Genomic DNA, 106111 nt, shown 5'->3' with positions numbered 1-106111 from the left:
ATTACGATCGCACAGTGAACATGATAAAAGACCAAGAACAGAGACGAGATTCTGGTCTTGGGAGAGAATCTCTGCAGTTTTTGAAATGACCCACCCAGAGCAGACGAATCCAGGCTTTGATCCACTTTTCATTCTGATAAATAATTAGTTTATCATTTGCATAATTATTCCGTCGACTGCAGCATTTTTATAAAATCAAAGTGACTGCTGCTGTTGGTACAGTACATTTGTGTATGTTAGTCACCATCATATATGCCCTGTACGAACTAACTAACTGCATGGCGACGTGTGAAGGATGCGGCAGGAAATCGAATTTCCGGCGAAATGATTGTGGCTCAACTTAACTTATGTGATATCGCATGCATACAAAAGCATGCAAGGAAGAAGTGTATTCACACAGCACGTACTCCCACACAAGTTTTGGGCAAGCTTGGCCTCATCCTGTCAGAACAGTAGCTGACAGACAGGCTTTTGCTGTGTGTGTGTCAAAGGAAGTGGTCCGGTATAGGCTTGAGGGACTCACTAACTGAACACTGAACAGGGGAAGAAAGAAGGTGAGGGAGAGGAGGGGAGACAGCCGACGCGATGGAGAGAGTGACAGACACGGAAGAGGAGAGCGAGCGGGCGAGCGGGAGGGAGAGAGAGAGGGAGGGGGGGCGAATGTGCGCGTACGTGTGAAGCGGAGGGGGCTCAGAGTGCCCCGGGCTACAGCACGTGTGAAGATGGAGCCGGCCTGAGAACTACCTGCTGCTGGGGAGACGAGACAAAACAACACGCCCACATGTATAAACCTCAACACCCTGTCCGTCCTTGTGAACGCACCAGCCAAACCCAGAGCTCTCTGACATTTGGCCAGCTCGGTTCAGGCTCTGAATGCGGCTCAGACGGATGTGGCTGAAGCAGGAGGTCGGTGGATTCACGGTGAGCGGCCGCTGAGAAGAAGTCACAGTAGCAGAACATGCAGAGTGTGAGACAGGACGACTTTGAAAGTCAAAGGGCTGAGGCACAATGGTGGTGAGCTCAGGGTTCAATTATTGCTGATGAAAGGGACGTTTTGTGGGGCGGACATCAGAGAGCGGGATTAGTGGGAGCGATCTCCTCGTCCTGGGTTGTTTGACAAAGTCTGGGCCTAATCCTCTTGGAAACTTTGCCGTCTTGGCTTCTCTTGACCATTGGCTTTAGCTGTGAGCTCAGGCGGCGCCTGGAGGAAACGTGAGCCCGACTCTGGACCGGAGGCGGTTCCACCGCAGCCGCGGCCCGAGCGGCTCCAGCGCTGATTAAAAACGGGCCGGAGCCTTTAATTGTAGGTGCAATGCATCATCTGCATTGTCCTGAGGAACACGTTGTTTGGAGGAAGCCGTGATAAGAGGCTGCTGCATGTGCACTTATGTATTTTGTATAAAAGGCAATTAAAACAATGGCTGCTGGTGATTATTATGAAATTAATGTTTAATGCCTACACAAGCAGTCGGGGCTTTGCTGACGGCACGTGTGCTTTTCCTTCCAGGATCATTTATGCGTGGCTCTTTTTCTTTTAGCGGGATCGCTTTTGTAATTTTCCCCAAACATTTTAACGTGTTGATATTCTAATAATCAAAAAACGAGATTAGCAGAAACTAAAAGTCTAATTCAAGCCCCCCCCTTTTTTGTTGTTCCGTCGTCTCATCCAGCTTCGTGATCCAGCCAAATGGATCCCAACACACGGGGATTTAGCAGCGCACAGCAACATTTGGGGACATTGTCACCGTGTTGAATGAGGCAGGATTATGAAGATGGAGCACGTTGATAGCAGCGAGATCGGCTGCTGCAGGCGATCTCAGAAGAAAGACTACCCCATGATGTCCTACCTGGCAGGGGATGAGGAAAACAACGCCTACTTAGCGCTTCACATGCACATATGCATGAGGGACGCTAAGACAGACAGACAGACACACAGACAGACGGACGGACGGACGGACGGACGGACGGACGGACGGACGGGCAGGCAGGCAGACACACACACACACACACACACACACACACACACACACAGGCAGACGGATGGGTGTCACATCAACCTCAACACAGATCCTCATCGTCATCTTCGCATCCACGAGCCTCAGCCAACATCCCCAGTGAATGATCCTGGGAACTCCATGCGATCCTGGAAGCGGAGCCGCAGCGATGAGGACGTGTTGTACAGTGTGTCAAATCATTTGAAATGAAGGTGGATCACTGTTTTAATCTCCGCACTAGATTAAAATGCCACAGACACAGTTTGGCCAAATCCAGAGGCGGCCGCCGTGCATGCGTTAGTATTCTCACACAGACCCACTGCATCTCCTACAGACGCCTACAGATCGCTTCTTTGGCCGTCTATTGAGTTGTAATGGGATATTTAAATTTAAGGACGGACGCTACACATGTGAGGGTGGAGAAACGGCTCCCGGGGTCGACATTACTCCACGGCCTGATGGGACGCATCCTGCTGAGCTTTTCCAGCTCCGGTGGCAAATGTTTGTACCTTTTTAAGTGACTTAAATGGAGACAACATTAACTCAACCGCCTCACTATTGTTTGCTACCTGACTCAAACTTAGAGCTGCGTTCCAGCACCTCCCGCCCCTCGACCCGGCCCCCCGCTTGCATCTTCATGTCAGCTTCCAGGTCCAGGTCCTTGTGAGCGCCTGCGTGTGGACTCGCTCTCCTCTGCCAGCTGTGCGCCTCCCCAGCAGCGCAGAGGCTGCTTTTTACAACAGCTGTTTGGTCCCGTGTGGGCGAGCGGCTGAACGCGTGGCCGTGCAACCACGTTGGAGCTTTGGGTGCAGGCGGGTTCAAAACGGAGGCGACTCAGGTCCCACAGGGTGGCGGCAATAAAGAAGAGAAGCAATTAGAGCACGATGAGCATGTTATTATTAAAATGACTGTAAATGACAGCATATGAACTCAGTTTCGGTTCTAATTGGCTTTACAACGACCTGTGGACCAGTTATTCACTCCAACGTGTGAAGGGAAGTTCACCACTTTCCACATCTCATGCGTTCCAAATATGTCACGACCAGAAACATCAGGGAGCCTTCGTCACATCCATCTCCCACACAAGAGTCAAGCAAACTACAGGGAAGCTTTGTAAATTTGTCAGTGAGGGAGAGGCGGGAGCTGAATTTCTCACTGGAAGAATACGTGATTGTAAACGATTGTATGAAACAGGAGCCATCTCTCGCGAAGCGATCTAAAAGGTTTGTGCGGCGAGAAAAAAAAAGAAAAAAAAATGCCTTGAAAATCGTGGATCTGTGCTTCAGCACCAAACATCTGCGTGCGCCTGTTTACTCTGACACACAGAGTCAACTGTAGGGAAATGAGGCTTCATGTGTGCAGATTGGAGTCTGTAATACAAAAGAGCTGTAAAATAAACAAGAGTCCCAGCGTATGAGCAAGAAAAGCTCGGCATTGTTACGCAACGTGACACAACACTATAGGAGACAGAAGCCTGAGCAGATGCAGACACTATGCAATTTAAATTTTAAATGAATCCGCTTACGCCTGGGATTTATTCACAGCGAAGCAACTAAATACAGCTCCTGCAGCAAACAAATAATACTGTTACCTGCTTACCACAATCTTCAAATACTAATGAAGGCGACGGCTCACAATCGGTCGTGGATCGAGAGAGAATAGGTTTTCGGTAAACACCGCAAAGTGACGGCTGCATGTGGATTCTAAATGTGCTGTGTGAGCAGACAATTCTCCACAGTGACTGTAGGTTTGGGGCTTTTAACGCTCCCTTTTAAGAATTCTGTTGCCAATGAAGCATGGTTCTCTCTTTAATAGTCACGAAAGGAATAAAAACAGCAGCGAATGCAGAGCGTCGCAAACAGCATCGGGCAGAAATCAGCTGTGGTAAAAAGCAGATCAAGACCTCTTTAATGGCTCCGGCCCAGAAACGCCTTGGTTCTGCTAAGTGCGTGCTCCAGCTGAGCCTTCGTCACCAGGACCGTTCACCAGCTCCAGCCGCACACATTGCACACTTTCACACCGTAATATTCCACCGTTCCGTATCTGTGCGATATCCATCAACACAAGTTGACTAAACGGGAGATTTGGTGCACAATTTGCTTCACTCTCAAAGTCCTAATGGTGATTGACAGCCTTAAACACCTACATACATAAAGTGAGTTCAGAGGGGTTCATTTGCATCCACAACAAGATGGTTTTTGACAATTTCCCAGCTGCTCACTGTGGGAAACTTTCTGGAGATAATGATCCTCGCTGACAGATTTGGTGCAATCAAACTTGTGTCTGCAGGTACTTTTCATTGTGCATACTCAACCCTAACAAGGACGTTTTCAAAGCATAGAAGTGAGGCGCCGCGCAGCCAGGAGGAAACCTGTGCATCTGAAGGGAGTCTGAAGGGAGGATGCAGAGTTGGTGAAACGGCTGCGTCTCTGGACCCGCGCCTCATCGCTCAGCCGGGCCCTCAGACATCTGCGGCGGCCGCGCGTTCGGAATTTGTTATTTATTAAGTGTGAAAGCTCTGCAGCTAATGATTTAATTAACTATAAGTTTCAGAACCTACTTAGTATTTTAATGCTTCTCAAGAAAAAAGGTGCACGAGAATATAACAACTTTTTTCTTTATCGTTTCACTAAAACATTAATAAAGTTCAGACCTAAAATAAAGCCAGTCTTGTGTTGGTTCAGACCTTCAGACTCTGGCTTGTAGCACATACTGTATCACTCAGACCTCAGTATAATATGCATTCTGTGCTGTGGTCTGTCGCAGCGGCAGCGACGTGGTCTCGCTGGGACTGACTCACGTCGAGCTCCGGCTCCACGTTCATGGAAATGAAGGAACGCAGGGCTGATATGTTCTTAATGGTTTTCAGACCTCGCTGACGGTCTGTGGCACAGACCAATTAACAATGTTAGACTTCGGCACGCAGTGATTTCACTCCTAGATTAGGTCTTTGCACGGGATTTGTTGACAGCGGGGAGAAATAGATCGCTGTCTGCCTCAACCTTTAAAGTGAAACCTTGCACTACAGAAAGCCGATAAGTGCAGCCTCACAGATAATGACCAATAATCCCACAGTCGACTGCTGCTATTTAAGACCAGAGATAATACGAAAAAGTCTTTGGCCAGTGAGCTTTGCACTTAACACTCCAGATTCCCTACAAACCACAATATTGCTGTGTAATTGCAGAATGAGGAGCTTTTGCTGCAAACCAAGCGAGTCTTCACATTGCAGTCCTTTTCCAAACACAGCCGGGCCAATTGACAGCACAATTGATTTCCTGATTAATGTCCTGGCCCACCTACCAGCACTGAGGCCTAGAGACATAATTTCCTTGTGAGCATGATCAATAGCTGCATCAACATAAATAAATGCTGCGAGAAAAGAACTTTTGTTTAGTCTGGGCACTGAGGCCAGAAATCTCACTAATAGCTTTTTTAGCTGTTTTTAGCCATTCAGACATTTATTCAGGATCACAAATGCTTTTTTTCTGTCTGAACATTTTTTTATGCAAGAGCGAGACAAAACAAAGGAACAGATTAGATCGAATTAAAGGATAAGATTTGCCGGGGACTGCGCTGAGAAGTTGCCTCTCGGTGCTGGACTGCTGACCTCTCAGTAAGACGCCTTTACATGACGAGCAGGGATAAAATATGTAGTAGGCAGTCGTCTAATTTTAGCTTCCAGATCTTCCATCATCACTTTCCAACTTCTGGGCTTAAAAAAGGTCTCATCATCAACGTCTCCCGAGCACATTACAGGAGACGGGCTGCAGTGGAGACAGATGTCGGGTTTTATACTTCTGTCCGTGAAGGTTACAAATGACATAATAAAGCATAGAGTCATGAAATGCAGGGTGGAAGTGTAACGGTGGGAGACAAGACAACAGGCTTTTTCTTTTTACAGTAATGATTATCATGTTCCCAATCGTTCCCATTATTCTAAATGAAACAGGGACTTTTATTTCTTTCGGTTCCGGGTTCGGTCCAAACATTCACAGGGACAACGGAAAATGCAGTTCTTCTGCACAGATGCCAAATGTTAGACAACGGTAGGAGTCTAAATTACTAGTCATAAGAATGTTGAATGACAGCGGGGTGGGCGGGGCATGGCATGGGGGCGTGGCTTCAGGCTGCAGACTGTTTGGGTTCAGAACAGCTTCTTTGATGAATCAATGAAATGATTTGAAAGACGTTTTGTCAACTCAGACTTTGAAATAATTTTTAAAAAATCACAGCAGGACGTTCTTCCAACATAAAACCTTCCACCGCCATTATGACTTGTTGAAATACCCGATGGTGCTGTAAACTAACCCTTAACAAAAAGCAATTCATTTGCAGTATGCAGGGACGGGCATTGGTTGCAGCCACTGATGACTTTGAGAGAATAATTAAAGTGCGGGCTAAGTGTTGCCTGGGGATATTTTACATGCAGTGGAAGAGATGGGACAGGGAAACGGCCAGAGATATTGATTACTGCTGGGATTACAGCACCATGAGCATCGCTCTCAGTCCAACAATGTAATCATCAGCCTTCTACTTGTGATGCGCAGGTTGCCACGGCCGCACCGGGGGAGGAAGCAGAGAGGGAGAGGTACAAGTGGACCAAGAACAGATGGATAATGTTTCATCTGCCATTGTCCTTCAACTCATAATGAGTTTAAGGTTGAAATTTGCAGACTGGGGATTTGTTTTTAGAGGAGGTTGAAAGGAGTGGTGCCACACAGTAATTACGTGGATATCAGCGCCTAGAGTGTAAGAAGGCGGTGTCGAACACCTGCTGCTAAATAAATAACATCCATTACTATGGATAAGGCCGTATTCTTCTCCGGGTTCAGCCCACTGTTTCCCTCTTGCTTAGCAACTGTCACCGTAGCTGCCGGCGCTAGATTGGATTCAAGGAATTCATTGATGTAACTTGGCAGTTCTGCTTTTTTTAAGGCTCCTCTTTGAGAGTTTAATCATTAAAATGCACGGCAGCGCTGATGCAGCAGATTTCACTGCACAATTCCCAGATAAATACTTTTGGCCGTTGCCTACTTCTCACAGCCATCAACGTCCGCGCCGAGCGATGAATTACACTCATCTCGAACACTGCACGTCCGCGAGGCGATGTCTTTCAAACGCTGATTGCAAAATGCAGTAAACTACAAAGTGTGACCTTCCTCTGTGATGCATTTGTTGTGAAAACTATTGGGACTGTTCTCTTTTTGCTCAGTTTGGATCTCTACCAGATCTAAAACAAACACCTAATTCATCTGCTGGATATCCACAGTTGCTGCAGTAAAGGCTGATCAGTAAAATCCGTAGGAAGGTTCCCAACAGTACGTCTGCAGGCGACCGAGTGTCAGTATGTGGGTTCACTCTAAACCTTCACCTGCTCAGATGTAATTATTTTTATGTTCTTCAAACTGCAGCTATAATAGATTTTCCAGCATTTGCCTCTGGAGACTCCAAGCTAAACTTGTCATTGCCCTGTTCTGAGAGTCCTGTATAAATATTTGACAGTATTGTGGATGCTGCAGCGTCAGCTAAGTGGCCGCTCTTTGTTTGAATGTGTCGTCGCTTTGAGGAGGGAGCGCTCTGGAGACGGTCAAGGGTATTTCTTGGAGTTCTTTGAGGCGCCGTAGCCCTGGGGCGTCCCTTGAAACAAGTCCCCATCTGAGGCAGGGAAGTGAGCGGCCAGGTGACATCATGGTGTTCCTGTCGTCTCCTTGCAAAGTGTCTGGCAAACTTTGCTGCAACTTCTTGACATGGATTCTTATATAAATGTTGCTGCTGAGGCAAGCGTGCGCTGGAGCGGAAGGTGTAGTCGCAGCGCTGCATGTCAGGAATTCTTATCTTTTGCTATTGTTTTACTGGCTCATAGTTGTCAGTCACTTTGTGTCATTTTCGCAGGAACGACGGGTTCTATTTTGAAAACGCTGCCGCGTTGGGTCACCCCCTGCAGATGCCAGTGGGTGAGATTACACCACTTATTTAAATAGAGCCTGGTCAGAGGGATAAAGTCAAATCAAACGGAACCGACTCGTCACCTCAGTTTCCCACTTTGTGTGTTTGCGTTGGAAGCGGAGAACAAGGACAACTGGCGCAATATTGACCGTGGTCAAACACAGATGTTCAAACCCATGCAAAGGTATTGCTGCTTATTTGGTGGCAGGCCAATGTGCAGAATTAGATAAGAAAGCTCAAAATGAATGAAACCTCAATTATGTGGCGACATCATCGAGAAGAGAGAGGATTCATCTACCAGCTTATACAAATTCCTTCCCGCTAACATGAGTTGAGTTTCTGTTAACAAGATCGATTGTTACATCCCTTAATAAAAGAAAACAAACCTGTCGTCAGTGAACGTCACTCGGTTTTGTTCTTGATCTGCATCAGGAGGAGGAGAAAGAGTGAATGAGTGAATGCCCCCGCGTGAGGGAAGCAGAGTCTGCAGGGCTCCTCTGAGGTGGCACTTGTCATTGAAGGAGTAGAGAGCGAAGACCCGAGGGCCCGCGGATAAGTGAATCTAAAGACCTCAATAAAGGCCGAGCCAGGAGAGAGGAAGACGCAGGCAGGTATTAGTCTATCCATCATTTCCTTCACCCGATCAGAGAGTACAAAAATACACCGCGCTCATCTCGCCTGCCTCGTTCCCTCTGTCTTTGTCATCGGCGGCTCAGACACCCAGCGCCGGCTGATCCCAGGATCCACCGTGAACGGAGCACAGCCTGATTTCAGGTCAGTTTGACCAGAGTTCATGAAATGAGCCATGGAAGGTGGTCGCTGGCGAACTGTCTGATTCATAACGCACACATGATCACCATCAGATTCATAATACACACATGATCACCATCAGATTCATAATACACATGATCACCATCAGATTCATAATACACATGATCACCATCAGATTCATAACGCACACATGATCACCATCAGATTCATAACACACACATGATCACCATCAGATTCATAACGCACACATGATCACCATCAGATTCATAACCCACAACTAAACAATCTCTCTCGGACCGAAATGCTCTTTCGTAAAATTTTCGAGTAAATTTTCTATTGAGCACAACATGATAATTTATTCACAAAGACAAAAGGAAACGCGCGTTTTAAGGCTCTGCAGCTTCAGAGCATGACAGGAAGTGTTGCTGACACCGGCTGCGGACAAATCAATAGCAAACCGACCTTTGTCACAACCTACACGCCACTTTGCATCTCACTTAAGGTCGCTGTGAGGGATCCTGCCTGCTCCAGCCCCATTCGATCTTCCAGCGTGGGCTCTGATGAGGAGTATTAAAACAGGTCATTCGCTTCATGTCGCCCCCCGTCCCATCAGCAGGCGCGCAATGTTGGCTCCACTAAAACTCAAGCCAGAGGTCGACGCCAGTGAATTAATTGCGGGGCCCCGGAGAAGCGGTTCCCGGACGGCGTATCGATCCTGGGATGTTGAATATGCTAAGCGTTTGTCTGACAGAACCAGCGACATTACCTGCACAGGACGCGGGGCCGCAGTCTGCAGACGAGACGAGGCCCGAGAAGAGGCCGCAGTGTCGTCACCAAGCATTTAATCATCTGCTCTCGTGCTTCTGCCACCAGCAATTACCATGTTAAATAAGCCCTTGATTAAAATCCCTAATACCTCCATTATTGATGTTTGCTTTTGTACTGAGAAGCTTTTAGAACGGCTTTTTCGGCTCAGACCTGCAGCGTCGTCCCAGCGGTACCCTCCGCTCTCTTATTTTTAGCGTCTCCGGGCGCCGTTTGTTCCTGGTGACATCCGCCGGAGTGGAGTTTGAGTTTGGGGAAAGTTCTGCGTGAACGGGGGGTCTGCGTCGCTGGGGCCTCATTCCCAGGCGACGCGTGTGCGTCTGTCTGTTCAACATGAAGCAGCTCCTTTATGTTCAGACCAGCTTGTTTCCACCGGCCGGACGCCGCAGGAGCCGCGGCCGCGTTCTCTGCTGTTGACTCTGAGTGGCCACGACGCTGCTGCTCGTCACGCGTCTGAAGTCGGGGAATGTTCTTCGTGTTCCAACATTGTGAGATGGAGTGACTATAAACAGCAGTTTAATTAGCGCTAGTCCCATTCAAGGCCCGTCTCCGGACTTTTGTCTTGCTGCAGAGTCGGACGCCCCCGCTCTGTCTGGCCTTGTGTGATGGAGAAGACATGCTTTTGATAAGCGATCTCGCTCTGCTGCTGGAATCCCTGGGAGGGAGAAGCGTGCACGTTTCCCATTGATTTTTTGGAATCAGATTATCGCAAAATGTGGGTTTTTAGATCTTTTGGAATTTTAATTACGAGCTCCCCACTGTTTGCTCCAATGACAGAGAGGAGTTGCTGATTAGTGGTGCACATTATGACATCAAACACGCACCTTCCAGCGAATCCCATTTGATCGTTATCAAGTGTAAGCGTTCCAGTAGCTTGTAAAGCGCTTTTTATTTCATACATTGTTCATTTCATCCAGTTTGAGCAAGTGAAACGTATAATTTGGTGCTTTAAGGCGTCAGCTACTGTACATGCATTCATAGCACTTCCATTACTACAAAACACTTGGGGATGGGGAAATGAGAGGAGGCCAGAAAAACTGACAATCACATGTTCACACACATATGTGCCTGTAAGAGGTTTCATGGGACCGGGTCACATTTTGATCCGTCCTGGTATCAAACAACACTCACTGGAGCATCCCTCAGAAATATAAAGGTATTGTCTCTGGCTGGAGATTGGCCCTGCACCAACGACTATGAGGTGGATAAACTCCACACATTCTCCATGACCCCTGCTGCGAGGAGCAGCTTTAAAGGAGACTTTAATTCTATTTCAGAGGACGGCGGAATCCTGTTGGAGTTAATGAGAGCATAAACCTCGTTGCATTCAGCTCATTATGCTTTCTCCACAAACCGGGTCAGAATCCCAGGTCCGTTGGGGGAAGTGTGCCAACCACCCGGATCAGAGTGGCCACAGCGCTTTTGCTAATTGGCCTTTGAGAGGCCTCATTAGCGGCATAAATTTGAACTCGGATCTGCAAATCTAAGTAAGTGGTAAAAAGCCAAAACAGAAAGGGATGAATGCACGCGTGCAGAGAATGAGGATTGTGCGTTTAAAGAGGGAGGTACCGAGGCCCCGCCCCTCCTGCTGCTCCCGCCACATTAAAACTTCCTGTCCATAACCGGAATGAGAACATCAATAAACACGTGCACATTATCACACCATCTCAGGTCGCGACAGACGCAGAACGTGTGAGAACTCGGCTCCGACGCGGCGGTGAGCCGTGCGAGCGATGACATCACTCGCAAGCGGAGGCGCCGCCGCCTCATCGCCGTGGCGCTCGTCATTATGCGCCGCGCGTTCCAACAAACACACAACCCCGAGCAGCCATTCTTCTAACTAGCATCATTGTCATGCAGCGGCTCCCGGTTCAGTTCTATTCTCTCCTCACATCTCCAAAGCCAAAGCCCCTCACAAAGCCTTATAAAAATCTGTGCCCCGGGAGAGAACAAAGTGTGGAATACCAAAGCGTGCCAGGTGCTGTGTTAAAAAAGGCAGGACTCTGCCTAAACACAGATGCATTATTTAAAAGACAACTGAGAGGCATAAATAGAGTGAATGCATGACAAGGTCCTACAATCTGTAGCCCTTAATAGGCCCCAAGTGGTCTTTGTGTGGTCTTCTTGTGCTAGATCAGTCGACTCAGCCTCGCTTTCACTCAGGATAACATGCTGTTTTGACCTTGGGCGGCCATTTTCCAGTCAGCCTATGATAATTTAGCCCAGTGAGGCTGCAATATGAAATCATAGGGCTTTTGTTGGATGGAAATAAATGCTACTACAGCTACTGTATTGTGCGCTGATGGCTGTGTCACAGAGGGATTTCAATCCCTTTTCTGCAATATGTCAAGGTCAAAACAATTATAGATACAAAACTGTGCATTGGTGAGCGTGTGTGTGTGTGTGTGTGTGTGTGTGTGTGTGTGTGTGTGTGTGTGTGTGTGTGTGTGTGTGTGTGTGTGTGTGTGTGTGTGTCAGCTTGTCTCTGCTGATTGAACCAACGATTCCCTTTGATCTGACAAATGACAGATTGAGTTTCGATCTGGGCTGTTGTGCTGCACGCGTGCGTCCCTCCAGTGTCTGAAACTGGCCTTTTATCACCCCCGACTCGCCCCCGCAGTCGTATTGTACAGTCATGTGACGCAGGCGCTACAGCGGCAGCTACGGTGCAGCACATGGCACCGAAGAAGGGTTCGGCGCCGGCCATGTGGTCCAACGAGCTGCTACAGAGAGCGGCACCGTCAGCTGGTGAGTCAGCGAGTGCTCGGGGACGCGTGGACACCTACAACCAGCCAAATGACCAACGAGCATGTGTGGAACAGACCCACAGGTACAGTAGCAGCCGCTCTGTTGTCTCTGATGCTTATGGTTATAGTGCAGCAGTGCTGTAAATCAGGTGTCTTGTTGAAACGGCTCAGGTTAATGCATTTAATGCAGATGTTTATGAAGGCGTTCCCATTACACTTTATTGAAGGCTCATACCTTCCTAGGCTCTAGTGAGCAATCTCCACAGATCGCCGGATTGCAGGTGAGCCGCAGAGACTCAGACCTCATTAAAACACGCATCGCCCCCGTCTCCGTCCCGCCCAACCCGTCGTATCCATATGGACCCCATACCGGCTCTCATTATACCGCACCGAGTGGATTCATTCCCGGGAAGAGCAGAAAGGCCCAGAAGTGTAGCGTGTTTGTAATCACATCCGGATGGAAAAGGGCTTTTATGCTGACTCATTAAATAATGTGTGAGCAATTTTTGATTTGTCATTATAGAAAAGTGATGTGGTCTATTATTTGGCGTATGCACAGTAACTACTCAGGTTGCTTCACTGCAGGGTGATATATAATGTATGTTGACGACGTCTGTACTACTGTACATGTATCATGTACATGTGTCTGATCCAGGCAATTAATTTACTAGTAGATGCAGAGATGCAGCAGATGACAATAAGAAGCTCTGACGTTCTTCAAACTAGCTTTTACAATATTAACATCCAACTCCAACTAGTCCCAGAGCTGTTTGCACCACCGCTGTTAGTGTTAATTAAGGTATAATTAAATAAGTCTGTTGCTAGTGGCACAGCAAAGCAGCACAGCCGCTCATGTAACATTGTTCTTCGCGTGTCGGATGTTTAACCGAGCACGTATTCATCAGAGTCGCCTAAAAGACAACAACTTTCTGTGTCAGAGCCGTTTTGTAGCTGTTAGCGTTTGATCCAGTGGAACTCGAGAGCAGCAGCTGTAATTCCTTCTACTTTTACACGCCTCTCATTTCTCAGATGTCTTACTCCTGCACGCATGCTGATGGTCCCAGTCGTTAACCCCCGTTTTACAGGACGAGGGGCCGCGCAGCCGCGCGACAAGCGGCGGGGAGGAATTAAGCAGCGGGCGCTGAGACGGTGGTGGAGCCCACGTTTTAAGCCGTCCTTAAAAGACGGTGCGCTGCGCCGCTCATCAGGAAATTGGGGTGTCAGCCGGCTGTCAGGGTGCATTGACCCAACAGGGTTAGTTTGCCGTGCAGCCGTCGCCCAGACGTCAATCTTACTCTGCGCCGATGTGTCTCTGGCTGAAAGGGGAGCTGCTTCCGTAAAGAGGGATGGAGAAGCCCTGTCATTTATGTCACATGCGTATTTTAAAGAGTTATTTAAATAACTGCTTCAGAATGACAGATGACTTTATTTACCACAGCCTTCAGGGCTTAAAGGAGAATGAGGACCCGACACCGGCTCCACCCTAATCCCCCACATAAAGCACTGTCTCCTGTTTTTTGCCTCCTACTTGTCCACCAAGGCCTGCTGTTGTTGTTGTGAAGGTCAAGTGGGAGTCTGGGGAAGGTGCATGTTGGTGCAGCGGAGGAGAACGGCTGCATGTGTCGAGTGCCGCCTCTGTCCGGGCGCCCACATGCAGAATATCTCCCCCCGTTGCTCCCGTTCCCCTCAGCTCGGGAATGTCAGCTTTCTGGGGCACCGCGGCCCGGCTCCCCAGGGAGAGGATCCAGAGGAGGAGGAGGAGGAGGAGGAGGATGCTGAGGGCATAAATAAAATAAGTTGTGTTTCACCTTGGAGTGGCCGCTCGCCTGCTTCTCTTTTCCTCTATGCAGATTTAAATGCTAGAGGATTCATGCGACGTCGTCCCTCGGCTTCCGGTCGGTCAAGTTATCGAGCGCCTACAATGAAGCCCACGGGACTCGCGTGGACTCGCTAACTCCACCTCCGCGGCGGGCGCCGAACACACAGCGGACGCTGCTCACCGTGAACGGTCATAACAGAGAGGCGGCCGGCGCACACAGCGCTGCACTTTGCACACGGACAGGCGGAGGAAGCAAACATCCAACATCACCGGCCTCTCGTCCTGCAGAGACGCGGGACGTCTGAGCGAATGAAGCCAGGAGGCGGCGCTCGCTGGGACCAGGATATTTAATAAGGGAATAGCTTGACATTCTGGGAAATAAATGCGTTTTCAGAGAGACGAATAAGAGAAGACTGATATGGTTGATCTGAGGCTGCACCCAGGACACTTTACCTTACGTTTATCATAAAGCTTAGAAAATGGTCTGAAAAACAACAAAGTGTGTCTGAAGTTGAATAATTAAGGCATTACAGTAGGCTGATGATACACACACACACACACACAGTGGAAGGACACAGTCTATGGTGATAATTCACTACTAATGACATGATGTTTTCATAAAGCATAAAACATCCGATCTCATGATGAAGCTAGTTGATGATTTCATTCTCCAAACCTCCATTATCATTCTCCGAGCTGCTTTGGGCAGATGGCAAACTTTACTTCAAACCGTTAAACTTTTGCTTTTCCGTGAACATATGTAGTGAAAGCAGCCGTGATGGATGCGGGCTCCACAGACAGTTGTTGTAAAAATCGCTCTTAATTAGTCTGGCTGTTAAATATTGATGCCAAGACCGTAGGAATAAATTTGAGGAACGGGTTCGCCGTGTTCCCGCTTCACTGTCTGGGTGTTGTCAGATACGAGGCTGATGATGGCGCGGGGCGGCGTGAGCGAGGGGCCGACTGGGTCACGCTGCAGACTGTGACGTCCTCTGTCTAAACCCAGCCATACAAGTTTAATTTCATGCCTTGCCCCGGGCTGCTATATATAATTGAGGTGTTTCTGTGGGGTTTCCCACCCTCCACCCCCCACGTGCCTGGTAATTAGATGGGGAATTCAACGGGAGGCGTGCTTTTGAATCACTTGCAGAGATGTGCTTATGTTGAAGGCAAAGTGTCTCTTTAAGGTAGAAAGTATCAGCTGCAGCTGCAATTAATCCAGTATATGGCCTTTGTCAGGTGATGTTCTGCGTAACCTTTACCTCCCACGTCTCTGCTGCAGGCGTGTGCAGCGGCAGCGCAGAGAGCTGCGGCGGCAGCCTTGGTTCTGCCACTCAGCAAAGCCCGCTCATGATGGCACATCAATTATGGGAGGCGTTTGTTGAGGTAATGTTCCGCACGCAAAGGCAGTGGGCGGGGGCGGACAGGACCTGCTGCACTATTCATGTCACCATCTGCTCCCTTTCACAAGGTCTCGTAGGCTCTGGGACCAGGCCACGGGTTGCGTCGCCTGTCCAGCTCCTCCAGCCGCCGCGCACACATGCAATTTAGAGCAGCCGTCGCCGACACCCTCGCTGTGTCCGTCTCGCCTCCACCACCGCGTGCAATACAAACAGGCACGCAGCGAGTGGAAGCCTAAAGACGCCGAAACGGAGCCAGGTGGAGGCAGCAAACACAAGCAGCAGGGGACTTCCAGAGCAATAAGAGGGATCAATAAAAACAGCACAAGGGCCGCAGCTGAAAGGGGGTCATCACGTAAGATCCCAGAGCCCACGCATGAAAAATAAATGCTGCTGAAATCAAGAGGAACTTTAAAGATCACATGCACATTATGTTTCCGACCTTTCCCACTGAAGCTGGCAACGCAGCTCAGAAACCTGTTGACCCTCTGCCCAATTTGCCTTTGAGGTGATTAAGACCTGGCGACGCTCTAATTGAAAGGCTTAGTTTGCACTTCTCTGAGTGTGTTTGTAAAGTAAATCCATGCTCTGATTAAATGTAATATCCGCAGTGAATCTATGAGAGGAGGCTGTGTAATCCGGCGGAGGTATCTTATCAGTATGCAAATTGAACAGCTCACTTTGCTCATTATATTAAATGAGGCGCGACTGAATGAGTTTGTCTCAATTATTCCAGAGTTATGCTGGGCACCGCTCTCACACGCTTCATGTCAGAGTCCCGCTGAAGGATTCGGGCCGGGGCGGCGCCTCGTCACGCTCTGCCTTCAGGAGGCCCGGGGGTCCGGACCGCACAAACACGGCACAGACGAAACACTGGCAACCCTGTGGGGTGTCACCAATAAAAGATGACTGAGCCGGGCAGCGGTATCATTAAAGGCTGAAGCAGGCAAATGTATGAGGACACAAAAGGCCAACCTTCACGTCGCTCTGTGTGCTGCTGTATAATCTGTTGGTGGGGGGTGTGAATAAGTTCACTGGAAGGACAGGAAAAGAGCTGGAAAAGGGGGAACGCTGCTCTAATGTGTTTTATTCAGTTTGACATCATTAAATTGGACAATGGGCTTTGTAGGACGTGCGTTCCCACTCTATTTGACTGGTTTTTAGCTTTTCTTGCATGGATATAGTATATGATGCACGTGCACGGTGCAGGATCAGCTGCAGACATCGTACGGTGACTGACAGGCTGGAGCTCCATCACTCACTGCAGGAGGATGGAAATGATATGCGCTTTTCCAGGATAAACAGGCGCCACTTGGCTTTCAGAAGACACAAAATGTCAGGAACGCTTGTCTTAGTATAACTTAGCACTTTTATTTGTACGCCTGGTGTTTGCCAACAGAACCAGCAGTAATGCTGGGGCGCATCCCCACCGGGTGTCGCGAGGCTCCCGGCTCACAATAAAACAAATCCGCTGGAGTAAAAACGTTGCAGCACCGAGCAATTATCACACCACTTCCTCCACCGCGCACAACAATTAGCTGGTAGTAAGTAAAGTTTAAATGGATTCCGTTAACTTGGCGGTTGCCGTAGCATGTTGCCATGGTGAAGGTGTCACTACACTGAGGCATGAGGGGTGGGGGCGCCGGAGGCTCGGCAGGTCTCGCTGCTGAATGAAACGCCCATGAAGATGCAGCCTGTGGTCGATGGTGACGTTTCAGAAGAATGTGGACAACTTCACACTAACGTCAAACAAATTCAGTCGACGCACAGCTTATATTTATAGATGCACATCTGCACCAGCGGAGCCCATTGTGCATATTTCATTGTATTACTGTAAGTTTGGTCATGCATCATTCATCTTTTTCTATACTGTCATTGACAATATATATAATTCATGTCCAATTTTTTAGAATTAGGAGTCAGTCATGAGTTCTTGCAGGTCTTGAATTATTCTGCGTTGAATTTCTAGCAGTTAATAGACAAATTTCACAGAGAGGCAAATGTCTCACGGACCCTTTCAGTCTGGCTGCGGAGGAGCTCGTGTTTCATGGTTCTTGCTTCAATACTGCCCCCATGTGACCGGAAGCCAAACGTGACCCGTGCTACGGAGCTCAGAGGCTTCACGCTGTGCCGTGTTTGTGGTTGCTGCAATAGCTGAAAACATAAAAGCACTCGTCATGAGGAGCAATGACGCCGCGTGAAGCCGTTGTTTTTCCACTTCGACAAGCAGGGACGGAAAATGACTTTGCCACTTGGTAATTTATTATGTTCAAATTGGCAGTTTGAGCCCCTCCTGTTCCTGGTGCTAGTAAGAATACAGCATGAGCCTCACCTACAGAGACAGGGCTGCTTTAAGTTGATGACTGTCTTTCTCCCCGGCTGGTGTGACAGGCAGGTCTGGTGCACCATATGAAATATGAAATAGGATGGGGACACCGCTGACAGCCATGTCACAAAGCATCAGTGAGGATGACAGGACCAAAGACCCCGGCCTGCTACGCTGACATCTCTGTGGCTAATCGGAAGGTACAGGCTCCTCGCAGCTGCTGGACCAGAAGACGGCGAGAGGGTCAATTATTTAGCAGCTGCAATATGTTGAGGCCCGTCCGGCCCCTCCCTTTCTCCTTCACCTTGACTCCCTCGCTCGCACCTTTTCATCTGCCACGTCGGCCTTTGTAGCGCGTGTTTACTGACACTCGAGGGTTGCGTCTGAGCGTCGAGAGGCCACGCGTCCCGTCAGCGTCTACACCCTCTCCCCCTTTTCATTCGTTACCGTGTGCTACTCCGCCGGCGAGGCTTTAAAGTATTTCCCAGGTTTTCTCGGCTTGTCTGCCACGTTGCCATGACAACCGGGATGAGCTGAATGTTCTGGCAGGCATCAGCTACACTGTCACACCTCTCGTGGCAGGCACTCCAGTGTCACCAGTCCGGAGCTGCTGATGGGGAGTCGGAAGGTGAGCTGGAAAGGTGGAGACGGGGAGAAAGTGCGTGTGACGTGATAGGCAGACAGGCAGGAAATGAGGACGTAGAGGCAGCTCATTGGCCCCTGGGGGCCCTGTGTTGTCCTAATGAGGGCATTGCACTATACTGTAGGTGAAGCTAAAGTGAGCACAGTGCGAAGGCAAAGAGTGAATCCCACCGGAGAACATGAACACACAACGCAGGGGGGCAGTGTGTCAGCCTCACAGGACTGGTTTCACAGACCTCGTAGCTCTGATACAACAGCTTCATCCCCACATGTAGAAGGTTCATGCATCAAATCAAAGTATTGCTTCAGATTAACATCAAGACTTTTAATGCAGACTTTACTTTTTTTTTGCTACGCTTGTTGACGTCCATGTGATTGCTACAAGCCAATTAAATGTTTCAGAACTACCTTTAAGTAAAATAAAACATAAAAGACTTTGAAACAGTGTCAGTGAAATACAAGTCCACTTTTCGTGCTCAAAAATCTGATTTATTTCAGGACATGATGTGTTTACAGCTTGGAATCAGCATGAATAGCAACAAACGGATCCTCCTCAGAGTTGCTGATGCTGAAATGGGCACGACCGTCACCTCCGACGGTGATCTGCTTTCCAGTGCACCTGCTTCCTTCTTTCTGGCCAGAGATGATGTCGCAGTAGGTTCCCGAGGGCATGCCGGTGTTCAGGGTGACGTCCAGGTTCCTGCAGAGGGAAGCAAGTTTACACTGTAGGATCACCAGAAAAACAGCCCTGATCTTAATCAGGCTGAAACTAGTTTTGGTCAGTTGTTGTCCTGCCTACAGGCCTCACCAGTCGTCGTTGTTGAAGACGATGAAGCCACGGTTGCCGCGTCCGAAGGCGACCTGGTTGCTCTGGTTGTCCCACCAGTTGGAGTGAGGCTGTCCGTTGACCACGTTACGGAAACCGACCATGTTCCTGAGTTAAAGGTAAAAACACATTATCAGAAAGACATAAGAAATGTAGTTTGCCATAGAAGACGGGAACTATTTCATTACACTAATGCTCAGTAGCCTAATACATTATGATATTAAAGGCTCACGTGATCTGACGCCATCTGTGCTCACACACCCATCCGTCTCCACAAGTCTGGTCAGAGTTGATGGGGACCGGCTTCGTGGACCCGTCGCTGTTGCTGGGTGGACCCTGGTCCTGAGGTCATGAATGACACATACAGTAGGTCTAACAACAATGTAGACGTAACATGTTACATTATCTCTCTACAGGAGACTATACCGTTCCGGTCGAACTGCCGCGGTCCCAGCGGAAGCTGGACATCACCCGGGCCACACCGTAGGGATGGGCCAGCATGTAGCCGACGGCCATCTTGTAGAGCCTTGGGTCCCAGAAGGTGAGAATGGATGAACCGCCGGCACCGTGGCCTCGCTGGTTGTCGTGGTTGTCAACAAAGACGAGGGCGTTGCCGTCGGCCATGAAGCCCCATCCCTCTCCCCAGTTCCTGCACACAAAAGGACATTTGAGCAGCGTATTTTAAAAGTAACATCATGTTAAAAAAGGCACATACGTGGTGTAACACAGCTTCTCATTGTTCCATCTCCTGAAAACATTCCCCAGTTTGGCTCCATATTTAAACTCAGTCACTCGTCCCAGATGGACGTACTCCTTGTATGAGATGGCCTCACCTCCCAGATCAATCACCTGCAGGAGAAACACGGCACCGTTCAGGCCATGCAGACGTTAACATGGTTTAACATCGTCTCCGAGTGTGTGTGTGTGCGTGCGTGCGTGCGCGCGCGCGTGCGTGCGTGCGTGTGTGTGTGCGTGTGTGTGTGTGTGTGTGTGTGTGTGTGTCATGTTGATTTCTGTGCTCGTTTTCCCACGACTCTGCTGACTGCTGTGTCTGTTATCAACCACAAATACTGTCTTTGGCATGCGAGTAGTAAATACACCTCCAATCACACTTCTTGCATACACAGAGTTTGTCCGTCAGCACTTTTTATTCCCGAGCTGCTTGTTTTGCTGCTAATTAGGTTTAAGTTCATCCAGAGTTTTCCTTCACCTAGTTGTACGTTGTTACAGTATACAGCTGCATGTATACAGTATAGTGTGGGAAAGTAATCTCAATATGTTTTGAACCCAATGTGTAATAATAAAAATAGTGAAGCATTTAAACATCACCTCCTGGTAGATGAAGGGCTTGGAATCACCAGCGAACCACTTGGTGTTGAGGTTGTGCAGGCGACCATAGACCACAGACACGTCTCCAGGCCACATGTGTTTGCTGGCGTCCACTCTGAATCCAGCCACGCCCATGTCAATCAGCTTGTTCATGTAATCCACCACCTTACCTCTGACGTAGTCCTTCTCCAAGGCCAGATCCAGGAGCCCAACTAGACGACAGTCGCGCACCTGGTGAAGGTATGCTGACTAATTAGCAGATAACTGGCAAACATAGAGCTGTTCTGATTGTACCTGCATTCATTACCTGGTATTTATCACCATAGTTCTCGATTTCACCGCTGCCAGTCTTGCATTTGTTGTCGTTGAAGTCCAGTGAGGAATAGGGGACGCTGGGGAAATCCTTCCTTCCGGCGCTGAACCAGCTTCCACATGAGGAGTGGGTTCCCTCTCCACCACCAGATCCACACATGTGGTTGATGACAGCATCCACATAGATGTTGACCTGTGTGGGATGCAGAATGCAAACTTTTGGATAAGGATGGAATGTATGTTACAGTATGTGTCTGATGTGGATTTGTTGTCTTTGTGTCTATTACCCCAACATTGTTGCATCTGGTGATCATGTCGCGCAGCTCGGCCTCGCTGCCAGATCTTGAGCACAGCTTGTAGCTGATTGGTTGGTATCTCTGCCACCAGGGTCTCCAGGGGTTGTTCACAATGATGTGATCGTTTGGAGGAGAAATCTGAGCAACACCGAGGTAAAACATTACAATAAGAATGATCTTCTTATTCTGTGCAAATTTCAATTGAGTTAATAAATCTACAGTGTACCTGAACTCCACCGAAGCCCTTAGGACCCAAAAAGCGCTCACACTCTGCAGCGATGTCGGCCCAGCGCCACTCAAACAGGTGAACAATGGCCGTCCTGCCATTCTTCATGTGAGGGTTGTGCTGGGCAAAGCTGAAGCCAACGAAGGCCAACAGAATGAACAACCTCATGCTTGTCCCAGAAGAGCAGGAAGCACAAACGCAGCTCCCACTCGCTCGCCGTTTGTATTTATACTCATTTTTATCTCTGCTCATCCAATGAGCAACTGGCGAGTTCAGTATCAGCACAGGCCTGAAACAGGTGCTTTATCAAGGTTTTTGACCTTATTACAAAATGAGTAGGAGGAAAGAAAGCGTCCAGGAAGTGGAAACTTGGAAGCATTACCATAAACATGAACATATTTTAAGTTCATCTGCACCGTTAACTAATACTTTCTCAGGCTTAGAAATGTTAATGACACATCAGTTGCAGTAATTTTTTATCTACAAGACAAAACAAAGTGAAACGTATTTCCTTCACAGTGTGGTAGAATAATGTCATTGTATTATATTATTAAGAAGTATATATAAGTATTCAAGCTAAATCAGGTACAGTACAGTGTCTACTTGATAGTATTCATCTATAATATATACATTTAGATAGCAATTAAAATTAGGATTATTTAGGATTTCAGTGAAGCATGAATTAAAGGTGAGGATCTTTTAGTCTCCCTCACCTTAAGAAGTTTCCAAAGCCGCAGCCAATTCTGTGGTTACACAACAAAGCTGGGTATTAATATCACTCTATTTATATCTGCTTCACAAACTACAGCCTGACTAGAGCTGGATGCAAACACAGGGCGTTACGTAGAAGTAAAGGGTCAAACTGTCAGTGTGTCAGCTCTGGACTGAAACATCTGGTGGCTTGTTAATGGTTAACTTTTAATGCGGCTGCCGTCAGTGCTGAGTCTTAATGCCATTAAAGGCTCATTAGAGTCATAAACAGCACTTTGCATTTGTAATTAATTATGCTAATTTTGCTCTATTTTCTTTCTCAAGTTTCATTTCTTGAGTCCATAAGATCAGAATCACCATCCTCGCTCCTCTGTGATGGGGAGGGTCCCTGTTTCCCTGTGAGCACACTCTCACCTGTCACCCAAGGGTTGACTTGAATCTGATTTTGCTTTTAGGTGCATCACTGCCACCTTCTGGATGCGCCTGTGGCTCAAAATGAGTTGCCCAGCACCTTTTAACAATAATATTAAGTACTATTACATTCTTAGCATTTCTTCTTCTGCTGGTGAAATACTTTAGAGCTCTTGTTTAGGGCAGATCTGTGTTTGCTCTGTTTTTGTTTATTTGTTAAGGGCCTTGAAAGGCAGAAAATGCCACACACCTAGTGTCGCTGAAGGTTTTTTTAAGCCCTCATGTGCCTGATGAATTCTCATCCCATCTGCTTCCTGTCTGACCCGGCTCCCGCGTCTCTCCTCCCTCCTGCAGGGATCATGTCACACTGACATCTGACCTCCTTACTGGGTTTCGTTCCGGGTCACTCGTCCCAGCGACTCGGTGGGTCACAGGCGTGTAACAGAGAAAGGGCCCTGACACATTGGTGCTGGAAAGACTCTGTAATAACTCATCTTGGTGCCGAATGAGCGTTGACACGTAAGGAGGGCTGTTTGTTACGGAGCAATGCCCTGCACAGAACAGTCACTCATCTCAGCTTATGGACTTTTACAGGTTTCACATATTGCACATCATTGTTTAAGAGGTGCTATTCACCTGCCGGTCACTGACAGTGGTGCATTACACTACATCTGAATCACACAGAAATGCAGATCTAGTGACATTTGAATTGATTATATGTAATGAAATGCATTATTTTTATACACACTGTATAGCTGAAGTTTAATGGAATCAAATGGTTGTGTGCTGGTGTGTGCTGGTTGTGTGCTGGTTCACTTGCTTGTGTTTTTCTGATGTAATCCACTGCTTCGGGGTGAAAGTACTCGTCTATAATACATGAAAAAGCTGCATCCTGAAGATGAAAGGCCTGCAGTCACTGGGGGACCCGAGGTCATGGAGACGACCCAGGACCTCAGCCAGGTCTCAGAACCACATGTGATCGCAGGCATCCACTCTGGATCCAGCCCCGGCTCATGTCAGGCAGTTCACACCTGTGGGTGGTTTTTTACTGGTTGTCCATAGTAAGTGTTTATAAGGTTGTCAAAAGACTCAGAGAACAGCTCCATGCACTAGAAGGGCAAACACGCCACATAAAAACATAGAATTATATAGAATAAAAGTTTGGAGATGCAGACTTAAACATTTATGTTTTAATTTTTACCACTCACTAAATTCATTAAGTGCATGATGATGTCATAGACGTCCATTCGATGTGGACCCAGATCCTACCTGGATCTGGAAACGTGACCACAGATGCACATATCTGGTCAACCTTCGAGACCTGTCGCCACCGTGACCTGAGCACGGATGCATGAATGGAAACGATTCTATTTTGGATCAAGCAAATAAAAGCTGGATGTAAAATTAGCTTTATTGATATGACGTGTGTGCTTGTTGGTGGCTATGGTGGCTTTGGGAACGGGAAAATAAACACAGCCAGGAAAGTTTACTTTTCCGTGTTTTAAATTCAAAGCCAGTCAAACATAATCAAGTGACTGTCCTCCATGTGGATTTGGCAGTGGCCTCTGAGTGAACGCACTGATATTATTTGGTGGGAAAGTCACAGGTTGTGTTTCTCTCATACTCCTTATTGGATTTATTCAAAACCTACTGAAAATAAAGAATAATATTTAGCGTATTTTAATGTCATGTGAAAAAATAACTTTTTCTTTTTAGACTTATATTCATTTATTGATATTAGGCTATTTTATTCTGCCTTGCTTTGACAGACACATCACACGTATTCATGTATCAGGTGTGGACCGACTTAGTCTACATGACCAACTTTAGCCACGCCCACTCCAGCAAGGACGACCAATCAGGTGAATTAGCGCGTCAAACGCGGCAGTAATTATCTCACGGAGATTCGCCGGGCGGTTCTGATTGACTCGTTTCCAGGTATGTTCTGGCGTAAGTGCTTAGTTTGAGTTAATATATTATTAAAAAACTGTTTCATACTGACGCTGCCGTTTGATAATGATAAGGATACGCCTCCAATATTGTCCCAGGTCGGCCTTCGTAAGTACAGTATCTGCTAGTCAAGCTAGGTCCCCCTCCAGATTCAGTGATTAATTAATTTAAGCAGAAATTTAAAATGTTAAAGTGGGAAATTGTATTTTTTTTCTTCTTTTAGTTTATTCTGTGTGTTGTAACAAACACCGTCAATATGTATTCGACACTACTGCAGGTGCTTTGCGTCCATGAGGCCACTGAAGCCTGGGTCTGAGCGTGTCTCCTTCCATCTGCTTCCTGTCCGGTCCAGCTCCTGTCCGTCTGCCCCTCCTGCAGAGATCCTGTCTCATTACCTGTCCGTTCCAGGCCACTTCTCCCGATGAGGCTGTGGGTCACAGGTATGTAACAGTGAAGGGACCCATTTGTGCTTGGTGGCACATTGCATACAGAACCGTTGCATATTGTGTTTGAAGCTGTACTGAATGTGGACAAAGGCAGAAAGAAACAAACGGTAGGCATTAAAACAGTTCTTCTAGAAACTATAAAGTAAAAATGATACAACTGGGATAAATTCAATATGTCTGTGACATAATTTTGGAACCTTAGTGTACAAATGATGATCCATGAGTGCAGTTCCGTTTGAAGTGCTGGGAGTAGGTTTTCATCCCCACCATGTGTAATGCTCTGTGGGAGGAGATGACAGACGGAGAGCTGGGACCCAAACACGCTCATATTTTCCCATGGGCCCCCAAAATGTCTGCCAGACCAAAGTCCTTTCCTGTATGGACAACGCAAGACATACCACCGGAGGTGATGAAGGCTTCGGGGGACAAAGCCTGCCTTCACAGCTCCAGCTTGGAGTCCAGGTGAAGAGAGAGGAACTGGTTATTTGATTCTTGCCCCTGGTTCTGTCATGGGAAAGTGAAAAAGTCAGGGAAGAGAGGGGAGGTTGGCGAGTCGCCCCGCAGACATACGAGAGAGAGCGAAAAAGGGGAATCAATGGGGTGAAAAGGAGAAATGAGAGCTGAGTGTGTGACGTAGGCAAAGACCAATAAGGAAAAGGAAAGGGAGCGTGTGTGAAAGATATGGTTCAGGGAAATTTAGAAAGAAGTAGTAAAAGAGAGAGGGGGAGTAAAAGCAAAGAGGCCGCAGGCACCTCATCCTTTTACGGCTCAGTTTGTCTTGTCACAGTGAGTACACGGTCGACACATGACAAACTGGAGGAAAACGCAGTGTTCAAACGTTCTTACGAAGCAAGGTTATGGTTAACACAGAAGCCAATGGGCAACACTGCACCACTCATTAGAGTCGGCAATATAAAAATTTGCACTTTAGCCAATGATGAGGTGTCAAATGAAAGTTCTGACCACATTTACAGTGGACAATTTGTCACTACACTGTGTACTGCAACAATTTACTGCCCTTCACTTTGCATGGCTCTTAAATGATCCCAGTAACGGCATCGAGTGTACTGACAGTGTGTCACCACATTTTTTCCCTTCATGCTTCGAAACATTTGAATAAATGAATTGCTTTCTGGAAACTCTCCAGGTTTCCTAAACTAAACCTGAGCACACGAGGAGGAAAAAGACGTTGTTTAAAATGAAATTTACAGACTGTTCCAATGGAAAGTCTCAGTCCAGTGTCCTCCTTGTTTTTTTGTACCATGATGATATGTTGTGCAGATGTTGGGAAAAGGTTTCCATCTCACTGCAAAGAATAACAGCAGCAGCGGAAGTCCCCCAGGAGAGGTTCAGCCTCTGAGACGTGCTAATACACACACTTATGCAGACACGAGTGGAAGTATGTGCAGACACACGTGCAGTTTTATAGTCACCGAATCAGACACTCGCTTCTCTCCACACAGACACACACGTCCTCAGTCCGTTGGACGACAATCTTGTTTTTTTTCACTAACAGGGCGTGTGTAGAGACACATGCTTCTCACACTGGGACTCTTAGGAAACATCTAGACACACTAATTCTGATCATGTTTCCCAGTTACAGGTGCCAAAGATGATCCTTAGTCACTTCACTTAATATTTAATGTTCGACTAAAAAAATTTATTCTGAAAGTTGAAGCCGATGAGAGTTGACCGTGTGTGTGCGTGTGTGTGTGTGCGTGTGTGCGTGTGTGTGTGTGCGTGTGTGCGTGTGCGTGTGTGCGTGTGCGTGTGCGTGTGTGCGTGTGCGCGTGTGTGTGTGCGTGTGTGTGCGCGTGTGTGTGTGTGTGTGCGCGCGTGTGTGCGCGTGTGTGCGTGTGTGTGTGTGTGTGGCCCTGTGATGGAGTGGTGAACACCATATCACGCCTGAATGACCCTTACGAGGACAAAGCACTAGAAAGTGAGTAAGTAAAAGTGTTTATTGGCCTGAAGAGGCACAGCGAGAGCTATGCTAATGGAGGAAACTCTTGAGGAGGATGAGGTTGATGAAGAGTCAATGGTTTTAGTCTTAAAGGAACAAAGGTTTGTGTGGGTTCTGCTGAGATTAGTGCTTCATCCGTGACCAGTGTCGCGTCTCTCAACCCGAACCCAAACTACCCTGAAGACCTCATTAGTGTCTGCTTCACTTGGGCTTTATGTTTTCACAAGCTAACAGCAATTAACATCACCTGCCAGACAACTGAAATTCATGAGGAACCAAACGCTTTACACGCCTCTATAGACCTGGTTGGTCAAACAGTGGTAAACCATGCTGAAGTCCAGCCCATCCCGTGATTTTTGCACATCATGCGTTATTTCTGTCAAATGTAGCCGCACTACATGCCCTCGAGTGAATTTTAGCTGTGCTTAATTGAGGGAATGCCATCAAGCTGCTGGAACTGGAAAGCTCGCCATGAAATTACAGATGGAGTCAATTTTATGATCCTCTTTCACAGTAGTCAGCGGGAAATGAGAGCTTTGCTTTCATGGCCTTAAGCTGAGCAGCAGTTTTACTATAAGGAAAATTCCCCAGCACCCTCACCCCCCATTCCTCCAACCCCCCCGTGCCGACTGAAATGTTTGTAGTTGCTCCTCAGACATTTGTTACCTTTTCTACTGCAATAACAGGGAATTGAAGGGTGCACTGTTGCAGCTCTATGGCTTTTGGGAAACACCTTTGCCTCATTTGTTCAACTAGGAGGTTTCTAATATGCAGTAGTTCCCAAAAATGCATTTTTTTGATCTTATTACTGTATTCTAAACCCAATTGCAGATTTGATTACACGGGAGAGCACAGAATAAAGCTCATTTTTATTTTAAGCTCAACTTAAATCAGCTTTGCCCTAAATCTGAATTCTGAGAGTCTCCCACACCTGACTGTCAGCTTTTTCCATGATTTCACTGCTGACTTCGAGATACAGAAAGTTTCCTTTGTTTTCCAGCGCTCTGCTTCTCCAGAGTGCGAATGGAGGAAGATGAAGGGAGGCTTGGTGAGGGAGTAGAACAGTCTCTTAAATAACACAATATGTGCGTCACGTTCATCAAACGCGCTGGAGCGAGTCCTGCCTCAGCTCACCAAACTTCTCCAGTGTCAGTATTCGACTGACATTCAGCTGAAGACGGCGCGTATTTGGTTAAATGGAAATATAAGACACTTAATTGGAAACAAGGCAGCACCTTAAACCACTCACCAGATGGGCAACATCCTCGCTGAACTGCAATGTGTCGGACAGATGTTTGTCTGTGGCACAGGAGGCGGCATTAGGCCACTGCTTCGTGTCTTAAAACACTCATTTCCCCTCAGAAAAAGTTCTTAAAAGGCGAAGCCACTGCGCTCTGGGTCCAAGACGTATACTTAAAGAGGAGTAATCACAGGTTGTATGGTTGGCACAGAGCGGCGTCTGTAAAGCTCGACCTGATCTCTCGCTAATGAGCTTTTGTATAAACACGTTGAGCTCCTGTTGCTTGTTCTCTGCAGGCTTTATTTGCTCCCGGTCGTAAACTCTGCAGCACCAGCTTTGGCCAGAGCCGTCCAAGCGCTTGTCTTCAGCCTTCAGCTGGGTCCCCGCTCTCGCTGCCATAACGGTAGCGCAGAGCTCTGAGCAGCACACTGGCACGCACACACACACACACACACACACACACACACACACACACACACACTTGAAAGGCACATGATTAAAAAAATATTTCCCTTCTTCAGTGTGTCTTACCATTCAAACTTAAGCACTAATTGACTGTGTTGTGAACATCTTCAGTGATGAATCTTTCATAGGTTGCACCTCCTCTAATTCCGTGTGCTCCAAACACATCATGTATTAATTAGGAAACAATGCTCTCTTTCTCAGACGGGAGGAGAGAGCAGAACGGGGTGGAGTAATGAAGCACATCCCCTCTCCACTTGTAATACATTCAGTGTTTCCTGAAAGAACTGTTGCCTGGAGTTAAGCCACTAAGAGGCCAAATAAAACCGTGGGGAAACAAAGTAGATGCTCAGCGCTGTGTCAATTATTGTGCTCTGACTCCATTTTTACCAAAATTCTTCCTTTTAATTGGATTGTAAACAGTCTGTCCTGTCATGCAGTGTCTGCCAGTCACTGCAGGATTTCCTTTTTTGCACAGTTTGACCACAACCAATGCTAATATTGCTTATATAGTCACAGGATGATGTAAAAAGTGGAGCCGCTATTGTTTTCTTCCATCTGAGCCGTTTGCTTCGTCTTTAAACACCCTTTTCTTCTTTCCGTCTCCTCTCATATATATCTTTATTACCCCAGCAATCACAGGTACCTTTACATACGCAGTACCACCACTTGTGTATGAGAATGAGAGGCTCTGTAGAATATCCAGGAAGTTAATGTTGGAGAACTTCCACGAGGCACCTGGAAATAGGCGCCTGCAGGCGAATCAATTTAAAAATACCTCCAGAGTTGTGAGAGTTTGCAGCTGAATGGGATTCACCTCGTGCCGCCGCATGTCTGTTATCTGCTCATCCTGCAACTCCACCATGAGGAGGCTATCACACACCAAACAGGAAAATGTGTGCGCTTGTGCGCCGCTAGCACTAGGGGTCTCTCTATGGACCCGCTGAGTTGGAGCCAAATTGCCCGGCAGTGAAACCAACAATTAGAAAACCATCTTGCTTCCAAATGAAGCGTCATCAAGCAGGCAAAGAGCAAGTGTGCTCCTGTGCCCAGTGCTTCGTAGGCTTCAAGGCTACAGCACGGAGAAAGGGCTTCCCTCATTCTCTCACTGCTCTGTCCATTTGTTATGAAGCAGTTACGCTTAGATGGAGCTGGCGCCTCCAGGTTGATGTGTCAGCGATAACGACCCAGTCAAAGCGTTTCTGTAGAGACTATTAATCATAGATCACATTTGAATGTTAGATTCAAGGTGGTTTGTCATTCAACGTTCTTTATCGTGTGTGATCAGGCTTCAGCTAAAGGACCGGAGCCAAAGCTACGCCCCCTGAAATTTGGAGCTTGTCTGACAAAACCAGAACCACAGGAATATCTGGATGACTGTGGTTTGTGTAACGTAGCAGCAGCTATAAGGCACTGATGTGACATCATGTCTTCAATTATGCTGAGCTGATCGTGGGCCGATGAACCACTTGTCACGTTTGTTGTAGGAAAAGGCACTTTATAAAATCCTGGATTTTCTTTTTTCTTTCCAAGAAGCAGAAAATAGTTTCTCCACAATGTATGACGGCACATATTGAATATAAAAGTAGATTCTTTGATGCATCACCTCGTGTGCAGAGATCTTCCTCTTTTTCTCCTCTCTTTTGGAAAGCCTTCAATCTGGAATCTTATTTTAAGCTTCTCTCCCCACTGAGCTATTGCAACTTTTCTTAGAGAGTGAACAATGTGCCCACATTTCTCACCCACTTACACCTAAACAGGAACTTTCAAAGTATAGTCTTTAACTTTGTGTGTGTGTGTGTGTGTGTGTGTGTGTGTGTGTGTGTGTGTGTGTGTGTGTGTGTGTGTGTGTGTGTGTGTGTGTGTGTGTGTGTGTGTGTGTGTGTGTGTGTGTGTGTGTGTGTGTGTGTGTCCATTTGTGAGCGCTGTCGTGCATGGGTGTGCGTCTGCTTCACAGTTTACGCGTATATGTGATTTTCTATGTTATATTTGTTCCAAGGTATCAATTTGGTTAGCAGGGCTTGACTTGGTGGCCAGTAATAAACTTCTATTCCAGTGCTGCCTGTGCAGTGGCCTCCACCACAGGCAACTATGTGGCTTGCCGCCCGTATCACCACAAGGAGAGCCATACATTAGACTGGTATGACTCACGGAGCCTTTACTAGAGATTTCAGACCCATCACGGTGCATCGCGTTGGCACGATTCAAAGATGCCTCGAGATTCAGGAGAACATTTTTGGACTTGGCTGAAGTTTGGATCAAGATCACCAATGTAATGTCAACTGTATTGTCATTTACATTACATTTGTGTTAAAAAGATTTCTTCCTTCTTTGTTCTAATTATTTTTAGAAATAGGCACTGCTGGTTCATTTGGATCACGTACAATACATTTATTTAAATACTTATTGGACCACATACTCATTAGACAACATATGTTAATCAGCTGTTTTAAACAAATCATTCAGCCAATTATAAACACATAAATTAATTTGTTGCAAGTCTCTAATTATTTAATTTTATTTGCAATAAAATAGACAATCTGTTTAATTTTCTAAATTATGCTGAAAGACCTAAACACATTTTTCACTGCTTTGTTGACTAATTACGTGGCTGTTGTTCTGTTAGTGTGTGTGTGCGTGCTTCTGCAATCAGAATATCCATCCATTACGTGCACGGCCAGTAAATTATCTCCCTCGGCCTCCCTGCCATCAATCAGAATTCTCCAATGAGGACAGTCTTAATTTCCTCCTGGACTTCATCCCAGTGTTTTTTTGTGAAGACCTGTAGAGCTGACAGGAAAAATGAAATATGTAGGAAAAAATGCCACCTGAATCATGGTGAAAGCAAAGCTGTCTTTGGAAACAATGACACTCCTATTTGAAGGAATGAGTCCACATGCGGGAATGTGTTCTCACTTTGTTTAAATGATTCCAGACACCGCGCTCGCTCTCCCTATCGGCTCTACGCCGGTGCACGAGCAGCAAGCGTGCGCATGCAGAGAGAGAGAGAGAGCGAGAGAATACACGACGGCGAACACACTCCCACCCCACTTCACCCACAAACACACATCCGCTGTCAGCTGGGGCTCGGCAGCGCCCGGGGGGGGGGGGGGGGGGGGGGGGGTTGTTAGCGCATCACTTGTTAAGTCCAGCTGCTCTGCCACTTCTGCGCTTCAAAGAACATCCACTGGAAAATGCAACGGTCCAACGTCACTCAAAAATGTTCATAAAGCTCTTTTATATTATTGCAGGTCCACCCAGTAGAGTGCTCTCCTCACAGCCAAGCGTGGGATTCTTTGACAGCCAGATGTTGGAGCAAGCTAAAAGCCCCGTCAGTGCCAGCCTCTCTTTAAGAGCTGCCCCAGCTGAGGTGGATTAAAGGTGGAGTACACATTTATTTATGGCCCATTATTTAGTTTTTATTACACAACTAATTGTATGTGAAAAGGGCACATGAGTGTGTTTGGGCTCTTTCTACTGTGCTATACATGCTACATGCTAAGACTGTTGGCAAGCGGAGTAGGTGGCCGGCACTGCGGAGCAATTAGCGGATAAAGAGCCAGTTCCCTCAGGAGCTGGTGTGGAGTAGAGGTTCTGCTCAAACGAGACATGTACACCTCTCCAGGGAAACGTGTGGGAGATCAAGGCGTAGCATGAAGGAGACTTTATGCAAATTTAGGCAAAACAGATGTTATACAGACTACGGGGACACGGCTGTTTTATCAATGCAGCCAGCATTTGCAACCACAAACTCAGAGAGGAAATTAGGCTCCTCATTCAGATCTGAGCACAGATTAGCACATTACCCTAAGACTTTTGTCTCTAATTTGTAGTAAGTAATCGAACATTATTGCCTTCTGATCTGGAGTAAGATTGCAATCCAGGACATGTAAAAGCTTATTTACAGCTTAGTCAGGGAACTCTGTAGTGATTCATTAAGAACCATAAAAGTCACAGACGTAAAAGACATTTTTACGTAAATCCTGAGGACAAAAGCATAAAACACTAATATGTGCTTCCACATACAGTATGGTTTTCCACTGCTGATCTACCCCAGTTCTGTCCTTAAGAGTGATGGCTTTTGATTGGCCTGTTGTAGAAGCTTGTGGAAGGACCCATAGGCACCAAAGCTCTCGTGCACCATGGAAACAACACGGCACCCAGTCTGTGGTTACTGTAACCCAAACCCAAGATGCTGGAACTGGCCCAGTCCTTACACGGTGGGAGGTGGTGGACACGCTGCTACCTTTTCCACTGTAACTGTCAGCTGAAACACTGCACTGCAAATTCCTCAGCACGAGCGATAGCTTAACCCCCCCATCCCCCCCCTGAACACAAAGATGAAACCGTCCAGCTCAGGGATTCTAACAACATTACTCACCGACTAACCTTATGCTACTTTACTCAGACGACGCGCCGCTGCAGTGCCATCAATGGACGATGCCTCACTGGAAATGGAACAAAACGGCCCATTCATAGGCTTGTGGTTGATATGAGTGCAGTGCTCTGTAATTTGCATAATCTGTTTTCCATACTGTATCTCAAACCGCAGTTGTTTCTCTGGTCTTCATGGAAGCTCACGCAGACGTAATCGAGGCATGAGGCCACTGCAGTTTCCACTTGAACCACTTTTTGTCTTTCAGGTATGGCCACTATTTACTGTACCAGAGCAACAAACCAGAATCACATGGCACTGGCCTTTCAACTGTATATTTTCTGGTCTTTATTAGTCATGGTCCATTTAAGACATCCGGCTTTAACAATGATAAGAGTAATTGCTTTGAACCAGAGTCATAAAAAGCACACATATTATTTCAGACATTCTATCCTTGACCTTCCTACTTACAAAGATGTAATTAGAGTGAGCAGAAAAACAGGAGATTTTAATTTAAAGCTAACATGCTCACACCTAATGTAAGGCTGTTGGGAATGTCAGTAATCCTGCAAAATTCATCTTCATTCTTCATTCTTTCCTTCTATTGATTCAGATAATAAAACTCCAATCATGAAAAAACCTACGCAGCAAGTTAAGGCTAGTTTTTAGGCTGATTGAAGTAGACACCTGGAGCTTAAACTGTTACTGGTTTCATTCCCAGTAAAATTTGCCCCTTTTAAAAACTCATAAATTTGAGTGTGTGTTCAAACAGCTTCAATTGTTGCTCAGCATAAACTTAAATTATCCAAATACCAAAATGGCAAGTCACATCTGGATTCAGTGAATTTACTTATATGCATTTACAGTATGTGGACATGTTATCGCCCCAGTGACTGCTTTTATGGCTGGAAACTCATTCATTAAGATGACAGAGAATATACCTGTTGCAATAAAACGTTAGTCAGCAGATGTTTGCTCAGTCACTAACGGTTAACTACAGTATCTGGACCGTTCTCCACCAGACAGTGGAAAGAAAAACCTCTGCGTGTTGGAGGAAATATTTTCGCCGTCATTGGATCCTGGACTGTTCTTAAAGGCACAGTGTCGAGTCTTTGACAGTTAACAGTGCTCCAGTATGACGCAAAGTGTTGGTTTTCTTACTCCTTTGATTGATGGTTGATGGCAGAAATGGGTCAGGAAATGTGGTCACATGACATGAGGTGGGTGTTACAACATTTGTGTGGACACAGTGACCAGCAAAGCATTTTTCCCATTTCCCAGAATCATTGTAAACGGACTGAGAAAGTCCTAAAGAACCTGACAGAACATAATGTCACCTCTGATCAATATATAATCTTCTAGCCAGCTGGAGTTGACTATTGAATATTCACTTTTTCTAGTTTGGACTTTTTTTTGTTTCCAACATCTGTTTTTAACCTGCTAGGTGTTAATGTAGGTGCTGCTACAACTACAACAGGCAGAACCCCACAGCTGTTTTTATTCACATAACATAAAATCATTCAAATGCAGTATGAATTAATGCAACATGAAACAGCCATGAATCTTTTGAATTGCATTCACACTTGGGGATTTGACAGATCGCTCAGTTTTAGTGTTTATCTTCTCACACTTGGTCCAGTTCCAAGATCCGTGTTTGATCCTCGTCTTGACACACAAATATTTCCTCATTAAAAACAATTGCTATTGTACAAATGTCAGAGTGAAACTGAATTCTCTAAATAAGTGCTTTTTTTTCAAGCACAGCATCAAAGATGACACAGAGATTTATGACTGACCACAACAAACAAGACTAATGCAGAACATCCATGGCTTTTGAGAACGGCAACTCCCTTAGTGCTCCGAATCCATTACGGTTCATGAGTTCAAGCACAGTCAGGGCACAAGCCATGCGTCTTCATCTGCTCCGTCTTAGCGCTAATCTCTCTTGTCTTCTCTCAGTCATTGTCCTGTCTCCTGCGTCTGCCTTGTACGAGATTATCGATCTTATTGGAGCTGACGGCTCATTGTCACAGAGTAAACTGGGCTATTTAACAGTCTCAGCTTTTTGGACGGATGATGTTCAGACATAGCGCAGCGTTACCTCGACTGACCCCTCCAGTCTGTGTCAACCGGTCACTCTTCATGCTCAGTTTATTCTGCTGTAGGCCGGCGACTTTGACCCATGAAATATGAGCTGGTCGGGGAATGTTTAGAGGACCAGAGCTCTCCACTCCACTCAGTATAACACTCACTGCTCAGAGGAAATATATATGTATATAAGATATCTGTCTGTAAACAGGAAGCTGAAAACACGTTGATTGTGTCTACTAAAGCTTCTGACGATGCTCACGTGTTTCATCTGACCTCTAATACAGGTCACACCACTCGCCCCCCTCACTGTGTCAGCTGTGAAGTATAAAAGCCCTGCACACCTTGCAGCAGCCTAACTTCACACTTGTGGAGCCAGACTGTGATAAATGCTCAGTGGTTTCGTATGTGCTGTGCAGTTCTAGTTCGCATCCTCACCACCCCCCAACCAATCACACGTGGACTTCTAGCCAGATTAGTCATCGTAAAGATGAGCTTGTGAGGTTTGGTTTGAATTATGACCTAATGCAGGTTGAGCTCAGAGGAGCCAGGTGGAGGATTTGTTCTAACAGCAGGCAGGTTGATGAATGGACTCATCATTCAGAGAATCTGGGTTCAAGACCTTGCTGTTACCCAGAGGAAGTACCTCTCATCACCTGCACCTTTTATTCATTTTACTTTACAGTTACCTTGAGTTAAACAGAACATCCTGGACATTACAGTGTCACATTAGCATCGAAAATCATAGTAAAAAGATACAGTAACAAATAGTCTGAGGAGACTGAACTCATGCAACCATGAACCTGCAGGAAAGTGTGTCAGTCGACTGTTTATAGAAAGAAGCAAGAAGATTTTTAGTCCGAAACTTGAAAGCCTTTAGATTAAAGGCTGACTCCACTAGAAAAACAAAGCCACTAGGCAACATTTTCAAGACATTTTTGTTTTTATAGCTGCTCTGGGCTGAACCGTGCAAGGACTTGAGACTTATTATAGAATAATTATACAATGTTGTCTTGGTACACATTGGCACTAAATGCACCAGTTGTAATAATACGCCTTTAACTACCAAGAGGCAGGTCCAGAGTCAAGCCCTGCTGAAAATTGTAGACTGTCCCAGAAACAGGACTCTATAAGAAGCTGTTGGAAATCTGCCATCGCATGTCTTCCTTTTGAACGAGAAACTGAAGACTTTAGTTTTGCTTGTTGAGATTTCCTCCCTGCCAGCGCGGGCAGGCCTGTGGAATTAAACCGAACATTTTGGAGCGTTGACCCAGGATGAAACATGTATAAGAGGTTATGACATTTTCTGCCAACAGCTTAGAACAAAAAAAATAGTAAAAACATCTAACAACCAACTGACAGAGGGCCAATATACACCACCAGGCTACTTTCACTGTTTCCTTCTACTGTGCAAGGATAAAGGTCATCAAATATTTCATGGATAAATATTTCCAACTATTCCATCATAAATTGCCAATGAACTCAATCCACATATTTTGGTATTATTCATTATTCATTTGTCTTGAAGTGAGCAGCCTTGGGCAGTGGCGCAAAAAATTAATCAGCGTAATGAACCACGTTACCGAAACTGGAGGTTCACCGAGGCGAGTTCAAAACCTCAAAATCATTACCAGGTACATTCCTGATCAATAATGGCATAAACGCGCAGCAGCTGCCACCAGAGCGCCCGAGAGCAGGGGCTTAGTGTCCAACACGCTGCAGGAAAACTGTGGTTTTAAGAAGCTGCATTTGGATGCAGATCTACTAACGATCACCAAATGTCCCTGAGTAAATAGATGTTTCACATTTGGACGGCCCTAATAAATCAGAGCACTAATCCCACACACCCCGGAGTCTAAGGCAGTAATCAAAGCCACACATGCGTCCGCTCAGGCTCAGTCGTTTGTCTTTTTTTATTGAATCCTAATCACAGTGTACATAATCCACGCTGTTATTGTTTAATTCAGCGCACCTGGACAGCAACGCGCTAAATGGCCTCATACTGAGCCCGCGCTCCTCGTCGCGGCCGTCTGCGCTCCAGTGGTTAGGTCTCTCTTTCACCGGGACACAGGGCTCTATCGCTTCCACCTGTGCTCGCATCCTCTGCGCCAGGGGCGTTTAAGCGTCACTGTTGTTCTCGGACGCTGGGAGTCCGGTCCAAGCTAAATGTGAGCGCTCCTTGAGGAAACTCCTGGAGTCTGGAAGACATTTTATCCAAGCCACAAATTAGCCACTGGCCCATGAAGGAGCCATCAAGCTCTCTGGCTTCCACAGAGCATCTCCAGCTCCAACCCACCTCCTCATTTGCATTCAGTGTGCAGTGCTCCCCCAGCGCCTCCACTACCTCAACATGTCCCCGTTTCTGCTGGAGAAAAAGCCCAGTTTCTTTCTACAGCCTCACCTTGATAAAAAGTACTTATGCCACTGACTATTATCTGTCTGGGATGCTGCACTGTCCTGTAATTAGGCTGCACTGTTATGCAGTGATGCTGGGCTTGATGCCGTTCAGAGCCTCCGACGCGCGGTGGGCGGGGACCCGGACAACTTTGCCGACTGGTGATTTGATGAACGGAGGATTTTCCAGCGTCGGTGTCCTGCCGTCGGTCCAGGTTCCGCGTCGCGCCGCTTGTCCAGCCTCCTCGCCGTGCGCCGCTCTCAGGGAACGGGCTGACGCGCTTTTTTTCATGAAAGCCCATCACCATCAGTCTGAGAGCTGGGCTTAGGGGGGAGCGGAACCGAAGGGCCCAGTCTGGCTGTGAGAGGCATCCTTACACTTTGACACATGGCGTTGTAGTGCAAGCACTTTTTTTTTTGTGGATTGTGGAAGGGACCGAATTTGATCAAGTCGCCCGTTTTTTTTGTAGAGCTGCGGGCGCAAAGCATGGAGATGCAGAGGTGGAGCACCAGGTGGAAAACGAAAAGGTGGCTGTGGGATTCAACGCTAATTGCACTAGTCACGTTAGTTTTAATTCTTCAAGCTGCCGGCGTCGGAGCAGGTAAGGAGCCGCGCACCTCCACACACCTTCGACGCCCGGAGCGCGTGCTCCGCGCGGGCGTGCGCTCCGCCAATAGGTGGCGGTGAGCGCGGTGCGCAGCTACTGGCTGTACAGTGTGATTTAATTCAATGCCAAGCAAAAGCACCGTAACTCGGCGTGTAGTTCTATTACACTGTGGAAATCACTGAAGTTTGACCTTTTCTAAAGTGTATGAGCAACTTGCCGCAGCCGCTTGTTTATGAATAAATTAACAGCTTGGTTTATTTCATAGCTATATAATTAGAGTTGTGTGATCATTTCACGTCGAGTTGACCACGTCTGATGTGTATTTTTGGCCAAACCGACCAAGGTGCGGCTCTCTCTTAATTTCCACTAGTGTCTAATTAGGCAAAGTCTGTCTACAGGTGTGGTCTGCGAAGGGAGGCAAGGAAAAGGCTGACGGCGGTGATTTGTTGACACGAACGGTTGTAAAAAAAATGTGAGCAGTGATGGACGTCCCTGCTCATCAAAGTCCAGCTGTAAAAAATCCGCTTGGCGCGTTAACTTGGCTGTATCGCTGGAAACCTTGAAGATTTTACGCACCACGTTTATGCGTAAAGTTTGGAGATATGAGTAATAGCTCAGTGGGAATGTGTTGGGTTCCTTCACAACACAAGTGGAGCAAAAGACTAATATTGAATTCATATTCACAAGAGACATAAGTTGAAAACTTTTGTTTATTTGATTGAATCCGTGCTCACATAGAGTTTACAGTAGCACAGTTCACCAAAGACAAATATGGATATTGTAATGAAGTTGGAAGTTTTCATAAGGCACAGACCAGCACTGGAATTCTGGGAGCGAAGTTTATTTTCTACCCTGAAGAATCGCCGTCTTTCCACATTATCCAGGCTCTTGCTAATTTCCTTCAAGACGGGGCGTTGATGGAAAAATGAAAACAGAAATACTTTTTTTTTCTCTTCCTGCTCTATGAACACATGTGGGTCACATTAAGTATTGTTTTTATATTTGTGTGTGAAATCACTGTGATATCTATACTGTACTGTCCAAACATATCTATGCACATTGAAGATGTTTTTTTTTTATTGCTGTTTAATTTGTGAACTTCTTCTATCAGAGTCAGGATTAGAGAATAATTGTGAGAAGGTGATTCACATTTACCGTACACATTCTAATATCCAGGAGCAGGTAATGGTTGAACTGTGTTTTGATCAATCATTATCCATTCTTTAAAGAATGATGGAAGTCTTTAACTTTACATAAAAAAAATCAGCAACTGGCAAATTTCAGAGAAGTCTCCAAAAATGAAAAGATCATGAAAGCAAATACCAGCGTGGCAGAGCTTGCCCATTTCCCATCTTTCTTCACTCTGGCTGATATTTAAAGTAACCATAATTGCATGATGTGCTAGCAAACATTTACAGGGTTTCCAGTGTACTTTAATTGCTGTCTGGGCTGCCAGTTCTCAGCAGATGGCAGTGATACAAGAAGGACTGACAGGACATCCCAAGATGCTGCTGAAAAACCACAGAGCCACAGACACATTAGTGACTTAGTCGAAATGTAACGGGTTTAAAGTTAATCTAAGTCTGAAGCTTAAAAGCGCATAGCGGCTTCTGATGAGTCATGGGATGGAGGCTTCTGGTCCATACTGAAGATGGTGTTTTAATGGTTTTAGCAGAGGCTCCTTGTGCCACTGTGCGTCAGCGCTTCAGGGGAAACTCGCTCCTTTGTCATGTTTGCAGCTTTTTAACATGGCAGGTAGTATATCACACGCCCCCGACAGCCGTTTGGAAGATGTGTCATTAAAAATCAGAGAGACTGACAAATTGCCCCCCAGACGAGACTGTGGAGAGTCTGAGGCTGCCTGGGTACCTTTAACATGAGAGACGCGTCTTGCGTCTCTTGTGGTTTTCATCCTTATCATTAGAATATGGTTTATTTCGTTTTAAGAGTGGAAGGATGGGAGCGTTTGGCAGGAGGTGCTGAGGGTATAGCTTTCTGGCTCAAACCCCTGTGAGACTGAAAAAGCCTTTTAAAAGCTTTGCCTAGTCATTTGGGGTCTTTAATGGCTTTGGGATATTGCCTGTTTTTCAGGGCTTCTGTGAAATAATGGCTGTGGAGAAGGCGAAGGGGCTGAGGAGTCAGGGGTGCGGGTGGGCGGCTGTGTGTGGGGAGCTGGGGGTGGAGGTGGGGGTTTCTGGCCAATCCAGCACATCTGGAATATATGAGGCCTTGAGGTATGCAGTAATGCAGAAAGGCATTCTGAAACTCACAAAGAGACCTTTAGTCCAAACGCTCTCTTTTTTCAGAAATCAGTAGCTCTGTACTTGGGACAGTATTCAGAAGAGCCACAGTCTATTTTCTTTTTTATGAGGCGTTTGGTGTGAGCTTTAAAACTTGGCGTTTGGTGCCTTGTTCTGTCTGTGTTCAGGTCCATAGTCAGTGCTACAGTAGAAGCTTATGTCTGGTTAAATCTTGCTTGTGTTTGAAGTTTCACTGTGTTTGCGTTTAATTGCAGTTTTGCTAATAACTGCCGCTTTGATTACTGTATATGATGCCAATTTGAAATGTGGCGTCTTCTAATCTCTGCCCACATTAGCATCAATTAAGGAGCACATCTGCACAACTTCAAATTAGCTACTGTAGAACCCGAGACACAATCCTCGAACGAGTCCATAAATCAGGACGATCTGATTCATCACTCAAGCTGTTATTTTTCCAGTCACACGAGAAGTAGCAGCAGGGATGGGGCCTTCTCAGTTCAGGCTCATGTATGTTTTAGTTGGGGGGTGGAGGGAGTGGTGCCAGTGCCATAATGGGTTCAGCATGTGGGCCTAGACCCCCACCTAGTCCCTAAAAGTGAGCAGCAACCGCACAATCAGCATTTCCTGGCTTCATGTGCCACACGACTTAAACAAGCAGAAAATGTAAATACACGTATATACTTATAATCAAATTCCTTCACCTTTTCCTGTAGATGTGGAAACGTACTGTATGATAAAAGAAGGCACACATGGTTTTTCCATCGGTGGGGGAACGTGTAAGAACAGCTTCACGTTCATTTCTTTTAAATACTCTCCCTTCCCACCGTCTGTGTGCTTTTGATTAGTCCCTGCGTCACAACCACCCTTGCTTCCTGGGTCATGCACTTTAACGGAGCGTCAGGCTGAGGAGGAGATTTCCCACAATATGTACTTACAGAAGAGCTTCTGACTGATCCATTTAAAATAATGTTCCCACACTGTTTTTTCCTTGGTATCAACCACATCGTTATCTGAATCAGTATCTCTTTTTTTTTTTAAAGGAAACAAGATTTCACATGAAGCTTTTCTTCCTTAAAGGCTGTGCAGTCCCAGCGGGGCTCTAGCTGACCTTTCAGACACTGTTTATCATTGTTGGGCCTTTGAAGAGGACACATCCTGCCTGTTGACTCACTGAAAGCACCGATGTGTAACTTGATGTGTAGTGTGGCAAGTTGCCTTTACTGCTTTGGGCTGCACTCGCTCAGTTGGGATGTTTAACCTTTAGTCATTGTCTACATTTAGTTATATTCATGCTCAGAGATTCTGTTCCATGTGGTGAATGTCATTAAAGTCGGCCTGTGTTACAACAGTTGGTCTGTTAATTTGCTAAGAGTTATTAGCTGGTGTTATTAACACCAACTTTATTCAGAGAATGCAACCACAGCACAATGAAGTAATGAATCATTGTTGCATCCATGACTCTACTGTGCACATCATTCTAAGCCTTTAAACAGAGGACATAAAACATTCTTATGTCATTGAAGGCGTCTTTTTCCAGCTGCACTGTTCCTGATGTGAGCAGGACACTGTCCTGTTGTTGGCTAACAGCATATCGTCTCCCACATTCATCTTAAATATGGAGGCCAAAACATTAGATTCATAATACAGTGACCTCCAGTGGGACTCTCATACATATAGTAGAACCATTCTGACAGCTTCTACTTAAAACACATGAGTCGCAGCTTGGTAAACGTAGATTGAATAATGAATCGCAGAGCTACTCAATTGGACTGAATTAGGATTACAGGTGTTCCTAATAAAGTGGCCACTGAGGGGATATAAGACAAGTCATTTGACTCACTCTGTTCCAGACCCGGAGCCAAAAGGCCAGAATGGTGCCGGTTATCAATGACCAGTCCTGTCTGTACGTCCTCTCTGTCAACTGCTGCTCCCATAATGACCTTGGATTAATGGGCTGCTCTCGCTGCTCCGTATGTTACTACAACTGTAGCTTCAGGCAGACGCGCAGTAGATGGTGAGCGTTGTTAACCTGTACGTCAGGGCTCTTGTTTATGTACTGGACTCGACGTAACCCGCTAGGCCCCTGAGATTCTCCATAATCAAGTTGTAGCTGATGTGGCGAGGAGATAATGGAGCAGCGCTGGTAGCGGAGCGGCACAGTCGTTTCACGGAGGAGTTCGAGGTCCATTGATCAGAAGGGTCTTGGTGTTAAGCAGCTTGTAAAGCGGTGCCCTGATCAGCAGCAGTGACTTTTATCATCCCAGAGACACTGTGAATTCTGGCTGTGGGGAAATAGCGGAGGTGAGGAGAGGGGCCAATTACAGTATGTCCAGTGAATGAGGCCGAACGCCTTTAGCGCTCCTCTGCCAAGGCACTTCATAAACGAGCAACTGACAGATTTGGCCAACAGTCCCTGAACAGGCCCGGCTCTAATTGGTGTAAATGTTGACTTATCGTCAAAACGCCAGGTCTTATTAGATTTTATACTAACTGTTGACATGCAGCTCTCACAACACGAGAACCTGTGATACATTATGACGAAGAGTTTTTTTCTTCTAAGATGATGTATGATAGTGAATTTATATGGATAAGAAATGTTATGGACACTTACAGCCCTTTTTTAACACTAGCAATATAAAAAAACAAGGTTTTTTGAGGTTACGTTCCTAATGCGTTCTGCCTATTGGAAATAGACAGCTCAACACTTTGGACGAATACATTCCCCAAATAGCTTATTGTTTGGCAATCATTTTTTCTGTAAAAAGAAAATTTTCGGTAATTGAATCAATTCTTCCTCCACAGCTGAACCAGTGGATGTACTGAAGGTGCTTGACTTCCAGAGCTCCCCTCAGGGAGTAAAGAAAACACCAGGGTTCTGCACAGTTCGCAGAGGATCCAAACCTGACATCGCTTACCGAGTAGGAAAAAAGGCTCAGCTCAGCGCTCCGACCAAGCAGCTCTTCCCAGGTACAGCACGGTGAACTCACTGCTCTCCTCCCACAGGTCATCAACACTGAAGGTGTAAATAAACTGCACCCAGAGTTTATCTTTGTCTTGCACATCTGGCCCAGCAGATGTGTGACCACGGCTGAAACGTCTCTCTTCTGTTTTCTTACAGTTTCACATCACAGGGGGCTTTTAATAATTATTCTGCCTGTTACTCTGCTGCTTTGTACTGAATGGAATGTAAAACATCTGAATAAGTATTGTTACTGACAAGGTGAAATTACTAAACATCAAATCTTGAAATCTGTATTTTGCTCCCAGGATACCTGCAGCCAGAATACTGGAGAGTCAGTGTTTGAAATGAGTGTCAAAGTAAAGTGGAGCCTTATAATAAATGAGACGCTAATTAAAACAAGGCACAGCTAAAGGATCCAGCTCCTTCTTCCTCGAAATATCCGAACGTTTATGGTGAAGGCGAGATGTTTTGCATCAAACTCCACAGATGAGGATTTTACACAGGAAGCTTGTAAACCGCCAGTCTGAGAGTTTAGGAAGCTCCATCTTGGCTTGCAGCCCTTCATGTTGGCACAGGCATGACTTATGAAACCTGCAGTCAGGTCATGGAAGCTGATGCGTTCGTGTAGACTGTTTATGGTGGAACCTCCTACAGTAGCAGCGTGTCACAGGCCTCCTTCAATAAATCATGGTTTCAATGACAGTACGACCGAGGCTGTTGTTTTACTCTCTATACCCCTATAGCCTTCTATCTGCCATGTAATAGAAATTGCAAATGACTTTAGGGAAACAATTCAGTACAAACATGTGTGCAAAACCTCAGTAGGCCCATATTGAGGCCACAGACGAGCAGCGTCGCTCAGCACATGGCGGCTGAAATGTCACGTAAACACATGACTTAACCAGTAGAGCTGTCCCAGAATCGTGCCTGCATTGATATTGTTGGGAAACGCACAATTTATTTCAGCAAATCGATGACACTAATGTTTCTGGTGTGGACTGAACCTGTCAATAATGTTTTTCCACTACTGTGATGACTTGCAGCCTTGAATGTGACGTAGGAAAGCTAAGCAGCATGTTCTGGACATTTCTATTTCTGTTGATACCGTATAAACGTATTGCTGCTCTTCAACACATTTAGTAATAAGCACTATAATACTAAGGATCTTATTATTTCTGTTGCCTGTATAAAAGTATAGAATTTTATTAGGAGGTGATAGTTTTAATAATACTTTTATTTTTCCAGTCTAGACGCTGCCTGTTTAACTATTTGAATGTGACTGAATTTGAATTAACACACTTTAAGGTATCAGACAGTTGGCATCTGCTTCAGGCTAAACCTCCATCACACCTTATGCTTCCAGTGATGGAAAGTCTACTTAAGCTTAAAGGCTGCGCATTGGAGGCGCCGTGGAAGCAGAGCGTTAATTAGTCCTTAGTCAGAAAAACTGTTATTTTTGTATAAATATTTCAAACTGTTCAGGTGTTAAAACATGACATTTATTGGAGTTGTTGTATTTACAGCCCAGTGTAAAAGGAATGTGGTTCTGTCACCACTGCTGACTTGTGTCCGGTCTTTTAGCTGCCTTAACAACCTAGTTGTCTAGAACTCTTGGGTTTGATGTGAGTAGAGAAGGTGGTTGAGCTACTAAACTTGCCATTAGTCAGTTTAGTTCTTTTTGCCTGTTTGGAGGTTTTGAGGCCTGTGTCTGTTCTATTTTTCTAACATACATTTGCACATACTTGTGTGCTGCTTGTTCCACCTTTAGGGGGAGTTTTCCCAGAAGACTTCTCCATCCTCTTTACCATCAAGCCCAAGGCCGGACTCCAGTCCTTCCTGCTGTCCGTGTACAACAAACAAGGCATCCAGCAGCTCGGCGTGGAGGTGGGCCGTGCCCCCGTCTTCCTGTACGAGGACCAGCATGGCAGGCCTGCCCCCGAGGAGTACCCGCTGTTCCGCTCCATCAACCTGGCTGACGGCAAGTAAGTGCTGGTTCCACAGTGGAGGTCCGATGGGCTGATACATGTTTCAATCCTCTGGACTGTTGCTTTTCTGTTTCCACTTGTGTAATTGAATTATTTTTCACTTGTTTTTTGGGATGCTTGTGTGATAGAGTTCACTGGGCATTTTCAGGCTCATCTTGAACATTTCATCATATTTAATTATTTATATAGATCAATATTTATAGGATCCACTAAATAATGATGAACGTATTTTCACGAGCACTCTTAACATTCTTAAAGCTTGGAAAACTGACACACAGCTCTGAAGATTTATCATCATCATATGTTTGTTCAGTCATTAACACCATATGGAACAAGTCAGACAGGGAATAGCAAGTAAATTGCTGTCAGCAATTTGATGACAGCCTTTTCTTTTTTAGATTATTTACAGCAGTGGGACACTGATATGGAGAAATGGGCAACAACTTCATAAATCACTTGCCTGTCCGATGATGCTGATAGAAATAATTGTTAGAAAGTTGCCATCAATCTTTTGCACAACAGAAAAGCTTTAAAATGATCCCATGTGTGGTTGTTTTTCTAGCGCACTGTATTTTGAAGGGGTTAAATTATGCTTCACGTTTTCAAATATCCACCTCAGTAGCGATGATTAAGTCCTGTAATAAGATTTTATTCAGAATGAGTCATTGCAGACATGTTAAGCAATAGTCAGATAGTTCCCTACTATCTCTGGAAGTTAAGGATAGAAAGGGAGGAAGAGCTTTCCCCAAATGTGAACTCCTGTGTTTTGCGTAGGTGGCACCGTGTGGCCATCAGCGTGGAGAAGAAGAGCGTCACCATCATTGTGGACTGTAAGAAGAAGGTGACCAGGCCGCTCGGCAGAAGCGACCAGGCTGTCATTAACACAGAGGGCATTACTGTCTTTGGCACCAGGATTCTGGATGAGGAGGTCTTTGAGGTAAGTTACAAACACCTTTAACCACTGCCTGCACTCGTGTTATCACTATTATTGGATTCAGTTGTTTTTTTTCCATATGTTGTTCTTGGAAGACCACAAAAACCTCTGACACAAAATCTGTGCAAAGATGTCGCCATCATTTATACGTCAGTGTCTTACAAATATAATGCAGACATTCACCACTGGATTGAAGCGATTATGTTTTAAGGGAGTTTGGCGCTTACTTAGATCCCAGCAATTTTGCCATTTTGGTGAAGTATGGATCTAATTGAAAACATATTCTGAGCATTGCTCTCAATGAATCTCATTTACCATTGTGAATGGGTACAATTCCAGTGCACAGTTCTTCAGCTCGGGTCCAGTTGCTTTAAGGCTAGACATTTTATTTGTCTTTCATTAACTTGTGCATAAAGTAAATGTTGAATTTTATTGGCCAGAACAACAATATTTGCTTTGTGTACTTGGCAAAAGCCTTGGGCAAGGTCTGTGGAAAGGCTACTTTCAGAGTGCGATATAGAAAGTGCCTTTTCTCTTAACACTGGTTGGATTTGTTTAAATAGTTGACTTAATAAAAGAAAGACTGAGGTCTAATAAACTACACTTGCTCCCATTGGATGCTGGCTCCTTGGGATATGTGAGTTCTGCTGAAGGTTTCTTTTCGTACCGTTCCTTTCAGAACGTACAGTCCAGTTCGTGTGATTGTGGTGGTTGTGATACGAGCTACTGGGTACCTTTTGAGCTGAGTGGAAAATGTGAGCTGAGTGCTAGCTCAGGACACAATAGGCCCCCTTTGATGTCGGCATGTGGAATGCTCGCTAAGTAAAACAGGCTGGACAGAGTTTGCCTCCAGGTCAGTTATGACTTCCCCAATGGGAGCCACTTGAAAATGACATGGGCTCTTCCTCTGCGATAGGTTTTTGGCAGGTGAATGGCATCGCTAAGGTAAAGAGGTTAAAGCATGAGAGGTCATGACAGAATACAACAGCCAATATGGCTTCAAGCAATAGTTCGGTACATTTGACATTTGGATAAACGACAATGAGCATGCTGGGTATTTTCTTGCCTCACTACCACCAATACAGAGTCAAGATGATAAAAGGCAAACTATTAACAAGTCCTTTCCATTTTTAACAGATTCGTGTCCGGCAATTTGGCTTTTTACGACTCTTTGATTAAACACATTAGACTAATCAGTGGTCAATTACAGAGCCATTTGTTTTGTTCTCAGACCTGGAGGAGAGAAAATGACCCCTTTTGTTCCAGGAGCTTAAAGCTGTTTGCATGATGCAACGTGGTTCTAATCAGTGTATCGCACAAAAGCGGCGCTGTGGTGGCCCAGCTACAACCACAGCAGAACTGTAGCTTAAGCTGCAATTATTTCCACTTCAAATGCATTAAACTTTGTTGACTGCAAGCTGTGCTGCTGATGGCAAAAATGGTTAATTGCTGAATATTCTTGAACATTAAAGCAGATTTGCACAGTGGATGTAAGCCATGTGTTTATTTAGTAGGTATACAACAATCAGTCAGTCTGAGCCTGTGGAAAGTTTTCAGACACTCTTGGCTGCAATATTCTGTCAAATGTAATAATGTGACACACCTTTGAGTTGTATAAATATATAAAAACAGTGGATTTGAATGTAAATCTTATGATATGTTCTCTAAGTCAAGGCTCAAATATAATACAGTATATTATGATTTACATGTGGATTTAAAAATGGTAAATGCTTCAGGAATGGCATCTACAGTATGTAATGGTACAGTTGTGCTGTGCTGGTTCTTCAGATGAAAAGAACAGCTGATCAATGGTAGCAATGAGTTTGGAGGCAAAGGGAACCAGGACACTACACTGACAATTGACTTTTAAAGCCATTAGAATTTGATGATGGTGACTTTATTTAGCTCCACTGTTGCGTGTAGACGACATGTAAGTGACTATGTTTACTTGGCGTTAAAGTAATTGTTAGATTACTGTGAAACCTGGTCAGACAGAAACAGACCATGTGTGAGCTTCCTAAGCTTCCTTAACTGGAACAAAGCTTTACCACAAGCATTACTGTCTTTAATAAAGTTTTTAAGTGTGGCTTTGAACCCACCCAGCTTAGAGATACAATGTAAACCCATCTCCCTAAATGAATAAACCAGAACCAAAACTACAAACATTTTTTAGCTTGTCTTGAGTTGATTTATAAACGTTATCGCTTCGAGCTTTACAACTTTGGAGCATTTTCCAATTTTAATTACTTGTTGGTTTTCAGCGTTCTCTCTGAAATCGCCTGGAGCACATGGCTACCTTACTGCAGGAGATTGCATAAGCAGGTGTCAAAGCTGGAAGCATGCAGAAGAGTGAAAGCTTGGGGAAAATATGATCAGTGTGTGCTTAGTCTTGGCACACATCGCACAGCTGTTGAAGAGATATGCTCACTGACCGGGTCTCCAAATGCCTTTTTTCTCCTTTCCTCTCTCAAATAGAAGTCACAAGTTATTCTAAGTGAAATCATTTCCCTGTCTCATTTTAATGCAAATCCACTTCTTGGACTTTAAAGGATTGGGTGGGATCCTTTGTTTGCACCACATGTCAGTGTATGTTTACATGTGTGTTGTTACGCACAGGCATTCATGCAAAAAAGTGTGTTTGAGGGAAAGAGAGAGAGAAGGAGGTGAAGAAAGTTTGTTTATGGGTCTGCCATTACTGCAAAGTAGATGATTCCAAAATGCTGTCCCTCAAGCAGGACTCGCTTTCGCAAAGGACTCTTAACTAAGTTCGAATGGTCTCTTAGCCCTAAAGTGAATCATTGTTTATAGCTGAGTTGGCAGGAAAAGAAACTCTGACTGTTTCTCATCTGCCTCAGTCACTGTTTGCCCTCCAATACCTGTCACATTGTTTTTGGTCAGGGTTGTGTAATAGCTCTATAGCAACACATTTACATTAGCTAATAAACCTGTAGCTGTTGCCCTCGTGCTGCAGCCCTCACTAACGGGCCGCGGCGCAGCCAACAAGTAACGGACCCGCGGTGCTTCTTGAGAACCTGCCGATGGAAACGAGCAGCGCACGGAAAGGGCGATGATCGGACGTGCGAGCGAAGTGAAGAAAGGGCAGACAAGCGAGCAGATGGTTCAAACCTTTGGGAGCTACTGGCAAGTGAAGTGTTTTAATATTGAGAGGGTGCAGGACGTTTGTGCGCCCCAGTGCCTGAAAAGAAACTTTATCCGCAGGCCGACCACAACGGCTGTGTTTGATAAAGTGTGAGGAGAAGCCTGGAGACTGACTCCGTCTTCCTCCTCTTTGCTCCCTGCTTAATTGTTGTCCTTGTGCACTTTTGAAATCCCATCTGCCTGTCTGTTCCTTCACGATGTCCTGCCCTTGTTTTTTCACAAAAAACACTTGTTTTTTAATGTTGCTAATAAGTGAGTGCAAGAAAAAGTACAGTAAGTAAGTAATTGCGGCCTTGAAACATACTGCGAGTTTGTTCTATATCTACTTTAGAAGCAAAAACATCTGCAGCCGTAACGGTTGTTAACGGTTTCGTTTGGGGAACGTAGTCATGACCTGTGAGATGGTCACATCTGGCTGAGGGTGCCGTGGGAGGTTGAGTGTCACAGGCGGGTCACAGTGACGCCGTTAAAGGCTTTATGGCTTCTTTACTCTCGAGCATTAACAGTATGCACATATACTAAATATACACTCTCCTCTCATCGTATGTCTTCCATATAAATGCTGCTTTCATTTCCTTTACAGTCTCTCTATGGGCTCACATGTGGTGTGAAGCGTTCCCCTAAATGACATATTATTGGCGGCACAGAAACATGTCATTTGTGATTGTGGCAGCCTTTTTCACTCCTCTGTGTACATATGCATTTATGCCTTTCTGGGTCAAACTCCAGATGCCTGGGGCCTTTTTCCAAATGTGTGTTCCAGGTGCATTAATATCCTCCAGCTGTTCCTGCAGACACACTGACCACCTGCCCACAAGCGATAACCTTACAATTGTCTCATGCGCGTGTTCTTCTGTCGGCACTTCTGTTATCAAGTCATTTGTTTTCTCAAAAGGTTTAGCCCTTCTTTTATCTTGAACCTGTCAAAAATGTTGTACAGTACAGATCTCATGTTGTGATGTCTGCTAATATTTTGTCAGAAATCTCAAAGCGGATTTAAAAACAGCAAATAATGTTTTGCTTCTGATCGAAAAATGATTGGATTACTCAACTAAATGTTGACTCAGTGGACGTTTGGATGTGTTTGGCCGCATCTGACTCAAAGCTGTTGCAGCTGTAAAGTTTTGACGTTAACAAATAGTCCTGAGTTTCGGTTCAGATTAACGGATTGCTGCTGTCAGTTCCTAGTTTCTTTTTTAGTGTCTCCGTTTTTAGGCACAAGCACCAATATGGGATTTTATCTTAGGGTCATAGTAGCAATTAGTTGTGTTTAAATCATCCTACACAGCTTCCACACAGCTTCTCTACCTAAAGCAGATCCATGTCAGGCTCAAAATGGGGGAACTCAGTATCAGTCTGGTCCTAATTGTGTAAAATCAAGCATCTTTGTTTACATCTCCAAGTTAATCCAACAAACACAGAGAAGGAAACCTCTGACTTGTCATCTGTGATCTGGCTCCAGCAATGATCCTCTTTATCTAATCAGACTTGTTTCTTGATTTTCAAGGTCCGTCATGTACTCGCTGTCAGTGAATGAAGTAATCGCATTCAGATGTCAAGTGCCTGGTGGATGACGACTGTGTCCCGCGCCTCTGTTTTTGCCTATCAGGAGCTAAAATTTGACATCCTGCTGTAATTAAAGCGCAGCACCGAGATCGGATCTAATCTGATGCTGTTCACGCTGAGGTGGTGATCAGCCGTCTGCCAGTTGTTTTTCTTGAATGACTTGTTGCTGGTGGGTGTGGGCTGTGAGTTGGACAGGATGGTGCTCATGGACGTCGAGTCCTCAGCCCGGGGAGGATCCTGTGGTGTCTGTCTGCTGTTTTTCATTTCTTCTCTTAGAATAAAATAGAGTAGTTGCAGACGCAAGGCGAATAACATTTCAATTTGGTTTATTTACATAGCACCAATTCACAATAAGTACTGTAATCTCATGGCACTTTACAACGTGAGATACAAGATCTTTCAGAACAATGATTACTTAGAAAACCAGCAAGTCCCACTGGAGCAGCATTAACAGTGGAGATGAAAAGCTCCCTGTAATGGAAGAAACCTCCAGCAGAACCAGACTGGACGCTGGTGTCATCTGCCTCGACCGGCACAGTTTCAGTACTTCAATGTTAGTTTAATTAGAGGAAGTAAACACTGAAGGATTATTCCAGCCTTCCTGCTTTTCTCTCGCTCACGTTCCACTTTGATGTCCTTGCACCAACAAATGGTTGTTGTTGCAATGTGAAATGAAGATTAACACGTGTTGAGGGGAGCTGCATTAATCACACGCACACATACAAATTGCACGCAGACCCGTTACTGGGTTGACTGTAGCTTTGCCTAGACGGTTGATTTATCCCACTGTGTGTGCCAGCTCTCAGCAGAGCCAGGTTACTGCTGTAGATCATTCCTGAAATTCTGCAGAGAAACTTCCACAGATGCCAGAGAGATGTGGAGCACAAGCCAGACATCAACATCAACAAAGGCACCGAGATGCAGATTAGGGAGACACGGTGGGAACCCAAAAGGACAAGTCATCCACGGAGTCTGGGGCTTTTAAAGTGGGCTATGCGCGTGTGGTCTTGTATGACTCCTGCATATTTTCATGTTTTAAAGTCGGCATTGTTGCTTTTTACTGAAAACTGAAAACACGCAGAGACTAAACGAAAACACGAACAACAGAAAGAATGTTAAGTTATTATCCATGAGCACAGAGAGACACAGACGAGGAGGAAGCAGACAGTGTTTCTGCCAGCGGCTGCGCGTCTGTGTCTTTCGTACTGTCCTCTTCCTTTCTGGCTTTGACGTTGGCTCAATTTGTCCTGAATTATAAAAGGGACACGCAGCGTGCGTGGCTGCAGCGCCGTTGTTGACTCGAGACCTTCTGTTTGTCATTGTCGTTTGCGTTGGTTGGAATCAGACATTGCCAGAGTGTGAGCGGCCTGTGTTTTTCTGAGTGTAGGTTCAGAACGTCTCTGAACCTTCCTGCTCCTCACTTACTGTACAGTCGCACCTGGGCTGAAGCTCAGCAGGAGCCCAGCGACATGTGACATTTAGGTTGTTTGTTGTGTTCAGTGGCCTGCTGAGATTTACCGGTCGCATACGATGGAAGTATGGAGCAGAGTATGTGATGCCTAAGCTTGTACAGATGTTGCCTCCTGTAACTTAATGCAGTCTGGATGTATGCCCTTCCTTTCAGCGGCCACCCTGATCGTGGCTGCCTTCGCTTTCCAAGGTTCCCTATCCCCCGCTCGTTTGTCCCTGTAGCTACTTACTCCCGATGAACCGTGAAAACACTCGGCGGCGGCGCCCATACAGTCGGTGCGTATAGATAGCATTCCCCACATCAGTGGCATTGCAGGTCCTCCTTTAGAAATTCCTTCGGAAACGATCATGGAAAAGAGCCTTTGGCTGATGTTAGGGTTGACAGCAGGGATCTAATTTCCTTTTTTCCAAAAGCTCATGAAAAACAGACGACTTGAGATAAGTACCGACTTTTTTTATTCATCCGCTGTGTAGGGGCACTTGCTGAACCTAAATGGCTGCATGAGAGAGACTGTACAATAGTTCTTTCATGAAAGCCTTTTTTTCATATATAACTGTAGGTAATTAAGTGTCAAGAGACTCCTGCCTCTGGTACTGTACAACATCTGCCTTGTTGTTTTACTGTCACATGTTATTATCACCACTGTGCTAAGCTAAACTGGAGCTAGGACTCTTGACATTTGGTTTCTATTTGTTATCATGACAAAATGAGTGAGTGGTGTCTGGAGAAAGGTGGAGCTGAGGACAAGAAGTCATGCTGACAGACAAGTTCTGGTGATTGGAGCTGGTGAAGTGCCAAACAACAAGTCACCAGGAGCTGTAGTTTAATAAAAAACGGGTACATTCCTGTGTGTATAGTCAAGGATGATGTGCATGGGGCAAAGTAATGGATTGTCTCTGATGTGGGATGAAAAACATGCATTTCACAGTAAATAAACCAATGTCACAGATTTTGGATGAGTTGCGTTCTGTCCCCAGTTGCAGTCAAGTGATCTGTTTCACTCACATTCAGTCCTGGAACTAAACGGCTGCTACTGGGTGTTGTCAGTTTTTTTTTTTTTTGTTTTTTTGACCCAAAGTTGAAAAACCTTCTCAGGAACTGGGCTGAAATAAAACAAATGGCCATAACATAAGTTTGCCAGATCATAGATTTTCCAGCAGATTTTGTGCGTGGGCGCACAAAAGATAAGAGTTTCTAGTGATGCATGGTGTTCATTCATACAGTATCTTTGCTACTTCACCTCCCCTGATGACTGAGACGTGGTGTTACTTCTTCTGCTGACATCGTTGCTTCTCTTCCAGGGTGACATTCAGCAGCTGCTGATAGTGGCAGACCCCAGGGCAGCCCATGACTACTGTGAACACTACAGCCCTGACTGTGAAACCCCCAGCCACCACGACACCCCCCAGGCCCAGGAACCCGAGGAAGAGGTCAGTATGTGCAGTGCACTGAGCCAGAACGGGCAGGATACATTAAGGAGAGGAGGATGGTGATGTGGAGAGACGGTGACTGAGTAAATCTATTGAAACAACAGCGAGAGTTAAGCTAATACATCACAAATGGGGTCAAAGCTGAGCAGCAAAGACCTGAGTTTCCATCTATCTTTAACCACGTTAAGGTGATTTTTCTCCTCAAACTTACTGTACTGCTCTATATGTACAGTATAGTGTTTATAATCACCACCTGAAACTGACCCTAAAACATCATCAATAGCATCTTCTCTCCTATCTCCTAATGGAATTCAGTGTTTTGAGTCATATTTGAATGTTGTGTTAGTTCAAGGCACAGTTTTTGACAGCTGACATTTTCCTTCAGGGTTTCACTAAAAAACTGATGAGCTCACATTGGAAACTTTTCCTTTTTCCCTGCCGCAAAGTCTAAGCCCACTTTGGAGTGGCCCCGTGATTTATATCACTAACGAGTTCTGCAGGCTCTGCCCAGACTCCCAGGGAAATCTAAGCCTTTCCTTCCCCAGCTAGACTCCTTGTACCTGGAAAAGTAGACTTTAGATTCCTGCTTCAAGAAAATGCAGAGCAGCTTCTCTGTTTGACAATGTTGGCTGTACAGCTGGTACCGTATCCTGGAAAATATTGCTTCATCATCAAGATACTCCAAGACAAGGAGCTTGTCAGTTCTAAATAGACAGCCGGGAGCAGTTTGGATTACAGAACATTGTAAATCTGGTTTATTCATAGACTATGGTTGTAGCAGGAATGTTTTCCCCCCGAAAGTCCAACTGAATCTTTTTTACTGATATCAGATTAAACCTTAGCTATTTTGGAATGACCTCTCCACAACAGACGCTTGGCTTTGACCTTAGCCTCTGAAGGCGTTCCTTGACCTGCAGCAGTCGTCCCCGCATGTGTGCAGCTGGGTTAAAACAGGAAGAGCAAGTGATGCACGCAGAGTCGGGGAGAGTTTGTACTTTCACGAGCTCGCTTCAGCATTTATGCTTTTCATCCAAGCCCGTGCTGAAGGCCAAGCACTTCAACGCCATAAATCTGTAAACCCTCCTTCACGCTCCATCTTTTTCTCCATTTTCCCCTCCACTCTTACTGAGTTTGTCTGGTTCAGCTTCTCTCTGACCTCTGTCTCTCTCTGGGCCTGAGCGGAGGCCAAGCTAGCAGGCAACATCGCAGCAGGCCGTGGATCTTGCATTATTTTTATGAGCTTAGCCGTTGTCCAGGGACTAATATCTATCCCATAGCTGATAGAGCATTACAGTTTGAGGGCTGGTCTGTTAACTTAATCTGACAGCGTTAAGGAAACTGAAAACGCAAAAGCAGACGAGAGAGCATCTAAAGCTTTTGACAAAGGCTTAAAGTGGCTGAATTGCCAAATCACATTTTATATGGGTTGTGCCAAGAGTTTTCTGTTTGAGTTAGATGAATACCAACGTAATGTCAGTGAACCTGAGCCAGATTTTGCCCTGTTTTATACATTTTTATAAAAGCCTCTCTCCCTCTTTATGCTAAGCTAATATAATTCCAGGATCAGGGGAAATGTTAGCATTTTATCTTGTTGCTAATGCTAACCTGAAATGTTAAATTGTCGGTCTTGTTTCATCTTTGGGGCTCTGGATAAAAAAAATGCAGCATTGTAACAGAAAACAGACCAATTAAGCAGAGCGATTTCTCAGAAACACGTTATGTTCACTGTTTTTTTTCAGCAGCGGTTTTACCCGCTGTTCCCAACAATATACCAGCATGTATACAATGAGTCAGTCCAGCTTCAGCTTTCAGTTTTAAAGCAGCCATTAGTGAAATGTTGGGCTCCTCTGTGGTGAGTGATAGTAACATATCAGTGGCATCGCATTAACCCTCTTACGTCCAGCTGCAAGGGAATAACAATATTTATTGCTTTTACTTTATTATTTTTTATATATATATATATATATTTTTTTTTTTCAGTTATTTTTGAATTAACAGGATGACTCAGTATAGTTTATACACACATATTTAGAATTACATGCTCTTAAATGCCACGTGATTATTTACAACACGCCCCTGAGACATCGCACAGATTTATTTGCTTGATTGCACAAATTAACTGATTGCTTCCATCCTTTTTCTCTGACAGTACACTAACTATGACTATGGCGAGTTCTACGACTACAGCGAAGGAGGGTTAATCACTGATGCTCCCCCAACTGAACAAGCCAAGATTGAGGTAATTCTTGACAAACACCTTGATTAAGGCTCTTTTTTGTTGTTTCTTATTGTCAACCTTTATTCGCTTCATATTCTCTTATATGTGATGTTTCTCTTTCATTGTTTTCTTTCAGACAAATGTTGGTGGAGACTACTACACGGGTGAGTATGACTACACCCCTGTGGACAAAAGCCAGCCTGAAACGCCCACTGAGACCAAGGAACAAGGCCAGGTAACCTTTTGAACACACTTCGTTAAAATTTTTCTAATTTTGGAGAATTATATTACATAATTGTGCATCACAGTGGTACATCCTGGACACTACTTCAGATTCACTGAAACCATTGGTGCACATGTGGGATATGTTCTTTATTATTGTGGAAAAGTCTGTGCACCATTAACTAAACAGTTAGCATCAAGATTTCTTAAATTACTTGTTTACTGGTAAAATGAAATACAGTGAAACTGCAGAGTAGCATCAACAACAAAACATTTTTCATGATGGACTTTGATGCTAGTGAGGGCTCGTTGGGTTTTAACCGCCAAACAACTTAATCTCCTCCTTGATTTCCGTGAGAAAAACCCTTTGTCTGATATAAGGACAAGAAGTCTGGATATAAGGAAAAAAAAACGTTGTCATTTAACGAACCGTGACTAATGAAAAATCAGCAGATGGTTTCAACCCCTACAGTATGTTTCCACCATATCCTGAATTTGGCAGTTCCTGCAGTTTGTGCGAAACCATCACATACAAAGAATCGTAATGAGAAACATTTGGGGGTTAAACCAAAACAATGCGACCATGTATTCTGCCAGCCAAATGTCTGCTGATTGCATTGTTGTGTACCTTGAGGTGAAGAACTCAGCTTGAGACATTACATTGAAATGATAGATCAGAGGGTTCACCACAGCAACTAAACATTTTATGCTGTCCCATGTTGGAACGCTTGTCTAATTACTGAAGACTCTGATGCTGTGGATGACTTTTAACAGTCCCCTAAGGTCAAACCTTCCAAGGACTATATGCTAAATGCTATCATGGGTACTTACAGTATGCTATACATACTGTACTCTCCATTATTTCCTCGAACCGTGTAGCGTTTGCTCTTCCATAGACATTATACGTATAGTAAAAAAAATAGCCCATCAGAACAGATTGTTGAAAAACTACATTTGCATGATATTGAATTCTCTTTCTAACGCATGCATCTGAGTGCAATCTTGATTGAAATGTCTCAGCAAGACGAGCAGAGTTCCCTCAGTGCAACAACCTTGGCCGTGGGTCATTTTAGAAAGCTCTCTGTCTGACCTTTTAATGAATTATGATTATGCTGTCTATATAACCCGCCATTATGCAGCAATATTACCCTGTTTCATTGGATTTCATAATATGCAGGGTTTTTTTTAATAGTGTTGGTCATCTTTCTTTCCAAACAGTTTCAGATTCAGACTATGCATGTTCAGGTTTGAATGTCATCATCCATAAGTTTTAACAACTAAGCTGAAACTCTAGTGAATTTTTGTCAGTACTAATGGTTTGACTGTGAGTCTAAAGTACATGTGAAACATTGAAGCTGTTCGCATGATTTCATTGCACTAACCTAACCTTTATATTTCCAACCATCCTAATGGCGTCCTCCCCCTCTGGGATGATCCCAGACCTACGAAGAGGAAATAGTGGATGATTACATCACCGGAGCAGAAGAGGTCGGTGTGGACCCTACAGTCCCTGTGAAATCTGCCACTCCAGTGGAGACCAAGGAGAAGGTCGACCCCAACACAGACGTTTACGAATTTAAGGAATATGATATAAAGGAATACGACAATAAGCAGTTTGTAGAGAAGCCGTACGAGTACGGTGATTACGGCGACTATGGCCCCACCGATGCCAAGCCTACATCTGTAACGTATGAGGAAGAGTTTGGTCCTGGGGTTCCAGCAGAGACGGACATCAGAGAGAGCAGTGTAAGTGCTGGAGCGGGGGTCAGGAATGCGGAAAGATGGAGGAGCTGTTGGTGGTAGTTATGCGATGGGGTGCGTGTAATGCCTTCATTGTTTGTTGTTTCTACTGGTATCAGGTTACAGCTTGGGACACGGCACACGTACCAAACACAAATACACCTCATTTATCTAAGCCTCCCACACATTAGCAGCTGTCGACCCTGTCAGCACACACACTCTCACACACATGGCCTCTTGACCCCCGTGCCCTCTGCTGTTTGTTGAGCTTGTCACTGAGTTTCTGACAGCAAACAAGGTCATATCAGCTGTTTTTACCTAATATGGATCAGTATTTAGGATCTGCAGAGGTAGTGTTTATTATGGTCTGTTTGCAGCCCGGCATCCAGATGCTTGTGACACAGTCTGGATGTTGATTGTAAGTCCAGCCACTGTATCAGTGCTCGGGCCACCGCAACCCTACTCCATGACTCTGTCAGAATCTGCTTAATCTTTACACTGAACTCGTTGCACACACTTCTGTAGGTGGTTTGTGAATTCTTTTCACGTGAAGTCATTGTATGGATAGTATCGTGTAACGACCTCTACATTTGTGCACAGCAGGGTCTTTTTTCATCGCCTGTCGTTTAAGAAGCTTAATAAATAGGAGTCAGACCAAAGTATAAATTATAGCTGCTTGCAAAACGATGCTTGAGGTTTGCTTTTCCAGAAAGAACAAAAAGCAACTTTGAGCCGTCTGAGCTACCTCCATCTAAGCATGGGGAGAACAGTCAGCATTTTATTGAGCTCTTCTTAGCAGTTTTATTGGAGTTCTTTGTATTCTTCATAAAAGAGAAGACACCCAGGGTACGAAGAAGCACATCTGCAGCTCATTCGTTTCACATTTTCCAATGTAAGCGTATGAACATTGGCTGTTACTGTTTCTCACCTGGTTTGTCCCGTGTCTGCAGGTGAGTGGAGGCCAAAGCTACCTGGGAGAAAAAGGAGAGAAAGGCGAACCAGCTGTAATTGAGCCGGTAAGAAAAGCAGTAGTAATCCTGATGTATAAGCAGTTAGCTCTTATCAATTCTTCTGTTCATTGTGTCTGAAGCATCTGATTTATTTAATTTGTTCTCCTGTACAGATGTCACTCCTCACATTTCTCATATACACTCACATGTTTATTTTTCTGCCTCTCAAACCACTTGTATCTACTTCACAAGTTTCACTAGTTTGTGACCAAACACCCATTTTAAACCAGAGCATCACATACTGTAGTTGAAACATTAACATTTACAGCCTGTGGCTGTACATAAAGTCATCAGTCTCGAACCCTAAGAAGCCACAAACGCATGTCTTTTTTATTCTACTTACTCGCAGGCTGCCCTCTAATGCTACTGTATCCACGTTTTCCTTTTTCAGGGGATGCTTATAGAAGGACCCCAAGGAGCCCCTGGCCAAGCAGTGAGTATCACGTTCTCCCACACTCCTGTCTGCCTTCCACAGATGGAGAACAGCTAAAGAGGGAAAAAATGTCTTTATGGAAAGAGCGTCTGCCCTGATCGCCAATGAAGCTTGAGCTGGGAGAGACAGTCAAATGTGTATTTGTATGTGTGTGTGTGTGAGCTCCAGAGAGAGAAAAGTGGGGTCGGGGGCTGTTTTATTTTGAGGCATTTGTCTTTTTGAAATCTTGTCTCACTGTTTGTCTTTGTTGGCCCGTTCTTGTCAAGCGCTGGATGGCGTGGTTGTGGTGGGAACGCTGGTTAGCAGGGATATAATGTCCTAAATGTCTGTGTGTGTATGTTTTCAGGGCCTTCCCGGTACCCCAGGTTTGCAGGGTCCCCCAGGTGCCGCAGGAGATCCTGGTGAGAGGGTGAGTGGCTTCGTTTCACAGCTGTTACAGATGTTTCTGTGAAGCCCATTTGTCAGTAATGCTAAAGTGCTAAAAGGATGAGAGTTTAATATTGGGGTTAAGGACATATATCACCCAGAGAAAGTGTTTTTTTTAAACCTCTTATCCTAAGTATAGGAGTCAGTGTGTGCTATAGTGTTTATAGATGTCTGTGCATCTGCTTTTCTGCTCTGACGTTCTTTATTGGAAAGCTGTGATGTCTAATGTCACGGCATGAATGGTACGACTGGATGTAGCCTGCTGCTGGATCAGCAGGGGGGATTAGTGAGAAGTGGCGCGGGGAAATGAGATTTTCATAAACTGTCAGTGTACCAACAAAGAGCAGTCAAGTCACAGAAACAGCTGTGATGGTGCACGGCAGGGTTGGGCTATGAAATATGTGTCGTAGAACCCCAAACGTTCTCAAAGCCAGTTTTACGAGCCCTGAGGACCTCCACTCGTTTATGTGATTGATTAGATGACACAGTGCATGTGCTTGTCCCCTCCCCAAAGCTCAGTCCCAACTTTTACTCCCCAGATGTGATGATTGCCCTCCCCCCGCTTTTTCATCAGCCCTTTAGTACATATCTTCTGTCTGTGGAGGTTAACTATTTATTCACCTACAACAAAAAGATTCCCAAACATGCCAGTTCTCACCAGCACAAATGGCTCATTGTTCTCCAAGACCAAAGCAAGAAAAGGCTCGTTGGTCTAAACGTCTCTCTCCCTCCGTGAATTTCCTCCCAGGAGAAACGCTCTTCCTGTAGATTGACAGTCGGATTAAAAGTGGCTTGTTTCTGTAGTCTCGTGGTTTTCCATTGCGCCTCGTCTGTCTGTGCTCAGTATTCGGTCAGCTTGGTTCTTTCATTACCACGGTCTCCCTCCTTGCTGCTTTAATATCGCTTCATCGTCCACGCAGGACCATCATTAACGCTAGGTGTCGCTCCGCTTACTGTAGCAGCAATGACTGGACGGTACCGACATCTGGGCTTAACAGCAGATTAGACCACATGACTGAAGCTAAAATAGTTAGCGTTAGCATCCGTCTGAAAGCACCGAGTCTGGAAGAGGATGGAGGTAAACTAAAGCTGAGGGCTGACGGCTCGTAGCTTCAAGCTGAGTTTGCCTAAATCCTACAGTAAGAATGTAATCGCTCCCCGGTGCCACCTATGGTCCAGATGTATCTGTGGCGAGCCTCCCATAGTAAAACCTTTTCTACATGTTTTAGCCATTAAACAATAAGCTTTTCTGTGGATTCTAATGGGCATCACAGCCCCACAGGGCCACAGCTGTGGATTTTTGCGGTTGTTATAAAGTCAATCTCTTCCTGCAGGCAGTATTCCTGCCAGCTTATTGAAAAGACACGCTTTGTCTTTGCCATGATTGAGCTCCCTGTCACATTCTTTTCATTAGGATTAGCCAATTATCTGTTTGGAATAAGCAACAAATATGCAGCCTGAGGCGAAGCATTTTCCCATTAAAGCAGTGTTAAAGATAAAGACTGGGGTTTGTTGGGTTCAGATAAATGTTTCAGTCTCTGCACTGCTGCTGTTTTATTGGTATTGTTATTTTGTTTCAATTCACAGCGCTTCTCAAGGGGATTATAAGGGAACAGCAAAATAATCATGTTATCTTATGCGAACACATACTGGTTGCTTGACACATCTAATTAGCAACGTTACGCTCGGCTAAACAAGGCAAAGTGCTCATTTTGGATTCAGAGCTTGTTAAAAATGATTATTGGCGCTTTGATCGTCATTTCAGACACTTTGATGCGGCTTTTGCTCTAATTACATTACACATTCACACTGACCCATTGTTCTCTGTTGCCTTTGCAGGGTCCTCCAGGGCGTCCTGGTATTCCTGGTTCAGACGGTGTCCCTGGGCCTCCAGGTACCATTCTGATGCTTCCAGTAAGTCCTGTTGCTCCCACATGCCCAGTGAACTGGCACGTCTCCACATACAGTACTGTACCACAGTCCGTACATCTGAGGCACTGAGGTGTGAACTAAATCTACCTCATACAGCGTCACCAGCAGATCACAGCCACTCGCTGCTTGGGTTCACCTATGTTGTAAAAGTCAGCTAGGGCAGTGAAGTGGAAGCAGTGAGTAAGGCTTTAAAACGCCCGCTGTGTGTGTGTGTGTGTGTGTGTGTGTGTGTGTGTGTGTGTGTGTGTGTGTGTGTGTGTGTGTGTGTGTGTGTGTGTGTGTGTGTGTGTGTGTGTGTGTGTGTGTGTGTGTGTGTGTGTGTGTGTGTGTGTGTGTGTGTGTGCCACCTCATGTAAGGAGGTGGTGACAGCTTTACAGGGTTACCAGAACACAGCACATGTGAACGCGCTCATCGGGGGAGGCTGTTAGATGCCACTCTATAAAAGAGCGCAAGTCATTTTGCTTTTAATTGTGTTCGTTTCTTTGTGATTTGTGGTGACAGTTCCGTGCTGGCGGTGAGGCACACAAAGGACCTGTGGTTACAGCCCAAGAAGCTCAGGCTCAGGCCATCTTATCTCAGGCTAGGGTGAGTAACGGTCAACACAGTGTGTGAACCCACTGATGACATTAAGTTCACTCAACATTACACAAACCATTAATACATTCATAATATGTTGCTGGGAAGCTTAAAAATGTAAATGTGTAAATATGAATGATGATGAATAATGAAAAATAATTTACTGAAAGTGTGAATAAATTTGAGCTACTTGTGGTCTCATGCTGTCTGTCAGTGCGTCAGCAGTCATTATTTTCCCTTTATGTTGCCCATATGGTAAGTATAATGTGTGATTTGCTCTTAAACGCAGCGAGGACACTGATTGCTTTCCTTTGAATTAAAAAATTCAGTTCTTCAGTAATTGCTCTGGAATGGATTCCAGGCAGCGTTTTTGGCAGGACCAGACTGTGGTCGACCATAAACAGGAACAAAGACCAGAGTGGTAAACTGTGAACAAGAACAAAGTAAAGTTTGCTCGCTGTCAGGTTCATGCTGTGCAGCGAATGAACAGGAGGCTTCTCATTAGAGCTGTCCTTATTATTTATCGATCACGTATCTACATATCTGCTCTGTGGTGGTTTACGGCCTTTCTGTCTGACACACAGCTGGCGGTGAGAGGTCCTCCAGGCCCAACAGGCATGGCCGGGAGATCTGGTCCTGTGGTGAGTAGACGAACCGTGGGCCTCATCATCCATTCATCTGAAACACCAGCACACTCAAGTCCCTCAAGTGTCTGTTTTCACAACTCCACACTCATACAGTACATTTTATTTGATGAGTCTTTTCTAATTTCACAGGGAAGTCCTGGTGCTCCTGGACTTAAAGGTGACAGCGGTGACTCTGGGCCACAGGTGAGAAAAGAATCTGGGTTCCGTTACGTTGATTTGATGTGGATTTTGTCCCTCGCTTTCTACAGTGATTCCTAACTGTTCTGTTGTGTATTTGTGCTTCATTTCTCTAGGGCCCCAGAGGTCTTCAGGGTCCAACGGGGCCTCCAGGAAAAGCAGGAAAAAGGGTGAGAGTGGCGTTTGTTGTGGCTCTGCCTGATTCACCTTCTCCAGAGCTGAACTGTGTTGCAACAGAAAAATAACTTTAAATTTCTAATATTTAATCCTAACAAAATTTCAGTACTGGATAGCAGGTTACTGTGTAGTTTCAAACATGGCCGGATTTCAAATGAGTCAGCTGCACTTAATAATCATCTCTTCGAGTTGTGTAAATTCATTAAGTCATGTTTATTTAATCGTAAGCTAGTTAAAGAAACCAAAGCATTATGTCTGTGTTTACTCTCCACAACCTTTCAAGATAATTGAATACTTTTGTGAAGTGATTTCCATGTAGCTCGATATGATATTTGTTTGTCCTCCAGGGTCGAAACGGAGCCGATGGAGCTCGAGGAATGCCAGGAGAGGCAGGCGCCAAGGTAACAGAACAAAGTTTTTCTGTAAAACCTCTGTCGGAGGATTTGAATAATTGACACCTGCTGTTGTGGGTAATAAAACCAACGGCTCTAAACCATCCTGTTTCAGGGTGAGCGAGGGTTCGACGGCCTCCCTGGGCTTCCTGGAGAAAAGGGACATAGAGTGAGTATGACGAGAAAGTGATTGAATTGGAAAGGTCAAAAGGCAAATGCCACATGTCCAAAAACACTGTAAGAAGCTACAGTCCCTCTGATTTCAAGTACGTCTGTGCCCTGTCTTTAAAGCAGCGTCAGCGCTCACCTCCATTGTTGACAGATATGAATTCTGACCTGATTAGAATGTTTGACCCAGTAATGAGCGTTGGGCTGGAGTCCAGAACCACCCTAACCAGGCCTGGAGGCATGTGGGAAGTGCTGATTTTGGTGTTTGTGGAATACGGCCCGCGTAGACAGCTGAACGGGAGGACAGAGATCACAGAGGGGTATTTCTAGACGGGCTTTCATGCCTTATCCTATACTGAGTAATTACAGGGACGCAAGACGTAGGGCAGTGCTTATAGAGCTCTATAAATAGTGGAAAGCGTATAGGTCCCTGCCAGTTGTGGCGACTGCGCTTACTGTGGATTAAAGACGGTTGGTTCCTCATATTTGTTGCTCTCCTTTTCATAGACTAATAGCATGTTTTATCAGAAGGCAAAAATTAAGAGATTCTTTTGCTGCTTGTTGCAGCGACCGAGTTCGTGGCCTCTGCCTCTTCCCGTCCTTGTTCATACTACTACTACTTTTCTATTATATTTATCTTATTTCTCCAGGGAGAACAGGGTTCTACCGGTCCTCCAGGACCTCCTGGAGAGGATGGACCGAGAGTAAGCACAACCTCAACCACCATATAAATAAAGCTGTGATTAGAATGTTGATGTATTTTTTAATGAATCATCATCTTACAAAGGGTGAAGACGGCCAGGTTGGACAGAGAGGAGTAGCTGGAGAGGGCGTAAGTATTAAATACTTGGTGCTGATAAGACAATGAGTCAGGTTTGTTGCATTTAAAGCCTCAAGATAAAAATGATGACAATACGACTAGCATTTACACATTTCCCCTGCTGCGACAGACCACCCCCCCCCCCCCCCCCCCCCCCCCCCCCCCCGAACACACACACACACACACACACACACACACCCCATTCCTTCCCCAGTGTTCATTTGGACAATTATTTAAACACAGCCTCGCCCTCCACTCTACTTGCAAATGTAACAATTCTGTCTGCAAGGGCCATTGCATTTGTAATCCCGACCTTGCCAAGACAGAGGCTCTGAATAATAGATCAGAAAACAGGACTGGGGAAAGTGTTATTCTGTCATTACCCATGAGAAAATGCCATATTATACCTAGTTCAGTTCAAATGGGCCGTAGAGTTGCATGAGAAATGCTTTGCTCCCTGTCATACCCCAAACAACCGCGTCCTTTTAAAGTAGACATTGCGCAGCATTTCATCACACAATGTCAGGAGATGAAAGAATGCACTAAGTGTATTGACTTTAAGTGCATGACTTAAGATCTTGAAATAAGAAACTTTATTTTCATTGCCTGAATTGCAACTGCAGTTTTTACATGTGACCACATGAGGTCAGTGTTGCGCATAATTACATCAGTGCAATAGGTGAAATATCCCACACTTTTGTTAACATGACTGTTTTTATTTTAAACAATCACATCATTTTGTAAACACATGATCATAATACTTTTGTTTGCAGGGTCCTAGAGGTTTGCTGGGCCCCAGAGGGACTGCGGGTCCCCCAGGGCAGCCTGTAAGTACATGTAGTGTTTGAGTCATAGATTAATGAGGCAGCAGAAGTAATTGCTTGTTTTCTGTAGGGTCTTCCTGGACTTGATGGACAAGCTGGTCCCAAGGGAAACATGGTGAGAGTTTGTTTTTTTCTATATTATATGATAAAGTCAGCTAAAGTGTCTGTTCAAGGTCCCACCACGCATCCATCTTTTCTGAGCTATCGGATGGACAAGCCCACATGTTATCTGGTGTCTCTGAGTCACTGAGAAATAACAAACAGCTATTGAAAGGACACATAACAATAGATGTTCAGTGTGTTTCCCATTAGGTTCTGTAGTGACCTCTACATATGCTAAAAACAATAGGCTTAAAAGCATCCCAGTGGGGTTGATCGTCCCTAATGCCACTCACACAAGCCTCTTGAAACGTTTAAAAGCAAACTATATGAGTAAATCTCTGACTCCATTTTAATTTAAGCTCAGTTTTGCGTTTTGCACAGTCACAGTCAGGCAACATAGCGTTCATTAATGCGGCATTTGTCCTGCATGCAGTGTTTGTAGTAACAGCTGGAGACACCACCTCACAAGGTGCAGTACAGTCACTGAGCCTCATCACAGCCCACACTTCCTGTTATTTGCTGGCCTTGTTCCATAACCAGTCTCATTATGGCTTCAGTGGAAACTGATCGCTAGTTTAATTAAGGCCAGAAAATAAAGCATTCATAGGTTAGTTTGTGTTTTCTAGCTTCATAGGTTGTAGTGATTGGAAATCTTATTTTTTTTACTTCTTTCTCGTGTCTAGGGTCCACAAGGAGAGGGAGGGCCTCCTGGGCAGCAGGGTTTGCCTGGTCCACATGTAAGCTTTCCTTTTCTTCCCGTCGCTGTCTTCTCTCAACCCTCTGTGATTACTCCGTCTTTCTCCCACTCGTTCCTGCATCAAATCTGTGCTCTTCGTTCTCCTGTTTGCTTTATTCGCGGCGCAGTCGGGACTATGAACTCCGATAATGATCAGTCAGTCGCCTGTTTTTTAAATCAAATACTCGCCGACATTTTTTCTTTTGTTTCATCATACTCAAATCTCCGCTGATCTGTAGTGCAGATTTTTTCCCCAAACTCACAGAGCAACCAGTCAAATGTAGTTTCTCTGCTGCCACTTTTCTTTCTTGCTAAGATGAGACATACTGTAGTATTAATGTGATTGCTTAGTAAACATATTACAGTATGGAATCATCTTTAATACTAAACAGTACTGGTCGTAATGTGGCCAGGGGTAAATGACCGTTGCCAGACAGGATTTGAAGTCCTGCTGATCCTCACAAACTGGACACGATGGCGTCATTCCCTGGAAAGTGTTGCAGGGAGCCGTCCTGATGGGGCACCGGTTGAATAAATAACTTTGTTTTACTTTTACCTGGCGGGAGACAGATTGATGCCTTCCAACAAAGGCAGTGGGCCATAGGAAAAATAACACAACTAGCCTCCTTTAACTGTGAATAACCCCATACTTTACGGCGTGAAGTCTCGGAGACGTGAGAGCTTTGAAAATGGCGAGTCTTCGCACAGTTGGATGAACTGATCTGAATAAAGCGACCAACAATAACAGTGGTTGGCAGAATAAAAAACTGGGATATTCTACAAAATAATACAGTGCATGTACTAAGATAACAGTTTTCCTTTCCCTCAAATGTATCATATTATTTCACCATTTTGTAATAGCTTTATGTTATGTTATGGAAACCCACTATGTGTGGCTACTGTAATAACAACGCATCCATTTTCATTGTCTTTCAGGGTCTTATTGGTCCTCAAGGTCCAATTGGGCCTCCTGGTGAAAAAGTAAGTAAGGGGGATCTCACCCCCCCTCCCTGCCTCACTCAAATGTCCCAGCACAGCTCTGCTGCCCCAATATCCAAATGTTTTAGTCAAGACCTCATAAGTGATTCTGCAGATTTGGGAGCAACAGGCCTTTAGTCCTAATCACAGAACTGAAACGCTACTGCACTATTATCGTCTTACTTATGTCACGGCTGGTCTTTGTAGGGACCTCAAGGTAAACAAGGCCTAGCTGGTCTTGCTGGTGCTGATGGTCCACCTGTAAGTAACACACAGACTCCTCCAGTTCTTTGTTTAATTCAGACAAGATGCTAATAACAGTGTAACTCTGTGACTGCTGCAGGGTCACCCAGGAAAAGAGGGTCCTGCAGGCGAGAAGGGAACAGCTGTAAGTACTATTACTGTTACACTACGTGGTTTGGGCTTATACTGTATGTGTAATTACAGTTAATCTAAAACATAACCCAAGTAGACGTTTCCTGTTATCTGACAGAGGGTGATGTCAGCGATCAGTTTAGTTCTTTGTAACTGTGCCTCTTGTGTCTGAGGGGTCATGATGGGCTGAAGTTGATTAGGAGGAGGCACACTTTAGGTTCGTGCTCACTTCATTGATCACGTGACTGCTTTTAGGGTTTCCCTGGTCCGATGGGATCCATCGGCTACCCCGGGCCTCGCGGTGTAAAAGTAAGTAACATTCTCAGTGATACAGTAACACACGGCTTTGGTCAGTTTCCATTTTCCCCGAAGTTCATCTTGATGCTTTATTTTTCTACAGGGAGCTGAGGGAATCAGGGGCCTTAAAGGTGACAAAGGAGAGAAGGTAAACGCTTCTACAGTCTCTGCTTTCACTGCAGCGGGCATGACACATGTCACTCCCCTCAAAATGGACCCATCCCAGCTGTAATTCCGTCCTAAATGAGGCTTCGTTTGAGTCGCGCAAGTGGAAAATCTCTTAAAGGGCCATCAGGCTGGCAGTTACGTCCTCATGCCTCAGAATGTAATGGAGTGTGGAACATTAAACTGGAATGAGGCTGTTTTTGGGGCCCTTTTGTCGGAGACTGATTTGCTGCCATTGTTTTCTTGGACTGCTGGTTTCAAGTGTAATTACTCCATTCATTTAAATGAAGGTCTTAAGACATAAAACAAAAGAATATGTTGGCAAAGGCTTTTGTTCTAATTCTTATGTAAGATTTCAAAAACTAGTATTGTTAAATTTATTTAGCCATAATATGGTTATATGTAAATGTACTATTTTGTAAGATAGCGTAATGTGCAGCAAACATTTTTGATGACTAATTGGGAGCTGCTTTCTCAAAAGCTGCCACTAGAGGTCGCTAGAGTAATAATGAGAAACACTGAGACTCTTCTTCAGAAAGGCTTCTGTGAATGCTCATGAATTAGCACCGCCACTAGATGTCAGCATTAATGTGTGCTAAAGGACGGTTTCACCAGAACAGATACCACTGTAACACAGCCATGAAAACTACCGTCTCAAATTAGTATTTAAATTGTGTTAGTTCTGTATCATCTGCATTCGTTTGGTCTCTGGGATAGTGGAAAAGACATTCTGCTCGGAACAATAACTCGTTTATCGCTTTCATCTTCAGGGAGAAGATGGATTTCCTGGCTTCAAAGGAGACATGGGTCTCAAAGGTGACAAGGTGAATGGCCACCTCTAAAGCAGAGGCATGAGGAACTGAATGCAGAAGAGAGGATCAAATAGGAAATCGCTGTGCTTCAATTTGTCTCTGTCTCTAGGGTGAGGGCGGCCTGCAAGGACCCAGAGGAGAAGACGGTCCCGAGGGCCCCAAGGGCAAGACTGGACCCAATGGAGAAGCTGGCCCCTTGGGATTAGCTGGAGAGAAAGTAAATACATGATGCAGTGCATGCTTTAATAAGTTGTTTTAACAGGGTATAAATTTTAAATCCCATAATAGACAGTCAGACAGATAAATACTGTAGGTGTGTGAGTGTGAGAGGTTCAGTCTGTGTGGTGGGATTGTACACAGCTGCACTATTCTGACTAATGTGGTTTTAGCAGCTGTATTTGATGAGGTGAAACAAAGAGACACAAGTCTGGGACAGATGTTCACTATATTTGTATCTCAATCTCTTGATTATCTAGAAGCTTCGATTTATTTCCCATCTCCCATTAAAACAGTGCCATTTTAATTGGCTTATGTCGCCAGCGTCTCTGTGGAGCTTTGATCTTGCCTTGCTCTGTAGTGCTGCACTATTCAAACGCTAACCATTTCTATTAAAGCTAAAACAAAATTTAGCCACTTCACATCAAAGGATGAGGATGAAAGTGATGTCACGTAGAGTAAATACACTCATTTGGGGCTAAAATGACTTTATAAACTCACAGTAATGGTTACAATGGAGCTGCACTTGCTATTTAAATAAGTAAGAATCTATGACTAAACCTTCTAACCTGTAAAATCTCTCTGGGTGGTTACATCAGATTCTGTAATTCTTAATGACCATACATCATTTAAAATGGGCTAAAGTAAATTCCCATTTGGTTGAAAAGCAGTAAAGCCCCTGCACAGATGATGTCATGTTCAGAAACATAGCTACAATCTTCCCACACCCAAAGTAAAACTTTATATTTATGCCTTTATTGGTTTTCTGTGACCTTTGCTTTAGTTTCCAGCAGCGTGTCCGGTGAAGCGCTGAGAATTCAACATCTTGGTTTTGTTTTCCGTTTCGTTCAGGGAAAACTCGGCGTTCCTGGTTTGCCTGGGTATCCGGGAAGACAAGGCCCCAAGGTATGTGAGAGGAGCACGGCTCGGATAAATGCGGGGAGAGGCTTCCTGCTCACGCCTCTAATCAGGTGGGAGGTCGGAGGTCACGGCCAGCTGCACGCAGGCGTGCGCTGACCAGGTCGAGGGCAGTTCAGCGAAAGCTGTTTGCCAACACAGTAATGTGTACATTTGAAGGACAATCTGTGTTTTGCTCACTTTGCTGCCTCAGGGGGTGAAGGTGTTCCGATTATGTGTGTGCACGGCCCGCGTCTGTATGTTTGCTGTTTGTTTAAGTGATCCTCTCAGCGACTCCCAGCCTTTCAGCCTTCACACGGTCCGGCCGATCAACCTTCACTCGTGCCTGAATCTGCCTCCACGTGCTTTTCCAAATCCTGCTGATTTGCTGACTCGGCCTTTCCTCGCACAAACACAGACCCAAGCAGACACCCACTGTACTCTCGCCACGACTCTCATCCGAAGCATAAGTGGCACGCTCACCTGCTGGAGTCATCAGCTGTCCCTCCTCCTTAAACTCCCGCGGGCGTTATTTAGGAGTCTGCCGCTGACCGTGCTGCCACGGCGCCATTATCATGATGTGCTGCTGCAGCCGGTTCCTCGCTGCTGCTGTCAGCAGTGGCAGCTTGGCACTGATATGACGGGTCAGATACTGCGCGCGGGCCCTCGCGGCATCCAGACAGGCAAGTGTCCTGCTCTCTCTGTTGCTGTCAGCAAACCCTGAGCTGAGCACTGGCACAGGAAGCCCGAAGTGGGGAAGACAGTGAGAACCAACGACCACAGTATGAACAACGAGGAGTTGTATGAATATGTCAGAATATGGAGGACTCTGTCACTGTAGGGACTTGATTTCTAGAGTTTAGTGGATGGGATGGAAGCAAAGGAAAAGCTCCCTCTCATGCAAAGCATCATCATCAGTGTTCCATAATGTCACGTTGTCCTCCTGAGTGGGTTCAGGGTCAGAGTCCTGGCATGCGGCTAGCTTTTATGCCCCTCCATCAGCCTGAGCCTGCGTCCCTCCACTGGCTCGCTGTTTGGCTGCTGCAGCCCATCGCTCTCTATTAGTTCCCACACCGTTAACTTTGGATGCCATTTGCGACACTGGGGCTTCGCCGTCTCATCTCGGTGGCGACTCAGGCTCGTCCAGCACCAGCTCGCCTTTGAGTTGACATGGGCTGCACAGTTTATGCTTCCTAGTGCTGCACCTGCTGTGTTAAGCTACGTGGTGCTCCTTGTATGCGTCACCAGTTATTGCCTCCCTGTATTTGTTTGACTGGCACCATCACCGCTATCACAGGGCGCAGCCTAATTTGCTGATAGGTATCAACAGGGACTTGCTATTCCCCCTTTACTTTGTCTTTATTTGCTCTCACTGACTTTTTTATCTTCCTGTTTTGCCTCCAAACAAACTAGCAGCACATTTGTCTGTCTGTGTGCCAGAAAGTCTCTCCGTGGCACGATAAAGACTTTCCCTTTGGGCTCAATCAAAGCATTAAATAGCTCATTTATCTGTGGGAAACGTACATATCGCGAATGATGAAACTGCTCTTCTGCCTTGTTTTGTAAAGTTCTGTCTGGTCTGGTACGTTTGTGATGCATGTGGACATGTTTCCTCTGCTTACAGGGCTCCAATGGCTTCAATGGATTCCCTGGAGCAAACGGCGAGAAAGGCGCAAGGGTGAGCTACAACGTCAATCATTTCTTCTCTATCAAAGACACACTCAGTCACTGAGAGATTCTCCACTTGGCTGTAAGTGGGTAAGCCAATGTAAAATAGTGATGTACATTGTGTTTGGCACCGGTGAGGTGTGTAACTGGTGTAAAATAAAATTCTAGGGCCTCGTTCTCCATTCCTTAACATGTGAATGGAGCTGAGCCTCTTTTACAGGCCAGTCTCATTTACCTTGAAATAAAACCCCAGAAAGAAAACACAGACTTCTATCTGTCTGGTGCAATCTGGACTCAGAATCCACCTCAGGCACTTGAGGTAGGACTGACAACTTTATCCAGCTGTGTGAACGTCATGGTCAAGTGGCTCCAGTTGTGTATTATAAATGAGGGTGAGGCTTGTAGAGCTGTGGCGAAGGTTGTTATTGAGGAGACAGGCCTGTCTCTCCTCTCAGACACCCCTGGCCCTGCATGCTGGAACGGACGGCTAGTTTAAGCTGTCAAGTGCCGGTGCGAAACCACTTACCTCAGCAATGGGATTATTTATTTTTGGCGATGGTGGTTGTACTTCCTACCTGAGTCGAGCTCCCTCAGCATCTGTCTCTGTCTGCTGCTTGAGGGCCGCTGTAGGAGCACTTCATCTCAAACTTATGAAAAGACAGGAGGATGCACTTACACTGGCTGAAAACGTAGGGAATGGCTTCATCCTGCTTTAACTTTTGTCTGTCTTTTTTAGGGAATTGCCGGCAAAGCTGGACCTAGAGGGCAACGTGGCCCAACGGTGGGAAATTCACTTATTCATTATTTATGGTGATCAGATGAAAATGTCTAGTTGTGTTTGAGATTTATTTCCTTGTCTTTTGAAGGTGCTATTTACTCAATAAGGACTTTTAGAGATGGACAGAGAGAGCACTGAACATTGACTGACTTTAATAAAATTACTTCATGTTTTCGTTCTGTGATTGTTTTATTGTGTATTCTTCAGGGTCCACGCGGTGGACGTGGCGCAAGAGGACCAACAGGGAAACCAGGAGCAAAGGTGGGAACGAGTTTCAGATCTCTCTGCTTGTTTAACAGAGGGGCCAATGAGCAAACGTTGTTGTTGTTGTTATTAAATATTGGTCAAAAGTTATTAGATAATAAATAAATTCTTCCTAACATCGGGGGTTCTTACAGTATTATTGTATTTCTACAATTTATCCAAGGCTGATCTGATCTGTCTTTTGTTTCTCCTCAGGGAACCTCAGGCAATGATGGACCTCCTGGTCCTCCAGGAGAGAGGGTTGGTGTCTGATACAGTTTTAATATTGCCTCTTTAAGCTAGACGTTTTGTGCACAACAGTTTTATGATTTTGAATTTCAACTCAGATATTTGTCCTAACAAAATTATTTCTATCAGCTAACTACTATAATATCTAATTATCATTTGTACGCTTGATTTTCTGTAAGATATTACTTAGTGTAATTAAGTGTGGTGATAGTCGAGTAAACTATTTCTGAGTTTAATCGCACTGGGTTTCTTTTCTACTCTTTTCTCGTCTCACTTCATTTACTTTTCATATTAGGGACCTCAAGGACCACAAGGACCTGTCGGCTTCCCAGGACCCAAAGGACCCAATGTAAGTTGCTGCTGTCAAACTGTCAGCAAGCTAGCACCATCTACAACAAGTCCATGTTAACACATTCTAGATACGCTTTTTAAATATTAATGCACACGTACAATGTCTATGAACTCGCTATCATTCCACCTCCAGGGTCCACCAGGAAAAGACGGGCTGCCTGGTCATCCTGGACAGAGGGGAGAGACGGTGAGTGGGTGTTTTTTGTCCCTAATTACAATGTCTGGTGCCATTTGACCCTGAACAGCATGCGTCCTACTTCAACCCCCTTGGATAGGTTGTACAAAAGGTAAAAATGATGGAGCAGAAGGGAAACAATGAAATACATTTTTTAAGTAAAACAGAAAATGGAATATAGATGTCACAGTACAGCTGAGTTAAAGGTCACTGATTTTACAAGAAATATAATAAGCTCACTTGTGTGCCAATTATGATACATGTAGTCACCGATGTATGATTCAATGTGTGATTATAATTTAATTGAGTTAACACTGATTAATCTTCAAACCCTTCGTATCTTGTAGTAGACAATGCAGTAAATACTGTAGTGTACCACTCAACTCTACCACTGTACAGCAACAATACTGTATGTATGTTTTCCCCATCAGGGCTTCCAAGGAAAGACTGGACCTCCAGGACCTGGAGGAGTGGTTGGACCACAGGTAGTATCCACAACCCCACTGCCACCTGTCTGTTTTTGAAGTATAGCAGAATATTAAAAAGACTAATCATAGTGGTACTGGAGTGTGGAACTACAGAATTTGCTTAGCCTTTTCTACCCCAAGCCCATAGCCAAGAGTTAAACATGTCTTTGTTGTCCATGATAGGGACCAACTGGAGAGACAGGGCCAGGTGGTGAACGAGGACATCCAGGCTCCCCTGGTCCACCTGGGGAGCAAGGTCTACCAGGAGCTGCTGGGAAAGAGGGTGGAAAGGTAAAAGAATGTGTAATTTGTATTGTAAACAAACAAACAAACTGCACCACCAGTACACGTTTGTTAATTGTTTTTGATTATTGTATGTTAGAAGGTTGAATTGAATTACTTAAGGTGTTTCTTTGTCTATGTTCTTGAACTACCTTTAGAAATCTGAAATTTATGTCTTTCCAATGCTGACATTATTGATTCTTGTTTAGGGTGATCCAGGTCTCCAAGGCCCTGGTGGAAAGCCAGGCCCTCAAGGCTTGAAGGGCTTTCAAGGAACTAGAGGTCTCCCAGGGGCAATGGTAACTCACAGTCCCCCTAGACATTAATAAACTCATGCAGACAGGCTCACATTCGCACATAGAAGTGTGTCCCACAACACCCTGAGCACACACACATCTGAATTTAGCTCCAAACCCCAATTACCAAGTAAATAACCTGCTGTTAAACCAAATGTCAGGCTTGGCAGCAGACCTGGCTATGAGGCACAGAACTGCCTTACATAGTAATGTAGAGGACTAAGGCAGCCACAATACTGGTGCTACAGTATGTGCTCATCAAGTACCTGGGGAAGGCTGAAATAGAACAATGTGATGTAAATGCGGCTTTGCTATCACTCTGCTCCATATTGGAGCCACGCTACTTTAACGTCCTTCTTGTTTGTTCTCGATCGAAGAATGAGTCAAAGTCCTCTGATTCAGATTCAGGCCCACAACTCTGTGGGTACATTGCATGCAGCCTCTCCTGCTGAGTAACCTAACTTAATTTTTGAAAGGAGTGGGTGTGGGTGAAGAAAAGTTCAAGGTGAGAGCGGAGGGCTGTCTGAGGCTGACTGAGGATCAGCTTAAGGGGTGAAGCTCATTTCAAGGCTGACCATTAAGAGAGCACAAGACAGCACTGCCCAGACTTATTACCCCCATTATGTTAGTCCCATGTGTGCAGAGGGATGGCTTTGTCTTCATAACAGCACACACTGCACAAACAGTCTCCCACTCTCTGCTGTCCAAGTCACACTGACACACAAACACATTGTACAGACATCAAAGCTCATCTTATTGTAGTAGTTTGTTAAGCTCATCTCTGTCTTGAGAGAGAGAGAGAGAGACACACACACACACGTACACACACACACACACACACACACACACACACACACACACACACACACACACCAACAGCAGCACACAAGCCAATAAGAGTTTTTCTGTTCAACGTAGAGAAATCCTTCCACACGGGGGGTGGAGGGCTGCAACCCTGACTCGATTTGAGCCGCCAAATTACTTATTATAATGAAAGTCATTACTGCTGGGCCGTTTTTACCATATGCAGTTACTGCCACTCGAGGGCTGGGATGTGGAGAAAGCAACTGAAATCCAAAAAATAAAATAACCTGAATTTATGGTTCCGGTCTCACAATAATGATCTGTAAATGTTCCATATAACTAATTACGTAGGAACCTATTTCTCTCAGTTGAAATGTGTTTTAAGAACCTTGCTGTGATATGAATTATTGAAATGCTGTCGCAAATTTATTTTACTTTTCAAATAATTTTGCTTAAATCTAATAGATGAAAGAAAAGTATTAACAATGTAATAATTTGTTGCAGCCCCACTAAAGATAGATCACCTCAGAGAGTTTGGTCTGTTGCTTTCATGTTGGAGGTCAATTTTATACTAAGTATAATTAAAAAACTTTTAAAACTTTTAAAAACTGATAAAGTGTCATCTTTACTTAAAATGCTAATGGGTTTTCTTTACTTTTAATACAAGACCACAAATTGTTGATTATTGTCTCTTTCTGGATTCAAGCCCTTCAGATACGCATGCTCCTACACAAGCAAACACATACCTACACACACAGTAACATTTAAAGGCCCATTTGACAGCTGTGATTACTGCAGTTTGAATGGCACTGAGTGGTGGCCCACAGCGAGCGAGATCTAACCCTCTGCTGTCCTGCGCTTTCAGGGTCCAGCTGGCTTAAAGGGAGGAGAAGGGCCTCAGGGTCCCCCTGGCCCCATCGTAAGTAGCCCGTTACTATGGTTACCTCTTCTCTCCCGCCACAGAGTTTGCAGTGAAAAGTGACTTGTGCTTCTGGAAAATTGGAGCGGTGCACGCTGTGCGCAGCTCGGTTCTGCAGTGATTCAGCAGCACATGCGTTGTAAACTGCAGTATAGTGGGTGGTAGAGTGGGGCAGGGCGGCGCCACTGAAATCAGTACCATCAGGGTTAAGAAGGTTTTTGGGAAAAAAAAATGTGATTTTTTGTGATGTAGTAACTTATGTGTTAGCTGATTTAAAGACAGTCTAACTTTTTTGCAGCTTGTTAAACTTCACTTCACTGAAGATCACTTTTTAGTAGTTATGTTGATCACCAGACAATAAAACCTTGTTATTGGGAAGGAATTATGTCATTTGAAACTAAAGACCCTGAAGCTCGGCCAATCAGTCCCTAGCTGCCTATTTTACATTTAGCTTAATCTTGGGAGCTGCATTGATTTGTGATGTTTTTTATTCATATTTAGTTGCTATAGCAACAATTGTGGCAAAGATGGAAGTGGACGTTTTTTTTCCACTTGTGGACTGCTTTACATAAACCACAGGTACAAACGTCCTCTTAAGCCTCATGTCTGTTCAGACAGCAGCGGGTCCACTCATAGCTGTCCTTGCATAGTTCAGAACTGAAAGGCGCTGCACTGGCGGGGTAATCCATAAATTAGTGGGGCCCTTGTTTCCTGCTCCTGTCTCTGAGCCCCTCAGTTAGTGATATATGCAGTGAAAAGCCTTGGGAGCTCCGGCGGTGAATCTACACAGAAAGCTGAGTGACAGGCAGCTTTGAACTGCCTGACATTTTTTTTTTTTCCCGAGCGTTAAACGCAGGCTCCCGATAATTGCCCCCGTTCGCCAGCGACAGAGCAACCAGATCAGATGACAGCGGATATGCAGAGCACGGATGAAAAGATGATGAAAGCGAGGAGAGGGATGTTCGCTGGATGAGTGAAACCATTTCCCCCTGCAAAATGAGATAGTTTTCTTAAATTGGCTTGAAAGTGAGCCATTGGCCGAAAACATGACAGAATGTTTTGGTACCGTTTGAAAAAGTCTGGTGTGCAGAGCCCACGCACACAAGAGATCTGATATTTCCCCCATCGATTTCCTGCCAGAGATTGAGCTGCTGTTGCGCTGTGGGAAAGCCGGAGACGGCCGTGTTTTGCTGTTTCATTGTCTTCTTAGAATGATATGTGTATGAGTCGGAGAGCAGAGAAATGAAAGAGTAGAAAGTTGGGTGTTTGTCTGCGATTTTGGTATCTAGCCACATAATAAACTTGTAGGAGCAGAATGAGACACAGAAAAACTTGCGGCGTTATGACATGAGTCATAGAAACGTGTGTGTGTGTGTGTGTGTGTGTGTGTGTGTGTGTGTGTGTGTGTGTGTGTGTGTGTGTGTGTGTGTGTGTGTGTGTGTGTGTGTGTGTGTGTGTGTGTGTGTGTGTGTGTGTGTGTGTGTTGGCAGCCAGATTAGCAGACGGAGAGTGACAGGTTGGAGTCGTGAGGGCGTGTGTGTGCGCCAGCAGCAGTGTCTGTGAAACAGGTGGTTTGTGTGTGTGTGTGTGTGTGTGTGTGTGTGGCTTTGGCCTGACGCCTGCTTGCACCTTGCTTGTAATCAGACCTTCGCTCGCTGCTGCAGGCCGATGCCGTAACGACCTGTTGATCAAACGTTCCAGCCGGAGCTCGCGTGACGTGATCCACCTGCACGGCGACATGGTGCTGATGGGCCCAGCTGTGGTGAAGAGCAGGATAATGAGGCGTGGTGGTGGCGTGTGGAAGAATGGCGAGACCTCCAACGAGGTCTTGGCAGCTGACTCCTATTAGTCAGATAAGAGGTTGATCATCAGTGCAGCTCTCATCCTAGCGAGGCTTTGAAGGTGACATCAGGGTCAATGCGTTAATTATTAGTTGTAGTAGAATGTCCGTCTTTTAATTCAGCCTAATAACGTCAGAATCGTCATGGGTTCGACCTGGTTCTCCTATATGACTTTCATCCGCTCCATCCTCACGTTTGCTCCTTCACCACTGCATAATGCAGCCTTACAGGTGAGCCTTTGTTCTGTGCTGACAGGGTTCTCCTGGAGAGAGAGGTGCTGCTGGCCCCGGAGGTCCCATTGGTCTGACAGGACGCAACGGGCCCCAAGGGCCTCCTGGCCCCGCTGGAGAGAAGGGTGGCCCTGTGAGTGTTCTTGTCTAACATCACACACACACACATTTGCTGCTGGTGCTGCTGTGCTTTACCTTTTACCTAATGAATGCTGTGTTCAGGGAGAGAAAGGTCCAATGGGTCCTGCTGGCCGTGATGGCATCCAAGGCCCTGTGGGCCTTCCTGGTCCTGCTGGTCCTCAGGGTCCCCCTGGAGAGGACGGAGACAAGGTAAAGTTTTACAAAGTGAAACACAGAGGTTCAGAGGTGTTTATGTTTTTAGGTTTTATATGTATAAAGTATAGGATCACAGATAAAGAACTACAATATTGTGGATTTCATTTGTGATTTTCAGACTCAAACTGGCTGTGATGGTAAATCACCGATAAAGTAGATGATCCGTTCTGTAAAATAATCTAATGCTTGCAGCATAAACATCTCTCAACACAAACAGACCCATGTACGTGTTTTCCCCAGGCCTCAGGCCAGCGAATCCCTCATGCGCCTCAGATAACACTGAATGGCAGATCTGCATCTCCACATTTGTATCCATCACGCCTCTCCCGCTCCCAGTCACGTCCTCCCTCACACTGTTTTGTCAATCACCGTGCCAATGGGGTTAGACGGGGAGCCAATCAATTAATTGCAAACACTCACCCAAGATCTTTGTGGGCCAATCAAATTAGAATCTCTCGAGAAATATTTACTGCTCCCTTTACTGCTGTTGTGGTAGAGGTGACACTTGGAGGTATTGGTCTTTGAATAAACATGATGCAGGAAAGAGACGTGAGCTCTGCTGTTTGTGTGGCCCTGCAGGGAGAAGTTGGTGGACCTGGACAGAAGGGAAGCAAAGGAGACAAGGGTGAACTTGTGAGTCTTGTGTTTCCTCTCTCATAAGTGTTTTTTACACAGGGCAGTGACCTATGAAGGTAATTCATGCCTACTGAGAAGTTAAGGATGAGCCGAAGAAGACAGCCAATATATTATAATTATAGATACTGTAAAACGAGCTTAATTGTGTGATGCTTTTATTACCTACGTGTTTCTCATCATTCCTTGTGTTTTCAGGGTCCACCAGGCCCCGGTGGGCTCCAGGGTGTAGTTGGAGCTCCAGGTCCAGCTGTGAGTATCACTGACCATCACTTACAATAAATGTACAGTAAATGTCCATAAAATATTATCATGCAGTCTTAGTTCACTTTCCTTAGATGCCACATTCAGGTAATGTATAAAAAATATAATACCCCGTGTGCACACGAACACTAACTCAAATGTCGCTGTTCCCTTTGAAACAGTTTCTGTCGCTAATTGGGCAGATACACAGTTTGCTTTCAAAGTCATTAAAAATGTAAGCGTTTCTCTTCCAGCACGTATTAGCCCCCGGTTACTATGATGAGCTCTGCATCCGAACAATGACATGCCAAATTAAGTTTGAAATATTTACGCCATTTTGGGGCCCAATTAAGTCGGCGAAGACACTTACAACAGGAATCGGAACTGGACTAAAAGCCGCCATGTGAAATGTCTGTCTCCAGACGTGCGTTTGTAAAACAAAATAATCATAAATGTTTATACGTTTCTGGAACTAAGTAGCCGTTCTCTGTTTTGGACTAACTGGACTTTTAATTCTTAATGGTGCATAGCTGCAGGCCCATCACAACAAATACAAACACTATATTTCCCAGATGGTCAGAAATTCAGCCAAGTTCCAGCCAGGTCAGGGATGCGTTCTGCAAGCTGCTGCCTTTTACTGTCATCTCTGCGGTCCAGAAACCTTTGGCTGCAGGCCCCATTCAAACATCCTCATCCTTTTTTATCATTGCAGTGTTACACAAATGTTTTTCTAATCATGGCTTTTGCTTGAGGCAATGTATTAATAACAATGTACCCAAAGCGGCGCACAGAGCTTTGACATGATCCTGTAGCTTTTGAAAGCTTGCCGTGTAAAGGTTTTAGGGATTTTGTGTTGCTTGTTGTGATTCTTACAAAGGATTCTTACAAATTTGCAAAACAACCTCGAAACCACAATAGTTGAATCATTTCCATTTATCACCACATGTGGAGGCAGACCTGGCTAAAATACTGCCTTTATATACTGCAGAGCATCCGCCTCTCATCCCTCTCATTACCACAACAGGAGAAGTCCCGATTCTACAATAGCCGACGGCCTGAGGGCAACTAGCAGCTCATTGCTGTAAATTATCAGGCCTTAACAACCATTCTAGCAAAACTATTCAGCATCTGCACGGCTCAGTGGGAGCCAGAGGAGACCTGGTGAGACGGATTGCCGCGAGCAGGTAGCTCGCCCAAGCTGAATAACAAATTATTTAACAGTTGTTTATCCTGGTGAGTCAGGCTGCTCATGTGTATTCATATTTTCTTAACGGCGTCCTGACTCGTGCTGTGTAGTTTCCAAATGATCTGCCTCCTCTGACGTTTACTCCACCCCCTTTTGTCGTCAGCTCGGACGATATTATCTCTTAGTCCGTGGAAACTGCAGGGAAAACGAGTCAAGCAATATTGGTTCAGGCGCCTGAACCACCGGCTTGACCTTTAAAGGTCAAGGTGTCCCATAAATGCTGCATCTTATACTGGTATTGCTGCCATTGCCCACACAGGACTGACTGGACGTCGTTATGGTTTTGTGCCATTTCTTTTTCATCTTATCGCCTTTCTTCAGCTACCACACAGCTGATTTATCGTAATTACAGTTCACACATGGGATGTTTCTGATGGTTGCAAAGCGACTCACGAATCACGCTCTCTGATTCCAATCTCCCTGAGGAGCTGTTGCACATTTGTGACTTCTCTGTGGTGAGAGTCTCTCTAAACTTTACTGCCGCTTGTCTGTGACACTTCAATTCAAAGCCGCGCTCACGCTACCTGTAATCACCAAACATTTCCTTTCAAGCTGCTCTGCATTCAGTACCTGTGCCTCCGGCTGCCTACATGTCCCGGGGCTCAGCCAGAGCTCCTCGAGCACTTTCAAGTGCTGACATGCGTTTGAACTGAAAACTCCCAGTTTGTCAGCCTCACTCTTTCCCCCCTAGTCTCCTATTTCTATTCTCTGTAGCGCCGTGCACCTTTGACTTCACAAAGTCAGCATCTTTCAAACGCACTGTTCACCATAAGCCCCCCCGGCTTCTTCGTCTCTTGGTGGGAGCTTTGGTAGCATTCCCCAGCAGTCCAGCAGCTCAGTGGATTCAGCTCTCGTGTCTTTCAATTGTGTCTAAATGGCGTAAACTCTGCATGTAACTGAGATCCTGGCCAGAGTGCATGGTGAAAAAAGCTCCAACACCCTCATGACCCGAGGCAAAAAGTATGTGTCTAGAGAATCGATGGATGACTGTGCCACAACATGACCTTCAGGAAAGACATTAAGGTAACTGTCTGTCCTAATTTGTGTCTGAATATGGGCATCGACCCACGCGCTGCCATGTGAGCTCCACTATCCTCCACAACCTTGAAGAGGATTAAGAGGGCAGAGAAACGGACACATAATCGGACACAACGCATAGCTGCTGCACACGTGTTGGCGGATTTGAGTTCGCTGATAGTCAGAATGGAGGATATAAAGATATTTGTCTTGTGTGCCGGTCCACAGGGCAGCGATGGTGAGTCCGGACCCAGGGGACAGCAGGGCATGTTTGGCCAGAAGGGAGACGAAGGACCCAGAGGATTCCCAGGTCTGCCGGGGCCCGTTGGACTGCAGGTGACTCCACTGTTGCTCTCTCGCATGTCGATGGCGTTTGCAGGCGTTCTGGACACGTGACTTTCACATCACATTGAGAGCAGCCTCGCAGATATTCACATCGCTTTCTTTTTATCAAAGCGGCGCAGAGCAGAATGACTTGCTCCACGCCCTCAAACCGACAACATTTTCCTCTTGCCTTACATCATTTACATTACATCAAAACAGAGCATAATTTATTAATGCGGCCTCGGCTCCTAATAACGCTTTGTATTGCTCCTGCACGAATAATGCTTTTGCTCCCTCAAGGACTTTTCTTAGCATAGACGGTGCAAAAAAATCCATCACCGCTGCGAACATTTTGCGTTTGGCACTTTGCCACGTTGTTAATGGCAGCACCGGGTCTGCTGTTGGTTTTTCCACTCAGACTGCATCATTATCATGCAGTAAACTGCTCCCCTGCAGAGCTCCAAGGCCCAAATAAGAGACCAGCTGCTGTGGCATGTGGTCAGCTACTTTTAATAGTTTATAGTATAAATAATTTTTTTTTGCGTATTGTTTGTTTCATGAACGAGAAAAGAAAACAGAGCCTCTGAATCCAACCTTCCTGTTGCTGCTTGTGTTTTTTTACTAGAATATGCTCTACCTCTCACAGGTAAGATTATGCGGGTCTTGTAACAGACAGACAGGAACCTTGGTTGTTATATTGTCTTCAGCAAAAGTTTTCCTCATTTTTTTTCCTCGTTTTGGGGCTCCCGCCCTCTTTGCTTTATTCAGCTCCCTGTTCCGAGTGAAAGGTCAGAGCATTGACTCATTTGAGCCGATCGGCTGACGTTTTGTTTGGGTGGCAATTAATAAAGAAATGGCATATTTTAGAATACCGCAAAGTCAATTATCTAAAGACTCGCTGAGGATGAAATTAGAGCGAGCGAGGCCCCGCTGGTCAATAGGGCCAGATAACATTGTTATTAAGTGCAATTGGCTTTTAATTGAGTATAATGCACTCCATCTCCACTCTTTTAATTATATTGGCTAAGCTGCCCTTCAATAGATGGCAGCAGCCACTGTGAGCTCAGCCCTTCAATGCAATTATCTGTAGCCATAATGATTTTTGACTATGGGGAATAAGTGGATTGGGTCTAAAATCTTTCCAGGGTGTGGGGCTATGTTTGCTGTGGAATATTGGAGCCCTGAGCAGACGAATTCTCCAGATTAAGAGGTTAAGACGTGAATGCGGAGGAAAGTAAATATCAGATTTGATTACGCCAGCGTGTGGGGCGTGGGCGGGTAGTGGAGGGAAATGCCAGGTCATAAGTAAACAGTATGTGGAGCGTTGCGTTTATGCACGTGTGCCTTCTGCTCACAATACGTGTTTCATCTATTTTACAAAAAGCCCAACACTGATCAAGAGCCTGTCCCCTTCAACATCATACATGATATAAGATAAGGATTTAGTCATTTTCAGCCTTACTAGCGGGATGTTTTATTACGGTGATTAAATCCTAGTTGGAACCTACAAATGATCCATCTCTGGCATCGCAGGTACAGTAAATCAGCACCATGGGCTGAAACTACACATACGTGATCTCTGTGATCGATCTCCGTGTCATTCTGGTTTTACTGTAACTCGTCATTAGCGCTCCTTTCCACCCATGTATTCATCACAAATGCTCCATCATTTGAGGCAGACAATAAGCGACGACAGGAAGTGAGACCGTTTTCATTTCTGTTGCACATGCACCTTCCCAAGTTGAATTCAAACTGTTTTAGTCAGGGATGATTGAATCCCGAGGCTGGAATAATATGCACCGCCGGCGCTGTCCCCTTTGTTTCCACTTTCCTGTGGAAATAGATGGATGGCGCTCCCACCCTGCAATTTACAGCGGCTGATTATAACCAAGCCTCCCATAGCCTTTAATTACAATAGGTGTCCTTTTTGACTAATTGTGTGTTTACAGTCGGGGGTTCTACTTGTATTAATGCGTTCTCCATCACACTGCAGCCTTAAGTCCACTATTCAATACACATCTGAAGGTTCCTGTTAATGAGCAGTGAAAGCCTATTTGTGCGTCTGTTCTAATGTTCTGGATCAGGGGGTGCCTCACGTGACTTTTTGTTTTTAAATTATATTTGTCTTCCCTCCAGGGTTTGCCCGGTCCTCCTGGTGAAAAGGGAGAGAATGGAGATGTCGGGCCAATGGTGAGTGTTTCTCTTTCTAATTTCTCTGCGTTAAAGCGATTCGTATTGTTTTCACGTACAACTCAATGAGGTGGGAAATTGTGCTGATTGTCCTGGGTTTTGGCTGGTGGCTGCGTTTGGCAGCTCCGCCACCAACTTGGCATGTTCCTCTGACGTCTGTTGAAGATGTATTGACAAACTTTTCAGCTCTTCCAAAGGTTTTTCTACTCTTGGATTCAGAGTATAATAAAAGTATAACCAAAGGTTCAGTTGAGTTGCAAGAACAGATGAGCATTAGACAGTTTAATTATCTAATGTGACCTTCAACAACAAACACAGATAGAGCAGCCCGTATGTTTTGAGCCATAGCTGACTGAGGCTTTAAATACAAACTTCGATGTGTTCACAAACAATCAGGTCTTGTCTTGTCATACATCAGGTGTGATCAAAATCGAAGCAGTGCTTCTGAAAATAATCAAACCCGCATCTGCTGCTCGCATGGCTGCTGTGTTGTATTACATTATTTCAAAATGAAGATAGAAAACCAGGGAATCGAGACAGCAGTGGATCTCATAATGTCTTCTGTCCTTGCTCTCATATCATTGTATTTCCTGATTCTTTTGGATTCATTTTAGGGCAAATTATTTAGTTTATAACCTGCACAATGGATATTGGGATATCTTAATATACTGTATAAATGCAACTTCTGCCTTTGCTTACAGGGTCCACCTGGTCCTCCTGGCCCCAGAGGTCCCCAAGGTCCAGGCGGCGCTAGCGTAAGTATAATTGTCTTGCATTTTTTCATTTTGACAGTCTTAATTTCAATATTTAGGTTATGTCTAAAACACAAATGTTCCACATAATCTAATCTTTGTTATTTATCCACAGGGTGCACAAGGTCCTCCTGGTGGTATTGGTTCAGCTGGAGGTGTTGGTGAGAAGGTACAGCAAGAATCAAACATTTCCATTATCGGGCTCCATTCTCTGTGCTATAGAATAAGTGAATCATGGTTAAGTCTATTTGAATCACAGAAGTGAAAACAAATTGCAGATAAAAACCCAAACCACAGAGCTGGCAGTGCACACGTTCCTCAGCTGAGAACATCATCTCTGTTATTTACTGTCAGTGTGATAATCTACATTTTCACTGTGCTCCACCAGGGAGAAACTGGAGAAGCTGGAAACCCAGGATCAGCTGGAGAGCCCGGTCGTCCAGTAAGTTCACTATCTTTCTATTATTTACTCTATGTAGTCGCAGAATTCATGCACGAAGCACATTCCAGCAGCTTGTTTTGTCATCCCATGTGGAATTGTGCTCGAAAAAATGTGCTCTGAATATCTGCGACTGCAGCTAATTAAGTTATGTTTATTTTGTGACACCTCAGCTGTGGGAGACCTTCTACCTGAGTAGTACTGTGGGCTGGTGTGCAGAAATGCTAGCAACCTGAGGGCTTTTCAGCAGATAATTAGCTCGGCCACATTTGGATACCTCCGCTGTGGGTGGTGTGATTAATCTAACCTCCTGCACCAGCCTGTTATTAGAGGCAAAAGCCAGATTGTCCCTGGAGTTCTGCTCTGCGACAGAAACGCCACGAGACCACAGCGTGTTTGCAGCAGGTTTTTTGTAGTTTGATACATGCAAAATGAATTTTAAATGACACAAAGTTAACTTTTTCACAACACGTGGAACATTGATTTACTTGGGCATGAAATATGTCAATATGCAGCTTGCACAAAATCGCTTTTCCTGATGTAGCACACCGTGTTTGCCTGCAAAACTGGCTCTGCTGTTACGATCTGATGGTATAAATCACAGTAAAGTATTCACAGGGCCATCGATCCAGACTGAGCAGTACATGGTTATGTAGACCCGCGGGTCCTCACCTTAGTTATGGTTTTGGGGACTGTCACCATCAGTTAGTGTGAGTCCATCAGGTTGTATTGATTTATGCGTCTCCTTCTGTGTATCGGTTCACGGTGACACTGCTTTGCATCACTTTGAGGTCAGTTTCAAAGGTGCCACGCAGGCTTTGACTAGAGAGGTGCTTTGTGGCAATGGGCCATGTAGTGATCCTGGGCTTATAAATACACTTCATTATCTGCTCCAGGATAGACAACACTTTAAGCCTGTGTCTGCTGTGACTTTCATGAAACTCCTCAGCTTTGTTATCTTAATGCTTCACTTTGGTTTTGCTCTTGAACTTTTGCACTATAGCTGTGCGTTTGGCACACATCTTGCCCCCAGTTGGAGTGACAGATTTTGTAACATGTTTGGCTTGTGCTTTATTTAGCATGCTAGCGTGTCACGTATGGCCCTTATGTGGTTCTCATAGTGACAAGTCTGTGATGTGTTTTTCCCTCAGGGCCTCAGAGGAGAAACTGGCGAAAAAGGAGAAACCGGCCCACCAGGAGCTGCTGGACCCGCAGGTGGCCGTGGTCCCTCTGGAGATGACGGACCCAAGGGTAACCCTGTATGTCGGCTCCACTCACACACACACGCAGCCATGACTGGTGCATTATTAGAGCTGTCAGCGAGCGCATCAATGTGTCATACTTCTCAGGCGAGCTGCCTGCTGCCAGAGCTGTTGTTGACACGATGTCAAATACCTGAGTCATGCTCAGTCTTCTCATTGTCTCGATTTGACTGCAGGGTCCTGTCGGGTTCCCAGGAGACCCTGGTCCCCCCGGTGAGCCTGGTGCTGCTGTAAGTGTTAGATATATCCCTTATTCAATCCAATGTTTTGGTAGCATGTTGTCATAATGTCATACATTTAATGAATAAGCACTATATTGATTCTTCATATTTGTATGTTTTTGTAGGGTATTGATGGTTTACCAGGTGACAAAGGAGATGATGGAGAAGCTGGTCAACCTGTACGTAATCTGAAAGCCCATCACACTGTAGAAAAGGAGCAAAATCTTAATCCACCATATTACAAATGAATGTAATTTTATAGAATGATGCATTTTATTCAGCTTCCATCCTAAAAATTAAAAAAGACAAAGTTTGGTGTCCATTCTGTTAAAATGAACAAAAAAACGTGTCTTGTGGATCAAGTGGAGTTAAGCATTCTACCTTCTCTGCTTTAGGGCCCTCCAGGTCCATCAGGTGAGGCTGGAGTACCAGGACCTCCTGGCAAAAGGGTGAGTACATTTCCAAAATGTTGCATGAGAGGATACTTCTGTTTCCCACTTGAGCTCTGCTTTAGATTGCAGGCTATTACATGCTGTAGGTGACACACGTTTTATAATAGGGATGTGTGTTGTGACTGATGTGACAGCCAATGATGTACTGTATATTAGTACTAGTGAGTGTCTGGGGTGACAGGTAATTGCAGATAAAGGCCATCTTGTAAGAGAGTATTGACATATTGTGGATTTGACTGGCAGTAATGTGAAACCATTAGGACTCGTGCTGCTTCAAATGCCAGTGAGTTGACTTGTGACTTTAATGTCTGGCACCAGATGACATGACGTAGCTGAGAATACTTTATTTCATTCTTGTGTGCAGTTATACGATGCCTTTCACTTACTGCAGTAATGCTTTAGGGTTTGCACTGAAGTTTGTGCTCCTCTAAGTCATACTGTATGTAATAAATACTCTATCCATTCATCAAGGCACACATACAGTACAATGCATGTCAAATCTGCAAGACACACATCAGAGGGAAATACAATATTTATAACCTAACATACGGTTTGGAAAAAAACTAAATGCATTAATGGTCTCATACAGATGATGTAATGCTTTGCTGCTACTGTATAACTCTCTTATATTACTTCTGTACAATTGCTAAAGTAACATATTGAATGATGTTATTTGTATCGTGTCTTGTTTGTCAAATGTCCTGCTGACGATCACTGCAAACATACTTAGAGATCAAATAAGATGATGCCTGTTTGTGGTTTGGATTCAGTAGCTGAAACACGTTTTAGTTAAGCAACAGGTGCTCTTGTTTGACTCCCGTTTGACTCTGGGGTTTGAATTAGCATTCAGCCACAGACGACGCTTCATACATTTTAAAAACTGAGAAATGTCTTTTTTTGCCTCCGGATTTTTATTCTCGTGTTTAAAATCCAGGTGACACAAACTAGAGAACAAATACGACTATATCCATAATAATGGACTTGTGTGAGTCCCCTCCGTTCAGAAAGGTAATTCTGGGTTAGTCTCTATCGATATCAGAATTGATTCAGGTGCTCATTGATGCATGTGGCTTCACACTACATTAGCCCACACACATACAGCGTCCCCGCTTGCACACACAGCCACTAATGCACATACACAGTCATAACCTACATCGAGGGCCGGTGGCTTTTGTTTGGTCTATTTGATTATGGTTTCTAATAGCAAACGACAGCCCACTTACAAGGTTTTGACCAGAGGCTGTTTAGTGAAAATGTTGATGTGCTTTTAGCTCAGTATGCTGGAAATGTAGGACAATTTGCTCGCACTGATGTTGCCTGGCCCCGCGTAACCCTCTCACTAAAAAGATTCAAGGTCAGAACATGCTCAGCTCAGCAATTAGTATGTACGTGATATCACGGTTTGCCAGCAAGCATTGGATAATTTCCCTTTTAGAGAATAATTACCTGCTTGGAGTCTGTAAAGTGTTCTGACATGGAGGCAAGGCAGTATAGTGCATTAGTTTAATAATTGCTTGTATATTCCAAGTATTCTCAGACCAAATTGCTGTTTATTGTTGTTCCTCGCAGGGACCTGTTGGACAAGCAGGCCAGGAGGGAAGACAAGGCGAGAAGGGATCAAAGGTAAGTTGAACAGCTTGTCCAGAGGCAAACATGTAGTTTAACATAACGCACATCTGTAATTATGTATTATGGATATTTACATATCCGTTCACTCTCCTGTTTCAATAAACGCTGGCATGTTCCTGTGTATTTGTACAAACTGGTGGGTTGTCTCCATGAAGAAAGAGCGGGGCTTCTGGAGGCTGTCGGCGCATTTGATTGCCTTGTTAAAATGCATTACATGCTGGTAATTGCACAGCTGAAGAGCGCCAAATAGGAACAATCTTTACAAGCCTCAAAGAGATTGTTTTCTCCAACTGAGATGGCTCAAAGAAACGTTCAGACAGAGAACCTGCCAAATGTCAGACGTGGCTTCGCTCCTCCTGTTGCTCTTTGTCATTTGTCCACGTCTTGTTTTGCCTTTGTTCTGCACATACAAAGTGCACACTCTGTCCACACCAAGGTAAAAGATTAGAGTTGATTTGTTGGAGACAAGACAAAGCCTGCGCTGCCATGCTAGGGTGTCAAATCCAGCCTTAATTGGTTGTCAGACCGTTTTAATCCCCTTGTCCGATCATCCCAGTACATGAGACGTCTCTGGAACTTCAACGTGTGGAAAACCGGCCATTCTGCTCAGACACAATAGATGAAATCAAGTAACATTTGAAGTGTTTTGAAGGTTGCAAATCCCCAAATCCTCCCAATCGTAGGTTTCGAGAAAGGAAAACATTGCAGAATATTAAACAGTATGATTCTCAGAGTATTACACTGACTCGAACACAGGACGCTGGAGTCCTGCGTAGCTGTTATTCTAGGAGTTTGTTTGCACTATATGCTGGAGGACACAAACTGCAGCGTGTATGTCTTTGAGAATGAAAATGCATTCAAAAACTGTGTTTTCATAGGGAGAAGCTGGAGCTGAAGGACCTGTTGGGAAAACCGGACCAGTGGGACCTCAAGGTCCCTCTGGAAAGTCAGGCGCTGAGGGCCTGCGTGGCATCCCAGGCCCTGTTGTGAGTATATTTTGCTAATCTGAGAGTAGATGAGTAGCTAGTTCTGTTTGGCCACAATGTTTACAGTCTAAATTTGATTTTATCACTAATTTCCAGGGTGAGCAAGGACTTCCTGGAGCTTCAGGTCAAGATGGACCTCCTGGACCTCTTGTATGATATTTTCATCTACAGTACCTTCATAATAAGAGTTGTTATTTTTGCAGCACCAGATAGATATTAAAGCCTGTATGTTTTGTGCTCTGATGCAGTTTTTGTTTGCAGACTATAAAATAATGTGAATTTCTCTGTGAGCTGACAAAATGATTTTGTTGTCTGCTTCTATAGGGACCCCCTGGACTTCCTGGAATGAAAGGTGACTCTGGATCCAAAGGAGAGAAGGCAAGACATTATTACGATGCTAATCTCAAATTGCTTTATTGTGTATTTCTCATATCTTCCTCGGTGCCTTATCTGAAGCTTCCAAAGTAAGCAACAGACCGGGTTTACTGCCTTCTGCTTCTTTATTCGGTTTCTCCCAGTGAGAGGGGAAAATGAGGAGCACTTCTGAGTGTTCACACTGTGGTTTAATGCACTGACTGAATATGTAGAAGTCCAATAATGTCATATTGGTAACGGTCATTGGTTTGGTGCCAGCATGCCGTAGTCAGAAGCAGATGGCCATAACTCTGCAAAGCAGCAGGCACAGAGACCGACCACCGTTGTAAAATATGATGAGTAATATAAACACACTAATTATTTATGACCACAATAAGCCAGTGCTGAGGTCACTGCCAGGCAGCGTGCGTAAACATGCAGGTAGATTAGCATAATGTTCTCACTTTGAGAAACGCTGAAGACAAATAAACAGAAACTACTTTATTAAGGCACGTTTGACAAATGCACAATGAGCCTCAGCTGTTTTTCCTCATTCATGGTTATTGGCTTCTCTTTGTATTTCAGGGTCATCCAGGTCTCATCGGTCTGATTGGTCCCCCCGGTGAGCCAGGAGAGAAAGGAGACAGAGGTCTGCCCGGACCGCAGGGTAGTGCAGGTGGCAAGGGAGATCCTGTAAGTCAATCTCTCTGCCAGGCAGACTATGAAATTAAAATGGGCTCCCAGTTCTTCAAAGGAGAGTGAATCATATAAGCTGCATAAATGCATGGGGAAAGTGTCGCGGTGTTGAAGAAGGTCAGACTCCCTCCAGAAAATTAGAACTGCAAAAATAAATAATCACGGAGAACTGTTATTGACATTTACTCACTAAAGTCCCTGAATTATCACATGAAAACATTCACATTTTAAACCTGCTGGAGAAATGATTCAAAGCCAAAATAAATCTATGAGCTGTGAGAGTGAAGACTTATTTAAAAATTAAATTTTAGGTAAATATAAATTAATTGTCATCTCTGGTTCTAATTAGTCCTGTCCGTTTCTCTGCCATCAGGGTCTTGGTGGTACACACGGTCCTCTTGGTCCTCCTGGTCCACCTGGTCTACCTGTAAGTTCCACTTGCGTCTGCCATTTGCTCCCTGTTACATCGTGGCTGTTGTTGAACTAATTAATCTGCTTTCACAACAGGGAGCTTCAGGACAGAAAGGATCCAAGGGATCAACTGTAAGCTTTGTTCTTATCTTCATGCATTTAATTTGAAAAGAACTGTATATTTAGCTGTATATGTCGTGTCTTGTCTTAGGGGTCAGCTGGTCAGAAGGGAGAGCCTGGACTGATCGGTCCACCTGGAGCTCCTGTAAGTTAAACCTGCGTTATGGTGCATTTCATGTACAGTAAGACTCCACCACCCTGGGAAATGTAGGGTCTCAGTCATAAACCCATAACCTCTGTGCTCCAGGGACCCCCTGCTGACGTCATCCAGCCGCTCCCCATTCAGCAATCCTCCGGAAAGATCAGGCGTCAGGCCGAGATGCAGGGAGATGAGGCAGACTACGCTGCAGGCATGGAGGGAATGGAGGACGTCTTCGGCTCCCTCAACAACCTCAAACAAGACATCGAGCGCATGAAGTTCCCCATGGGCACCCAGGACAACCCAGCCAGGACCTGCAACGACCTTCGCCTCAGCCAACCTGACTACCCGGATGGTAATGCGATCTATCATACGTAGATCTGGTCTCCAGTCAGACCTGCAGACAGCTGTTCTCAACACAACCGAGCCTCACGTCTGTTCCTGTGCTTCAGGTGAATACTGGGTCGATCCAAACCAAGGCTGCATCGGAGACGCCATCAATGTGTTCTGCAACTTCACAGCAGGCGGGGAGACGTGCATCTACCCAGACAGGAAATCTGCAATGGTGAGTAACAGTAATAGTGACTAAAAAGGCTGAAATCTGTCTGAAACGTGTTCCCAAGGTGATTCAGTGTTTACTTTTCTGGTTTGTTTGTAGGTTAGAATATCGAACTGGCCCAAGGAGCATCCAGGTTCATGGTTCAGTGAATTCAAACGTGGCAAAATTGTGAGTCAACCCACAAAATGTTTGTCTGTTTTGGTTGCTTTGCTTTCTTTTCAGATGCAGTAAGTGATTCTCTCCCTCCTGCCTGTCACTGCCGCTGCCTCTCCTCATCCTTCAAGTTGCTCACCTTCCCCTTCTTCTGTCCTTCCCTAGTTGAACTACGTGGACGCGGCAGAAAACACCATCAACCCGGTGCAGATGACCTTCCTGAAGCTACTGAGCTCCTCCGTGCGGCAGAACTTCACCTACATCTGCCACCAGTCTGTGGCCTGGTACGACAGCAGCTCTGACAGCTACGACAAGGCTCTGCGCTTCCTGGGCTCCAACGATGAGGAGCTGTCTTACGATAACAACCCCTTCATTAAGCCGCTGAGTGACGGCTGCTCGGTAAACGCACCTTATTAGTCTTGCCCATCATTTCTGTTGTGTAGGATCTTCAGACAGAACCGTGTTCGGGCCACTTCACCACGTGTCGTCTCTCGCCCTTTGCAGGTGAAGCAGGGCTATTCAAAGACGGTGATGGAGATCAACACTCCCCGCATCGACCAGCTGCCCATCATCGACGTCATGCTGAATGACTTTGGGGACTCCAACCAGAGGTTTGGCTTCGAGGTCGGCCCCGTCTGCTTCCTCGGCTAGACACGCCCCTGCTTCCTGCTGAAGGACGGGGTCAGAGGGTACCATATTAACACCCACACGCTGAGATCCGACAACCTTCACCTTCTCTCCCCGCAAAGCAAAAAAACCTGTGTTTTTCTTTTGTTGCCGAGAAGATCCACTCAAGCCTGGAGAAGAAGAGTGCCCCCCCCCCCTCCCCCCCTCAAGCCCTGTCATGAAAGCGCTGACCCGGGGAAGCTACTCCTCGCCCTTGTAGGGCCAGAATCACATGACTTTAACTCAGCAATGCGAGTGCCATCAGGAAAAGGACATTTGATGCCGTGGCGGACGGTGGCACACCTTCAGCAACGGAGAGCGGATCCACTCACCCGAAGCTCCATCCTCCCTCGTCCTCCTCCTCCACCACGCCTCCCTCTCTGGGTGCTGGAGGTGCTGCTCTGAATACAACCACAGAGGTGCTTTTGTGCAGAATCACAAGACGCTCAAGGTGCTACAAAATGTTCTTTTTGATAAAACTGTAATTATTATTATTATTATTATTATTTTGTACAATACTGTTCCTGTCCGAATCCGCTCTAACGCTTGCATGTGCCCCAGCTCTTAACTTCTAATAGAAACTTGGTAAACTATGTTAGAAATAAATGCCATAAATATATTTTAAGAACAAATGTGATGAGGATTACTGTGTATTTTAAAACCGTTTGTGACATAAATTGACAAAAGCTCCAGTTTGTAAGTTTAAGATGAATCTTTTGTAAATAACTTCCATTATTTGAGAACAAAGACTGGAGGACAACACATTGTGCCTTTTTCATAACAGTTGGAAATGAAGCCATATTAAAATTAGATAATAATATAAATGATATGAAAGGGCTTATTCTTCCACACAGATCACCCAGACGTTATACCTCAGTGTCCCTTTACAATGTTGACATATTTGGCTCTTTGAACTTTATTTTTGTGCAGTTAAATTCGTCCAGTTTTTGTCTTAACAACAAAATATTCTGTTGAACCTCTTTGTAACAATGGACAAAGTGTTTTCTTGTGCCTTGACTTGTTTGTCCAAAAATATTAAAACTGGATTCTGAAAGATGTGGGGTGGAATGTCTGTATTGCTGATTAGAGCTTTTACCTTCCTTTGCTAAGATAATTTAAGATTGGGAGGATCAGTGTTTGGGTTCATGTGACTGATTGTGCTGTGATCTCTTCCCGCTTTCTTTCTCGTGACTCAGATTCGACTTTGATCGGGATCTGTGTGCATCTCCGCCTCCTCCGCCCACAGCTAAGCCAGCTGTGACTTCCGAGCCGCTTTCAAACCTGTGTAACTAAACTATGTTTACAATCTATGTAAAGCTGAAATAAATGTTTGGTGCTTTGCCAAATGCACATCGCGATGGTTTGCATTCACTTGTAGATGCTCCTTTATCTCAATAGCGTGAAAGGTGGTCATCACACAAGTTGACAACTTGATATTAGTCTATTTATATTCGCATATCAAGCATCATGTGTTCAGTTCAGCTGCATTCATCCATGTGAAATACACAGCGTGAATGGTTTGTGTACATTCCTCAGTGACTGATGTGATGCTTTACAGAAATGCTTACGAGCTTCACACCGTGTAATTTTCCCAATAATCCACACGATGTTGACACGAGAACCACTCGGTGCCTCTGTCTGTGCTGCTTGTGCCTGAAGAGTCAACAGAAGTGATCTATTTTCCCAGGGAGTCTGTCATTTCAGCAGTGACCGCGATGGAACAGGGACATTGGCGACAGTGAAGCACAGGAACCCTCCAATGCGTTTCACAGCGGAGAGCGAATGGAGACGCTCAATAACCTGGTCTGTGTCGTCTGCATGTTTTCCCATAGCAACAGCTCATGCAGCGTGACGCTGGAAGGGGCTCGTCTGCAGCGTCTCAGGCTCCTAATCCCCAGAAGTTTGGATTTTGTAAACAAATATTCAAAGGAAACATATTTTTCATCCGTGGTAATTACAATTCTAGGCAGGGAAAATTTCGTCTTTCAGCACTCACTTATTGATACAACAGCCAGTGTTTCAACCACAAGGGTTTGTGTGCTCCATTATGAATAACGCTCCCGGTAATGGCAGCTACATAAATCATGTCAGGACAGATGTGATTTACACTCAAGGTCTAAACTGTTATTACAGCATTTGAGGTGAGGGAATATGAATGAAGTCCAGGTTTTAGGACAGAGCCTTGGAGCAGAGCCTTGTATTAATGCTTTATGTTAATGTGAGGCCACCTGCTGTAGGACTCCGCCGCTCGCTGGGACCTCAGGAGTGAACCTATGTGTGAATCCCTGCGTCTGTGTCTCCAGAACGCTGTCATCGGCGTGTGCTGGTGAGTAATCGTGAAGACGCTCGCGCCCGCTGATCCTTCTGTGTCCTCATCTGCTTTTGCTTCTTTGAAAACAGAACGTGTTTTCGCCGTCGAGCGAGAAATCAAAACAGGCCGGAGGACGAGGCCGTCGTCCGGCGAGAGCTTGTTACCAGGGTGAAGCCTGTGCTCGCTTAGGCCCAACGCATCCGTCAGTCACAGCTGATCCGCCGCCACGCGTGCCTCAGTCAACAAGTCCAGAGGATTCTGTCAAAACTGCAGGGCTGCCGAGGGCCACGATCACATCTGAGGAGAAGTATGTTCAAAGAAAGGGGGACATTCTAGTGTTAAACTCTCCTTCCACTGTTCTTCACATCCAGGAATTTAGCCACAGGGCAACAGAGCCCTATTATTATTATTATTGATTCAGCTTTAACTTAGAAGCTGAGCTCTAACCTTGGAGGCAGGGATGCTCTGCCCCGTTCCTAATTAAGTGGCCACTGTGTACTGCACTTGTCAACTTCTGGTTTGAAAAACCCGAGGCAGAATTCTGTGCAGCTGCTTCGCAGCCGCTTCTGCAGGAAACTTTTCTCTAAGAGTGAGTGAGTGCAGCAGAAGTGCAAAACAGCAGCGGCAGCTTTCCTGGATGACGACAGGCGTGTTTTTTCCGGTGGCCGGAACGGCTGCCGCGTAATTGCTCGTTTTCTGTGTGGAGATTATGTTGAAAGAGCGGCTCTGCCGCGTGTTTACACATTAACGCGTTGCAGCCGCCTGCAGACGTCTCTCCCACTTCAGTAAACACGGTCTTTGAACTGTCAGAGGAATCCTGGGCTCGTCACTTGTCACAAGCAATTTGAGCAGGACCGAGAGCGGAGCAGCAGCAGCCACGGTTGCTGCCGGAGCGAAACTCATCACGAATGCGCTTCATGGAGAACAGAAAAGCCTTTGTTCAAGTGCGCCAAGAAACTTCTGTCTCCTTTCAAAGACTCTCCTGGAGTTCAAGTGTGGCTGGTTCAAGCGCCTTCTCCGGGAGTCGCTCCAGCAGCCGCGTGCGTCTTGGCGCAGCCCGTCCCTTCATCCCCACCTGCTGCAGAGGTCTCCGGCCTCCGCCTCATCCCAGCGTGGCCTCAGGAGCTGGGGGGAATGTGGCTGCAGAGCTTCCTCTGAAACCCAATCTATTCGCTGAATCACCAAACCAAACAGAGCTTCACGTGGTTTCGTTTGCTGCTGCTTCTGAAAGACCCGAACAACAAAGCCAGCGTTGATGAGCACGCTGAGGGCTGACGGTGACTTTCAGCGCAGCCTGTGAACAGCCTTCAGGACCGACACGGCCCGGGTCCAAGTCCACAGCGCCAGGTACGCAGTGCTAAGAGCCAGAAAGCGCGGCGCCATCTGCCCAAAACACGCTTCCCCACTGTGACGCGTCTCCTCAGAGCCGGTGCACAGCAGGGGGGGGGGGGGGGGGGGGGTCGGGCCAGGCCAGGCCGGTCCCGGCCCGGTCGGGCCCGGGCAGAGGTGAAAGCAGCCAGGTGCATGGAGCGGTCCCTGATTCCAGCTGAGGATGTGACACGGCTCATGGAGGAAAATGAGGGTTCAGTGCCTAAAAGCCATTAAGCAAATCAGATGTGTCCATCGTGGGATGAAGAAGCATGTTTTTATACATGAGTGTACTTTAAATGCATGGTTGAAGCTGTAATCCACTGACCTGCTCCATTTGGGAACGTTTCTACAGAAGCCGTGTGTCACTCCTGCACAAATGAGTGAGCTCTGCACATTATTTAATACAGGCATCGATCACGTCGAGCTGTGAAAACACGGCGTGAGTAATGGCTCTGACCGCAGAGCGGCGTCACGACAGCGTCACTAATGTGACTGATTAGACTCAATCCCACCGGACAGAAATGAGTGCGGATCAAGTCAACCTTTTATATTTTAAACTTTTCTTTAAATTCGTTTATTGAATTTCATTTTTTAATCAGTTGAGTTCATTCCAGCTGAAGCGTTCATTGGACTTTATTGGATAAGAGATCGACCACCACTGTTTGCTTGTGCGTGGACTGACCGTCGCACCTGATTCTGGCTCTCACGCGCAGCGCTCGCCGCTGTCGCCGAGTCCTCTCGCGCTCTTTCTCTCTCCCTGCGCGTGAACTCGAGTCGACGCGGCGGCCGCGCGTCTGATCTCGGGCCTCGTTCGATCTCCGGTCGACGCCGCCAGCGGGAACTTTGGTCACCGCGCAGCCGCCGGTCGTTCCTCCTTTTTCCCCACGCACATCACGCGCCGGCTCCACTCAAAGTCGGGCGCGTCATCGGGATGATGTCATATCCGTGAACAGGGGCTGGTGCCAGTGCGCGCAGCTCGGGTGTTTTTCTGCACGCGTGCCCACAAACTTTCAGTTCCCTCCGCGCAGTGACGAGGTTTCTCCCCGCAGCCCGCATGGCGTGCGTGCGTAACGGGGACGGCTGGATGGATGCGCCCCCCTCCTTCCCAGGAACCCACCGGGCTCTTGCCGACGCGTAGTGGACGTGGTTGCGCGAGCTCGCGGGCAGAAAGTTGCGTGATATCTTTTTTTTTTTTTTCTTCCCGTCGAAGGAGGGAAACGTGTTCGCAGCCGCCAGAATGTGGTCGCTGTCCGTGGTCCTGAACCCGCTGCTCTTCCTGCTGCTGTTCGGATACTGCCCTTCAGCGGTGAGTTTCCCGTTTGACGCCGCGTGATTTGTCGCTGAAAGCGCAGACTTCACTTCACTTCGCGACGCTGGCGCTGTAAAGTTCGGGTGTTTGGACGTGTCTGGTCGGGGTGGTTCGGTTGGTGATGGACCGGCGACACCGGTATGAGTCATTTCACTTCCGTGCCATCGTCGCTTATCTGGCTGAAGGTTTGGCTTTACTACTGTTTAACCAGCGCGAGCTCAGTCACTGGGACCAATATAAACCAAGTGTTAAAATGCAAACGCGTAGTATTGTTAAGACGCTGAATTTAAAGCTGCAGTGGGGAAGAGACCCCCACATCACTCCTGTTTATTGCCTACATCAAGCATATTGATCCTGGACCGTGGCCAGATGCAAAACTCACTTTTAAAGGAGCCTTCCGTCATTGTAAATAAAAAGAAACTGCTGTGAATGACCTCACAGAAACTAGGCGCAAACCTGAAAATCTGTAAAACCGACTCCAACTCAAGTGCTTTTGCGGATTCATTCCGTGCCCTTGTCTCCATTCCTGCTACATTTGTGTCGTATATAATGTATAACAGGAAATGTGTCCCGCCAGTTCGTGCTTCTGAAACAGAAATAATTCCGGGCTATTATCACAAATTAGACGGAGCAGCTTGCAGATCACCAACCCATTTGGACCAGAACAATGGTTCATTAGGTTCCTCCCGCCCGTGCACGGCGCAGACCCTGTGCCAGGGTCTTGGTTGGAATCCTGTGTCCTCGCACAGCAGCAGCTCGGCGCGACGGAAACACTGCTCGGGGAACGGCAGGAAATGTTTTCCCACCACTCCACACTGTATTCAGATGTGTCAGAAGGTCCGGACAAAAGAGGAAGCAGCTGTCGGGACTGTTTGACGGGCGAAGGGGAGTCTCACAGAAGGCGCCTCGCTGGAGGGTGCATCTGGCTTGGCTCAGCTGCAGATTCATTTTGATACGAGGAAATGTGCAAGTGACAAGAGGGGTAGAGGATGTGCGTCACTCGAGAGAGAGAGAGAGAGAAAGACCGCTTCCACAGATTAGGGAGAGCGACTCTTTCTTTTAGGAGCTTTTCAGAGCACAGTTAGCAACAAGGATGTTTGTTCCCTCTTTTTATAATGAGGAGAGAGATGCAGATGTGAGCTCCTCTCATGGTTCATGGTTTCCAGAAAGCCCAGTGCTGCTCGTACGTTCAAACTGGAGGTTTAAAATGTAGGATTAGTCTGTCCTGGATTCACGTTTTATCTAATAACCACATCAGGGTCTGTTTAACATCAGGAGCCTCAGTTCCTGGATCACAGAGTTCCCAAGCAGCATGAGGAACCTGGACCTGCTGCAGCGCTTTGATAACGCATGGAACCATTTTCTACCAATCTGATAATAGCAACATAAGAGAGATGTGCTGGGACAATATGGGCACTCAGGAGATTAATAGTGGAAAGAGAATGCAATATTAAAAGATTGCACACACAACCTTTGAAAAACCACAAAGAATATCTCTGGAGTCTACACTGGAGGTGAATGCGATGAGTCAGAGCTCAGCGCCGTCTCCACGCGCTCAGAGGGGACACGATCCGACCCGCTAACTTCACACGGCGGCCGGAGCCAAAGCTCTCGCGCCACACGTTCTCCTCCCACCAGAGCGACTTCCAGGGCGTGGAGCAAAGTCCAGGCGGCGCTGCGCTGCTGTTTGAGCATCTGAGGCTTCAGCTTCCACAGTACGGATCCGTATTTCTAGTAAAACTGGTTCCGACTGTGAAGCCTTTGCATTCAAATATGCTGCACTGACTCATGATGCATAACTTTCTGCTCGCTGGGCCCTGGACTTCAGGCCTGTAGAGTGTATTGAACCTAATAAAGAATGAGAACAGCTCCCACAAATCGTGTTTATCTGCGTCTCCCAGCAGGACCTTCGCTTTAGCTCCTGGAAGGTCCAGTGAGGAGCAGCGGAGGAGTTTCTACACATTCATCAAGCTTTGGAAACACGCTTTACCGTCGAGCAGGAAATTCACTGGAGTGAATTGAGAGCATGCGAATATCTGAAGCTGAAGCACTTTGTTCTGTCTGACTCTGCTCTTCTTCTGACTCAGAATTGCTTGGTGTCAGAGCCTGAGGGGCGCGAGGCAGCAGACAATAAGAAAACACGACGGCACGTGCCGCAATTTCCTCGCGGTGATACGATCGCAGTGTAATTTATCCTCTCGTGCGCAGACCATCAGGCCAAAGGAGGGCTGGCAGGTGTACAGCTCGGCTCAGGATGCAGACGGACGCTGCATCTGCACAGTGGTGGCGCCGGAACAGAACCTGTGCTCCAGAGACGCCAAAGGCAGACAGCTCCGGCAGCTCCTGGAGAAGGTGGACACACACGCACACAGACAGACACACACGCACACAGACAGACACACACGCACACAGACAGACACACACGCAGGCACGCACGCACGCACACACACAGTAACACACACACAAACACAGTAACACACACACAGGGGCACGCACGCACGCACGCACACACAGACAGACACACACACGCACACAGACAGACACACACACAAACACAAAAAACACACGCACACACACACACACACACACTCACACACACACACACACACACACGCACACAGACAGACACACACACAAACACAAAAAACACACGCACGCACACACACACACACACACACACACTCACACACACACACACACACGCACACAGACAGACACACACACAAACACAAAAAACACGCACGCACACACACACACACACTCACACACACACACACACACAGTCATTGTTTGTGCATTTTTGCAGGCTCGGTTTTCTGCTTCATATAAGACTTGGCTGCTCCTCAGCACAGCAGCAGTTTCTGATTTATTTCCTTATGTATTTGACTAATGCTAAGGTGTCGGGTCTGTTTGCACTCCACGGCCTTTGAATTAGCTCCAATTGCCAAGGTGTGCATCCACATCTGCGCCAGCGGGACGACTGACGCTCCCATCACTCCGATCCGGTAACTCAGTTCCGGTCGCTCAGAAGGCTCCGCTCCGGTCTCTACAGTCTGGTCGCTCCGGTCCGGTCCGGTCGCTCCAATCGCTCCACTCCGGTCGCTCCGGCCACTCAGCCCCACGGTTCTAGCGGTCGCTCCGTTCCGGTCGCTTCGGTCGCTCCGGTCCGGTCGTTCCGCCCCACGGTTCTAGCGGCCGCTCGCTGCCATTCACCGCAGCCTTTGACGCTAATGTACTAAGTGGCCTCGGGGCTTCGCCGAGGCCGTTTCAGGATCCCTCCGCCACAGAAACGTACTTAGAACACAATGTGTGCGCGTTGTGCCACTTTCTTACTGACACGCTCCAGTAATGTCGGCGGTTCCAATCAGAAGCACAGAAAGGCCAAAGAAAGGAGCCTGCTCGTTCTTGTCCGGATGCCCTATAAACCCAGTGAGCTTCAGTCAAAGCAGAGGCCCTGTGTCACATACCTGCATGTAAGGTGTTACAGACCATCCATGCCTTAAAGTCAAAATACACATACACAGATGAAGCTCTACTCAGACAGTGGCATTAGAAGGTGAGAAGCCGACCTGCTCCTCAGAGGTTTGGGCACGCGGGGAAACACACGAACAACGGGAGACGTTTTAATCTCGCGGCGCGACAGAAAAATCAATCCTGCGGCGTTTCATTCTTCCCACAAGGTGCAGAACATGTCGCAGTCGATCGAGGTGCTGAACCTGCGCACGCAGAGGGACTTTCAGTACATCATGAGGATGGAGAGCCAGATCAAAGGGCTGCGCTCCAAGTTCCGGCAGATTGAATCGGACCGGAAGACGCTCATCAGCAAAAACTTTCAGGTACTGAACGCTTCTGATGAGGCTCAGATGCATCACAGCAGCTCCTCCACAGACACAGATGATCAGCTGATCTGATCAACGAACTGTCCACGGCTTTAATCTCCGCTCTCACCAACCAGACATTTGCCTCCGGGACCTCCTCATTCTATTTTATGATGGATTCCCTGCTGTTTAGGAGCTGAAAGGAAAGATGGAGTCCCTGCAGCCGCTCATCCCCGTCCTGGAGCAGTACAAGACGGACGCCAAGCTCATCGCCCAGTTCAAAGACGAGATCAGGAACCTGTCGGGCGTGCTGATGGGCATCCAGGAGGAGATGGGGGCCTACGACTACGAGGAGCTGCAGCAGAGGGTGCTGAGCCTGGAGAACCGGCTCCGCAACTGCATGAGCAAACTCAGTAAGTGGCGTTGGCTTTGTGTGATGGAGGCTGGAAGAGGTACTAACGGATGGAAGACACTGGGAACGCGTTAGCTTGGATGGAAGGAGCAGACTTTATTATTGACTTGATTATTTCCACGCAGCTTTAAAACCCCTTATTCCAGTGCGTGTCACTCTGGTCTGTGCTGTATGTGATGCTGTGTGATGTGTTCCAGCGTGTGGAAAGCTGATGAAGATCACCGGGCCGCTGACGGTGAAGACGTCAGGGACCAGGTTCGGAGCCTGGATGACCGACCCGCAGGCGCCCCCCAGAAACAACAGGGTGAGTCCACTTCCACCTCCACTTCCAGCGCTGGAGCCGGTCTCAGAAGGTGTTGAAAGATCCTCGCGTGTTTGTAAAAGTCGCTCCTCTCACCGAACGCGGCCAGATGCCGCCTGGCAGGGGTCCTCGGCCCCCGTTACTCACAGGGAGCTTAGTCAATTACCCGATGAGGCCGGAGACTCGCCTCGGGATCGATGCAGCTCGGTGCATCTTCAACACAAACAGTGAGGCTCAGCTCAGACAGCGAGAGCATTAACCGTGTCTCTGTGCCCAGGTCTGGTACATGGACAGCTACACCAACAACAAGATCGTCAAAGAGTACAAGTCCATGGCTGACTTCGTGGCCGGGGTGGAGTCCAGGACCTACAACCTGCCCTTCAAATGGGCCGGGACCAACCACGTGGTGTACAACGGCTCCCTGTACTACAACAAGATGCAGAGCAACATCGTGGTGCGCTACAGCTTCGAGACGGGCCGCGTGGTCACGCAGCGCGCGCTGGAGGCGGCCGGCTTCCACAACGTCTACCCCTACACCTGGGGCGGCTTCTCCGACATCGACCTGATGGCCGACGAGCTGGGCCTGTGGGCCGTCTACGCCACCAACCAGAACGCGGGCAACGTGGTGATCAGCCAGCTGAACCCGGACACGCTGCAGCTGCTCGGCACCTGGAACACGGAGTACTCCAAGCGCAACGCCGGCGAGGCCTTCATGATCTGCGGGACGCTCTACATCACCAACTCCCACCTGACCGGCGCCAAGGTCTACTACGCCTACTCCACCAAGACCTCCACCTACGAGTACACAGACATCCCCTTCCACAACCAGTACTTCCACATGTCCATGCTGGACTACAACGCCAGGGACCGCGCGCTGTACGGCTGGAACAACGGGCACCAGGTGCTGTTCAACGTCACACTTTTCCACATCATTAAAACGGAGGACGACTCCTAAAGGGAACGCGAGCTGGCGCTGGAGGGAAGTCACGTTCTTTCATTCCTCTGACTAGTTGTGTGGGCTTCTACACGCGCTTTCTTTCCTCATTTCATAAGACGAGTCCAGTGCATCGAGAAGCAAACGGGGGTGAGACCTTGTGACTAATTAATGGCCCGTTCCAGCTAACAACTTCTCCAAACACCGAACAATGAACCACAGACAGTTTCTGCAGCTCCAAAGTAAAAGCTCCTGTCTTTTTCTATGTCTAATGGTTTTCTCATTCTTATCGTATGTCTTCATGCCTTTTAAATAATTCATATTTGAACTGCGTTCGCTAATTCTTCGCTTTGTTTCCATTCTCCTCGGCCCATTTATTCGACGTCATCTGCTAATTTATTCCTGCCTGTCACTGCCTCCACTTAACGTTCAATTTAATACTTTTCCTTTCAAAGCTTTATTTTTTTCCCACTTGACCTTGGAGGAGCCGGCGAGAAACGCGCCGAACCACAATGCACCTGCACCCGCACCGTCCTCGGCTCTTTCTGTGCGAAGCCTCTCGGGCGCCCGGGTCACCGTGGACCCGCTGCAGCACACCTGGCTGGTGCCTGGAGGCGTCTTTGTTCGTTAGCCTGCTTCAGTGCAGTGCGTCCCGTGAGGCGGAGGATGGCGGCTCGCGTGCATGAATGTTGGCTGTTCTAATAGCATTTCTTCTCTTACCGTAGATCTGTATTTTGTATTATTGCAGCATCTCGCCCTCCACATTCTCAGACAGCAGTAGACGACTTCAATACGCATTTGTGTGAATAAGAAGCAACACGTGACCAGAATAAAACTATTGTTTTCACTAAAGCATGTGTGCGATTTCTTCCATCATTGGACCGTCTCCAAAGGACGCGACGTGGACTGGACTGAGCCACACGTTCAGCTCCTCCTGCCTTTGTCAGTCTAATCACTCATCGATATCTAATTATCATATTCTAGAAGCCTCACTTTGCATGTGAACCTGCAGTGAACCCCGACGGCGTCGGATCAGTTTAGGAGACATTGATTGTGTCCTATGCAATCGAGGCACGTTTTGCATCAGACGGAGCCACAGACTGACGCGTGTGAAACAATCAGCTGAGCTGATGGGAGTCATTAACGCTCACCGCGACGGGTGGCGCGGATCCTTACATTTAAATGTGTCACAGGATCCGGCCTCGTCGCACCCGGTACCGGCTCCGTCCCTGATTGCTGCCATGCAAAGTGCTTCCAGAGTCGGTCGCTCTTCTCAACAGAACTTCATCGCGCCACTGACACCAGATCCACGTCGTGGATCATATTCTTTGTGAAGTGAGGCCACTTTCATTAAAACCAGGCAAATGGCAATTACAGAACGGCGGCGCGTGAATGTTCCTCGGTTTCCCAGGGTTCTCTGGGGGCAGCTGCTTTAAAGGCATCATCAGGCGGCCAGGCTAAGACCACACTGGATGCAATTACCAGCGCAGACTTTTTTGGAGCCGGGTCAAAGGATCCTCCAGCAGACGCCTCAGAAGCAGTTAATCAAAGCCGTTAAAGGTCGAAACAATCACATTCGTTTAACTTTAGGAATTTAGCATTAAACTCTCGCAAGACTTCGATAACGAGAACGTGTTGCTAATCAATAGGGTAGAAATGAGAGGCAGAGAGGTTACATTCACTTTAATCAGCTGAATGTTAAATTGATAAGTTGAATAAACTGGGGAACGGAGCGATGCATATGGACACGAATACAAAACTAGTCAAAAAAGTCAAAAAAGAAGAGAATTATTTCCCTTCTTTCTCTTTATTCTGCTTCTACATTTGTATCATGCACTAACAATACTTTGTTCAGACGGTTCTTCATCCTTTATAGGCTTGTTTGCTTTAAAGCAGCGTTTGTTTAGTCTGTCTGTGCTTTTAAGCTCCTCCACTTCATCTAAACCCACGGTCAGAAATACGTCAGCACCAAAATCACCCCAACGTCTTCCCTCAATGAAGTCGTCACCGCCGGAGCATGGAACCTGCGAGTCAGCGCGCTGGGCATCGATTCGCAGCCTGTCTTCAGAGACGCTGCAGTCGAGGAGACGGACGTTGGCGACGGCGCGGCTACGTTTGTGCACATTGTGCCGACGCCTCCGTCCGATTCCCCAATAATTCCTCCTGCAGCGGTTACAGACACAAAGCCCTGCACGCGCTGCTCTCATGAGCAGTGGAAATGTCACACCCCCTCCAGCAGCGGATCATCAAAGCTAATATAGGCTGTGTCCACCAGGGCCAGAATTATCATCATTGTGGAGGTTTCATC

The 106111-nt window shown here is 45.9% G+C and overlaps 3 protein-coding genes across 7 annotated transcripts; 2 read left to right on the top strand and 1 right to left on the bottom strand.

Annotated features, from left to right (window-relative positions):
- Positions 1 to 18937: 18937 nt before the first annotated feature.
- amy2a (amylase alpha 2A) lies at positions 18938 to 21671 on the bottom strand. Its single transcript, XM_029133016.2, has 9 exons — positions 21463 to 21671; positions 21228 to 21374; positions 20936 to 21133; positions 20629 to 20859; positions 20015 to 20148; positions 19726 to 19948; positions 19532 to 19641; positions 19282 to 19407; positions 18938 to 19173 (listed from the first exon to the last, which is right to left on the bottom strand). Exons 1-9 carry the CDS (start codon positions 21628 to 21630, stop codon positions 18984 to 18986), a joined length of 1527 nt encoding a protein of 508 aa, XP_028988849.1. The 5' UTR covers positions 21631 to 21671; the 3' UTR covers positions 18938 to 18983.
- A 2767-nt stretch (positions 21672 to 24438) lies between these two features.
- LOC114844815 (collagen alpha-1(XI) chain-like) lies at positions 24439 to 94702 on the top strand. Of its 5 annotated transcripts, none has more exons than XM_041068213.2 (70): positions 24439 to 24522; positions 24812 to 24974; positions 37970 to 38101; positions 43171 to 43335; positions 45099 to 45312; positions 46090 to 46252; positions 53747 to 53875; positions 56025 to 56114; positions 56230 to 56328; positions 57756 to 58061; positions 59006 to 59071; positions 59457 to 59498; positions 59845 to 59907; positions 61764 to 61838; positions 62359 to 62442; positions 63018 to 63074; positions 63210 to 63263; positions 63374 to 63427; positions 63782 to 63835; positions 63942 to 63995; positions 64645 to 64698; positions 64782 to 64826; positions 65588 to 65641; positions 65709 to 65753; positions 66424 to 66477; positions 67413 to 67457; positions 67662 to 67715; positions 67798 to 67842; positions 68085 to 68138; positions 68230 to 68274; positions 69062 to 69115; positions 69213 to 69320; positions 70172 to 70225; positions 71841 to 71894; positions 72621 to 72665; positions 72870 to 72923; positions 73122 to 73166; positions 73450 to 73503; positions 73639 to 73692; positions 74112 to 74165; positions 74331 to 74438; positions 74639 to 74728; positions 76395 to 76448; positions 78545 to 78652; positions 78742 to 78849; positions 79435 to 79488; positions 79687 to 79740; positions 82223 to 82330; positions 84455 to 84508; positions 85210 to 85263; positions 85376 to 85429; positions 85649 to 85702; positions 86851 to 86958; positions 87138 to 87191; positions 87308 to 87361; positions 87578 to 87631; positions 89204 to 89257; positions 90142 to 90249; positions 90346 to 90399; positions 90574 to 90627; positions 91189 to 91296; positions 91673 to 91726; positions 91807 to 91842; positions 91922 to 91975; positions 92078 to 92324; positions 92422 to 92534; positions 92628 to 92696; positions 92847 to 93080; positions 93186 to 93370; positions 93467 to 94702. In XM_041068213.2, the coding sequence occupies exons 2-69, from the start codon at positions 24956 to 24958 to the stop codon at positions 93330 to 93332; spliced, it is 5493 nt and encodes a 1830-aa protein (XP_040924147.1). In that variant the 5' UTR covers positions 24439 to 24522; positions 24812 to 24955; the 3' UTR covers positions 93333 to 93370; positions 93467 to 94702. The 5 variants fall into 5 exon arrangements, with proteins under 5 accessions (XP_040924147.1, XP_028988279.1, XP_040924144.1 ...); XM_029132446.3 differs by adding an exon at positions 31894 to 32023 and having other exon boundaries at positions 93186 to 94702; XM_041068210.2 differs by having other exon boundaries at positions 93186 to 94702.
- Positions 94703 to 97723: 3021 nt separating this feature from the next.
- LOC114844563 (noelin-3-like) lies at positions 97724 to 104655 on the top strand. Its single transcript, XM_029132035.3, has 6 exons — positions 97724 to 98335; positions 100547 to 100690; positions 102019 to 102174; positions 102350 to 102569; positions 102766 to 102872; positions 103147 to 104655. The coding sequence occupies exons 1-6, from the start codon at positions 98267 to 98269 to the stop codon at positions 103822 to 103824; spliced, it is 1374 nt and encodes a 457-aa protein (XP_028987868.1). The 5' UTR covers positions 97724 to 98266; the 3' UTR covers positions 103825 to 104655.
- The last annotated feature ends 1456 nt before the right edge of the window (positions 104656 to 106111 follow it).

Source organism: Betta splendens, chromosome 17 (assembly GCF_900634795.4).
Source record: "Betta splendens chromosome 17, fBetSpl5.4, whole genome shotgun sequence".
Taxonomy (NCBI): domain Eukaryota; kingdom Metazoa; phylum Chordata; class Actinopteri; order Anabantiformes; family Osphronemidae; genus Betta; species Betta splendens.
The sequence above is the reverse complement of the archived record's forward strand: the minus strand, read 5'-3'. Positions and strand labels throughout refer to the sequence as shown.

Bases quoted from the DNA above. Each gene is read 5' to 3' on its own strand.
- amy2a (XM_029133016.2), bottom strand. From the start codon at position 21,630: ATGAGGTTGTTCATTCTGTTGGCCTTCGTTGGCTTCAGCTTTGCCCAG. The intron at 21,375-21,462 runs GTACACTGTAGA...GGTGTTGCTCAG, and splicing joins AGGGCTTCGGTGGAGTTCAG to ATTTCTCCTCCAAACGATCA. The intron at 20,149-20,628 runs GTGATGTTTAAA...TTTCTCCTGCAG, and splicing joins AGCCCTTCATCTACCAGGAG to GTGATTGATCTGGGAGGTGA.
- LOC114844815 (XM_041068213.2), top strand. The intron at 64,827-65,587 runs GTAAGTATTAAA...TTTTGTTTGCAG, and splicing joins GAGGAGTAGCTGGAGAGGGC to GGTCCTAGAGGTTTGCTGGG. The intron at 73,504-73,638 runs GTAAGTTGCTGC...TTCCACCTCCAG, and splicing joins CAGGACCCAAAGGACCCAAT to GGTCCACCAGGAAAAGACGG.
- LOC114844563 (XM_029132035.3), top strand. From the start codon at position 98,267: ATGTGGTCGCTGTCCGTGGTCCTGAACCCGCTGCTCTTCCTGCTGCTG. The intron at 102,175-102,349 runs GTACTGAACGCT...CCTGCTGTTTAG, and splicing joins TCATCAGCAAAAACTTTCAG to GAGCTGAAAGGAAAGATGGA. The intron at 102,570-102,765 runs GTAAGTGGCGTT...GATGTGTTCCAG, and splicing joins CAACTGCATGAGCAAACTCA to CGTGTGGAAAGCTGATGAAG.